We start from the raw sequence: 144179 nt of genomic DNA, 5'->3' as shown, positions 1-144179 counted from the left end.
CGTATCTATAACAGTGATGATTATGCTCGGTCGTTTAACACGAACCAAGCGGCTAACAGCAAAATTGTTTAGGCGCGCTGCGGAGCAAATGCAGCGCTGCCTAGCCAGTGAAGGTTCCCTATACGGTGAACGCTATCGCACTGCAAATGCAGGCTAGATAAGCAGAAGAATGTAAACAGTGTTACCGTACATTTAGGCTAAACTTCTTATCTGAACAAATGTTTAAAGGCAGTAGCGAAATCAACAGCGTAATCAACAGCAAGATAACAGGCGCTGAATAAAGTAGTGAACACGGACTAACGAGTTCCGCCATGGTTTCTGGAAACTTGTTTTTAGTACATGTCTTCACTTCGGCCCTCATAACATTGACAGGACTATTGCTTCGTGTGTTAGAAGCTTGACTAGCCAGTAATGTTCAAACCAACATCAGTTTTTCTTATAGAAACGCTTATTTTACTTGGAGGAACCAGTAACAATACAGTCTGCCTTAGCAGTCTCTTATTTTGCGATCTTTTTCTTGTTATTGCAGCTGCGCACCCGTGTATTCAGTGTAGAACAACTAGGGCATGACCAAGCTGTAAAAGAACTTCCTCCTGATCGCACTCAGGACCCCCAACGCTGGCTTTTACATCGAAAAACTCGCCGTTACCGTGCCGACCACATTGTTTTTCTCGCGATGACGTGAGTTCTAGGTTTACCACTATGCCGTCGTGTTCAGCGAAGCGCGAACAGTTCGGCGAGGTAACGTTCATGAAGCAGCCTGCGCCTATGCACAGCCTTGAGATCAACTGTGGTATTTTATGTGAAACTTAGTTGGTACCGATCTCGGCCGTTGTACCTGCCACCTGCAGGCGAGTGGTTACAGTGTCCTAACCGGATGTGGATGGTTATCACTGCTAGTCAATGTCGTAAAGGCTTCGCTCATCAGAAGCTTTGAACATTAGGGCCGAAATTTTATGATTTCAAGAGTCCAGTTCATGATAGTGCCCCTTCTCCAGGCAAAAAAAGAAAAATGAATTTTTGTTTCCTAATACCAGCGTTTTTTTTTTTTTTTTCTTTGGCATGCCAGCAATGGCGCCTTGTTCTCAGTTCTTTTAAGGACTAGTTTCTGGACAAATCGTTGAATATGTTAAACAGAAGGTAATCCGGACTTTCCGTGGCTTGTACTGCTCACAATTCCTGCCAACGTTGTCAGTTATTCAACGCGTGAAATGCATACGCCCCTTTATAATTTCGTCTCGTCAAAGGTGGCTCAAGCCATTAATATCTCGTGTCACGTAAGCAGCGGTACGGGGAAAGCATGTCTCACCCCACTATCTTCATTTTTTTTTTCTTTTCAGGCAGAGAGAGTGAGGTGGAGAGAAGGAGATACTTCAGTTTACAGAAACAGTTCGTCTTTTTCTGAACCCGGAGTATCTCGGGAGCTTGCATTTTGCTGCAGAGGACAGCTTGCTGATTGTTTCCTGCACGACTTGACCGTCGCCGCAAGTGCAACTCCTTTAGCAAGGAATTGCTCACACGAATCACGCTCCATCGTCGTGCAAGATCTCGCTCTCTCTGTCTTAGAAAATTCATTTTCCCTCGTTAACACTTCATCAAGTCGAAGAAACTTGGAAACCAAATGCTATTTTTTAGCTAGCCCCAATTTTTTTTTTCCCTGAAGCATGCCAAAGGGGAGTTCAACTTTCGGCATAGGAAGGGAGTAAAGACGCGCATATCTTCTTCCGGAGCGCCTTGACCCTGCCCTAAAGGCCTCATCTTCAGTTCATGTCCAAGCGAGATCTAAGAGCATATCCGTGAACAAGCTCACACTGCTGTCTATCCTTGGAACCATTACGACCTCGACTGCATCTAAGAATCACCGCCCATCGTTTTCACGAAGGCTGACATGCTTTAAAGAATACTGGACGCGGTGCTTAAGCGAGCGTGATGCCGCAACACGATCCCGTGCGATCGCCTGGCGACTCCGCGGTTATGTAAGCCATGTTCGCGGATATGTGTGCGATTGAATAGCGCGCCCATCAAGGAAGCAATCTCGAGGCCCATTTAGCGAATTTCCCGCTATGGTTCAGAACGCTTCGTAGCTGTGTGCAATATACACGGTGTTCTTTCATGGTAGCCATCAAAATCGTCCACCCGGCTCCTTGAGAACTGGATAAGGCTGACTAGATAAATGGTGTTGGTGGCATTGCGCCACGGCGGCACAGACTCCGTCACAGTAGGGAATTAACTTGGCTGGGACCTTTATGGTCCACCTGGTATAAAAGGGAAGCCTCAGTACCAATCCAATCCAATGTGGAGACGAGAGTGGATCTCTATGCGGCAGATATGTGATAAGCTTTCAACCGGGGGAAACGCGTGATAAAAGCAGGCATTGATAACGTGTCCTTGGCACCTGACGGCAAATATGTGCCTTGCTTTTGTCGACTTTTTTTCTGGTGACTCGGATACAATTCATGAAAGAATCGGTAATTGCCGATGGGTCAGAACCCCATGACGCCGCATGACAGCGCAGGGGCTGGCACATGAATTCCACCACGACTTAATGGAATTCACCGCGCCGGCATGAAAATTGGTGAACTCTATTTTGGACTTGTTGTGAAAGACATATATTATAAAGCATTGTGCTTTAGTTGCATCCAACTTTTTTTATAGTGTCGAAAGAGGCGCAAATGACGCTTGATGAGGAGAGACAATATAGATCGGTCTTTTCAATGTGGAAGCGGTGGCATTTGTGGTTTGGTGACGTCATTTTTTGCTCACGAATAATCATTGTGGTTGTATAGAAAACAATAAGTGTGTACAGATTAAGTTTGCTTGTGCATCTGCCGAATGTTTCACCAAAGCAAACTCACCAGCAAATATTCAGAAATGTTGGCCACCGTTAATATCACATGGAAAACAGCATTTGTTCACCGTGGTGTATAAAAGACCGAAGCTTTTTCTACGCTTTTAGGTCAATGTCGGTCTACGGCCTGGGTCAGCTTAACAGGAGTCGAGGCAGGCGTCAACTATAATCTACCGCTGGCCACGCATGCTGCCCTGTCATTAACTGGTATCGCATTAATGGTTTATTTCGTGTCTAATTGACGCAACGGCACGTGCACCTGCATGCTTTCGATAAGTAAACCTGCTGTTGCTCCGTTGAGTTTTGTTAGTGTCTTGTGGTAAGAACCATTACATTAAATGCGATATGACCACCACCTCGATGCCCCAGGCAGGGCTAGAAATCGGCGCTTCTTACAAAAACGGGTCTCACTGTTGAATATTTGTTGAAGGAGTGTTGTTGTGGCTGTAGGAAGAAGGAAAAGAAAATGCACGGGCCGGCTACTGGCTCTGTAGCTGAGCCACCTCCGCTGCCTCGTGCAGACAGAAGAGAAAATAGATAAGAAAAAAAAGAGGGAGAGAAAGACGCGCGCCGCAACAACAGCCGTCGTCCACCACCAAAGCGGTGGCGGGTGCAATGACGGCCTACAACAGATAAAAATTCGGTGGCAGGCTAGCCCCCGCCGCAAGCGGCGTTGACCGACCTGTCCCAGTCCCATCTCGTTGAAGGAGGCGTTACGTTTTCTGTGCTCCTGGGGGCACAGACAGGGGTGGCAGCTAGCTGTCCAGGGCACCAATGGACTCTGCTGCACAGAAAATTTGAGTGGTCGGCCATTGTTGATCCTCATGGCTATAGATAGAGAAATAATGCTGCTGAGGATCTTTTAACAACTTGAATAAAAAAACAATTGCTAATTATGGCCATGATACGTGGCATGCGTATTACTTCGTTAAACAGTAAATGAAATCAGTTTCTGAAATTTGATTACACCAAAGAAGTCAGAGGCACCAAAATTGTTAAGTTGGTAACTTGGTCTTCTGCTTAGGTTTTTATTTGGGCAACCAGAAAAGCTTAAACGGCAGACAACTTTTTCACGCGGAGGTATTTTGCGTGGCGATTATTGCAGACAAGTTTACACGGCTATATTTTACGTTGAGTTGTGAGGTCGGGACGATGGTAGGATGTGTGGGATGTCATGGCAGGCTCAGGTGGAACGGTATATATTTAGTGCAGTTTTGTTGTTGTTGTTGGGAGCAAACGCACTGGGATAATAGTACAGACGGGCTGTGTGGAAGGCGAGGCGGTCTTCAAAGGTGCTATGAAAATATTTAGCGCGCAAGCCAAGCCAAATGCAGACCGGATGTCATAGTTACGCTTTCTGTAGTTTATGGCTTGAGAAAGGTTATGGTTTGAGAAAGCAGCAGCCATCTTTAGACTACAGGCACTTGCCATAACGGCACCAAACCTGTTTCGCGTGCTGTACGAGAATGTAAATTAAGTGGAGAAATATGGGAGAGGCCTTCGCCCTGCAGTGGGTATAGTCAGGCTGATGATGATGATGACGAGAATGTAAATACACGGAATTCGCGGAGGGGGCACGAGGCTTGGAAACAAAGCCTCGACGCCCCCGTTCGCTTTATTCTCTGCGTCGTCACCTTGCGTGCAGCCGAGTAAGTGACGCGCGTTCGTCCCTAAATATATACACGAACTTGCTGACGTGGTGAGCATATCTGGGTTTTCCTTCCTCTGGTTTCTTTCCTATTATTTTCTTTTTATCCTTTCCACTCTCACATACCAACCGAACACAAAAGCAAACGCCGAGCGTGTCGAGAATTCCCCGCCTTCTGTTAACGTCAATAGCGACGATAGTCTGCTTTTCCACGAATGCAACGGCGGCAATTTACAAATACTCAGCAAACCTATGTTTACCGCAGAGCTCTAAGCAGTACCATACTGTAGGCAACCACCGTCCTTGCAACGGTAGTTGCCCCGTTGCGAGGACGTCATCTCTCGTGTCCTGAACGAATGAGCCTATCTGCTGTGTATATCTTTCATAGAAGTGACTGAAAGCTTGCTTCTCATTTTGATGCTTATTTACGTTTACGCCACAGCTGCTGTGCATTGCTTAAACAGGGTCATACGACAGTGAAATATCCAAGTTTATTGCGTTTTTGTGCATTTGCGGTTCAGTTTATACTTGGTTTGTCGGGTTTACCGTCCCAAAGCGACTCCGGGATGAGAGGCGCCGTAGTGGAAGATCGGACATTATCGACCACCTGGGGTTCTTTATCTTTGCACAGAAATCCCGTAGCAGACGGGAGCCTTGCTTTCTGCCTTCATCTAAAAGCAGTCGGCTCAACCGGGATTTAATCCTGCGTCCTTGGGTTCAGCAGTTGAGAGCCCAACCTCTGAGCTACCGCGGAGAGTCTATGCTTTGTAATCAAGCTTACTTTTTCAGTTTTTTTGTGTTAGCGGTTGAAAATGTTTAAGTTCCTAAAGTGACGTGGGTAGCGATGGACGTGTACAAGAGGGCTCCGGAATAATAATATAGGTCACCTGGGGTTCTTTAACACGCACTGATATTGTATAATAAAGAAATGCAGCCGGAATCAAACCGCTGTCAGCAGGCGAACGTTCTAACCATTCAGCCAATTCTGCGGGCCTTGACTTCCCTCCTGCGTTCACTTACCTGCCTTCTCCACTTACCTGCTTCGTCTGTGCCTCTTCACAAATTAATCCTGGAATTACAATTACAAAAAATGTCCCACTTCCCTTCATTTTGTCTGGAGCGAGAATAGATGTTCAGCGATTACTAACGCAACTAATGGTCAAGGTGAACGGGCTGCACGTTTCTACAAAGCAGATGGCATATTCGTCTCCTTGTAAGTCCTTGGTTAGATACGGATGTTGAGGAATCGCGTGCAGTTATCCTTCTATTAGAGAGGCGGCTCGTCCAGTAGCAGAACACACGGACAGGCGAGACAATAAGAAGGCAAACTGAAGAAAATGAAAAGAAAAAGAATTGGAAACCCGATTCTGAAAGGGGGAAAAAAAAAGCGTCTGCCTCATTGCTTATTGTTCTTATTTCCTTGCATATCACGCGCACTTACCAACTTAATTCGCCTTTTAAGTCTCTGTGGTCTGTTTTTTTCCCCCTTTTCTTCCCCCTCTTTGCGCGTTTTCGTTTCGTATTTTTTATGGAAGCCATTGTGGGGGAGAAGTGCTTCTTGCGCGAGCTGAGAACGTGCACGTTATTCGTTATGACCAGACCGTCAGGCTAAAGTGGCATGGGTTAATAGTGCGCCTTTTCGCGCATTTGAGAGCGTGCCAGGGCGGCGTCACGGTCATCTACGCCAACGTGACGCTTTTAAATCCCCCTTCAGCGACCGTGCTGTGCCAACACTTCTATCTGGCGCACTTAAAACGGCGTGGAGAAGCGAAAACACGGAAAGAGAAATGTCTGCACTCTATTCCAGTGTGACACGTGCGGAAAAGAAAAAGCAGTAGCATTTTTTGTGCATCAGGCCTCCAATTTTATTATCATTCGCAATGTAATTGGTTCGCCGTCACTGCTAGGGAAATAAAATGCCTGCTCCGGTAACAAGCGCTTATAGAGAACTAAATACTATTTCGTTGGCAACATTGCAGTACTATTATTATATATTTTAACTTGAATTATATAACTAGCATGTGTTATTACATAGCCTGCCAAAAACGTTCTTATCTCTCCAACATTTGCTATGCAACTGAATCTGGTTTCCGGTTTAGTTGATATTGATTTCTTTTTCGGCAACCTGGCCTTCCAGATATTTTATACGTAGCATTAATGGAAACACTTCTCGCTTTGTGAAGCCAACTGTGTGACGAAACAGATGACTGTCGTAGCGTGTCGCCTACCTTAGACGATGTTCTTCGCTGATGCGACTTTCTTTCGTCCGCGTGCTTTAGTGGCAAGCATAAAAATAGACAAAAGCACAAAAATTGTTACTTCTTTTATTATAGGTACTGAAGGTGGCACAAGCAAACTTTCATGGTCGAGAGCAGTAGCACTCTCGGCTGCCGAGACGTGGGACGCGGATTCGATAGAGGCGGAACGGAAAATCGGCGCGTACTATGCGATGTCAGTATAGTTAACCCAAATTACAAGGAACCCCAGGTGGTTGAAATTATACGAATCAGTCCACAACGGCACCTGTCACACCCCGAATCTCTTGGGGACATTACAGCTTTTAAACTGTGCCTTAAAAGAAGCACGATACTTGTAGAAAGGATTTGCATTCTGGAAGTACGATAATGATATTACTTTTTATATGGAAAGTTACTGGCCTACCTCGTGGTCGGCACTGAGCGTTCGTCCTGATAAAATATATTTAGTCCGAATTATTTTCCAATTTAGATTCATACTGTACGCAAACGAGGTACACCTTCAAAACAAATTAAGCCCATCGTTATGCTCACTGTCATGCAAGAAAAACATCTTCTAGGTGAACAAGGTTTGATCAGTGTAATCTGAACGCCTTATCCGAGAAGCCTGCATGCACTAGCTGAAACGACTGCAAAGACTTATCAGTAAAGCAAAGCGCCCAGAGACGTGTCTGGGCAGCCTCAAGTGTTGCATAACCTTCCTTTCTTTCTTTCTTTCTTTCTTTCTTTCTTTCTTTCTTTCTTTCTTTCTTTCTTTCTTTCTTTCTTTCTTTCTTTCTTTCTTTCTTTCTTTCTTTCTTTCTTTCTTTCTTTCTTTCTTTCTTTCTTTCTTTCTTTCTCTCTCTCTCTCTCTCTCTTTCTTTCTTTCTTTCTTTCTTTCTTTTGTTTTTAGTGTCAAGCAGTACTTCGTTTCACTACTTCTTTTGACGTCTCGCTTTAGCGACACTGCTTCACATTGCGGCGTTCATCCCTTCTTAAGAGCTAAATACCAAAACTCAGTCTTTTATCATCTTAACACGTCAAGTTTCATCTCGGTGTTCTTGGCGCTCCGTCGAGGCGCCCGCCACGGACGCAATCTTGCCGTTGGGCGAGGCACCACTGCTGACATCTTTTCGTGCTGAAACTGAGCGTTAATTCATGCACATAATGGAAAGACACAGTGTTTCATTTTTGATTTATTTTTTATTCTTCCGGGGCACACGTTTGCCCTTGCCTATGTGGTTTAACCACAGTTCGCGGGATCGAATACCGGGTGAGCCGGCCGTGTTTCGACGGAGAGGAAATGCTTTAAGAGTCAGAGGGCATCGAGGTTTACTTACTGAATTTTTCTCCAAAAATTATTGCTTAAGGCATTAGTAAACATGTATCACCGCGTGAAATTCGTCTACGCTCAGTGATTTATAATTGCATTTCTTCCGCCCAAGAAGTTTACGTTTCGGTTTCAGTTTGCTGAACGAAGGAAGGTTCCGACAGTGTTAGATCGCTTGAGGCCCACAAAACTGCAATAACGTTTTTTTTTTTTTTTTTTTTTTTTTTTCAGTAGCTCTTATTCTGACTGCGGTAGCAGCTTAGTTTGAGAGTAACTACAAAGTAGCGAATATATTACAACTTTTGTATGAGTCACTTGATGTCATAACTTGTGACGTTGGAACATTCTTCCGGCAACCTGAAACCGAAACACAAAATTTGCGCCAGTCGAAATGCAAGTATAAATTATTTACAGAGCTTAAGGGGATTACAACTGGATTACTAATTTCCCACTCAAAATTCTACAAAATATATACCTATAAACGTTTGATGTATCTGCCCATTTAAGACGCCCACGTGTGATAGGCGAGCCTTCTTTGTTTCGTAGTTTAATCCTTACCGATTTTCCTTAAAGAGCAACTTCGCTCTTTCTACATCCTCTGATTTTACTGATACGCTTCCAGCAGTTTGCTGGTCCTTTGAACCAAATATTGCACACCGGCAGCGTTTCGTTGCACCACAAGTGAGAGATTTCTGTGGGAACCTCGCGTTCCCACACTTTTCTGCGTCACTTTTTCCACACTTTTTCGACACTATTTTGCGTTTTTGCGTCACTGGACGCAAAGCCTTGGATATTCACTCTGCCTTGGCAGAAGGACTAATTTTCAGGCGTGGTTTTTTATTATTTCAGACAAACAATATTCCTAGTTGTCATTAACAGACGCCAGCTTAGCCCAACAAAGCGCACACTATACATTTTGGAACAGTATCTGTGACGTCATTGCATGGTCTCTCCTGACCTCATCGCTTCCCAGTTAAAAAAAAAGATTACCGCTGGAACCAGTTGCAAATTTCCAACTGGAACCAATGGTGTTTTTGGAGCCATTGCAGCCCATGGATTAGACCAATTGCGTGCAATAGGATTCAGTGGGCCAGACCCACTGCATGCAATGGGATCCAATGGGTCACACCCATTGCATACAGTGGGTCCAATGGGGTAGAACTAAAACTGACAATTTATATTTTACTAGACATGTTGAAAATGCGACAATTACAAGCTTGAAGTAAATCAGGGATGAGAGGTAAGAATCCATCTTACACAAGAAAGTCACACTACAAAAATATATAACAACATAATATTCACCCAGCAAGCGCACTACTATTCCCGCTCATACGCACCACTCATGCTGGGGTCAGTGACTATTGGCAATAGAGTGCAGTTATTTAATTTTATTTTGTTCGCAATGAAAGCATCGATGATGATTATTACGTTTTAGGAGGTTATGCTGCCGATATATGTTGTTATGAATGCAATATCAGTTCTGCTTTCTTTGTGAAATATGCGAATTGTCATATGGATATTATGGATATACTGAATGCAGTTGGACAGACCTATTGGAATCGGTGGGTAAGACCGATTGGGCTCGTCAGCTGGCAAAGAATCATCTGAGTATCAATTTGGAACATGAACTACCAATTAATACTACAGCTATGTACAAATGGCAGTCTATGAATTTTGCACAACTATAGCTGCTAGGTGGAGTACATTTGCATTGTTCAAATGGAATGAGAATTCTAAATGAAACCAACTTGACGTTTCATTTGAAATGTGAATATCCATTGTAGTACCCCGTTGGAACGTGGGAATGTGAATTCCAGCTAGAACAGCATTGGAGAGTCTAATTGGGCTGCCCATTTTAAAGGAGAATTCCAGCAGTTAGTCATATTGATGCCAGTTAAGATTCCAATACGTTCCAATTATTCCTTTTATTGAGTTGGTACGAACCAAGTTCCGGTTCGCCAAAGACAGCGGACTACAATAATGTGATGTTATTGCACTATAAAGTGTTCTCCGTAGCCATGGTTTTCGCGACGACTCGTTATATTTTACGTCTATGACTACATCTAACGGTACCGCTACCAATGGTTCCTTCTAGCTTGCATGTTTACCTTCATGTTTTCTGCCTTCCTGCCTTTCTTTGCTTCCTTTGCTTCCTTTCTTCTTTCTCATTCTTTCTTGCTTCCTTTTTTGGCCAGAAATTACGGCTGTGCTCCGATAAGCGCGCTACTTATTTCGCGTCAAGTCATTATGTCCGACCTTAACACCAACTCCATCTCTGCATGCCAGGGTGTGACATTCACCAGACAGCGTCGCTGATCGTTGGCACCTCTTTTTCCTCGACGCTCAACTAAACTGCATAGAAAGACGGGCAAGGGCAAACTACATGTCCCAATCATGTGTACGTCTACCTCGTTAACTACGCGCTGGCTTGCGTGCGCAAAGAAGACAAACGCGGGGAGTCGCAGTCATAGTAGTCTCGTTGGCTGCTTTCCAAGTCCGCCGCAGTCACATTAATTTGGCTTGAGCGTACAGCTGTGTACGTATTCGTACAAGGACAAACAGGAAAGAAAGCCAGTGCGTTGAAGAGAGGACGGCCCCGCAAGCAACCAAAAAAAAAAAAAAAAAGACAGACAGACAGACAGAATCGTCGTTGTTGTTACGGCACCGGCCTTCAAACTGGAACGCCTCTTTCACACCCAGAGCCAAATTACTGACCTCTGAGCCTTTCCTAAAGAGTGCGACCTCGACTGCCTGCCGAGGTTATGCAGGCGACTGGGCGCTCGTAGTGCAGTTTTTATCGGGTCGAATTTTGTATGTATCCGCAGGTCTATCTGTGCAGTAGAGACCCTTGATAAGAGGAGACCAGAAAAAGGTGCACAAAAAGATAACTGCCACGATCTCCACTTTTTTTTTCCCGCTTTCTCAGTGCCGCGCATGTGAGGATCAGTCCAGGCTGGTCTACACATAAAAATGTGCACGCTGCAGTCATGCTCGTTATGGCAAAGGCAGCAACAATTACGTATAGCATTGCTTCTTTCTCGCCAACAGTAAATAAATATGCGTCATCGGGATATTAAACGGCGGCTTGGTTTCGAGAACAGTGTGCTTTTACCTCGGTTTTTTCTTATCGAGGAATAATTGGCGCCGACTGAATCTGATAACACCTTCGAAACACGAAAGTCGGTAAACACAAGGACGGAAGCTGGTCGCCCGGGGGACTTCTTTATATCGCGTATATCTTTGACGATCAGTAAAGGCTAATATCTCAATGAAGTTGGCGTGCCAGTCTTGCAGTTCATGGGCGTATGGCGTCTCGTAGGCTGAAGTAGGTCGGTCAAGGGGCTAGTTTACGTAGCTAGCGTATACGTCTGAAGGCGTCTGCCTAAAGCGAACACAAACCCAGCTACGAAGGAAATATACCGTCGAAGGATGGCAAAGCAGCATTAAGGCATTTATTATTTATTTATTAAGTATTTATTATTAATTTAGGTCACACAAAGTGAAGGATATACGACATCCAGTAAACATAACGCCGAATCTCAATACCAACAGGGCAGAAAATGGGTTAACATGGTGTGGAAACTAAGAAAGGGTAAGCCCAGTTACACACTTGACGTCGGAGGAACCGAAAAGCCAACTAAGATGAGCTGGAAGTTTGGTTTAACGATGTTTTATTGCAGCAAACAAACGTAAACACAAAGAGCTGCAGTTTCGAGACGAATTTCTCATTCATCTGATGCTTTTATCACCCTGGAAAGCTGTAATGTTCAGTATGTGCGATTGCTGATATTCATCTGCAGTTCTGCCACTGATCTGACCCAGGAATTCATTTTCTTGTTTCTGTCGTGTCATATTCAGTTACATCCCATCTTCCACCACTGCCCATGCCACATTTTAACGCGTGTAATGCCGCATGTTGAAGTGCAGGTTGTGTAGTGACCTGGAAAACCTTAAACTGCAAGAGAAAATTTGTGCACCTGAAGAAACCAGAAAAGTGCGAAGGATATCATAAACACAGTCAAGAAAAGGGAGCGACTGAAATGAACATGACGTTGTGCAATGAACCACAGCATAAATGTCAGAGCTCGGCACGTGGTCCGGCTTACTTTGAGCGTGTATAAGGGGTGGCATCCTGGCTGTTCGAGCTTCTTGCGCTGGTTACAAAGTGAGCACCGAATTCATTGGTTTTCTCTGTACTGGTCGCTCCTCTTCTTCGGTAAGCGTATAGTTGTGTCCAGAATAATTTCCCACAAAACAAGCTGCGACCAGGAATGCGGGCAGTTTGTGCACTTTCGGTTTTGCTTACGTGAGACACCAAACTGTTCTTCTCAAGGTCTGTATGACTTGCTTTCAGGCTGCGTCGATCTTGTAAGCCAAGTAGGAAGTAGGTTTAATTTATTGGTGAATTGCGTTTAATATTATCTGCGTGAATATTTGAATTACTCACGAATCATAATTCTACTCGAAATCAAATGTTATTACTCGTATCAGCCTGAAAACAATAAAAGGCACTTACAAATTTGCAAACACTTACAATTTACACATCGTGAAACTTATCATTAAATTTTGCACATGCCTGTATAACTTTTTACCATTCTTTTGCATTCAGCTAGGGTTTCTGTAGACCTGGACATGTTTCATAAGTGCCTTAAGTTGGTCATTCAAAAACTACGTGATTGTCCTCTTATTTTAGTCCTTGCTTTTTTTTTCAACACATTTTTAAGGCAAACTTGTTTCGTTTGTGGAGTTTACCGTCCCAAAGAGACTCAGGCTATGAGAGACGCCGTAGTGGAGGACTCCGGAAGTTTCGGCCACCTGGAGTTTTTTAACGTGCACTGACCTTTAACGGGCACCTTGCTTTTCATCTCCATCGAAAAGCGGCCGGCGAAGCCGGGATTCGATCCCGCACCCTTGGGAACAGCAGTTGAGCGCTGCAACCCTGCGCCACCCCGGCGGGGCTTAAGACAAACTGGTTATGGTATTTGGGTGAAGAAATATTTGTCAAAATGATGGATGGGAACAGGTCTGGTTTTGTTCGATTCTGTTTTGCTTATTGAGCTTAGCGTGCCAAAGCGACTCAGGCTATGAGAGAGGCCATAGGGGACGGTTCCGGAGATTTCGACCACCTACTGCATACGTCAGCCTTGTTTTCCGCCTCCACCGTAATGCGGTCTTTGCAGCCTCGATCCCGCGTCCTTCGGTTCAGCAGTGGAGCGCCCTACCCACTGAGCCACCGCGGCGGGTGAGGAGTGACTGATGTGTTGGTATAGGATTTTTACAATTCAAATGAATTTGTAATGCAATAGCGTTAAGGACACGTGTCGAATAAAAGCCGGTGTTGGCGTTGTGGTTGTAACGCGAAAATCAGAAGTAAAGAAACAATAAAGATTTTGTGGAAACCCACGTAGTCGAACACGGTTCCTTCGCAGTGTGGGGCGAGCACGCAACCACTCCGCCACAGAACCGCATTGCTTCTCTCCGAATAAAGATGGACCTAATGTATGCGCTGACGTATGAGTGCCAGCTAATGTTTAGGTGCATCATTAGAAATAAACTAATCATGGAAGTAATAGTTAAGCGAGTAGCAAAGAACATTTCCTCTTTGCTTACCTGCGATGCGGCGCTGACTGGAAAATTCATTCGATCGCAATAGATGGCGCGAGCCCCCGCCCGATTCAAACCCTTATACATCCATACATCGTCTACAACGCATTAGGGGTAAAGGACAGCGAACGGAGCCCGATAACGTTATTGCGTTGAACTCTTAAAGGCGAAGCTTAAGGGTCCTCGAACGGCCGTGTACAGCAGCTCTTGGAAAAATACATGCCCAGCGCCTGCGCAGTGGACGCACTTTGCATGGTCTAGCATGCTATCCACGCACACGAAAACATAGACCCTACTTCCAGCTAGAAAACACGTCCCGGCTTCATTTCCATTTCACTTCTAACTGCAAGGGGAAATTTTACTACTCCAGTTAGTTGGAAGTAGAAATGTTGCAGGTGGGATCTATAGAAATGCACGCGGTGGACACGATTTTCGGTTTCATGATCCGGCTATATAACCACGCAGTTCTGCTTGTGCGCTCTTCGTGGTGCAAATCCTCAATATTAATACAGGTCTGGTAGCCGCATATAGTAATTGCAGTATTTCTGAATGTACAGAGACGGAATACGTTATGTTACGGGCTTTCTCATTCAATGGAATCAAACACCTACGCAGGCGCTTTCTATCCTCGCGCCCCCAAACACGCGGCCTCCAAGTTGCTGCGAAGTTTTCCTCGTGCGGGGCGGGAAATGAATTGATTAGTTCATCCGATAACAGCAGGAAGGAAGCCGTACTCGTTTTCGTTTTATTAAGCACGCGCGAATGCAAAAATAGGACGTACGGAAACACGTGGCCTCTGTATATTTAGCTATTGCCGACGGCTCTACGACCTTGCTGGTGACTTTTTCATCTTATAGCTAGACAAACGGAGGCACAAATACGCCGCGCGTAGCAAGCTTGGGGGTGAGAAAGAGGGTTGTAATGTGTCGTGGTTAAATTATGGTGTATGTAACAGTGCCAAGAGGGCGAAATGGTCGAGCACGGCGCTTTTATTTTTTTCTTTATGAAGCCCAGTTTCCCAGTTTTTGTAGACAGCACCAGCTGGAGCCATTACATGGCGTTATCAATGGACATATTGTTACGTGACTGCAAGCGATGACAACAGGAGAACAGAGGACAGTGAGAAGATGCTCGATGGTCGTGAGATGACGTTTAATGAATCTGTGTGTGGGCCTAGCGCGCGCGCTCCTGCCCGTGCCCGTGCCCTCTTCTTCCTCCTTTGTCCATAACATAACCCGAGGCCAACCGAGTGATCGTCCCGGTCGTAGACGAGGAAGTTTACCGATGATGATTCCATGGCATGATGATGGGCGTATCTGGATGCTTGAAGAAGAGGAAGAAGTAAGAATAGAACGGTTTGCTGGTACGATGTCTGATGCGTGGGTGATCCGCCTCCCCTGGAGCTGTCAACCATCCGTCACCAGAGTCCATGAGACCGATGGCTCGAGGTCACGTCGGGCAGCTTTGGCGGGGGTTGCGTGTTCGTGTCCATCGGTTCCTTCGAGTCATTCGGGTCTTTCGGATCCTTCGTCTCGGTTCTGATTGATCTCTGTTCTCCTTGTCTTCAGGTCTGGGCTGGAGGCTGGGTGGTGGTAGTTGGTCAGGTCTGGGCTTGAAGGGCTGGGGCGAAGCTGCTCGGCGATGTCCCTGGGCCCTCAGTCAATGGTCCCGGCTTACAGATGGCGTCGATGCTCCAAGGCAAGAAAGAGAGAGAAAACTTTATTTCAAAAAGAAAAAGAAAAGAGAAAGGAAAAAAGAAAAAAAAAGGGGGGGGGGGCAGTGAGTGGAGTCTTCATTCAAAACCCCAGTGGCCTGGGCTGCCGCTCTTGCCTGAGTTACCAGCCTACGCTGGGTCTCTAGATCATAGCATTGCAGAGTGGCCTCCCACTGCGCCTCCGAATGGTGCATGTTTATGTATGGAGGTTTGGGGCTTGCGCACCCCCATGTGACGTGGTAGGCGGTGGGCTGGTCATTGCACCAAGGGCATATGTCTGTGTAGTGTTCTGGGAACATTATGTTGTATTGATGTAGGTTGGGGTAAGTGTTGGTTTGGAGCTGTCTTCATTCCCGCATTTTTTGTGCATTTAGACCCTTGTGTGGAGGGGGATAAATCCTACGTTGTTCCCGTAGGTACTTAAGTCGCGTGCCTTAAGTCGCTAGGACAGGAATGCTGGTTGTGAGACCGGGATTGGTGGCCGCTCGGTTTGTGTGACCTCGAGCTAGCCTATCCGCGACCTCATTACCTTCCAATCCAGAGTGCCCCGGAACCCAAGTGATCTGATGCTTGAGCTGTGAGGTTGTAGCCAATGGGTTAGTTGTGAATCGAGCTAATTTTTTAGGTATTCTGCCTGCAAGAAGGAGCCGACACGCCGCTTGTGAGTCGGTGATTACGTGAAGCTCTCGATTGGTCGCGTCTCCGTAGGTAATGGCCAGCACGATCGCCGCCACTTCCGCTTCTGTGATAGTACAGTGCGGGATGGACATGCTGGAGACTTCTGTGTATGAAGAGCCCACCACCACGGCCCATCCCCAAGGCAAGGATGGGGATGACGTACTCCGCGCCTCCAACCAAATGTTACGTGACGGCAAGCGATGACAACAGGAGAACAGAGGACATAGAGAAGATGCTCGATGGTCGTGAGATGACGTTTAATGAATCTGTGTGTGGGCCTAGCGCACGCGCTCCTGCCCGCGCCCCTGCCCTCTTCTTCCTCCTTCGTCCGTAACAATATTTTCCTTTATAATATATAAAAGAAAATCATAAACTGTAGGCCCTACGGCAACATGTTGGCTCCGAAGGCCTGTTCTAAGCTGTTCGTATACGATGACATCGAGAAGCATAGTGGCGGCATAGGAAATCGACCAGATGTTCCGAAAATTCAAACTTCATGCTTCATGTACCGATAGAACGGAGAGATTGCAGCGACCGCCATGGTCCGGATATTTTTCTTTTTTATTTCTTTAACCAAGGTGGCGTGCTGGACGTGGCGGAAGCTGTGCAAACTAGAAGCGTTTGTCAGCTTTGCTGTTATTACTTTCAATGTTCTTGCCTCCATGGCCACCAATATTTCGACAGCAGATTGGCTGAAAATGGTCACACCATGCACGAAATGTTTTCTGCAACTGCATTTAAAACAAGAAACGGGGAGCGGCACTGGTATGGTAAAGTGAGCCTGCACGCATATTAGAGAACGAGAATTATTAAAACCCTAGGTGTAATAAAGAGCTAGGCCGAGGTACGTTGTGGGGCAGGCAGATAATGGTTTTTTCGAGTGGCCTAGTGTACACCTGGACAAGGAAACCCAGTGCAGGCGGGGAATCCAGAGTCATTTGTAATGATGCGACTGGAAACTTCGCAGTGTATAATGGTCGCTACAGCCGCAGGGTGGAAGTAATTATGCAAGATCAGCAGCGGGCAGCTGAACTCTGTTAATGATGCTGACTTCCTTCGCTCTCTTTTGCTCGCAGATTCCTTCGGTACCTGTTCTGGAGGACTCCCGCGCCGCCCAATCGGCTGCGCGAGGTACTGCTCAACTTCTCGGTGGAGTTACACAAGCAACAACTGCAAGAGCAGGGCGGCGTCTCCCGGGACAACGTGCTAAGCGCTCCATTCGCCCTAGCACTCGGCCTGGCGGCAGCGCACGCCGGCAGCAGCCAGGCCACGGCGGCCCAGATCGCCAAGGTCCTCCATCTTCCCGAGGATCTAATCGAAGAGGTACGAGGCCGGACACCTTGACGTGACGGTTTCGCGGGACTTAGCCGGCGAGAATCTATAGCGAGCCCGACGAGGAGATATTGCGATGGCGTATCACGCAAACGTGGCACGCTTTCCAAGTGCTTTGTTTCAGGTCACTGGCTGCCGAGACGCGGTACAAAGAGCTTTCTTTGGCTCAAGTGCTTGCCTGCACCTCTGAATTGAGCCACGTACAATGTTATTCACACTTAACGGGAAATGGACTGTACGCAGTATGCAAGCTTATGTGCGCCCAACTGCGTTGTTCTCATAACGCCTTTGTTCGGACATGGGCAATTGATTGGTGATGATCTCGCTACTGTCGTAGATTCTGCAGCTAACTTGAAGGTATACAACGGGCAAACCGTGTAATACATTTTACAGTGGCGTTTCATGTCATCATCTACCCGCTCTTCAGTTCCCCGCCAAAACTCGTCTCCATGAGAAGCACACTGAGTTAACAGACGCTTTCGGCTGATAAGAATTCACTAACGTTTGCCTAATGTACCCAGACGATGCTTTTAAATGCCTCCTCTCTTCTCGCCTTCACAGGTACGCCAAGAATTCACAGACATGACACAGCGCCTGGCTGACTGCGGGCCGGACTTCCGCATCCACCTTGCCAACGCCATATTCGCCGACAACAGCGTGAACGTCCCCAATGACTACTGCGACCTCGTTGAGACCGCGTACGACGGCGCAGTCAAGCAGGTCGACTTCAAGAAGGATCCAAATGGCGCGCGGGCCGTCATCAATGCCTGGGTAGAGGAAAAGACCAAGTGCAAGGTCACCGACATCATCGAGTCCGGAAATATCGACTCGCGTACCTCTTTGCTGCTGGTCAACGCCATGTACTTCACGGGCTTCTGGGATTCACACTTTAACCCACAGTACACCGCGCTGCGACCTTTCCACGAGACCAAGGACAAGACCAGCATGGTGGAGATGATGTACCAGCGCAAGAACTACAAGACGAGCTGTTGTGACAAGCTCGAGGTGGACGCCTTGGAGATGCCGTTCGTTGGCAAGAAGTTGTCCATGGTCATCCTGCGACCGCAGAAGATCGATGGCCTAGATCGTTTGGAAAAGAAGTTGACGCCAGAGCTCCTGGCCAACCTGCTCAAATCCCTCGGCGAAGACCACGATGTCGAGATCTACTTGCCCAAGTTCAAGCTCGAGCACACGTCTAGTTTCAAGGGTACCTTGCAGAGTCTTGGACTCCAGGAACTGTTCAGCGATCGCGCCGACCTCACCGGAGTGAGCAAGACTCCCGGGGTCAGGGTCACCGGCGTTGTGCAAAAGGCAGTGGTCGAAGTCGACGAGGACGGCGTGGAAGGACTTTTCCTCACGCCGCTCATCATGATGTGCTACGCGGGTGTGAGCTTCAACTACAATGTCAATCGACCTTTCATGTTCCTCATCCGCAGCTGTGATCCGGACGTGATCCTATACATCGGATCGGTGCGGCGTTTCTGAAAGGCTGTGCGCATGTCGCTGTGGCTGAAGCCCTCTTTATATGCGCAGTGCATTATTTTGGAAAGCACGTGCGCTTTGGTGCTTCGTGTAATTATGAGTGTACGCCTATGCGCTCTGGGAATAATGGACAACTGTAAAGGAATTATAAGGACTGTTCGAGGGCGAGGAGGCGCGGCAATGGCGACTACAGGCACGACCATACTATGCATTTATTATTGTTTTATTTTGAAGCATCCCTGCCCGGTGTTGTTGCGCGCTGTGGCGATGCTCGTAAAACCACGAATCAACGTGGTGTTCACGTGAGCCAACCAAAGGCCACGTTCGGACCAGTCTTTCATGTTAGGCGGGTGTCACCGGCGTTGTTCTTCTCACGGAGCATGTCTGAACACCCTTTGCGAGGAATAGGTAGGTTGTACATCTCTAACGCGTCTAAGAAGACGCGGGTCGCGTCAACTACCAGTTCGTACAGTACTTCGCTGGACCTCGGAAATGAAGTGAATCAAAGGCTTGTCAAAGGAATCATGAGAGAATTCGGTCATGAGTGTCAAATCAGCATGTGCTTGTACACTGTTTCGCGTATTAATGTGTTGTTGAGCGTGGGTGGCCGTTCATATTCACCTTTTCATAAATATTTGAAACATGCAGTATTGTTTTATGCGTATAAGAAGATAAGAAGTTGCTCTTGTTAGTTGAAAGAGAAAATTGGTATAATTGTAAAGTGACGTGTCTGTTTCATAAATACGAATGATACCTGCATTGCAGTCAGCGTCTTCAAGGTGCTTGTTTTGCCGCCGATTTCAGTAAGAATAAGGCAAGGATGTGGGCTTACTTGTGCACTAACTGCAGCGAATGGGTGACTGTGACGTTCGGCAAAAAAGCACGAGCTCGTCGTTTGATCCCTGGCAGGTTTTCAATGTCGGCGAAACGCAGTTTTTTATGTAATCTCTGTTCACTGTCAAACTAAGGGCTCGAGGCAAATGCAAAGTCCCAGTACCTCCGCGTCTCGACATATTAAACACATTTTGGGATATTTACAGAAGTACTGCTGCGTCCCCTGCAGAAGTGGTCCGAATGAATTTGTCTACCTGTAATAATATGCAATGACGAGAATAATCTGTAGTGCTCCAGGCACGACGTAAGAAATTAGTAATCTCTTTTTTAGAGAGAAATCCAAATCTGTGTAAATGTGAGTATCGCTCTATATTTTGAACGTTTTTCATCGCAAGCATGCAAATAGCGACGGCATATCTTTCCGTCCGTCAAATTTGGCCACAAGCAAAGGAAATAAATGTCCTCGAGTTATATCTTGTTTCGACCAGCACTGTCACCAAGAGCATCTAAGTCCGTCACATTTCCCTCTATCAATGCCGCGAAACTGAGTCAAGGTCCGCGCGCCAACGGGGACGTTTATATTTGGATGCTGCAGCGGGTGCGTTGTAGTCTAAGCGATAAGCGTTTCCTGATGGCCAGATGGCTTACTGCGCCCTTGATGCGAGTCGGTTCCAAGTGGGGCAAGGAGCACTGCTAAGAGGTAACAGGTCCGTGTACTGCTTTTTCACGGATAACGACTTGGCACAGTACTGAAGTCAGCCCGCATGATAACGAAGACGAAGTAGGTTTTCGTCCGGGAACACGTTTGACCTCTAAAAGCGTGACCTCGAGTGATCCTCCCGATTCCAGCTAAATGTGGCAGCGTATCCGACTGGAGCTGTACAGCTTGATATGGAAATTTGCCATCTGGAGTTAACTGAAGTGGAAGGATTCTAGTTGGAAGCAAAAGCCGTTAAAGCTGTACGCGAATTTCGGTTAATAGTTCTTCTGGAAGTTATATCCGTTTGCATCTGGGATTGACTGGTTTTCAGGTCAGCCGGCATAATTGCTAATGCAATAAAACTCAATTGGAAATCGAATCTTCCATTTGAGAGCGTCCGCATACTCGTCTGTGCAAAAAAGACTTGAAGGTCATACGTCAGAAGACGCTTTGCGAACACAGCTATTCGCCGCGAGATCGACCTATAGAGGTGGCGCCACCAACAATCCGGTAGTGTGGATCGGCAGCCGGCGGCGCTCGCAGAAACGCACGCTGCGTAGGTCTGCTTCCGAGTTTACGGCGGGTTTGTTGGCGATGAAAACGTGTCTTATTTTTCTGCAGTATTTCTACAATATTGCAGAACAAAATCCAAGGATTTCGCCAATGGAGCAGAAGAAGAGCGCATTTTAAGAAAACAAAGCACGCAACCACCAGTCTTCTAGATTTACTTTGCACGTTTCTTGCGCTGTACCGCGCTCACGCGCCTAAATGCTTGGGCCTGCCTAATGACAGCTTTGTTTTTCTTATCGACTTTTAAACAGTTTGCGCGTGTCTCATGCGAGTGAGATCGGCGAATTTAGTGTCAAGCCCACGCAGATACCTGCAATACTTTATATTGAATCAAGAAAGCCTGGTTCATTATATCATTATCATTATATCGTATTTGAGTCGAGCATTAAGCAGGTTAAATGTAGCATTGGCAGCGCACTGCATGGCGAGTTGCTTTAGACTGAGTGCGCATCAACTCTGGCCCAGACAACCACGCACAAGTATTCCCCAAAAATGAGATCACGCCGACACTATACAGGAGACCTCGCCGCACAGGAAAGCTGATTGTTCACGACAGCGCTGAATGGATTGAATTTGCCGAGCTGCTTTTGCGGCCACTGTCATAGAATGTGATAGTGTATTACTGCACGCGCCACTATTTCTAAATGATTTCCTGGAACTGAGGAAAGTATAAGGGATTCCTCATATGTGTGATGTTAATATATAACGGTAAATTAGTAGTGTAATTATTTTCTTTTGCAATGCGAATAAATTTCACCGTGTGAGAGAACTTTTACACACTTGAGAGAATTTACAATAATCAGCGATTAATTTTCAGTAACTTTAAAGTGCAAGCTACGAATTACTCGCTGCGAAGACATCGTTATAAACTGCGCATAGGCACTGTCAAGTTCTGGGAAGCAATTTTACAGACTGAAAATTTCTTTATCGCTAATTATTTAGCAGTGACTAAATCTTATACGAAGTAAAATATTAGGGTTGCTTCCAAAAAAGATGCTGGATATAAAAATATTCCTAAAGAAATGGAGGTCATCTTATTATGCGACTATAAAAATGTATTTGTTCCCGAACTAAACACTGATATTTAAGCCCGCATGAAGATGTTTTACTCCCCTTGTCAGAAATGACGAGCTTTGTTGGAAGACAACACTTGGACGAAAAGGAATTATAATGATTATAATAGGCTACCAGTAAAGTATGTAGGTGTATTATGTAATATTTAGGGTAACAATTAGGTGCAGGGAATATGTTTCCCAAACATTCGAGTATTTCTCTAAAGCAAAATGTGCTCACTAAAGCTTTTACGGATGCACAGAAGCCTTCAACAACAAAAGAAAAGAAAACAAATGCATATTGGCCCGGGTTTAACGCATGAAAGCGGCATCGGCTATGACGGATGATTGCGGAAGGTGGTTTTGGTGTCATTTTGTTTTTAATTATTAACACCACATCTACCACGTGGGATTGTTTATTGTGCAGTCAAATCCCACAGCAGAGGAACGCCTTTCGAAACGGTTGTGACGGAATCCCTTGTTCTCGAAATCAGCAGTCGAGCGCCCTTACCATTGAGACACCGCGACAGAGGTTGAAAAGCAAAAAAAAAAAAAAAAAAGTACTCACACAACTCTATCGTGCATACAGACGGCATAGTAGGCATAGAGTGGTCTGTTCAAACTGCATTCTGCTATATGAAGCAGTCTGCGGTGGCATATGTTTTAGTAGCTGCGGTATTCCAAACACAAAAGGGAATATGTGATTTCTGAGCGTTTGCATTAACTTTTATTGACGGCAACGACCTGTTTTGCTTTGACACGGCGGTAACGACAGTACCACTTCGTTTGAGAGGTCGCATGTCAAAGTATCTCAAGCGTCGAAGACCGCGATGGATGATGTGCTTATCCAAGCATGACATGCTCGATACGGACAAGTATATATTTTTTTTAATGAAGCGTGGGGTTATAGACTGTTCATATTTATTTTGCAAGAGGCATATAGGGAAGCAAAAGGTCACAGGAACCGCGAAACAAACAAAAACACTCCTGTACACGTCGCATGCGCGCGCGTAAATCGCTGCGGGCTGGCACGCGAAGCAAAAACGCATCCACACTGAGTAGGTTTCGCCGCTGAGCCGCAACGTGGCGACTCTGCTCGATCTCGAGGCCAATAGAGTTTTACCGATGTGGTGGTCTTGTGGTAGAGCATTCAATTTTTTATATATATTGCCAGGCTTTGACAGACATCAACATCGAAATACATCGCAGGGAAAAAACTAAAAGACGCCAAGTCCTACGAGTATGGCTCCCACTAAAATTCACCTCGAATTCGGGGTACCTGGATCCCTGCTGCCGCCGGGTACCCATTGGTTTTCAATGAGTACAAGATTTTCCCCATCCTGGTGCCCACCTCTTCTAGAGAGAACTGCTTAAGAAGAGAGCATCGCACCAAACCGTTGCGCTCGCACGCCATTGATTAGTTACGCCTTCAGACAAGCTTAAGTCCGCCTCGTGCGTTACAAGAACACATGTGGCCCTTTTAAGAGCATTCGCTTGGCATTCGGGAGGTACTAGGTTCGATCTCTGGTACCGCCAGGTACCCACTGGTTTTCCGATTGGAACAAGATTTCTCTCGGCTGGTGCTCGGCTCTTCTGGGGTGAACTGGTTGCGGAAAAGGTCTCCAAACATTTTGTCATGTGACTTACTACTGAGAAGCTAGATAGGACAATTTAAAACATGACTGATGGCGAGGACGTCTCCTGTTGTGCGGTAAAGGAAGTACATACCTTCACATGTGAACGTGCGTTATTACGTCACAAAGTAGGTTGCTGAGAGAAAGGTAATTGTACATAGTATAGCAATGGCGTGATGCCTCCACGCCGCAGTCCTGATTCCTCGCGGGTACGCAGTTTCATGCATAAACTAGGCCATTCGTGAATGCGGAAATACTAAAGATAGACGCCATGGTTGGTACAACAGTCGGGTTATATGTGCACCGCAGATGGTGTTTTCGTACTCTCGATCGGCACCACTTTTACCGTGATTATGATTGCGGTACATATACCTGCTTAAGAAAGGCCGTGTAATTAAACGTAGCTGACGCAACGATTTAAGGAAAGAAAGATGACAGAGTCAACGCTGCGAGACAGAAGGGGAAAGCAGAATGGGTGATGAAAGAAATATTAACTCATGTCAAGGCTAGCGAATGAAGGTAACCACTGTTTCTCACGTAATAACAGAAAGGATGAGAGAAAAGGCAAGACTAGCAGGGGCAGAAATGAATCAAGTGTCTGGATGCTATAAGGAGTTATGAAGTGGTGAGGGAACTGTGGCAGGTGCGGGACAGGATTAGCTGGAGGTCCTGCGGGGGGCCTGGTTAAACTGAGGACGCTTATTTTGCTACGCAAGTGCAACTGGACCCAGTGAGCACCAGTCTCACTTTCAATCTCCTTTACCAGGCAAGGTCTCTTTTCCCCTATTATCCTGTCATCAATCGTCCAGCAACACGGCTCTGAGTCGCGGCATAGTTTGATAGCGTACGGAATAGGTTGAGTCGCCGGTATGGGACGTATGAAATAGGACACTATATAACCAATGTTCTTTTTGCTTGTTTACCGAACTTGAAACTGTATTCAATGTGTCATGTCCCTTGAAGAAAACTACCTACTACAAGAAAGAATACACTGCCTTGACTCTTACTCGGGGACTATATTCGCTCCTTTGCAGGGGTTGCTCGCGGTTGCTTCCTTTGTCTCTTAATTGTACCATTACTGGTCACTGCGTGATCGCCTGTCCGCAGTGATCAGACCAGGTTCAGCAGGATAGCTCAGGAAACCTTTGTAGGTCCGGTAGGTTCCTATAATCCGCGACATGTTCTGAAAATAACGGTCCGAAAATAACACATCGCATGAAGGTGGAACCGCGACCTCGATTCAGAGTCAATGCCACGTCTCTGGATGAAAAAAAAAAGAAAGCAAAGGAGGGGGGTTGGGGGTAAGATATTCTGTATCATTGTTTTGCCTCGCCATGCGGGAAGCGTCTCTTCGTGACCGGACGCCGCAAATGGTTTCCCAGAAAAGCCGAGCCTCTATACGCCGCGAAGCGACAGCGACAGCAAGATGCGAAATCCTTTGAGGTCGTGCGTCGTTTTCGCGTATAAGCCGGCGTCGTGGTCTTTTTCCGCATCTTCGTCGTCGCGACCGTATTATATACACACATGTTCTGGGTTGTTTCCTTCGGGACATGCGACGACGCTCCCGCGAGTTCATCGCCACAGCAGCACTCGCGACTCATTCAGTGGCGCTGTGGGTGTGCTCGCGGATGTCTCGAAGCACAAGACATACACGGCGAATCAGGCTACAGGCCATGGTGCCCGTGCGACGTTTTCAGAAGGGGAGATAACGGAGTATATTTAGAGCTCGAGTGTTCCGAGGAGGCAACGTTGTATGGAATGATGGCTTTACCGGGGCACTGCAACGCTTCCTTGTTTCTTTTTTTCATAAATGCAGCAGAGCAGGCAACGAAACAGAAGAAGCACACTGACACAAGAACAACGCTACACTGATTATGACGATGATGATGATGACCTCAGACAAAATGGCACATACTCACGGCGGGGGATTGGCCAGGGTGCATTGTAGATTGACAACCATATTGATCTGAACCCGCACATCCCTTCACTTTACCTCTGCAGCAAACTTCTTCCTTAACGTCCTGTCGTTAAGCGTAAAAATATATTTCCTTTTTCAACAGTATACCACCGAAGGCCTGCTAACACATTGGTCTCCTGAGTTCCTGATTACACATGCTTCTAAAATTCCCATGTTAACCTGTCCTTATTTCTTCTCAAAACCTGCACGTTCTGATGGTCAGCTGGGCATTTTTGGTCTTCCTTGTTTACCGTGGCACGCAGAGTGAACCGACCGACGTTTTGAAAGGGCTTCAAAAGTCTGTGCACACAGGATGTTTTCAATATCTGCGCAATGCATGTACGACAGGTGTTTATGCTGGTAAGTGTTCACCTGAAGACAACCACCCCAGGACCTGTACCTGTTACAAAGTGGAACTAAGAGCTTCTTAGGCAATGAACATCCACTAAAAAAGGTTCACGGCAGTGGCCTGAGCTTGCGGTTTTTAAATATTGAAAAGCAGCGGGCGGTGGTAATGAACATTATTTGGCTGCGAAATTGGCGGCCATAAAGGTCGATGTCTTGTCGGACGTACCATGGCCAGGCCATGCTCCGGTGAAGAGGACTCATCTACGCACAGCAAGAGACAGCGGCAGGGTCACGATAATGAGGAGACTTAGTGACCACAGGGGAAATGAATAGACAGTGTTACAGGTTAGAATAAATGGAGATATAGGTGCAAAAGAGAAGCGCCTGTGTATCGAGGCCATTTATTTGCACCTTAGGGTGACACGGGATTTCGTGACAGAGGGGTAAAGACGCGGTACCAGAATACGCGCTTCGCGGTCGGTAATAGCGCTCGGACTCGAGCTTTTATACATGCTTGTCGCAAAGCTAACAACAGAGGACATTGCCAGAGGAATGGCGAAACAAAATGTTAAGCGCGACTAAGAAATGTGACCACGAAATACGGATAACAGAGTGAGGATGTCTGGGAAAAAAGGACCAATCCTTTCGTTTTTCAGGTCAGGAGTTGGCAATTGCGAAATCAATATCAGTGGGTGTAATGCAGTATTGCGCGCCAGCGGTGGTATATATGACAGGCTTTTGTTGTGCCCTAGAAGAGGACATCAGCATATTTCAATTAGGATGCAATGTGTATGTTGATTGCAATTCTTAGTGAAATTGTACATCATAACCTACTGTCTTGAGCGACATCTGTGGCATATGTGCAACTGGGGACAAACGTTTCCAGGGCGCAGCATCCGGAATCTAATCCAATAGCTATGTTCTTAGCCGCCGGTGTCCGGAGACCAGACTTAACGGCCTGAAAGTCGGACTCTCATGTTGCAACATCAGCTAGTAAAATCAAGAGATCGCCAAAGAATGTAGCGCTTGTACGCCAAATTTGCTTTTATAGCGTTTTGGAAACATTTTTCCCAAGCAGTACATTTACCGGCAGGATTGGATCGACTGCTCTGACATCCGCGCTCTGGCATACGCTATGACGAGCGCACTATCGAATTAAGTTTCATGGAATCCAATCTGATCCATCTGCGAACATGTTCTCATGCACAATACTCAGCGGATAGAACTGCGTAGAATATGTTGAAGACACACTTGCTCTAAGCAGTAGTTACAGGGCACGGGGGAGGGGGGGGGGGGGGATTTTCTAAGCAGCCCCCTCACAATTCGTAAAACGCTCGAGGGTGCAGGCTTCTGAAGGAAAGCAGCAGCCGTACTCTTGTCCATGCTGTTTCCACGGCCTCGCTGACCGTGACGACAGCGCTTATGTTAATGCCCCTTAATAGCCAGCCGTCACTGTGCGGGTTCAACGCAGAGCTCATGATTGCGGAAGCAACAACCTTTTCATATCACGTGAATCAGACCACCAAAGATCGAGCGCATGATTTCGGCAGCAACGGCCTATTAAATTCAGACGGTGCACTACCAATATATGACGGCCGTAGGCAGCATTTCTGCATTGCGTTTAAGATCTAAGCGATCAGAGGTATCGCAACTTTCTAGCCAGTAGATATCTGAGTGTTTGTTCAAGTACCGAGCAATTATTTTGGGTTATTTTTGTGCAAACAATTTAGGTAACATAATGCTTCTACCATGGCCAGAGATGCGAACCCTCTGAGAGACTTCGACGCCCTCTGCCGGCGCTCGATTTCCATCTCTGTGCCCCCGTGGCAACGCCCTGCAGAGCACGAATGGTTGTGCCCGCGGGGCGCGTATTACGTAACGCCGTGCGTACGTGACCTCGAGGAAGCAAGCTAGCACATGCAACGTCTCGGTGGCGGCAAGAGTTTCCGCGTCGACCTCTTCTTCCTTTCCTTCTTTTTATTCTTCGTTTTCCGTTACGTCTCTTTTTTTTCCTTTCCTCTCGTGAAGGATACGTCGGGCAAGGTCCGCCCAAGTTGCAACGCAACCCACCGAGACGCCCTTTCTGCTATTTCTTTTCTGTAACCCAGCCAGTGGTTCTTATGGGGCGTTCGAGTTTAACAGGGCGCCTGGTGGAACGTTAAATTAACCTTTTCCTGGTCAAAGTTTCCTAGCAGCTTTCTTTTTCGTTTTTTCCTCCTCTTCAATACCGCACTGTCTTTTGTGCCGGATATCGTTAAGCAGCAAGGTATCCGCTCTCGAGAAAATCTTTCGCGATAGCCTCCAGAGTGTTTGCAGCATTCAAAAGAATGTAGCAGCAGAAAAAGCAGCAGCAGTAGTAGTAGCAGTAGTAATATTAGTATAGTAGTAGTAGTAGTAGTAGTAGTAGTAGTAGTAGTAGTAGTAGTAGTAGTAGTAGTAGAAGCAGCAGTGGTAGTTTCTATAATACTAGCACTGCTGTACGAGCCGTAGAAGTAGTGTGAGTAATATTTTTGGTAGATATATCTTCGTCAAGCTTTACCAATTTTGTTTTGGAATCCAGAGCATCAAGATAGGCAAAGAAAAATTCAGAAAACCCCAATCGTCAGGAATTATGATGGCCCTTCTTCACAATGATTTCTGTACAGGCTAGTTACAATTAACGCTCTGCCTCTACCCTTAGTTGAGTGTTCCTGATACTCTGTGAAATGTCACCCCTTTGGGCACAAAGGAAGTTGCTCCACTAAACCTTCTCTGCACATACCTTTGTGAGTTGGGATTATGCATATCAGCGCAGAGTTGGAGAGTGATTATGGAATAACCATATATTCAAATCATATTCCTTTCCAGCCTTTCTCATTGGCTTCAGCTACTATGCATCTCGGCTGCTGCCGACAGCGAACGTGGTGGGTGGGTAATTTTTGACGAACAACGAACGGAATGAGCGATGTTTTATTAAGGCGAAAGCTTTGCTTATGGTCATGGTGAATGTCTCACGTATGCGAGATGTGTCCGCGTGACTCCACGATATGTGTTAGCGAGACGTCGCAATATGTTCTGACCTCAACATAATTTCCCCGGTAAGGCCGTCGTAATAGGTTCTCATGACGAAGCAAAAGAAAAGAAAGAATGAGGTAACGAGTGCATAAACACGCAAAATAGAGGAAGGAGAGGAGAATGAGGAAAGGCTTCCTCTATTGCGCTCTTAACGAAGATAAGGGCGATTCTGTAATTGTATTTACAATTACAATGCACTGCTACATGTGTGGCGTACAAGCAAATACGTAGCCTCGCTCTCCTGTTGTGAAGTGCACGCGTTGCAGTTGTGATTAATTGGCGGCTGTGAAATCTGGATCTTGGATAAACCCCGTTTCTTATTTGACCTAATGTGACCTTGAAATACGTTGATTGCTCGAGGCTTGGAGCCGGTGACTTTCGTTGTCAGTGTTGCACTGCTGAAAAGTTGCAGCCCGTTACGATAATATTCGTACGGCTTCAAATTCTACCAGAATCGGAGCGTGGACGCGGTACGCAGGCGATGCATGTTCACGCCCATATGATGTCATGTTTTGTTGCATCCGCATTGCAAACCGAGGAGAAAGGCTTCAACTACTGAACAGTAAAACACATATAGCCGACCTCTTCGCTCCATCGCACAAATCATCGGGAATAAGTGAAAAGTGTAAGTGCATCCCTCATACTGTGACAGCGTCCACTCCAAGGCCTTCCTAGACTGCCCTCATAGATTAGGCGTAAAGCTGTTAATTGACCTTGGAAGTGTTGGGATGAAAAATCTGGAAAATTTAAATTTTTTTCCCCGCAACCAAAATCGCCGAGTTGTCGGGAGTGCGGCGTGAGCGCCTGGTCGCCAGGTGTGCACGGAAGTCAAAGTTTATATGGCATAATATAATTAACGGTGCTGGCACATCATGCCTGTGAACGAGACGAAACAGAATAATACACAGTGTCGTTATACATTCTACACGCGTATAACGATGCCATGTTATGCGCGGGTGTCACGTGTGAGAAGATCTCGACCCAAGTCCTATGTTGTACGTTTACGTTTATTGCGAGCATGTTCGCTATGATTTTGGTGAGTCATTCTGCTCAGCCCATTTGAAATCGGGTAAAATACAGTAGCCTAGCTCGGACCCGGGTTTCTCAACTGGAGCATCTCGTGCACAAGCTACGCTGTAAACGCTGTGCCTTGAGTGGTGGTTGAATACATATAGGACGGGGCTCTATATCGTAGAACATTGTAGTGCATGCAGAACAGCACTCCATTTCAGACAATGTACCTCGCTGAATTGCCTTCGGGTCCACGCAGCGTGTCAAATTGTCAGTCGCGACTATAATTCATTTATTACCGGCCAAGGATACCGCTTCAAGAGATCGGACTGGGTTCATACCGACTTCATCAACTGAGGCCCGAGGTGGGCAGTTGGTTGCAGTTTAGAGCAGACAGTAGGTTTTAGAGGAGGCCACTTACGACGCTGGTACTCGCGGCAACATTTGACGCAGAGAGGCGTCATGGAAGTGAGTTTAGAGCTATAATATAAGCCTGATGCACCCTTGTAAGAGTGTGTGCAAGTCCCAAGTGGCCAGAGGCGTGCTGCTCATGACGGACAGAAAGGGTGTTGTCGTTGAGGTCTGACGGCACGACTAGAACGCAGCCTTGTTGTTCCAGTTTTCCTTGTGCGGGATACCGCTGGGCATTGGACGCGCAGCCTTCTGAATGGTCAGTCTAGCTAAAGCTCGCTGCCTTGCAATAAGGTCTGAATCGCTGATCACGTCAAGCAAACAGTGTTGCAGATTAGTACCTGCAATCGGAACGACAAGGAGGAAGAAGAGGTTTCAGACTTGGAGAGCGCGCGCCGAAGGGACTGAGCGCCATGTTGTGATATTGACAGCTCTGGGGACAGCCGGGAATCAAAAGCAGTTTAGAGGCGGACTGGTGACTGCGCTTATTCTTCTATATCTTTGGTGCCAAAACCCGAGAGGATGAGAGCTCCTCCATCGATCTCTCCTGGAGGTTGCAAGAGGAACGCAAACGACTCTTTGGGAATATACCATGAGCTCCGCCAGCGAACCCCACCGGAGAGAGACGAAGAGGGCTTCAGCGAGACACCATGGACCGCATCAAAAGGAGGCGAGTCATTCAACGAGATTATCTGACCCTGCTGAGTAATGAGGCAAGTTAACTTCTGAAATCGAACGAAGGAACTATGCTTGAGTTAAAGGTTCTTCACGCTGACTGAAAACCTGCAACGACGGTTTTCGCTTGCTCAATGAGAAGGTGAAGGTTTTCGAAGAGAACTTTTTGGCACAAGATGTCTTATCTGTGCTAGAATATGAGAAAACTGCCACAAGAACAATGACGCTCATTTGCCACCAAATCAAGGCCCCTCAGGCGTGTTGTTCTGCTGCCGACAGCCGTCGCTTTGTGAAAGCAGCCGTTGAGCTCCCTGCAGCATCAGCATCGTCCAAGAAAGCGCCTTCACTGGAAGATTTCGCCAAATCACCTTTCGACTTTTCCGCGGATTCTGTCATGGAGCTTAATGGTGGGTGCGTGGGTAAGTGGATGGATGGATGGATGGATGGATGGATGGATGGATGGATGGATGGATGGATGGATGGATGGATGGATGGATGGATGGATGGATGGATGGATGGATGGATGGATGGACCGACGGACGGATGGATGGACCGACGGACGGATGGATGGGTATGTATGTATGTATGTATGTATGTATGTATGTATGTATGTATGTATGTATGTATGTATGTATGTATGTATGTATGTATGTATGTATGTATGTATGTATGTATGTATGTATGTATGTATGTATGTATGTATGTATGTATGTATGTATGTATGCATGTATGTATGTATGTATGTATGTATGTATGTATGTATGTATGTATGTATGTATGTATAGTGAAATGGGCCGGTTATAGTCATCCCCATGGTCGACCTTTCTTTCTTTTGGTTTTTAACTTACATAACTTTTCATCTTTAAAGACTTTACTTTTATACCCAGGCTATCTTTAAATACCAGTGTTTAATCTCGATTTATCTTTCCTGCGTTCCAACCCTGCTCTTTATCCACCTATCTTCCAAACGTCTCTTGCTCACCTTTACTGCCGATTCATTCACGTCTCCTTTATTACATATAAACCCCAGGGCCTCGGCCAGGGTGACTTTCCGCATCGACATCTGAATGGATGCTGCAACACTCCTATAAGATGTTTAATTGTTTCTGGACATCTACCCCACATTGCACAAGATCGATCTTCTTTTGTTGGCTTTTTTTTGTGTGTGTGTGTGTGTTTATGAAGTGTAGCGCCATCTAAAAGCGGCCAATGAAAGCTGTCTGCTATTGCCATCTTTGCGTTCTGAAAATCGCTTCTTTTGTTTTTTTTTTTATTTTTCCTCTTAGTTACTTCCACGACTCTTACGCCTAAGAATTTCTACTAATATACCTCTTCAGCTGATGTTATTTGTCAGGTGGTTGCGCGTTTATAGACAACGTGAATGTGAAAATTTGCAACTTATACACAGTTTGCTTTAATGGCCACGGGCGCCGCCACTATCCGTATACACCCGAATTTTGACCGATAAAAACTGCTGTTTTTTTTTTTTTTTATACATGGGCCCTATGGGAAGTTTCGCCGCAACTGGTAATATTAAAGAGCTCTTGGTTTGACTGTCTTTAAGCAGTTCTTTCGCACTAAAAGTGGCGGCGGCAATGCGAGAGAGACTGCCGCCCTGTATAGGGAATCACAAGCGCTGCTAGGCGACGTATAGATTTTAATGTTGCGTGGCCGTCGGCCAAGCGGAGTTCTGGTCGCGTCGGCGTCATTACCTTGCTGCCCGAGCTCTCGATATGGTCACTGGCGGTAGAAATTACCGGTGCGTGCGTTACGGTGGAAGCACAAGTGTCTTCGACCGGAGGCACTCCAGACGTCCTCTTTTCGCACGTGTTTTAGATTATTCTGCTTGCACTGAGCTGGCTGCAGGAAACGTGACGAGGCAGGAGGAAGGAAACAAGCCTAAGCTTAAGCAGAACATCGCACATCGCTAGCATATGTCAGGCGGTGATATTCCGTTGAGAAAGGATGTGGTTCCCGTCCAGTAACGGAGGCTTGATCATTTGTTGCCCTCCTCCCCATGCAGCGCAAACCACCTGCCTAGTATCGGTACTGTGTTGGTAATCCACAGACCAATGTAGGCGCGTACATTTCCAACATAACAAAAGTGTTGAGCCGATTGTCTGTGTTGCATGGGTCGCGGATGCACAAGAGAGCCAATAGTCGGCTGCGAAGCCCTGCAAAGCTCCTGCAGGTCGTCACGCACAATAGAGCGGATTATGTCGTGAAGCAGGTCATCGTTGCCTCGGAAAGTCGAGAGGGACTGATACTGAATGGCGTGTTCAGTAGTGACCGCCTCCGTTAAAATTCGGCAACAGCATACGGGGGGTGCGCGTACAGGGAGGGGGGGCTTGCTGTTGGGAGTTGGCCCGCGTATTTAGCAAATGTGCCTTCTTTGTTTTGAAAATTTCTGATAAAATTGTAGTGCTCATGCGCGCGCATAATGCGCAAGGTGAAGTGTGCAGCAAACTTTGCTGCTGTGAAGCTCATGTCCATCTTTTCTTGCTTAATATTAGTGAGAACCTCCCTGTGTATCCTGTGATATCCTGTGTGCTTTGCATGACGTCAAAATGTCTACTTGCACTCATGGCGGCTTCCGACGTAGCAGCGTAACCGCTTCGTACGACGGGCGATAATCTCACTTGGTCCTGAATTTCGTGGTGACTGATTAGATCGCCTTCGATGGTCGCAGCCCAACTTCTTGTGACGTCGCTTGCTGCAGATAAATTCTTACTCGCTTCTAACACCGTGTGAAGCCGTCACGATTAATTGTCTGACAGCTTGATCATGAATAATAGGTGTGCCAACAGCGACCAAGAGAGTTTCCTCAAGCGAGGAGGTGATGTCTAGCTAGATTGCGCAGGATGACATAATAGGGTCTGCTGTCCTCACAAGTTTCTCCTAAAGTGCACTAACTACGCATGCGTGAAAATTGAGGAAAGAGACCGCGGTCGAACATGATCGCGTGTACAAATTACCTGTAAATGTTGAAATGCCATTCCATCAATTTTTTGGTCGCTGCCAGACGGGCTTCCGTAAGTCTTGACTTCAAAGGCCTCCCCTCGTCGGCTCGTATTAACAACCAGCACATATTTTCCTGGATGCATAGTTAGGGCATTTAAAAGAGCTCATACATATTAGGATGCAGAGTGAATGGCGTAATAGTGACATACTCATGCTGCAGTAGTTGTGTATATATCGGCGCAAGCACGTGTCGTCCGGCAACTGAGACGAAAAAAAAAAAACACGGTATATCATGACGGGCCTCTCAAGTTTAGTAGTCGAGAATGCATTCAGAAAGAGGGTCGAGTACACATGCATTCAATTACGAGCGTAAAACACCTTCTGCATTAGAATACTCCGCTAGTACGCCTACATGCTTGTCTCCGTAAAGGGACCTCATCGTAAAACTTATTCTTCGCACACAAGACTCCACAGCATCAGCGGTAGGTGTGACCTCCAAACAGTTTTCTTTTCTCATGGCGTGATCGCCAGCACTGTATGTCGCAAGTCATGCATGATACAGAGGAAGGCGTCTACTACGTACACGTACTTACATGCATGTATGGCTGACCAGGAAAAGCTCTCGGCTGACCTCATCGTATTCTTCCCACGTCAGGCGACGCTCACAGCCCACCGTCGCCGCTTCTCCGACGCGGAAAAGAAAACTTCGTCCGAAACAATTCCCACGGGGTTTGCGCATACCCACACGCCGTGTAGATCAACCGGGACTATGCTGTCACCGAGAAAGCGCGCGGACTTCCGCGAACTACGAATTCACGTAGCACGTGAACTGTCAGAGGGTGTACGTGGAAAATGAAAAGATGCGGGAAGGTAGTAATCATGCAGTCTCACACTCCGCCAGGACTTCCCACCTATAATGCGTGCAACGATCTCTATTACTAGAGCTTGTACGTAGAGCTATGTGCGAAGCATGGAGCTAGAGATAGGACGCAAAATGTTTTCATGTAAAAAAAAAAGGTTTTCAGGCGTGCTTTTTGATAGCAGTATCGATGCTTCAGATGATTTTCAATAATATATAACTTAATACGGTAATCTATATATGGCAATTTTTCAATCTACGGGTGAGACTTCTATTGACTCTCGCCAGTGTCGCACATTTCAAAAAGCTGAATCCTACAGGTGCACGCAAGCGACACACTAATGGTGCAGCTGCAACGGACTTAATGCCTGTAGAGGTCCCTGCGTTCTGTATTCTCCGTCCACTACTCAGGACTTGTTCTTCAAGCCTTTGAGTTGAATGGGAAAATAAATAAAATGTGAAGCAGCTCTTATGTCGAAGCAGGAAAAGCAGCGTTTTGCAAGAGACCGTGCAAAAGGAGAAAGCATTAGTTTCCTCTACAAGGTTAACATGCTATGCAAATTAGCAGAAATTTTCCGCCAAGGTGAAATAGTGTTTTGCACCTACTGGCATGCTATCTATAGAGGAACCAACATGGTGACGATGATCATCACCACCAGACTGACTCCACTAACTGACGCTTTAAACTGTCGTTTGCCGACATCTCAATACAGTCATACATACATACATGCATACATGCATACATACATACATGCATACATACATACATACATACATACATACATACATACATACATACATACATACATACATACATACATACATACATACATACATACATACATACGTACGTACGTACGTACGTACGTACGTACGTACATACATACATACATACATACATACATACATACATACATACATACATACATACATACATACATACATACATACATACATACATACATACATACATACATACATACATACATACATACATACATACATACATACATACATACATACATACATACATACATACATACATACATACATACATACATACATACATACATACATACATACATACATACATACATACATACTGTTAACCCTGCCCTGCGCTACCACCGTCCACATTATTCCTGTGAAGTCCGCAACCTCATTCTCCCATCTGACTTTCTGCCGCCGTGTGCAATACTTGCCTTCTCTTCCACTACATTACTCGATACGATCATCGGTTGTCCGGGATTCGCATTACATAGCCTGCCCAAGTCAATTTTTACATCAGTGATTTCGACTTCAATATTATTAACTCGCCAATGTTCGCTAGCCCACACTGCGCTCTCCCAGTTCTAAGATAAGAGAACTGAATTTTCTTCAAATTATACTTCATTTATTGCAAGCGAGTTCGTTACGACGAGGTTTTAATCGTACGCAAAGATAGCAGTTGGCCCTTAATGCTGGGCGTGTGCTAAAGCCGATAATAAACCGCTTGTTTTGCTTGTCTTGTTCCTTGTCCCTTTCGCAAACACCAATTGCGCGACGAAGATGCAAGCCAAAAAAGCTTTGTTTGGTTGGTTTGGTTTGTGTGGTTTAACGTCCCAAAGCGACTCAGGCTGTGAGAGACGCCGTAGTGGAGGACTCCGGAAATTTCGACCACCTGGGGTTCTTTAACGTGCACTGACATCGCACAGCACACGGGCACCTTGCTTTTCGCCTCCATTGAAAAGCGGTCGCCGAGGCCGGGATTCGATCCCGCGTCCTTGGACATAGTAGTCGAGCGCCGTAACCACTGCACCACCCCGGCGGGTAAAGCCAAGCTAAAAAAGGCGATTTCCTGCTCTTCTCATGGCCTTTATTATGCATGCAGCTTTACGACTAACCTGGCGGCGTTCAAACATGCATATATATGGCACGTGACAGCTAGCACAGGAGGTTCGCTATGCGAGCGCGGAAAATGGCTTTATTCTAAGTCCTGATTTCAGGTACTCGTTCCTCTGATATCAGGCAAGCACATTACCGGCATTGAAGCAAATGGTCCTATTCAAAAATATTTGTTCTAAGTAATTTCTTTGTGATCAAGGATGTGGGATCGATTCCCGGCTTCGGCGGCCGGTTTCCAATGGAGGCGAAAACCAAGACGCCCGTGTGCTGTGCGATGTCAGTGCACGTTGAAGAACCCCAGGTAGTCGACATTTACGGAGTCCTCCACTACGGCATCTCTCATAGCCTAAGTCACTTTGGGACGTTAAACCCCATAAACCAACCTAAGAATTTCTTCGTGAGTAGCAATTTACTTGAGGAGGCATTTGTTATCTTCAGTGTAAAAGCAACATCAAAATTAGTTTACTTCATGTGTGCAGACTACCTGCATAGTCGCGGGCAATATGAGCGAATGAATACTTAGTTTACTTAGTTCAAAGGGAGGAATTTTTCTAGTTATTTCTCCACTATAATGTTGAGAGTCACCTTTGTTTAGAACACACCAAGAGAGTATAACCACTTTGAAAAGAGAAAAAATACTTGTCACACATAATTATACAATCATCAACTATACGCATGCTCATAATTTGTTCCCTGCCATACTGGTCACGAGCGTACGCACACCAGATGCGCATCGTAACGGATCGCGTGTGCAGATGTTGTAGCATTGATGGTTTATGTTTGGTTTATGAGGTTTAATGTGCCAAAGCTACTCGGATATGAGAGACACCGTAGTGGAGGGCTCCGGAAATTTCGACCCCCTGGCGTTCTCTAATGTGCACTGACATCGCACAGCACACGAGCGCCTTGCTTTTCGCTTCCGTGGAAATGCGGCCTCCCTGCCCCGGAATTCCTCCCATATATTGCCTTAATTCCACCGAGCCTCAGCGGTGGGTTTGCACTTTGAGAGGTACCGATAATTCACTTTCAGCCTGAGGGTGTAATTCGAAGTGCCGTCTAGGAGACAAATCCTTGAGTACACTATGGTAGTGCTTATTTTTGTTCGGCAACCACGCTGATCAGTATAATATCTTCTGGTTACGATATACTGCAGGATGGGGATATGTCAATGTCTCCTGTACGGCCAGTCCCCGCGCTATACTCCTGCTTGTTTTCTAATCTCGTCATTTAATTTGTTTCGGTAGCCCTTTACTACACTGTTTTCAATCTCCCATTCTCCCGGCATACATTCTCCACATTTGAATTATAATAGCGTAAGTTAATTATGACTCCTCCACACCATGAATTGACATTCTTTTCAATTTCAGACTGAACAATCCTAACTCATATTCTCTTTATAACCCATGGTACTTACTTCCAGTCACATGGTAGCATGAATCTCATTCTCTGTTTCGTAACCCGATGCGTTCTTCTTAGCCTTCAGCTTCGCCCTTTCTGGCCTGCGCATTTCAGGGGCACAGGTAGGTGAGCTCTGGCAACGTATACTACAGTGATCTGCAACTTTATCAAAATCATTCTCCTGCCTCAATCGGAGGTTCCTTTGCGGTGAAAGTGCGCGCTAAACTTACTTATGAATATCCGTTTTGTTTCATATAAAATGCGACAACGTTACTTACGTACCAGCTGGAATCGTCAACGACGAGATCGAGGAAGCAAAAGAATCTCAAGCCGGGTTTCCACCAAAAAGCAGTGGTGGCGCCATCTAACATCACTACAAAAACGTGCCTGCCACGCTTGCCTCGACGCTTTAGAGTCGTGGCGCTTTCTTCTAGAGGTTTCAGATGGCCCCACCACTGTCCTTTTCCGCAAACTCTGCTATTGCGTCTTTGGCTCTTTAGTATACCATCGCAGATGGTTCTGGCTTCACTTCATGCGCGGTCAAAGCAGGTAAGTACCATTGTCAAACTTATTTCCTAACAAAAAGAGAAACAATGCGCAAAATTTATGCAGGGCTTCACCGCAAACGAGCCTCCGGTTTGGTAAGAGAATTTTTCAAAACGGTTTCGATAAAGTAGCGGAGTACTATATGTAGCGCTGCTCGTACACGTGTTCTAAACGCTACCGGCACACTGTTCGCAGTGTGCCGAGGCGACCGGAAAGCCTACTTCACCTAACCTCATTGCGGCATCGCGATTCTCATGCCCTCGTTTACAAGCAGGATGAAGACTTCACGTTACACCCCTGTCTGACAGGCCGGATGAGCCCTGCCCACGTATGCGCTCCTTGAGCGAACAGGCCGGCAACGGAGACTGTGATCAAAGAAAAAAATAAGCGACAGTCAAAAGAGAGAGAATGAAAGCAATAGAAAACACAAATGCGCTGCTGCATGCCTCGTTGGGGCCAATGACGTCGCCAGGCTTGCGTGACTAGTTGTGATAATACTGCCTCTTCCGTACTCCGAATCATTGCTTTGGTTTCACTCTCTGATCAGATGCCTTTCCCCTTTTCGAAGCATATCAGGGAGAGAAAGCTCACTAATGAGTTTTAAATATATACTACACCAAACAGCTGTCGGCTGCGCGTAATTGGCAGCAGATACATAAGGTCGCTCACCGGCAACTTTACCCGGCAGCAGGCATCAAACTGGTCCGTCTAAACTGAACGAGCACACGCCTGCTCGGCTGAAACTCTCTAACGTAACGAAAAAGTAGGAAGGTTTGCCGAAGCAGAATGACGCTGGCTTCCTACTGCAAACTGAGGGAAGGGACAATGAAAGAGAAAAGAGAGCGGTCACACATAAAAACTCCACAGAGACATCGAGTGGGAGCACGGGTGGGGTGGGGGCGCGCTTTCTCGGAATTCTAAGGTATATCGCTTTAAAAGCCCTAAAAGCACTTTTAGTGCGTAGCACTACTAACCGCAATCACATATTTCGCCGATGTCTGTCCGAAGCCGCTCACTCTTTCTTCGTGAAGTTGAAGTGAAGAAAGAAAAGGTGGCGACGCACGCGCAGCGCGGCTCAGCAATGAGGATGCAGAGCAGTCGCACAGCTGCAGCAGAAGCTGCTCTCTCTCTCTCTCTGTGTTCATCCGTCTCTTCGTGGATTTGAAGGGGAGGAAGGAAAAATGGCGACGCCCGCATCGCGCGACTTAACCCTGAGGGGGCGGAGTGGCCACATGCACCCAGTGAGAGAGTAAGATAGAGAGGGGCGTGCCTGTTGTGGGCGTGGCGGCCGTCAGTAGGTAGTGTTGCATAAGCGTGTGTTACTCCGGAGTGAGTAGTCGTGTGTCGCTCGCGTGTCCTCAAGTTCGGCATCTCTCCCCTCGCATCAGTCATTCCTCAGTCTTCACGGACAGCAGATGTTCACCCGCGGTGCTCCTTGGATCTCGGCTCCGAGCCTCTCGCCGCGTCGTGAAGCAGCTTGTGCTCGCCTTCGCGCCTTAATTAACTTGCGCTCGCCTTCAAGCACGTTTTCATCTCTCTTCTCTCTTTCTCTCCTCCTATGATCCCACCATAGACCTTTCGGCCGCAGAGCAGAGATTGTGCCTGTTTTCAATCATTTCTCAAAATGCTGTAAGGAAAGCTGAGGGCAATGGATAAAGCTGGGCCGTGTGGCACTGCGGCGCAGGTTCGATGTGCTGTATGTAGTACAGCGGTAACGAAAACAGCGGGGTTGTGAGTCTGATTCTGATATTGCAGCTAAACGGTGCAGTAATCTAGCACAAAGAATGAGGAAATATGCCGAGCGATCAGGAAACTGCTCAAAACACTGAGCATCGTAATGAAACGGATGCCGAAGCGAAGAGGAACAAACGTGCGGTAGAAACTCCAGGATTGATTGATTGATTGATTGATTTATAGGAAGGGAAAGGCGCGGTAACTGTCTCACTTGTTTTCTGTGGACACCTCAACCACGCCGTAAGGGAAGGAAGTAAGGTGGGAGTGAAAGTGGAAAGAGAAAGAGGAGCCGTAGTGAAGGGCTACGGAGTAATTTCGACCACCTGGGGATCTTCAGGACAACGGGCTGCGCGATTGCAAGCGATGGAAAGTTATAGGAGGGATAAGAAATGCTACTCACCTACTTCGCATTTGATTAACTTGCAAATCGGCCGTATTTTTCTTTTTAAGTTACTTGGGCGTTTGAGGTAGGTTAATTGTTTACACATCGAATGCTGATCAGCTGATGTCATGGCGTGACTTCGGCCGAGGCATGGCACTTTCTGGTGTCAATTGTCCCCCTCCCTATCTGACAACGGTATATATCTTGTATTAAGAATATCAACTTACCTACTGATCTCACGCGGCTACAGGAAGTCATTACCCTGACCCTGTTTGTACCTCCAACCGCACACTTCCCCGTCTACGTACGCCTTCGGTGCTGTTATGAAATGTAGAATCAACCTGTACAAGCATGTAGGCTCGCGAGTTTTACATATCAGGGACATTTAACGCAAACATTAGGGTTAGGAACCAGTTCATGTCTGACTCCTATTTAGAACACAACACTGTAACAGCGCGCATAATTGACAGCTTTAGCCGCGCTATATCTCATTTTTTAATAATTCAAAAAAGCGTGCTTACCGTCAAAGCTTTGAAACTAACTAGATGCAGCATTTCGCTGGGCCAATATAAGGGCTGTCGGCGATGTTTCTAAGGAAGCACTGATCCATATATTAACGAAGAGCTTTTTTTTACTGTGTCATATGAATTCACTGATACGCCTACTGCGAGAGACGTGGCGAACGCAATAAGAAAAAGTTAAGGACTGAATGGTGCCCGCAAACTAAAAAGTAAGCAAATCCGATTAGTGATCAACGTTAGTTTTACTCGGGCAACAAACGGATAAGTGTAGGCAAATATGCATGTTTCAATTATCGCAACAATAAAAATTACCAGCAAGGTTTTCACGCAGGTGAGATGATGATGATGATGATGAAAACATTTATCGAAAGCCACATTTGTCCCACCGGGGTGGTGCAGTGGTAAAGCGTCCGACTACTGTGCCGGTGTACCCGGGTTCGAACCCGACCTCGGCGGCTGCGTTTCGATGGAGGCGAAACGAAGAGGCGTCCGTGTGCTGTGCGATGTCAGCGCACGTTAAAAGGTCCCCAGGTGGTCGAAATTTCTCCGCAGCCCTCCACTGCGGCTCCTCTTTCCACTTTCACTCCCACCTACCTCCCTTCCCTTACGGCGCGGTTGCGGTGTCTACAGAAAACAAGTGAGACAGTTACCGCGCCTTTCCCTTCCTATAAAATAAATCAGTTTGGGGAGCCCCGCCGCGTATTTGGGTTTGCTCGGTACGATGGCTCCGCAAGGGACAAAACGACAGAAGAGACGAAGAAAGCGGGCTGTTCCGACTAGCATCTACCGCCCCCAGGAGCCGAGCAGCCTAGCGATTAGCGGCGCATGCGTTTTCAATGGGCGTTATATTAGACGCGGCACTAGCTTGAGAGAGCCTATAATAATATTACTACTACTACTACTACTACTAAATAATAATAATAATAATAATAATAATAATAATAATAATAATAATAATAATAATAATAATAATACACAAAGTAATATTTCTCTGCTAATGATTATTATTATTATTATTAGTAGTAGTAGTAGTAGTAGTAGTATAGAGGAAGACTCGTTTCACGAAGTTGGCACTGAATTGTCTGTAGGTAACGGCTGAATTAACTGGCTAAATATTATCTTCACAGTTTTAATTAATAATAATAATAATTGGTTCACATGAAGGGAAAGGCGCAGTATCTGTCACACTTGTGTCTGTGGACACCTGAACTACTCCGTAGCCCTCCACTACGGCTCCTCTTTCTCTCTATCCACGTTAACTCCCACCTTCATCCCTTCCCTTACGGCGCGGTTCAGGTGTCCACAGACACAAGTGTGACAGATACTGCGCCTTTCCCTTCCTGTGAATCAATTACTATTATTATGAATAATTAAAACTGTGAAGATAATGTTTAGCCAGTTAATTCGCCCGTTACATACAGACAATTCAGTGCCAACTTCGTGAAACGAGTCTTCCTCTATACTACTACTGCTACTACTACTACTACTACTACTATTATTAATAATAATAATAATAATAATAGTAATAATAGTAATAATAGTAGTAGTAGTAGTAGTAGCAGTAGTAGTAGCAATAGTATAGGCTCTCTCAAGCTAGTGCCGCGTCTAATATAACGCCCATTGAAAAAGCATGCGCCGCTAATCGCTAGGCTGCTCGGCTCCTGGGGGCGGTAGATGCTAGTCGGAACAGCCCGCTTTCTTCGTCTCTTCTGTCGTTTTGTCCCTTGCTGAGCCACCGTACCGAGCAAACCCAAATACGCAGCCTCGCCGGGGTGGCACAGTGGTAAGACGTCCGACTACTGTCCGGCATTCCCGGGTTCGAACCCGACCTCGGCGGCTGCGTTTCGATGGAGGCGAAATGAAGAGGCGTCCGTGTGCTGTGCGATGTCAGAGCACGTTAAAGATCCCCAGGTGGTCGAAATTACGCCGTAGCCCTCCACTACGGCTCCTCTTTCTCTCTTTCCACCTTCAATCCCACCTTCCTCCCTTCCCCTACAGCGCGATTGAGGTGTCCACAGAAAACAAGACAGTTACCGCGCCTTTCCATTTTTATAAATGAACCCATTAAATGAATCACGGCGCGGTTCAGGTGTCCACAGAAAACGAGTGAGACAGTTACCGCGCCTTTTCCTTCCAGTGAACCAATTATTAGTGAACCAATTGGGGATCTTTAACGTGCGCTGGCATCTCACAGCACACGGAAACGAAGAGGCGTCCCTATGCTGTGCGATATCAGCGCACGTTAAAGATTCCCAGGTGGTCGAAATTACTCCTTAGCCCTCCACTACGGCTCATTTCTCTCTTTCCACTTTCTCTCCCACCTTCCTCCCTTCCCTTACGGCACGGTTGTGATGTCCACAGAAAAAACAAGTGAGACAGTTACCGCACCTTTTCCTTCCTATAAATAAATCAATCAGATTTTTTTTGTTCTCTATTTTGCCCCGCCGGGGTGGTGCAGTGGTAGATGACCGACTACTGTGCCGGAGTACCCGACCTCGGCGGGTGCGTTTCGATGGAGGCGAAACGAAGAGGACACGTCCGTGTGCTGTGCGATGTCAGCGCACGTTAAAGATCCCCAGATGGTCGAAATTGCTCCATAGCCCTCCACTACGGCTCCTCATTCTATCTTTCCCCTTTCACTCGCACCTTCTTTCCTTACGGCGCGGTTGAGGTGTCCACAGAAAACGAGTGAGACAGTTACCGCGCCTTTCCCTTCCAGTTACCAATTATTAGTGAACCGATTGGGGATCTTTAACGTGCGCTGACATCACACAGCACACGGGAACGAAGAGGCGTCCGTGTGCTGTGCGATGTCAGCGCACGTTAAAGATTCCCAGGTGGTCGAAATTACTCAGTAGCCCTCCACTACGCCTCATTTCTCTCTTTCCACTTTCGCTCCCACCTTCCTCCCTTCCCTTACGGCGCGGTTGTGATGTCCACAGAAAAAACAAGTGAGACAGTTACCGCACCTTTTCCTTCCTATAAATAAATCAATCGTTTTTTTGTTCTCTATTTGCCCCGCCGGGGTGGTGCAATGGTAAGACGCCCTACTACTGTGCCGGAGTACCCGGGTTCGAACCCGACTTCGGCGGCTGCGTTTCGATGGAGGCGAAACGAAGAGGCGTCGTGTGCTGTGCGATGTCAGCGCACGTTAAAGATCCCCAGGTGGTCGAAATTACTCCGTAGCCCTCCACTACGGCTCCTCTTTCTCTCTTTCCACTTTCACTGCCATCTTCCTCCCTTCCCTTATGGCGCGGTTGCGTTGTCCCCAGAAAAACAAGTGAGACAGGTACCGCGCCTTTCCCTTCCTATAAATAAATCAGTTTTGTTCTCTATTTTGCCTCGCCGGGGTGGTGCAGTGGTGCGGTGTCCACAGAAAACAAGTGAGACAGTTACCGCGCCTTTCCCTTCCTATAAAAAATAAATCAGTTTTTTCTGCGCGGTCATGCCCCGCCGGGGTGGTACAGTGGTAAGACGCCCTACTACTGTGCCGGAGTACCCGGGTTCGAACCCGACTTCGGCGGCTGCGTTTCGATGGAGGCGAAACGAAGAGGCGTCGTGTGCTGGGCGATGTCAGCGCACGTTAAAGATCCCCAGGTGGTCGAAATTACTCCGTAGCCCTCCACTACGGCTCCTCTTTCTCTCTTTCCACTTTCACTGCCATCTTCCTCCCTTCCCTTATGGCGCGGTTGCGGTGTCCACAGAAAAACAAGTGAGACAGTTACCGCGCCTTTCCCTTCCTATAAATAAATCAGTTTTGTTCTCTATTTTGCCTCGCCGGGGTGGTGCAGTGGTGCGGTGTCCACAGAAAACAAGTGAGACAGTTACCGCGCCTTTCCCTTCCTATAAAAAATAAATCAGTTTTTTTCTGCGCGGTCATGCCCCGCCGGGGTGGTACAGTGGTAAGACGCCCTACTACTGTGCCGGAGTACCCGGGTTCGAACCCGACTTCGGCGGCTGCGTTTCGATGGAGGCGAAACGAAGAGGCGTCGTGTGCTGTGCGATGTCAGCGCATGTTAAAGATCCCCAGGTGGTCGAAATTACTCCGTAGCCCTCCACTACGGCTCCTCTTTCTCTCTTTCCACTTTCACTGCCATCTTCCTCCCTTCCCTTATGGCGCAGTTGCGGTGTCCACAGAAAAACAAGTGAGACAGTTACCGCGCCTTTCCCTTCCTATAAATAAATCAGTTTTGTTCTCTATTTTGCCTCGCCGGGGTGGTGCAGTGGTGCGGTGTCCACAGAAAACAAGTGAGACAGTTACCGCGCCTTTCCCTTCCTATAAAAAATAAATCAGTTTTTTCTGCGCGGTCATGCCCCGCCGAGGTGGTACAGTGGTAAGACGCCCTACTACTGTGCCGGAGTACCCGGGTTCGAACCCGACTTCGGCGGCTGCGTTTCGATGGAGGCGAAACGAAGAGGCGTCGTGTGCTGGGCGATGTCAGCGCACGTTAAAGATCCCCAGGTGGTCGAAATTACTCCGTAGCCCTCCACTACGGCTCCTCTTTCTCTCTTTCCACTTTCACTGCCATCTTCCTCCCTTCCCTTATGGCGCGGTTGCGGTGTCCACAGAAAAACAAGTGAGACAGTTACCGCGCCTTTCCCTTCCTATAAATAAATCAGTTTTGTTCTCTATTTTGCCTCGCCGGGGTGGTGCAGTGGTGCGGTGTCCACAGAAAACAAGTGAGACAGTTACCACGCCTTTCCCTTCCTATAAAAAATAAATCAGTTTTTTCTGCGCGGTCATGCCCCGCCGGGGTGGTACAGTGGTAAGACGCCCTACTACTGTGCCGGAGTACCCGGGTTCGAACCCGACTTCGGCGGCTGCGTTTCGATGGAGGCGAAACGAAGAGGCGTCGTGTGCTGTGCGATGTCAGCGCACTTTAAAGATCCCCAGGTGGTCGAAATTACTCCGTAGCCCTCCACTACGGCTCCTCTTTCTCTCTTTCCACTTTCACTGCCATCTTCCTCCCTTCCCTTATGGCGCGGTTGTGGTGTCCACAGAAAAACAAGTGAGACAGTTACCGCGCCTTTCCCTTCCTATAAATAAATCAGTTTTGTTCTCTATTTTGCCTCGCCGGGGTGGTGCAGTGGTGCGGTGTCCACAGAAAACAAGTGAGACAGTTACCGCGCCTTTCCCTTCCTATAAAAAATAAATCAGTTTTTTCTGCGCGGTCATGCCCCGCCAGGGTGGTACAGTGGTAAGACTATAGGTAAGACGCCCGACTACTGTCCGGAATACCCGGGTTCGAACCTGACCTCGGCGGGTGCGTTTCGATGGAGGCGAAACGAAGAGGGCACGTCCGTGTGGTGTGCGATGTCAGCGCACGTTAAAGATCCCCAGGTGGTCGAAATTGCTCCACTACGGCTCCTCTTTCTCTCTTTCCATTTTCACTCCCACCTTCCTCCCTTACGGCGCGGTTGAGGTGTCCACAGAAAACAAGTGAGTTACCGCGCCTTCCCCTTCCTATAAATCAATCAGTGTTCTCTATTTTTTCTTCTGTCCGCACAAGGCAGCGGAGGTGGCTCAGCTACAGAGCCAGTAGCAGGCCCGTGCATTTTCTTTTCCTTCTTCCTACAGCCACACAACAACGACGACTCCGGCTTCAAGTGTAGCGGATTAAATGAAATCTATTGTGGTTTAGGTTAAGGGAAGGCTGATCGGGTCCCTAGTCCGGGACAGTAAAAGCCGCCGTCCGTGCTCTTTCGACGAGGGCTCGCTGTTCCTAAAGTCCCTAGATCCGTGGATCTAAGGACTTTAATCCATCCATTCACCCATCCGTCCGTCCACCCACCCACCCATGCGATGCTTTGGGAGCCTTCAGGTGACAAACACAGGGATCCCTGCACCCTCCGCTTGTAGCATCGCAGCTTTCCAAAACCACGAGTGTGCTTTTTGGCAGGTCATAACTGGTGGGTGACATGGACTGATTGATAGGTTGGAGGTACAATATGGCGGTCATTTTTCCTTCACTAGCGAAGTGGACGAACGTGTAATTGGTCTGCGGGTTATTTGATGTCACAATATACCATGCAGATGCCATTTTTGCCAACTCGGGAAACTCGATCCTTTCATATGAGCAGGGTGCCGCCGGGATGGTGCAGTGGTAAGACGCCCGACTACTGTCCGGAGCTCCCGGGTTCGAACCCGACCACGGCGGCTGCGTTTCGATGGAGGCGAAACGAAGTGGCGTCCGTGTGCTGTGCGATGTCAGCGCACGTTAAAGATCCCCAGGTGGTCGAAATTACTCCGTAGCCCTCCACTACGGCTCCCCTTTCTCTCTTTCCACCTTCACTCCCACCTTCATCCCTTCCCTTACGGCGCGGTTCAGGTGTCCACATAGCAAGTGTGACAGATACTGCACCTTTCCCTTCCTGTGAACCAATTATATTATTATATGAGCAGGCAATCGAACTGGGACCATTGCACGCCCCGTCTCAAGCCTCGCAAATTCACAAGCATGCCTTTGGCAGGCGGGTGCTCGCTTCTTTGGCCACAATTACGTATGGGGCCCATTGAGTTCGAAATATTCGCCCGAAATAAAATCCATGTCATCTAAAGAGATTTTGTCATAGCACGATCAAGTATTCAGAAACGAGAATATTATAGAATTAAACGTTGCAAAGCAACTCGGGCTATGAGGGACGCAGTAGTGAAGGGCTCCGAAAATTTTAACCACTTGAGGTTTTTTTAACATGCACCAACCATCACATCTAGTACACGGTCGCCTTTCTTTTCGCCTCCATCGAAAAGCGGCCGCTGCGGCCAGTATTTGATCTCGCGTCCTTGGCTTCAGCAGTCGAGCGCCGTAACAGGCGTCACTTTTGTACCGAGCTTTCTGCGAGTCTCTTGCACAGTTTCGGTTTCAAGCGGAAAAAAGGCATACGATTTCCTCATGGTGCAGCACATTAGGAAATGAAATTGTATTTGTTTCAGAATTAACTGATAAGGCATCACCTTGTTCAAAGCTTAAAACTCATCATTTAGACTAACCACTCAACTGCAATAATTCAAAGGCAATTAGGTGGCCCTAGTTAATTGGCTGGATAATTAGATTATTTCAACATACTGTGTTCATCACGGCAGAGAGCTTGTTCCTGCAAATGTTTTCTATTTAGAACCCACCATGTTTAAAATTATTTAGGCTTCCCTGAATTACGTGGCCCACACATTGGACGCGATTTGTCACTCACGAGGGAAACACATTTCAGGGTCAAAGATGACTCTTCATTAGTTATCTGCTTTACATAGCAGAGGTGATTAATCTAGTTTCTCCCTTTAATTAAGTTTGTCTTGCAGAAATGCGTGGCAGTCTGGCTGATCCTGAAGATGCAGTGCTGGCAGTTCATTGCGACGTGTCATCCCAAGAGCGTACATGTGCAAAAAGGAAGCCCACAGCGCATGTGGCGAAAGTGGCGAGTGGAGCATTCATCGCTCCACTTCGTACTTACCAGCCACAGATAGCACTGTACATCAGCAGCTGCAGAACTAAAAAATTATCAACTGAAATGACGAAATAGCTAGAGATTTATAACAACATTCAAGATATAAAAAAAAAAGACAAAAATAAAAAGCCAAGCTTGGTGGGAACTGCCACCACCCTGCTTCAAAAGGGACGCTCTTAATACATAAGTCTGTTCTTTGGAAGCCTGTATTAAGCGTACCCGAAAGCATCTGCATTGCTGCACTTTATCTGGCAGCTTTTCTTGTGTACCACACATTTGGGGTTATTTAGTATACTACAGAGAGCAAAACACAAAGGATGATGTATCACAACAAATGTAACAAGAAACAATTTAATGGTTTATTGATGAGAAGAGGGGTGAGTGAGTGCCAGACAAATTTGTGCCAGCAATTTTGTTTGTATCCAGCGTGTTGTCACTACACTTAGCTAAAACAAAGAAAAACTAAATAACAAAAATTGTGTCCTACATTACCTTGCAACAGGAACGACTACATTATGGATTATTTCCCTGACTGCTTCAAACAATGCAAAAATATATTGCACATTTCTTTGCAATTACATTCTGCTGTTGCAAAGTCAAAGGAAGAACAAGGATCACAACATGGCGTCCCATTTGAAATCAGAAGAATATTCCGGTACTACTACCACAACTAATATTACTGCTACTACTACTACTGGAACTCAAGAGACTTCTGATGCGCGTACAAGAAGAGAGTGAGAAGTTTGGGCTTAAACTGAACATTAAAAAGACGAAGATCATGGCGTCTTGCCCTATCAAGTCCTGGAGCATCAATGGACAAGAAGTGGAAGCTGTGACAGATTTTCTGTTCTTGGGCGCCAAGATTACCTCGGAAGGAGACTGCAGCCATGAAATTAGGAGACGCCTGCTTCTGGGAAAGAGAGCAATGGTTAGCCTTGACCGCCTAGTAAAGAGCAGAGACATTAGTCTGCCAACCAAGATCCGTATAACCCGTGCTATGGTCTTTCCAGTTGTGATGTATGGATGCGAGAGTTGGACTGTGAAAAAGGCTGACCGCCGAAGAATTGACGCGTTTGAATTGTGGTGCTGGCGAAGACTCTTAAGAGTTCCTTGGACTGCCAGAAGATCAAATCAGTCGATATTGTCGACCATAAACCCTGACTGCTCATTGGAGGGTCAAATTCTAAAGTTAAAGCTCAGCTACTTTGGTCATCTGATGAGAAGAGAGGAGTCGCTGGAGAAAGATTTGATGTTGGGAAAGGTTGAGGGTCGCCGGAGAAGGGGTAGGCAGCGAACGCGATGGTTAGATGGCATTCTCGAGGCATTGCAGATGAAGCTATGTGATGTTAAGAAGATAGTGAGAGACCGGAAAGCGTGGCGTGACATGGTCCATAGGGTCACGAAGAGTCGGACACGACTGAACGCCTGAACTGAACTGAACTACTACTACTACAACTACCTTGCATAACAACAACGAAAAAACAAGAAGAAAGTTTCAAGTGTTGAGCCACGCAGCACCCTTTATTATAACTCCACCTTTGACAAGGCCATCGAAAAAGAATGATCAACACAACGCGCTGAACAGAAAGCAGCATGTACACAATATGAATCAAACAACAACAAAGCAATCGGAGAGCATCAAATCTGCATACGACGACCGCCTGAAAACAAAAGGCAGGCAAGAAACAATCACTGCACCAGCAGCGACAACAAAAGGAACGAAACGAACTCACTAGACAGAACATGAAGCAGGACAAAATACGTCGTTTAAGCAAGTCCTCATGAATGTTTGGCCTGACAAGGAACCCGCTTTCCAGGTGCTTGAGAAGATGAACAATTTCAACAAATGTGGATACACACAACTGACAGCACTGCAGCTTTCAATCTCGGAATCAGTCTTACACGACACGAGCACCCCGAGTGACAACACAAACTGTTTTGTTCCGCAATGCCTAATGGACTACAGGAGGGCTTGCGTCGATGACACTTCGAAGAGCATTGGCCACACACTTAGTCGTGCATGCAGAAGCAGGTACAACCTGAGCGCAGGCTGTAGAAGGCTGCTTCAAAAACTTGAGCACAATTTTTCACAATGACTAACAAATTCATTTGACTATAATAGCAAGATAAAAAACGAAATGATGGCATGAAACAATCAGCATTATTTAGTAGACAACACTTTCCCAGGACCACTTATTCACGCTTCTGGAGAACTGAGCTGGTCACACCTATCTACATGTGCACCACTGAAAATTTTTATTTTGCAAAGATTTCACGTGTAAAAAGGGTTATCTTACACATAGTCCATGTAGTATGTACAATGTACTATACAAAAACAGCAGCACTGCACAACGTGAAACAGTGTTCCAAGTCTTGACTGACTGACGGCACGCCCACCACAACACCAGCTTCGAAAATGGCGTCGGAAGAGCATGCCCGAGTGCTGTCGCACCAAAGGAGAGGTACGTGTTTAGAGACACTGACAAGCGGCGATGGCCTGCGCGGATCCAAGGTCCACAAGTGGCTTCGTCACGTGCAAGCGTGGTCCATCAGGTGCTTCTCAAAGTCCTAGGAAACGAAAAAAGAGGAAAATTAAAGATTTCGCCCGCCTTCCTTTGCTGCATTCAACAGAAGCAATGAGTAACAGCTCACCGCTGCAACTGCCACGACGCACTAGGTTTAAAAAGAGAGATCTATTTTATTTTCCTCACAGTATACGGCCCCTTCAACAAGTCTCCGGTACTGACTTCTGTGACCAGCGGATCGCTGGTCATTATGGCTTTTATACTGCGCAGCACAGTCAACGGCGGAAAAAATACGGCATGGAAGCCAAGAGGTTAAAGCACCATGACAGACTAAGCTCTTGCCCCTGCTACTGGCCTCTCCAGAACAAGAAACAAATATATTACTACCACTGCTGCTTCAGTGCAGTTCAGTCGTTCAGTCTTGTCCGACTCTTTGTGACCTTATGGACCATATCACGCCACGCTTTCCGGTCTCTCACTATCCTCCTAACATCACATAACTTCATCTGCAGCGCCTCGAGGATGCCATCTAACCGTCGCGTTCGCTGTCTACCCCTTCTCCGGTGACCCTCAACCTTTCCCAACATCAAATCTTTCTCCAGCGACTCCTTTCTTCTCAACAGATGACCAAAGTAGCTGAGCTTTAACTTTAGAATTTGACCCTCCAATGAGCAGTCAGGGTTTATGGTCGACAGTATCGACCGATTTGATCTTCTGGCCATCCAAGGAACTCTCAAAAGTCTCCGCCAGCACCACAATTCAAAAGCGTCAATTTTTCAGCGGTCAGCCTTCTTCACATTCCAACTCTCGCATCCATACATCTACATCACAACTGGAAAGACCATAGCACAAGCTATGGTAATGACAACCCACTCCAGTATTTCCTGCCAAGAAAATCCTATGACCGCTGCTGCTTAGCAATTATTGTAGCCCTGTGTTTACGTGCGCTTAGCAACGCAAAGAATGACATTAGCTATCATGCTAAATAATCTGCAACAAGGAGGTGCATTGAAAAATTTTGGAAGAAAAAACACATCTAATAAACGTCACTGAATTGAGCAAAACAGGTTTCTGTGGCAATTTAAATGAAGTCCTGACCAGATGGCTTTAGCTCTGACAAAGCTTGATATCGCTCCCAAATTTCTAAAAGAAAAACTGCAGTGTGCATTTTATTTTTTTTTTGTCCCCAGCGTGCGGTGTGGTCACTTGCCTTGCTGCAGTTGGGTCCGGAGAAGCTCATGTGGCATTGGTTCCACGGGCAGGTCATTGAACCTTTGCCACCGAGGCCAATGTGCTCTCGCTTGAGGTGGTGCACCAGGTCCTCTTCCCGGGCAAACTTGAGGTTGCACGGACGGATCTGCACAACATGGAGAAGCAACAAAATTAAATTATAAGGTCAGGAATAGTATAGCAGTTGGGTGGGAGTGGAACACAGTGTGGGGCAATGGCTGGTGCTTGCCACGTGGTTAACTTTGTGATAGGTACCTTTACCATTTAAAGAATGTAGGCATACTTCCTCTCTCATGTATAATGTGCAGTATTATAAGTATCGCGCTCTATGCCATGAAAACTCATTGTTAGCAGCACGTCAGCCCAGTTGAGGCGTAACGCAAAAATGTTTGCCGCCATAAACTTACATGAATTAAAGTCCACGACAGCACTGCAATTTCCACTCCGACATAAAAGAAACTGGGAAACTAAAGAGTGGACGAAAAAAAAAAAAAAAAGAAAAGAGGCCCGAGAAAAGGAGAAGAATATGTTGAAGCCTGAATTCACATAGTGTATGAAATAAGGGGGGCGGGAATCAATTCTAGGCCACAAAAACCTTACCTCACATGCCTGCACGCTTGACTTGTCAAATTTGATCACTTCCACTCTGCCCTTGCGGTTGCCCGTCGCAATCTGCAGGGGATAAACAGATAAGACAACACGGTGCTGGAAAAATGCCTAAGGAGAAGCAGAAGCCCAATGTCATGACAACGCTGTGTTCACACCAGCTATGGACGGTGCACAGGTATTTAAAACACTGCACTAGTAGTGGAAAAAAAAAAAGAGAAAAGGATAAGAAAGAAAGCTATGGAGGCAAAAGGCACACAATGAAAACCATATTCCCTCAATATCGGAACGCCGACTTCGCATTATGTGAAAGTAAAAGAGAACAGATACAAAAACTCTGGGTTTCTGGGTTTTGGGCTTACGTGACACAAATACATGAAAATACACCCGTACTGCATACATGTCAACCACCACCTCAACAGCTGGCGATAAGCACAGTCAGATGTTGAGGCTCTACTACTAATTTCAAGAGAGCACAAAGGTGCGTGAGACATTGGTTGTAGCACAACTTAAAATAAGAATGGAAAGTACAGCCTTGCGAAACAGCAAAATTTTGGGTGCTGAGTGAATTTGAATATTTAAAACTGAGTGCGAACTGAAGCTAATATTTTTTTAATACTTTCCGAATGCTGCCAAGTTAAATTACAGATGATATATTCTGCAAAACGTGGCTAGAAAGAAAAAAAAAATGCGATTTTATCAGATGGTGTGAATATGACATTTTTATATGCAAAACAAATATGAGTAATGAAAATTGAAGGCATGTAATAAAAAAGAATATCAACTACTAATTTAAGAAATAAGTACAGATGGTAGAAAATAAAAGATGTTTTTAAAACAAAAACAATGATGCAAAAAATGTGAAAGGAAACAGAGACGTTGCAAGTGATTTTCGTTTTCAGTTATCGTCTAGTAGAATTTGCAATGCCTGTAAGCTCTACAAGGCACTAAAAAAAATTTCGTAGCGACAATTAAGACTGCTTAGGTGCGATTATACGAAAACACGAACGTGATCACAAAGGCCACAGGAGCCTCTTCACATAGCGCCATACAATGCCGGCCCGGCTGCCACTCCCATGCAAGCAGTCACGTGAGGAATCCTTAAGAATGCACACATTTCTATAAGCCCTAGCACAGAAGTTTCAAAGGAGCGCATCTCTTCCTTTCCACGAGTGCACAATGTCTTCATACTGCTGCCGACAAACGACTGGGTATTGGTACCGTGAAAGTGGCTCCTTCGTCAAAGGCTTTTTTGTTAATGAGGCTGGTTAAAAGAAAGCAGGAATCATGTAGTGGCAATAGCAAAGAACTCTATTTTGTAGACTAGTACATCTGGTTTGCAATTATCTGGATGACAACTGCAATCTGTGAAAGTAACAAGTTGAATACCACCGTTAGGTCTAATTAATGCTCACATGAAAAAAGGAGTATGCTGAATGCTCAGCCTTTCATTTCGATGTCACAAGTTGTGGGACAGTCTGCCGAGATTAGGTTTTGCACCTAACCGGAGAACGCGATTTTGACAGTTCAGTCGGGAGTAGTCTCACAAGTGACGTAAACTTTTGGCGAGCTTGCATAACTAGTCCTAGCATCGTTTCCTGAGCCCCTTTAATGCAATGAGAGCAGCTCTTTGCTCGAGCTTTCACGCTTCACTTGGGAAAAGAAGGAGTTTAATTAAGCGCCACAGAACGTCTAAGCGATACTGAGGCAGCCTTCTCACCAGAGGGCCGTTGACATCCAGACTCATGACCATGTTTTTTCCGGCACCATAGTAGACCACTTCACATGAGAAGTCCTTCCAGAAAGAAAGAAACGGAGAGAACAAAAAGGCAAAACATGAGAAGGAAAAGTACAAAATGCAAAAAAATAAAAGAGAGACGAACAATGCTAAAGAGCTGCTCTTGTGACCCAGTCCACGTTAATCCAAGAAGGCCTGGCCACTGATTTCCCACCAGGTGTAGAGAAAATGGCGATTCACTTGCTACCAACAAAGCAGTCATAATCGTGACACTTGTGCAAGCAGCTCTTTAGTTCAGAAATAAAGTTGTCTTCGAACACTGAAGTGTAAATCAGATCCAAATCTGAACAAAACAGAAGCAAATATCTTCGTTGTAAGACGGGTGTCCCACTGTAAAAAAAAATATTCAGTTTTTTTTTTTTTTTTTTTTTTTTTTGTAGCAGAAACAAGTTCCACTAGTGCACATTTTACTTTCGCAACTGGAGAAAAGTAGCATTGTCACTGACTGCCAGCCCGTGACCCACTTCCATTATGCAATCAGTTTGACATGACACTGCCTAAAGCTTCTGGACAGTATGCCTCGCTCGCAACCATACAGCTGTAGCATGATTATCATGCGTCACGGAATGATCTGCACAAACCCCACCATAATATTTTTTTTCTCTTAGAGCAAGGGTTCTAAAAAGTTTTGCTTCAAGGAACCACCCCAATATGCGCTACTGAACCCTTTCCCCTTCCTCTGTCACAAGCATCACAAGCACAGTTAGCCGCAACAAGCATCACATTCGATCAGTGTTCCTTCTGAATACGAGAACCTTCATTTTGTTTTGCTGCTTTCTTTTACAGTTTCTTTCGCTTTTGTAAGTGTTTGTTTGTTTGTTTTCCTTGGTTTCAGCTGTCAGTTTCTCATTCAATGCTCATCCCTCATTCATGCTCGCACCTCTCAAAGGCAAGGGTGCAGAAGACTACCGCCACAAGAAAAACATTCCATCACTTCGCGTGCTTGACCAGCTGGGCTATAGGGTCACCTCATGATATGCTCGAATTTCGCTAGCTATCTGCCGCTCCCAGTGTTCCTTTCCCTTTATTTATTATTATTATTTTTTTTTTTCAGGTAAACACCCGCTCGGCTCAGCTGAAACTAAAAAATCACACGATAAAACATCCTAAAGGACATGTACACCTTATTTTTTTCTCGACTTGTCTCAGTTAGTTTCATACCATCTCGCTGGTGTTCTAAACATCCATAGATTTGGCCCGCGGCTTTGGAACGTTGCCAAGTTCATCGGCATTCTACTGGCCTTCCCTCGGCATAAAACTAAATGAGACACACCCGCAAGAAATGTATAAGAAAAAGAGGAGGCGGACCAACATGGGTGCTTGCGGACCACACAAAAGTAGCCCACGCAACTCCCGGGTATTGCGAATCCCAGTTGTGAACCTCAGCTCCAGATTGCGATCTAGAGACCTACCTTGGTCCGGTAGCAGCGAATGAGGCCATCAAAGGAACAGCACACAAGAAGGCCCTTCTGGAAGCGCATTCCTGTTGCTGCGCTCTTGCTCTCATACACCTTGTTCAGGCAGCCCGTCTGGGGACACAAAGGGAGGAATGTGAAAGCGACATTTCACACGATCGAACCAGACTACGTATCTTGTACGTGGCCTGACCTTGAGTGTGTCTTTGGCAAAACTTAGGATAGCAAATGCTTACCAAGTCATATCACACAGCACAAACCATCTGACCATCTGCCCAATGTTGGTGCAGTGGTGCCACTGTCCGGCCCAAACATAGGACCAGTGCACTGCCAATATAGTACCAATATTGGGCGCCACCTGGGATATAGCATAGTTATACTCCCTGTCCACCCACGGTCAACTAGGTAGACATTGGGTGGACCATTGGTTTGACTACTGAACTGACTACTGACCTTTGAACTGACCTCCTACCTACACGCTTTCCCTCTGATTTACCGACTAAACCATGACTAAATATTTATGTCCTTGCCTCACAGAAATCAACATGACGCTTGCTAATATAAGCCCCCTTATTTCATGCATAGCAATAGATGCACTGTGTGTTTGCTGTGAGCAGCGTACAATATCTTGTCAGGTGCGCCACAGTTGTCCACATCCAGAAATGCCTGAGGGCAATAAAACAAAACAGAACATAAAAATGGGAACCCGTGGCTGATAAGAAGAATCCTCACTAAAAGTGGGCCTTAAAGAACTGACTGCTGTTCAGATGCCAGAGTGAAACTCGAATTTGTGTAACGGCAAACAGTGCGAGACACAAAAAGTGCGAGACACAAGCTCAATGTCAGGTGCCTCGCCCTGTCCCAACATCTCAGACACCGCTCGGTTCTAAGCCAAGAGTCGACTTAACACAGCAATCATCTCGATTGCTGCCCAGGCTGTGGGTGTTTGAGAGTGTGAAGCCTTTGACACTGAATTTGCTGTGCCACCATGACAAATGTAGCAGCGGTGAGCATTATTAAGATACTGGTGCCAAAATGTTTTCAGTTTCAACCTCATGGAAAATAAGTTCACCTACAATGTTCTCTTTAATTTTGCCTTTTGGTTCGTCTATATGCGTACGGGTATCATTACCATCTGATCGAAACAAGAAACATTTTCCCCATACCCCAGGCAGAAGGGCACGTAGACGCATACTGCACCCGTCTTATAGAAACGTGGGTTTGTCCACCGTAATCCTCTTCCTCACTATGTAAGTTTGTTCAAAAGCAATTTTTTTTTTAACCTTGTGGCTGTAATTGCCCATTCATAGAGAACGCGTGAGCTCACCCGCAGCTCGTGGATGCGTATCGTCCGGTCTGTTGACGACGTGTAGACAAAGCCGTTGTTGATAGCGATGCACGAAGGAGGCTGCACGATCCCTTCGAGACAGCGGAAGAGCAGACCGGTCGACGGGTCGCGGATGGTGATGCTGCCGTCGAAGGTGACAGTGCACAAGAGTTTCTGGGCCCCCTCGGTCGTGGTCGTGATGCGGCTCACCGATGCATTGGAGCAGTAGAACTGGTCCTGGAACTTCTGAGACTGCGTACAACGATGGGGTGGGGGAGGGAAGGCACAGGCAAAATTATTTCACAATTGGCACGCAGCAATGAATGGCAATTTTTAAATGAATGATTGTTTGCTGTTTCCTGCCACATATACCGAATACGTCATTCCCAGGAGCGCAGCACATACCGAGACCATCTCCGCGATTCACCCTTCAGCCATCTGATAACCATAAAGCAACACGAACTTCAAGCCTTGAGCCCTCCCAATAGCGACCAGAAATACAAACCTCCAGAAATACAATGTTGAATATTCCGGGTGCCACCTCCGCGGTCTTCACGGCACGACATCTGGGCCATCCCACTGACAACGGGGGATGGACGTACACAGACTGGAATCACCCATTCTTCACCGCGGGGTACGGCTGTGTGCGCGTGTGTTGTTGTTGTGTCGGTGGGTGGCGCGAGAGAGGGACGCTCGTGCGCGTGCTCCCTTCAAGTGTAAGAGACACTCAGTGTTTACGGAACAGTGCGGTGTATAGTTCATGGATACGCCCTCCGAACAGTGTCCATAGTGAGTGCAGTTTGGATAATTAAAATTCATGTTGTTGTTGTTTAAAAAGTTTTCTCCCTAACGTATTTGAATATTGAACATATTTTTTGGTGCCGAAACCCGGGAGTAAGCGAAGAACAACGGCAACTTGAAACCAGCGTTCCAACTGTAACGGACGACAGCGATGGAGCGTCTCCAAATGAAGAGAGAAGTTACGCGAGCCGAACTGAACCGGCTCAACGAGGAGCTTGAGCGACTAATGACGTCGGATGACTTCGGCCCCCAGCAACGAGACCTCCTCACGGAAATATCAGATGAGTTAGACATTGTTTCGAGAGATTTGAAACAGTTAGATGCCTTGATTGAGCCGCATGTTCGTAACGAAGGCCTCGCGGAAGAATACAAAGGCGTTCGTCAGTGTCAAGCTCTCATGACACGAATGCGGACAAAGCTTCGGCGTTGCAGTGAAACGAATTCTAACGGTGCAACAAGCACACTGAATGCAGAAGAAACCGCGTCCAGATTACCTGCTGCCCGTTCGGGACAACTGAGGTTGCCTAAGCTGGAGCTTCAGAAATTCAGCGGCAACAAGCTCGACTGGCAACCGTTCTGGCAACAATTCCGGCAAGCAGTCCACGAGAATAACGGCTTGACCAGCATAGAATAACGGCTTGACCAGCATAGAAAAGTTCTTGTACCTGCGGACAGCGTTGACAGGAAAGGCGGCGGCAGCTTTGACCGGCGTCCAAGCGACGGAGAAGAATTACGACTACGCTGTAAAGACACTCCAAGAGCGTTTCGGGCGTCAGGATGTGCTCGTGCAAGAACACCTTACGCAGCTGTTAAACCTTCCCCAGGTTAGAGCTCTCAGTGACGTGAACGCGCTGCGACGCCTCCACGATCATGTTCAGCGAAACATCGCAGGGCTTGAAACTTTAGGTGTCAAATCGGACAGCTATGGTGCGATTGCTGTGCGCGGCTTTGTTTCGGGTATTGCCGGCTGAATGGGCTGTTCAGTACCATAAGGCCCACAGTGCAGACAAGGACGTGCTCGACAGTTCGAGTCTCCAAGCCATTCTGCAATCAGTTCGCCTGGAAGTGGAGAGCAGGGAAAAGGTATACGGAGGAAGCACGAACGCTCCTCAGCAAACACGACCTGACCACGCCAGTGAACGGCGTCCCAACAGCGTCTACGGCAAAGGCTCAGCGGCCAGCCTCCAGGTGGGTGCCAAATTGAGCAAGGAAAGATGCCCTTTCTGCGCTTCAGAGAGGCATGAGGTGGCAGATTGCAATGCTCCGATATCAATTGATGAGAAGAAAAGAAAACTGCGAAAGGAAGGGAGGTGCTACCGATGCGCAAAGAAGGGGCACATGACGAAAGGGTGTAAGAATTGGACACTATGTTGCGCGAAGTGTGGCCGACGACACATAACCTCGCTCTGTGATCCACCGGCACCGAACGCCGAGAGCGAGACCGCTACTGGGTTGCACTCAACAGCGTCTCTTAGCAGCAGCATACAATGGCCAACATTTTCAGCCATGTCTGCAAGCGACCAGTCCAAAGAAGAAAGAAGAGAGAACATCAGGAAGACTAGAAAAACATCAACTGAAGATTAATATGCATTGTTAGCCAGCAAGCATCACGCTACACACAGAAACAAACAAACAAAAAAAAAAAAAAATAAAAAAAATTGCTTACAGTAGATTATCTTGTTTTCTTTTTTCAAAATTATTATTTGCCTCCCAGCCCCCTTCTCTTATCTTCAATTGGCTATTTGCCTGCAATACATACGTTGCGCAGGCAGAGGCTTTTTCTTGTTATTAATTTGCAATGGCCTCACAATGGCCTCACCATAAAAATCGGATCAGACTGTTGGTTGTAGCTGCTTTCTTTTATTAAGCATGCACCTGCTTCGTTTACAGCATTTGTTAATCACTTCGTTTGTGCATGTGCCAGAACACGCTTATGTGCGCAAAATGTTTTTTAGTGATGTATACCCAAACTGGTGTATTTGCCGACCGGAAGTTTTTGCACGTCTAACGTAGCCTGCCTGCACCCGCTAGCATCGAAAACGTGTCAATTTGCATACGCTCATGGGACCTGACTTTTGGACACTGCATTCCGTTAATTGTGTGGGCAGATTTTGTCACTCAGAATCACATAATGTTTCTTGTCTTCACAGCATCCCCGGAAAAAAAAAACAATGAATAAATAAGTGATGAAAGTATGCCACTCCTCGACCCTTCATATAGTTTGCTGAGAAGCCTCGACTTTACCACCTGCAATGGGCTTGACGTTCATCATGCAGAACTTTCGACATGTCTGTATAAAAGAAATACCAGCGGGTGTTTTTGCATTGCAAAATGTCACAGCTAGACTTTGAGAGAAAGAGAGAAACAAAAGTTTATTGAAAAGGGCTATTGAAGAGACCCAACAAGGGTATTCTTGTGACTACACTCAAAGTCGACAATAAAATTGTGCTTTGGGCCAAGAAATAAAAAAATATAGAAATGTGCCTGCAAACTACAGGGGTTTGCTGACATTATCAACGATTAAATCAAAGTCTCGCATTAGTGCATAGTCTCTTCAAAGGTCTGAAAATATACTACCTTGAGGTTGAACACTGACACGTAGCCGCTCTGAAGACCAAGGTAGATTTTTCCCCAGGCAATTGCCGTGCAGATGATTGGTGACTCGGCAGTGAAGGTATTTGTGCAGTCACCCGTCTGGAAGAAGCAAGGTGGTTGGGAAGTTGTGGTAACGTGACGACAGCTTTGACCATCAATGGTTAATAATAGGGGGACCTGTTACAAGTAAGGGGTTTAAAAGGTTTGGTTTGGCTTATGGGGTTTAAAGTCCAAAAGCTACTGAGGCTATGAGAGACGCCGCAGTGGAGGGCTCCGGAAATTGCCACCCTATGGATGTCTTGCTTTTCGCTTCCATCGAAAAGTGGCCGCCGTGGCTGGGATTCAATCCCGCGAACAGAATTATTAGCAAAAATGGAGACTCTTATGCCACAAGTTAGAGTGAGATAAAGCTACCATTTTTATCCGCTCAAAAGGCGCACTTGAATGAAAAATGCGGCCCCTAAATTAAGGAGTTAAATATAGAAACTTTTGACTCAACCACAACGCAAAATCTGAACCATCAAAAGCATCCCCAATTTAGCGCCAACAATGTAGACCGAAAGAAGCACATAACTATTCACACAAACAAGTACCTCCTGACAGTGCTTAAGCATTAGCACGTCTCCTTGAAGTTCAAACGAGATCTCGCATCTCAAAATGCTTTCTTAAGCAGCGAGCTGAGGCAGCCCATGAGAAATAGGGTGACTATGCATCATTCGTTCCAGGCAACCAAACAAATGGTTAAAACAGATTACCACAATGACAAAAGGGGCCCAAGAAGGCTGCCACAAAAAAGAATAAAGAAAGAGAATAAACCAACTTTACAAGGCAAGAGCTACACTTTCCCCAAAGCACTGTTATGACTGCAACAATCTTCAGTATCATAGTGCTCAATACAACCAATGACTGATAATTCGAAGACGAAAACGATAAAACAATCTTGAATAACACGAACTTAAAATTTACGGGAACCTTTACACAGAAATGAGGTTCAAGGAACCAAACACGCAAAAAAAAAAAAAACAGTTGCTACAACATGAGATCATTCTTTTGCTTCCAGGAGACACAAAATAAGGACATATAAGGTCATTCTACTTGCTCCAATATTGTCCCTGAAGAAGAAGAAGAAGACGTTACCTCGGCATTATACGACCGCAGGTTTCCGTCGAGCGAAGCAGTGTAGAGCACTGGCGACTGTCCCTTGCCATTGTGCACCTCGATCGAGTTCACCGTCTTGGTGCTCCCCAAGTACTTGACGCACTGGCTCGCATCCTTTATAGTTTCGTTTTTCGCACAAGAGAAGGAAAAAAAATATATATAGACAGCACTGTCAAAAGCACTGTCAAACATTTATTGAAAAAAAAAACAACAACAAAATGATCGGCAATTGCTGCCATATCAGACCGGTATAGCACAAAAGCACATCTTTACTTATTCCTTAATACCAGCAAAACAGCTTGCTGAAAATTTGTGAAAAATATTGGTGATTACTGTACTCAAATTGCTTTGCAATTGCTGCCAGATCAGAACGGTATTGCACAACAGCACGTCTTAACCGATTCCTTAAAATCAGCATAGGTGGGCCCAGGAAGGAAGAAGAGCACAAAATAAAGTAAAGCGGAGCAGTTTTTATTTTAGCATCATCATCATTAGCCTGACTGTACCCACTGCAGGGCGAAAGCCTCTCCCATATTCCTCCAATTAACCCGGTCCTGTGCTGGCTGCATCCACTCGACCCCTGCGAACTTCTTAATCTCATCCGCCCACCTAACTTTCTGCCGCCCCCTGCTACGCTTTCCTTCCCTTGGAATCCAGTTTGTTACCCTAAGCGACCATCGGTTATCCTTTCTTCGCGCTACATGTCCTGCCCATGCCCATTTCTTCTTCTTGATTTCCACTAGAATGTCAGTGACTTGAGTTATTTCTCAGACCCACTCTGCACATTTATTATCTCTTAACGTTACCCCTACCATTTTTCTTTCCATAACCCTCTGCGTTGTCCTCAACTTAAGTAGAACCCTCTTTGTTAGCCTCCACATTTCAGCCCCATAGGTAAGTACAGGTAAGATGCAACTGTTGTATACTTTCCTCTAGAGCGATACCAGTAAGCTGCTAGTCATAATCTGGGAGTGCTTTTTTTAGCATACAACAGCGAAAAAAGAAAGAACAAAAATTAACATACGCATGAATTTCAGTGCCAAGTATGCAAATAGAACATTTTGAAAATGAGCTGTATTTTTTTAGATTTAAATTTTAAAAAAGCCACCTGTAGCATAATGTAAGTGAGAGTCAGGTTGAGGTGAAAGCACAGAAATGTATAACGATTTCTGAAACCCTTCAAGTGTTTCTGCAGTGTTTGTATAGCAGATGCGTTTATTTAATACTAGCGGATGCCCTGCGTGTGGATACTGACTCAAATGTCACTTAGATCGCAAACACAGAGGTTGGCTATGACAAAAACCTCAAATCGTTTGACAGAGGCGTGCGGCAGGGCTTTTTAAAACAAAAAAAGTCTTTTTTGGACCTTTAAGCAGGGCATTCAGTAAGCAACGAGTCACAGAGGCTCCTACCTTCAAATATCTCTCAACGCACTGCTTACCATCACTTGCCATAAGGGTGTTGCGTAAAATCCTGTACCCATCAATGAAACCGTAGGCACCGGGTGGCAGTGAGGTTCGGACCCTGCACCTACTGAATGCGAGTCGGATGCTGAAAACTGCCAAAACTAAGGCCCCATGTACTCCCGCATTTGCATTCCGGCTTGATCTTCATTTTTCGCACCCACACAACGCTATCAGGACACATATTTGTTTTCCCTCATCAAAATTTTTATGCAAATGCGAGAAACTGCAGGTGACGCCCGTCTACAACTGAAACGGATGAAATCGCTCACCAGCAAATCGTGACGGCGAGCTGAGAAGTCATTGGAACAGGAGTAGATGTAGTGTCCGTGGAGCTGAAAACAAAGAAAGAAAGATACCACTGTGAATAATTTTCACGAAAAGTAAGCATGTCTTGGTTGGCTCTCTGTAACAACACAACCTCCCCCCCCCCCCTCTTTTTTTTCGTTTTTCATCACCTACATTTAAGGTTGCTTATTTGGCACTTCGGGTGGCCCCAGAAACATTTTCACATTATGCGAAAAATAGGATCCCCAATTATCGTTTAATGCTACCAAAAACCATTAAGGTCACAGCGAAATTTATTTGGTGAAAACCATGGCGATGGTCGTCAGCTTCCGAGCCTAGAGCCGCATGGCGACGATGGTTTTCCGCCGTACGTCAAATTTTCTACTGTGCATGCACACTGACGGGAATATAAAACAACTACTAATAAATAAAAAACAGTGATCAACTCAACCTCCTTCACGACACCGCACCATTAGTGGCATCGAAGTGTGTCGCTGGGCAAGTTGGTGGCTGATCACGGCAAAAGAAAATAGCGCAGGAGGCGGGACAAGGAAGTAGACAACTTGAGCGCCGACTAACAACTGAATGTATTTAAAGCGTGAGCGTATGAATACACTGAGCGACAGATGCGCAGGAAGGAAAAGAAGAAGGGCCACAACGTTAACCCGAAAAAATGCCATGCTCATCATTAAGAGTTAAGGTAGGCAAGCTCGTGGCGCGACAATGAAACAGACGGTATGCTTGCGCATGAAGCCCCTTTGCGGGCGATGACAAGAGCTTCAAAGATTTCCCTGGTATGTTTGTCAGGGTAGCATTTTAGAATGACACACTGTTCAAAAAGCGGAACGCAATTCTCACAAGACTTACAATGCAGCGCCAAGCTGCTTTTGGGTACAATGTTTGGGTACAATGTCTGTTTTTTGGGTGGCTCTGTGGGCCACAAAAAAACAGAAGCCGATGAATCGGAAAAACATTGTGGTCGTTTCGTACATGCATCAAGTGTCCCATAAGCTTAAGTGTGTTGCGCGCAGGGTAGGCGTACAAGTTTTGCTCAGTTCCCCATACAAACTGGAGCGTATGTGCAAGAAGGTTAACTTTTCAGGTCCTCAAATGATTCCATGTGACAAGAGGCATAATAAGCGTTTTGTTGCCTGCCGCACTCACGTTGTTTACGAGGTGCCTTTTTCTTGCGGGGCCTCGTATGTAGGTTAGATGGGGCGATGCATCAATGATTGCCTCAGAGAACATGCATCGTCGCTTTCTGACATTGCACCTACAAACAACCAGGCGCTGCATTGTAAATCTTGTCTAAATTGTTTTCTGATTTTTTAACAGAGCGTCATTCTAAAATGTTATCTGAAAAAACATACCAGGCAAATCTTTGAAGCTCTATTCATCGCCTGCAAAGGAACTTTATGCGCAAGCATACCTTCTGTTTCGTTGTCCCGCCATGAGCTTGCCTACCTTAACTCTTAATGATGAGCATGGCATTTTTTCGTTTGACATTGTGGCCCTTCTTCTTCTTCTCCTTCCTGCGCATATGCCGATCAGTGTATTCATACGCTCACTCTTTGAGTATATTCAGTTGTTAGTCAACGCTCGTGTTGTCTACTTCCTTGTCCCGTCACCTGCGCTATTTTCTTCCACCATAACCATTACAGTGCAGTCCACTTATAACGATACCAGATATAGCGATATATCGCTTATAACGATCAAATTCTTGAGATTTATCATTTTTCCTATAGCCCTTATGTAAAAATAAACCGAAAACTATTGATTATCGGCGGTACATCGGATACAATGATAGCTTTAGGAGCAATGATAGATAGTAGGTGTTTACCACGAAATTTTAACTGAATATTCAATAAAAGATAAAATATTAAGAAGACAATGAAGTAAAAACTCAACATACGCGGCAAAAATAGAAAGAAATGAGCATTATCATCACCGCAATCGCAGCCACTCAAAGGGGGCTGCTGCGGCGACCACACTGACGGACGGCGTGATAGTTCATCAGATGAAACGGCAGATTCATCGGGATGTTTGGCAGGGTTTCAAGGTTGGAAGCCTTGTGAAAAAATATGGACATTCGCACTCTTCGATTTTAACAATCATCAAGGCTGGGGATGTCCTTCAGTTAATCCAGTTGCTAATCGGTTTCATGCACGCAAAATGGACTGCTGCCAACGTACTACACGCTACCGGAGCCGATGCTCACAGCGATTGCCAAGCTTCAGCTGCTGCTCAAGCGAGCGCGAATTTCCGACTTCTTTAAGTATATGGTTAAGTTATTTTATGGCTATTGATGTATACTGTAATAAAGTGTTGAGTGCTCTTTACGATGATTAGCGTTGTTCAACTCAATTTACTCATCGCTAGTAAGTAGGCAAGCCTACATGCTTGGGAAAATACGTCAGTGTGCTTTTGTTTTTAATCTTTCTTTCTTTTTTTTTTCGCCGGTCCAGATATAACGATAATCGGTTACAATGACTGTATTTTCAGGTTTTCTCAATATCGTTATAAGTGGACTGCACTGTAGTGGCACCGTTGCGTGCGTGTGCGTGGGGCTCTATTGCACAAAGTGTGAATGGGACGCGACGAGCTCACAATGTCGACACACTGGGAGAGCTGCGCGGACGAGGGCGAGTAGATTGCGACAGCAGATGAATGATGAGGTGCCTTGCAAAAAAAAATTTAAAAATGCTGCGATGCATGGCAAAACAGCTCGTGGCCGTGCGCCCCAGCTGGCTGAGGGAGTGTTCCGCCAATGGCCGTCATCGCCACTGCACGGTGCGAAGCTCAGAAGAGTGAAACTAAGACTGTGTTGTTAGACTACCTTTCGACGACGAAGCTGTCCTATTGAATGCCATGCTCACCACTGCCCACAAGCAAGAGGTTAATAACTGGTTAACAGTTAATAATCAGGCCTGGAAAGAGCTACTAAGTATATTATTTACTGCTTTGGTTGCACGCACGGTTCTCCACTGACAGTCAGCCTGAATTAACTGTTGCGATTGCTGCTGCGTTTGAGTTAACAAGTGCGCAATGCCACAGATGTACGAGGACGCTGGTCAGAACCACGCCGGCAGTTAAAATTATACAATTTTTTAAAATTAACTCAGGATAGATTTACGAGGTCTTACTGGTATATGCTGTGTGTGTAGCTTTCTAGCGTTCAAATATGACACGCACACGCAGATGCAAAAAATAGCATAATCCAATGGCCCGCCGGGGTGGTGCAGTGGTAAGACGCCCGACTACTGTGCCGGAGTTCCCGGGTTCGAACCCGACCTCGGCAGCTGCGTTTCGATGGAGGCGAAACGAAGTGTCGTCCGTGTGCTGTGCAATGTCAGCGCACGTTAAAGATCCCCAGGTGGTCGAAATTACTTCGTAGCCCTGCACTAAGTCTCCCATTTCTCTCTTTCCACTTTCACTCCCACCTTCCTCCCTTCCCTTCGGCGCGGTTCAGGTGTCCACAGAGCAAGTGTGACAGATACTGCGCCTTTCCCTTCCTATGAACCAACCAACCAACCAACCAACCAAGCTACATATATATTGTTCTGTCGCAGTCAGAACTGTTTGTTTTACAAACAATTTGGGTGTCTCTAAATAGACCCCCCCGAAAAAAAATAAAATAATATAGAGAAAACCTACACGGTTTTGTTCCAAGCAAAATACAAAAGCTGGTCATTTGTTCATTCAATCATGACAAAACTAGGAGTTAACATTGAAAAACAATTTTTTCCCATCCCACCTATGCAAACACGTGCCACCAATACTAGTAATCATCATCATCATCCAGACTATACCAACAGCAGGGCAAAAGCCTCTCCCGTGTACATCTAATTAACCCTGCTCTGTGCAAGCTACATCCACTTGACACCTGCGAACTTCTTAACCTCCTCTGCCCACCTGACTTTCGCTGCCCCCTGCTACGCTTCCCTTCCCTTGCAATCCAATTTGTTACCCTTAGCGACCATCGGTCGTCCTCTTTACGCATCACATGTCCTGCCCATGCCCATTTCTTCTTCTTGATTTCCACTAGAATTTCAATAATGTCAATAACTCGAGTTAGTTCCATGAGTGACAGAAGTGGCAAGTGTCGTGTTCGCTCTGTTCAGGCATGATCATCCTCCTTGATGATATAGACTCCAGAAGCAGCAATATAAGCGCAACCCAAATAATAAGGAGCAAAAGGCTTTGCACCAACAAAAAATTCCCCCCTTACATTAGCTGTCAGTCCACTTGTGGAATTCTATAATATGCTCTAGCTCTTTCAAAGTTACCAAAGCTCCGTTTCCAGCCCATGTAGCCCGCTCTGCCAATAGACATTGCCCTCGCATTAATAAACAGCATTATTTTTTCCTCAGTGTTCCTTTGTACACAGAGAAGATATCCAAGTACGGACCGCAAAGTAAGAGTTCATTAAATATTGTCCAATTACCCACTCCACCCAGGCACACGCGGCTAAGATAAGACAAACTGCATCTGCTACGACAAACGTGTAGGCATTATCTGCATAACATCACCACCCAAAAGGCATGGCCGTGCAATGCAAGCACTAGACGTGAAATACCGTGTAGTTTTGGCGATGAGACAGCTGTGAGGTCTCCTAGAGAAATAACCAAAGAGAAGCACCGTGAAAGAGAGTGTCTCCCTCACCTTCAGCGCAACGATGGCAGAGTCATGGGCCGAAATTTCTAGGCACGGTGGAATTTGGTCCATTTGCAAATCATCTAGAAAGAAAAAGAAGGAAGCAAACAGAGAAGCATGTCTTAAATATTGGATATACATCTTTTTTCTTGAATCTCACTCTCGTGCAGTTGCTGTGTCTCTGGGGTTCTATACACTAGAACAAACACAGGCAATAGGCAATTATATGCCAACGACTGTGTTTTATATCAAACCATTAAATCCTCAGTTGATCATGTCAGCCTTAACACTGATTCACTGCAACTGGTCCAAATATGGCAAATGAATATCAACTTTTCTAAGACTGTCTGTGTGTCATTTCCACGCTGTCCCTGCCCTTCCTTCTTCATATAATCATATAATAGTCAACTTAGACAGAGTGTACAAATACAAGTATATTGGTCTCCTGCCAACACATGGCATGTCTTGGCCAAAACAGATTGACATCATCTATAATAAGGCCCTTAGAAACTACATCGCACCTTATGCGCTGCTCATCAAGAAATTAAGCTTGACACATAAAACACTCATTCACCCATCCTCGAATACGCTTATGTTGTTTGGAATACGTACAAACAATGTGACATCAACAAACTAGAACCTGTACAGAAGAAAGCTGTGCATTTTGTTTATAGGAGACTCGATATAGATTTTTCACCACCTACTTTTCTTCCACAACTAGGCCAAAGTACACTTGCTGCCTGTCGTCGTCTTCAATGTCTCAAATTCATGTACACTTAGTCAATTCTCCTAGTTTTTCTTCGTTCCATAATTATCTCGCATTTTCCAAATCTTCATTTACAAAGAGCCACAACATCCTGAACATTTCCCCCTTTTTCGCGTGCACTAACATTTTAGAGTACAGTTTTTTTCCTCATACCATTGAAGCTTGGAATTCTTTACCAAGCAACATTCGATCATTATCATTAGAGAAATTCTTTGCAGCCTGTTTATAATGTTGTATATTTGCTTTGCGTTTCTTTGCTTTGTACCGTACCCCATTCCTGCAATACCCTCACCGGCTGCAGTATGTAAAGAAAAAAAAAAAGCAAATAAAACACGAGATTTAGACCAACAAAGAGTCATTGAAAGAAAAGTGACATGCTATGTAATGAAGAGAAGCCGTGATCACTATCTCACCAATGTCGCCATCGAACTCTGCTCTAGATGCTTTTGGCCTTTTCCTGCAACATCAAAAAAAGAAGAAAAGAAAAAAGAAACCATGAAGCAGCGGCAACTAGAGGTCATGACACCTGGCAAGCAGTCATGGAAACCTGTGTACCTCGTTGCAGTAGTTGGTTCTCCATCCTTGGTGCTTTTCCGTTTTGCCGTGGGCCTCCTAGACGATGGGCCACCACTCACTTCGGGGGACATCGTCGGCAGTGATGTGCTCAAAGCAGTTGTGGTAGCAGTAGCGGAAGCCATCGTTGCCGCAAGACTATTGACGTCAATGTCTCCGAACTGCTGCATGTGCGGTAACAAGAGCTGAGCAATCTCCTGAGCCGTGGGAGTGCTCGCCTGGGGAAACATTCCTGCTGCCTGGGGTGTCTTGAGGGGGAAAAAAAAGAAGGGAAGTTTCATGTTTTGTTTCTCGCCTACTATTCAACATGGCCATCGAGATCAACTCCATCCAATTGTAGTTCTTAGTAAAGTATCAATCCTACGGCTCCTTCCAGCTAAATTGACGTCTGCCAAGCAGGAAAAGGTGCACTTACTGTCAAAAATCTGCACATAATATGAGGCTTTTTTTCCTCCTCAATTTTATCACGTCAAATTTTTGCCTCCTAATACATTGGATCAAAATAAATTTCAGCCCGAATGCGCAATTACAGCCTCGTTATTAATCTCCGCCACCAGCATCGAGCGTCCAGCGAGAGGACATGCTATTTAGCGGTGACGTCGGCAGACCGTTTTAATTTCACCACGCTGACCCCGTGATCCTCGAAACCGCGGCGCCCGCGACGCACACGACTGAAAGAAGGTCAATTGCAACTTGCATGATGGTGTAGAGATGGCGGCATCGCTGGGCATGTGTCGCAGGTGTCCCGCGGGCCTCTCCAGTATTTCTAAAGAGCACGTTCGTCATGCTTTCGAGAAATTCATCATGCTTTTGAGAATCGAATAGACTTGTTGAACGGACTAACCGCACTCTGACCACTATGTTGGCGATGTACGTGGACTCTGATCACAAGAACTGGGATGAAATCCTCCCTTTTATTACATTCGCTTATAACACTGCACAGCATGAGACGACTGGCTACAGTCCGTTTTACTTCCTGTATGCTCGAGTTCCTCGCAGTAGTCTTGATACCATCCTTCCTTTCTCCCTCCACAACGAGCCTTCTATCGTCACTACTTTATGTCGAGCCGAAGAAGCTCGCCGCGTTGCCCGCCTCCGCATCCTAGACTCACAGGAACGTTCGAAGGAGCGTTATGACAACCGACGCCCACATGTCTTTTATGTGCCCGGTGATTTAGTGTTGCTGTGGATGCCGCTGCGCAAGCGTGGTTTAGCCCAGATGCTGTTGTTTCGCTATAGCAGCGCCTTTGTCATTTTGGAGCGCCTGAGTGACGTGAACTATGTAATTTCACGCTGCACCGAAAGTGGCCGATGCTCACGCCGGACCCAGGTGGTGCATGTGGCTCAGCTAAAAAGGTTCCATCCCCGCCACCTTCATTAAACTGCTCGCCCTAGGGCTTCGTCTGCGAGGGGGGAAGTGTCACGTGCTTCGGGGTGTCAGGAAAGGAAGAAGAAGCTGGGGAGAAGAAGAAGAAACAGAAGCCACAGTGGTGTGTGCTGGTGTTCCTTGGGGGACTCGCAGTGCTTTAGACAAATAAACACCCCCGTTACGTACTGAGTACGTAACAATATCATATGTGAGCAAATTATGAGAGATTGTGATAAAAAAATAATAAAAGATTAATTTTCCGTCTATATTTTCTTTCAGCCCAAACTGACACCTGCAGATAGTACACACAAGGTGTAAGCTGCCGTTTCGAGATTACAGCAAACGAGTAAATACAGCGAATCCTCGTTGATATGATCCCGCTTATTATGTTTTTCGGCATAATACACTTTTCTTTTTTCGTTCAAAGCAGATGGCCTGCAGAAACATAGCATTTACGTATGTCTATTAGAGTTATAGTTTACTGTGGGTTTGGATAATACAATCACAAAAATACATAAAAAAATTTCCCACCAAGAAAAACCAAAACATATGCTGGTCAGGGGGTGATAGTAGCTGAAGTAATAGTAACGCTCGTAGATAACATGATTTTTGGAAAATATGTTTTAAATTTTGAATTCCCGCAAGAATCGCATCAACAAGCACTTTTAGGCCACAAATGCCACAAAGCGAGATATGTACCTGACCCGCGACATTGGTAGGCACTCCCGGTGGGACCTGTCCAATGTTGAACACCATGTCAGTGCCACCGCCACGGCCGCCACCAAACGAAGAGAGCATCTCGGTGGCAGCCACGCTCTGTGCGGGCAGCGTGAAATGGAGCACGGGCTGTCCGGTTGCCTGCAGAGCTGATGCGGCTCCTTCAAAGAGAATAGTCAAAGAGAGAGCAACCGCTAGTTCTCTTCCGAGCTCTTTGATGTTAGTACCAGTAGCAAAACTTTCCATACGGCGCATGCACAAAACAAACGACGGTCCGAGTGGTCCAAAAATTGGGGCATTTCTGAATGTTAGCGAAGCATGCGATCACTTAGGTAAACAGTGCAAGTTACAAACTCCGAGATTGTCCACAATCGCCTGGCAACAAAATTGGCGAAACAGATGCGGTCCGAAAATTCACAGTCCAAAAAATAAATTACAAGGCAAAAAATAAAAAGGGGAGGGGGGACATTTTGGCTTCGCCTTTCCCAGTGTATGACAACAGCGTTAATGGCTCTAATTCGTGGTGCCCTTTGTGGAATCTTGTTCTCACATATATGCACTTTGATACAAGCTTAATTACTATTTCTTATTTTGTGTCACTATTAACCCAAACAACATACTTGTCAGTATACAGTAGTAAGCTATCACATCAGAGATGAACCACATTAACCAAGCCATACGAACGCGTCGGTGTGTTCTAAGGGCAACGTGTATAACTTGGGATCCGAGGGTCCTAGAGGGCAGGACTCCATCTTACTGTCCCTGGATTCCGATCTCGTGTCACATTGCTGTCACATCACTGTCAACGTCACAGGATTACGATGTCACTGTCACATCCCACAACCTGACGCCCAGTCAGTACATGCCAGAATAGTAGTACAACAAAGCTTCATTAATTTTGAAGTCACGTATCACAGTGTATCGCGTCAGCCCAATTTTTCCGCAGAGCCAAGCAGCTCCTCAGTGGTGCCGTGCATTAACATACTAGTACAACCCTTGAACTAATGTCTAATCAAATTGAAAATTTTGACGTATTGTAACTAGTACTACTACGCACTATCACTATCACTGGGCCTCTGCTAACTCACTCACAAATTTAGGTCACTGCAGGAACCAGGCGACATACAGGTATAGCTAAGAGTATACTACTTGGGTGCACAGTTTTCCCGTGCTCTCTGTAAGCACTAACGTCCCAAACCTGAAACAGCCCCTGAAAGAAAACCATAAGTTTGTATTTATTCAACTATATACAACCATCTGCATAAAAGAGGTATTTGCGAATATTCAAAATATTTTGAATTCAATTAAAAAAACTAATATTCGAAATTTTTCAAATAGCTGAAAATTACCAATATATACTGAAAATTTTTTTTTACTTTCTGCAGCTTCACCGTACTGCTCACTTCACTGCAATGCTTGGCTGGCCGCATTAACTGCGCAGTGAAGTATCCTCAAAGCGTCATGGGCCGTTTTGTGAAGAGGATACACTCCAGTGCAATTATAGCTTAAAGAACATTACGTGAATTCTGAAATAAACACGACAAACAATGTCTCTTATTTTTTATTTTACTTTTCTCTAATGATCACATATTTGAATGAATTTTTTTTCCACATTTGTATTTGATTCATATTAAAAGATTTCAATATTTGCGCACCTCTAACATAGAATAAAATCATCTCATTCTCCTGTTCCTGTTTCACTTGTCGCCATTGTTACTACCTTTCAATGACACATTTCCAGCGGAGCAAATGGTCAACTGTATTGCTTCGCAACAGCAAACGGGCCAGACATGAATGCGGATACAGTTGCTACTAAAGTCAAGAGGAAATAATGTATGCACAAAGAAATGTCACGAATCCACCGTACCTTGAAGGCACTGCAATATGTCCAGCCTTTCTTTTCTGGCTTGGGCTTCCTTTGCAAAGAGCTAGGAAAAAAAAATTACAGACGATCAAAAAATGAGATTCAAGTGGCATATACATGTGAGTGCTAGTTTTCTACACCACTATAAGTCATTACATTATCGTTTTGTGTAAGAAAATGACAGACATTAATGCCCATTTTTGGAATTGTTTTGGTGGCGTGGCGATTTCCTTTCAGGAGACTTCTGACCAATCAGTGTCGCTTGCCATGTCACCTGCTAATTACCACATGAGAGAGGCATGAAAGTCTGTGGCTGATAACTACCTAGTTACAAATTCCAGGATTAAGCATTTTCTCTTTCACTCATTATCTCTTGTGCCACGTCTGCATTCTAACCAACGAGGCGTGGTGTAGCAAAAGGGGCTGTGGAATTGTTTGGACCCCTTGAGGCCCTTGGACATGCATCAAAATCTCGATAAAAGTGTTTCTCTATATTATCTAGCACGAAAAGCCTGCAGCAGTGTTACCGAGCGTGAATCCACAATTTTGTGCTCGCTCTCTGTGCACCAGTCGCCATACGATGAAGCCAGCCTAACTGACTTCATTGTACGACTTCATCGTAAGACGACCATGATAGAGCAGACTTCATCGAAGCCAGCTCTAGCGTCGTCTGCTTTGCTGCTGAAGGCAACATAGAAATCAAATGTACCATACTTTAATTGGGCTGTTATTACGTTTACAGGGCACCCAGCAACAGGATTAGGCTTCTTATGACCAGCGGTGGTTTTTCCAGAACCATCATCTGCTGGAGCTATGATGCAAGCCCCCAACTCAATGGGCATTTTCGCCGTGCGATGCAAGACGCGAGCAGCACGAGCCCCGACACTCCTGTCTGCACACACAACGGCACATCACAGTGCACCCAGACCACCCCCCTTTTCGACGTCCAGCGTGACGTGCTGACATTTTAAACTACTTCGATTTCCTACAAGCTCAATATGTTTGGGTTCGAATGTATGTAACACACACAGTATACTCTCTTCATGGCAATGACATCAGCCTCAGTATAGTCCTCTTTTGTGCTGCGTTACCACCATTTAATTAATTTACTCTTTTAAAAGCAAAGCCTCCTTTGAGTGTGTCCATGACTCCTATCGTTAATAGAAAAAAGTTTCTTTAATACCTAGATCTACTGGCTGGCACTCTCTCTTTCTCACCTCTTCCCTCCTCTTTTTGAGCTCCTCGAGGGCAGCCATGGCAGACGCTATGCCCTGTTCCACCTGGACCAGCTCGTGACGAATGGCATCCTCCTGCCGACATCGCATCATCAGGTCATCCACGAGCCCCTTGAATGCAGAGGGCATTGGCGGCGTGCCACCACCAGCTAACGTGGGCGGCGTGCCACTGAACGATGGCGGCGTGGTACCCTGTGCTGGTGGTGGTGATGACTGCTCTGTCTTGAGGATGATTGTGGACGATGGTGGTCTCACATTTGGTGGTGGCCCCGATGTACCTGCGGGCGCCTATGAGGGCGGCAAATGCGGCACTGTTTTGTGGCAACGTATCGCATTAAGTGTGAGTTCTAGAGCGAAAAGTTCCAGTGGGCACTTTGGACCACTAAAGTGCGATGAGGCGAAAGCCTCTATTGCGCGGTGGTCCAAAGCCCTCGTCTACTGGCACCTCTTTCTCTCTTTTTTTCACTCCCACCTTCTTCCTTTTCCCTACGGAGGCTCGGTTAAGGTTTCCACAGAGAATTGTGACAGATACTGTGCCTTTTCTTTCCTGTAAACCAATTTGAGATGACGCTCATTCCTGCTGTACTGCGTCTGCTTCTGTATGCTGTGTGGTGCGGCATTCGAGGAAGAAATATTCTTTCTTTTTCGACTGCCACAAAAAAAAATAACTATGCAGTCCCACAACCTGTCGCGCTGAACTTTATTCTGACTGCTGGAGCACACAAGGCTTACAATTCTGCATCAACGAAAAGCTCACCCCGTCCGCATTATACACTCAGCTTTTAATTTTTTTTAGAGCAAGCGTCTACAGAAATGACTTCACAACCTTCTTTTCTATGAGGCAAGACATGCAGAAGCGCAGTGCATTTGCTGCTGGTGATAAGAGCCGGGCTATGTGCGCATGCCTCACCAATGGCCGGCCATTTGGTTTGGTTTGCACGAGTGTTTTAGAGAAAAGACTGGCAACATTCTTCTAGTAGAGGTGGCTTCGAGTGCCATTTTATTTATTTATTTATTTATTTATTTATTTATTTATTCATTCATTCATTCATTCATTTATTTATTTATTTATTTATTTATTTATTTATTTATTTATTTATTTATTTATTTACAATACCTCAAAGACCCCAGGAGTGCGGGGTTTTACATGAGGGGTAGGCTTGACAGTATTGTCGAGATTAATAAAGTTTTTCAATGGCGGTTCTGAAATGGCTTGGGTTAGAGTGAACGACGATGTCAGCGGGAAGATCATTCCAGTCGATAGCTGTCCTTATAAAAAATGAGTTGAGGTGCGTTGTCGTTCGGGCATGTGGCGGATAAACGGCCAAAGTGTGGCTGATGCGACTGCACATACACTAGAACTAGAAACACAGTGCAGGTATGACTGCAAGAAAGCCTCCCAAAAGCAACAACTGCATTGGGCATGACGACTAACTCTTCCAGGACCAAACCATAAGCCACGGTTCATATATGAACGATGCATTTCGACGTACTGCCGAACACAATTGTGGGAACACATAGCCCCATCTAGGCAGGTAATATAACCGCTGCAGTTTCAGTTTCCAAGCGTTCCACTTTTTTTTTTTAGCAGGGTGGCAATGCAGAAAAATATCTGTTAACAAGGTGGTCTAAAAGAAATGCTAACAACAATAGTGTCAACCTTGCGTGAGGATGCGTTATGAATTCGGCCCCATATGCATAACTTCACTGCTTTTATTGTAGATTCTTTAGAGCAACTTGTTTTATAGCAACTCAGCAATTTAGTTATATCACATTAGTTCCTTGGTAATTTGGCTTCATCGCATTTTATTGGTGCAGTAGGGAGAATAGGTACATCAAACTAATAACAACCACTTCAGAAAGCAAATGATGACTAATGCTTCCGAGCAGCACAACACTATAAAAAGGAACTCTGTAGAGAGGCATGGAAACTTTTTACAGCAAGTCTAAGAGATAGTGTAGCATATTTTTTATCCTGAATTAGGATATTTATTAAGGCGCTTCATTTTCATTGCACGCCCTTCTTGCTGTTTAGAAGTTTCTTCAGCAAGTTCGCACAGCGAGATTTGTTATTCGTGTCATGTTTAAAGTCAAACAAACAATTAAACATGTGTTTTAAAGATCGTCCAATTAGTAGCTGCATTTTAGCATAGATAATAGCAGAATCGTGTAAATATTACAACAAACAAAAATTTTTGAAAAGTACCTTCAGAATCGTGTTATTTCCCTGCACTGTTAACCCTGTTAAAGTTAACCTCAAAAAAAGTAAGAAAAGACGCTTTGTGCCACATTTCTACACTACGAAATTAAAGTATTACTATTTAAAAGCAATATTCATCCTTCCCTAAATTTTTTTACGGAGAAGTATTCACTGAAACAGTTTGTATGTTAAGAGTTTGCAAGTAATCATTATTCATGTGCACGAAAAAAGCACTTGAATAGCCATGTTTTGGCATACGTTACATAAAGGTTATTTAAATTTCAGTGAAAATGCCTGTTATGTCCTTTCTTCATACTGCCTTCGTTGCACCGCTGTTCTTGGGTATCACAACTGCGACCAATGATCATTACTCGCACTTGCTTTGCACCGAAAAATTTGATATTCCCACGCCTGTGATATATATTAGCTTTTTTTTTTTCATGGCCATGCCTTACAGAATATTTTATCTGTTTTTAACTTGGCCGCATTTGAAAAATAATCGAGAACTATTTGATTTGATTTGCACTTAAGTTTTTAATATTAAAATTCACTTCGCCTCAAAGCTTTGCAATTGGCATAGGTCTACCAATAATTCTTTCCAGCAAGCCTATATTCTACGAGCTGAGAGCTGCGTCAGCCTACACTGCATAGCCGATATTTGATAAATCCGCTCAGCTTGCTTGGACAGCAGCTTCCTCTTTTACCCAGTGTTGATAAAGCATCCCTGCCTTTTTCAGATGCTACAGTTTCTTTTTATTTTCATTGTGGCTCAAAACAGTGGCCGTGAATGGAACCTTCGTTAGGTGTTTATTCCATTACCTCAGTCTGTCATAACCCTCTGGAGTAAGCATTCTCATTTTGAAAATAAACAAAGATCGTCCGAATGACCAACAGACAAAGACGGTGAAGTACCGTGAGGAGCGGAGCAGCAGACGCAAGAAATGGCCCTCCCTGTCCTGTTGGAGGCAGCACGTTGGGAACGCCTGGGGGAGTTGCCGCTGGTGCTGCACCCCTTGTGGATGTTGCCATGCCAACGGAACCGGTGGGAGTGGCGCTCTTGGTCCTCGACGCAGGCCTTTGTGGATCCCCCGGTGCCAGCTGAACCGGTTCACTCTCCCCGGTCTCAGCCTGCTGTGATGACGACGACACTGATGCTGCGAGGTTCGCAGAATCACAGGCACTCTCCGATGGTCTGCTCCTCAGCCGCGAGGGCCTGGCTTGCCGTGCTTCTGGCTGGTCGTCCTCGTCGTCCCGCGTTGTCGAAGATGCCTGCATAAAAAATATCCAAACAAAAGGGACTATCGGAGCATTCATGTAAAGCTAGGCAGATAACTAACGATTATAAACAAGGCAGCAACAATCACGAAGAATCTTTGTGCAGCATTAGGTGACAATGCAAATTCACGGACTCCAGGGGCAGCTCGTATCACCCAACTGGCCGGAAATAAGGAAGACTGCTTGTGGATTCAGCCTAGGCAGAATCATGCCTGTTTTAAGATTCCCCGATCAACTCGCACTTGTGTCCGGATGGCGTCAACTTTGTGCGGGCCAAACAGTTTCTTTTCCCGAGGGTGCAATGGAATGAACGAGAGGCAAGGATGGAGGATGGAATCGAAGTGGCGTTTGAAAAAGGACGGCGTTAAAGGGCCCACGTAAAACTATTTACGAAAACTAGCAAGCACGCACGAGCAATAGGTATCCCATCAATTGTCACTGCAACGCAAAAATTTTTAAGCTACCTCTATTAGCAGTGAAGATATGGGCAATCGAAAATGATGCTCCTCTTCTCTCTCGCAATTCAGCCAATGCCGACACGTAAGAAAAAAAAAAGCAGTAAACAAATCGCGACGACGCCCCATCACGCCTCGTCCCGCTCACGTAACCTGGGAGCGTCCAATGAGCGGGCTCGCCTAGAAAGCCTATGTGACATCCCTTGACAGGTTAGTGCGCGATGCGCGCGAGAATGTGTCACCCCAATCGGGAGCAGCCGTCAGGAGCACTTTTAAAAAATTATTTGTAAATTATACGCTCCACGTAAAGCTTCCAAATTTGACTCGAATACTTATAAGGGCCATCTCCATGGATTTCTTACATTACAATATCAACACAAGCAGCATTTCAGGGCCCAGTGGAACACGATTGACATAAGTTTTGGGGAGGATTTGAGATCAGTGATATTGGCATAGAAGACTCCTGTACAGGGGAGGGGTGAATGACAAACTCGAACCAGCCAAGCGAGGCCAAGCGAATGTCAATTTTTCACGCTGCTTCAGAGAAAACAAGCTAGAAACGTTTTCTGGCAATTGTTAATGAAGTTTATTAATTTTTCAGGCTTGTAAATTCTATTACCTATGTGCAATTTCAAACACTGTGAATATAGCTTTCTAAACGTGTGTGCAGGTAAGAAGTGAAAATAACAGTCGTACCAGGATATATCGAACTCGAAGGAACTTGTGAAATAGCTTGATATAATAGTGATAAATCAATGTACAAAAACTGTTATCGTTCCACACATATCTGCGTGTGGTGAAGAAGTTCAGCATGCGGTCTCGACGGATGGGATGCATGCATGTGCGACACACCTGGAACGCAGATATGTCTGTCTGAAATGCATCAGTTAACACTGCAGCGTGAGCTTCAGGAAGGGTTTCAAGTCATTCTTGTGCCAGAGGCGGTCGCAAAGAGAGCCCGAGTACCCAAAGAGATTTTGCCTGGGCTGTTTCTCAAACATATTTGTCGCACTCACATGCTGGACGAGTTTCTCTCGAGCTTGTTGCTCCCCCTCGGCTCGCCGTCTCAGGCACCTGGCTTCAGCCTCCGTGGCTCGTAATGCCGGATCGTCCAGTTGCTGTTGACGTTTGACTTCGGTTTCATGGGCATGAAGTTCGGTGTCCTCACTTTGCCTTTGATGTTTCATTGCCACCTCTCTCACAGGGTACTCGGGATTTTCGGACCGCTTCCGCTGCATATTGTTCGCCTCCCTTGCTCGGTGTTCAGCTTGTTCGGCCCGCTTACGTCGCATTGCCTCCGCCTCCCTCGCTCGGTATTCCGGATTTTCGATCCGTCTAAGGCGCTTTGCGGCAGCCTCTCTTGCTCGCATTTCGGGGTTTTCGCGCCGCCTAACCCTCATCGCCTCTGCATGCCTAGCTTTCGCCTCTGCCTTCTCGGCTTCACTCTTACGTGGGCGACCCCTTCGCCGAGCAGGAGCAGATGCATCACCATCCGGACCAAGACCGACTGAAGGAAAGACCTGCACAGAAAATACTGCTCCAGCACACATTTCGCCGCTAGGGAAAGAACATTATGGTCATCCTGGCGCTACTGTAAACCTGTTAATAATATTGGGGCTTCTCATTACTTACGCCACACATGTATTAGTTTTTGTCACTTCTCTACATAGCTAATAATACCTTATCCCCTCTGTAATTGACAAGCACTCGTTCTGCATGTACGCAACAGGTTTTTTTTATTATGCATTGCTTGATCCAACCTTCAAAGAGCCTATGAGCGGCAGAAGCAGAATTGCGCGTTTTTCAAATCTGTTAATGCATAGACTCGTAAATAAACTTATGATAAATGAAAATGATGTGCAGTGGCTTTATCTGAAGGCCCTAGGGACATCCACAAGTAAGAAACGTTTCTTTGTAGCAGACGACAATCTTGTGAGAGGTTATGCACAGGGCCGCCTGCGCAAAAATATCCGCTGCTCGGTGCGAACGACAGCCGATTTGAAACTGCGCCGTATTAGGCACATTTTATGCAAAACTGCACGTAAACCTTAAGTAACTATTGCGATCTTTTTTTACAGCAGCCGCAAGGAGTGTCAAAAACTTTCATGAATGCATGCGCGTATCAACCACGCTACGTCTGCGCTACGAGAGAAATAAGTGATATCTGATCGGTTCTTACTGAGCTTCAAACGAATATGACAAAATCAATGCATCGAGAGGCACAGCGCAGAGAGAAATAATTTGTCAACGTGCACGCACTTCTAAACACGTTGGAAATTGCCGCATGTAAAGCCAACTCTATTGACACGCTGAACGTTACAGCAGTTCTGCTGTTGCTGCACCTCCGCTACCGAGTGGTATATCCGTATGTCGTCTGACAAGAGAAAAACATTATAGCAATAAACAAACTCTCGCTAAAATACAAAAATTAACCGTATAAAATTCCATTTTTTAAAAGTTTGGATGCAGTTCATTTAATTTAGTTATAGAATTTGATGGTGACGATAATGGCAGACAAACACATCAACAGAGCGCCCTCAATGGCTATAAGCGTAACAAAAGTCTGCATACGTGGCCCTACAGGACCCTGCTATCTGTGCAGGTCTGTACTTCAATCAGTCCTGATCTGCACTTGCAGAAGACTGATCAGAGCGTTCTGCACTGGTAGACGGCACTGCATCCATCACCCACACGTTGCTCCAGAAGTGCGTCTACTTTGCCTCCTTGCATATGGTGGATAGATGAACCCTCCTCGCCTCTGCCTTCTCAGTTTCTCTTGTAGGAGCCCCTATCGCCGAGCAGGAGCAGACGATGCACCATCGACACTTGCAGAAGACGACTCATATAAGCGCCCTGCACTTTTCTTTTTTTTTTTTCCTTTTGTTTTCTCAAGACGGACGTATACCAACTTGTCTAACTGTATGCCTTGATGGATATGTCGAACACATACGTTCGATGCAGAGGATCCCAAACACTGCTGTGTTTATGATCTGGATGCGCAAGTGGAACTCTTTACTTCCGGAGAGATAACATCATCAACATGTGGCGACCACAGTGCCTCTGAACGATTCGGGAAATGCGAAAGCAGGCAAAGAGACCACTCTTTTATCACGTATTTTGGGAGATGCCATTGTATGTATAATAAGAGAATGCAACTATGGAACAGGAAAGTATTATAGTGAAACTTGAGAATTGTAAGATGTAACATGGAATAACGCAGTGCAGTGTCAGGAGCAGTTCGAATGAATCTGGAGAGGCAGGCACATAACAGACGAAGTGTTGCGGTCATATACGTGCAGTACACTGAGTGTCTTGCACTTCCGGCTTTGTCGTGCCATGTGATTACGATGAAAACCGTCCAGGTGCATCATCCCACGCACGTGGCAATCACTTTCCATTTAGAGCGATGTGGCCGCTTCGACACCTGATACGTCTCGCTGCTCAGGCACCTGAATGGGAGTTGCATGTATGGGTCTATGCTTTTTTTAAACAGCTGTCGACTGGAGATCGAAGTGCACTTCAGAGCCACTTTGGACTTATTTAGCTCCTCGTCAGTAACAACGTCTACAGAGCCCATGTGAGCCTATGCAGGCTCAGTGAACAAAAAAAAAAAAAAATCTTAAATTGTGACAGGTAAGCTGTCGAAAACGCATTTGTTTGACCCCGAAAACAAAATCGAAACTACACTGAAAACTGGTGGCTAGACTAAGTGGAAGCCAGCTGACCGCAGTATGTGGCGGAGAGAGACGTTTGCAGATGCTCCGCCTCCTTAGTTTTGCTTGCACTGCCAAGAAAAGTTGACACGGAGTATAGTAGAGGGCAACGCATCTATCGCACACATGCTCCAGAAAGTTGCAGAAGCACGCCCGTCTACTTCGCTTGCTGCATAGGGCGGATAGATGGATGACGGCGACTAGTCGCATAAGTGCTGTATTTTGTATTTTTTATATTTAGCGTGGCATGAAATTTCACTCCTGCCTTGATTTTAACCACCAATCAGATAACCTCTGTTTGGTTATTTCTTCCCGCTTAAAGTCTGTAGTCTGTTCTTTCTCTGCTGTCCTTAAACCGGAATGCTTTGAAGATGCTCGATGGATGTACAAGGCTTTGAAACGGCAGCAGCGCTATATGATCGAAGAAATTTTTCAGTGAGCGCTTCATCGCAAGTAAGCAGAGTGCAAACGTTCTTTGCTGCTCACTTAACTATTACTTCCGGAATTGGTTTCTTTACAATGATGCACCTAAACATTAGCCGAGAGTCACAAGGCAATGCATACATTAGGTTCACCTTTCTTTAGAGCGATGCAATGCGGTTCTGTGGCAGAGTGGTTACGTGCTCGCACCGCACTGCGAAGGAACCGTGTTCAACTCCGCAGGTTCCTGCAAAACTTTATTGTTTCTTTACTTTCTTCTGATTTTCGCATTACAACTCCAACGCCGATCCCGGATTATTAGCGACACAACCGATCATTGCAGTTGCAGCTTAACACGCCAAGATGCAGCGCGGCGATAACATCGTGCTGTGTTCTAGCTCTCGCAGTGGAGGGGGCAAACTTGACAGAATGCCAGTACCCTTTGACGGGAGTACCCGTAGTGGCTTGTTCAGTTTGTCCAGTCGTGTAACTGCGGTTAGCCTTAACAGCAGTCAAGCTTAACCATGGTTAGACCGCACGTGTGACAAGGGTAAGCTTGGTTTTCAGAGCGTTTGCTTAATCACGCCGAGAATGAGAGAGAGAGAGAGATATTTTAATGGCAACAGGAGATGTCTGCCTGGTGGTAAACCTAGCATGCTACTCCTGATGAGGGTTGAGGGATGAGGGTGAAAGAGTGTGGAAGGGGAAGGGGAAATAAATGAGAAAAAAAGAGAATCGGTGTCGCACACTTTCACACGCACATAAGCACACACAGATGAGTTTTAAAGGGTATTGATCAACCCTGTGTCCTTAAGAAAAGTTAACTTTCACAAGCCGAGAATGAGGCATGCAGAACACACACTGAAGAAAGCGTCACTTTGTCTGCCTCGTGCTGACCTGGCTTTTACGACGCACATAACCTGCAGCGCACAGAGCGTTCTGAAAGCACACTGGGGAAAGCATCCAACGTTCCGTCTGCTACATGCCAAGCTGCTTTTCAGCGCCTGCGCAGTGCGTGCTGCCGCAAACAAAGTCAGGAAAAGAGGGCGGAAGAGAGGAGGCTGCACTGGCTGCGTCTGTTCCCTACTGGCCCTTGCTGGTTCTGTCTCATTCCTTCCCACACGTGGTTTGCAAACCTCACGCGGTGCCACGCGCAATAACATGGCGGCAGATGCGCGTGTCTTTGGGAAAAACGTAATTTCCAGGGTGCGGCGCTGCTCTAGACCGGCCGTCGCCAAACCGGCTCCCTCATTCCTTCCGCACGTGGCTTGCAAATGTCAAGTGGTGCATTGGGTAGATGACGATCGTCTTTGGGGAAGCCGCACATTCCAGTGTGCAGTGCGAAGTTCGACATGTCGAACGACAGATGAAATTGGAGCTCAGTATACGATGCAACTTTGCTATACTTTTACATGGGATTTTCAGGGGATAATCTGCGAGCTCGATATAACAAAAATTCTGAAATATCCGAATATTTGCCACCTTACCGACAAATTCACTGTGGGTGCCTATGACATTACAAAATTTCCACAAGGAAATGGGGGGAAAGCTTCACTGGGCCACGCGACCCAACAGCTTGCGTGCTGGATTTGAATGGTGCTGGGAAATTCGTAACGCATGTATATCGCAGTTAGATATGTGAAGCATACATCTATGTATGTGGGGCAGAGCCTTTGCCCCGCCCCAAGGAATTCCAGTGTGACGTCATATGCGATAACCTCCTAGCCGTTCTATTGGCTGGTGGAAGCTGGTGGAATTTCTCCGGCAACAGAAATCAGTCCTAGACCGATTGGGCTTTCCACTGGAAATTTTGACAGATTTCATTCGCTCTTGGCATTGAATGCTCACATGTGAATGAGCTGTAAGGTTGCCTTTTTCAATCATGCCTTCTAGAAGCAATGAAATGCGGCTAGTGCTTTCGCTTTATTCGCTAGCAGTGGACAGAGAGCACGTAATAAATGCAAGACCGATAGAACAAAATTAATTTTGCCCACTGCTATTTGATGCCTGCCATCTGCCAACATCTCTGATCCCAGCAATAGAGAGAACACGAGGCAAATGAACTGCAAATAGAATCAGAGTGAAATATACAATGCAAATAAGATTGTTATGTTACCCTTGCCGATTCAATGCAATAATATACGGCAGCTATTCTACCCTGCCAGCAAGCAAAGGCCCTTGTGATATGGCAATAAAAGCACTAAAATATATTTTTGTAGCAAACCTCCCACTGCAATGTCTCAGTGTGCTAAGGAACACCACTCAAACAACAGAGCAAATGGCGTAACTATGCGTCAGTTTCGTGAAAGATCGCCAACATTTCAAACCATTTTTCGTAAAAAGCCATCTGTGCTCCTATTAACAGTACAGAACCAGACCGTGCCTCTATGATGGCGGCAGATGCGTGAAAAAACCCCTTTCCCCAGCCTGCCTGTTTTGTGCCTAATTAGAGCCCTGGACGCAGACTATACGCTGCCTTAAGCAATTTTTAAATGCCCGTGGCACTGAGGGGTATGAAACTAAACAAACAACAAATCAAACGAATAAATAAGCCTTTCCTTCATTACTGTAGAGCTATGCTCGGGTGGATGCACATCACAAAACATGCCCTTATTAACACATTACATGCAAAGGCATTGCTTTAAAAAAACAGATAGCACCTTCCTTGGCTCGAATCCCTGACCTCCATGGCTTGCCCATGAACTAGACTAATGAATTTGATTAACTTGGATGAGTGACAGCCCTCGTCTTACTGCACAGAGTGACATTTCTTCAAAGCTCCACAAACCCGAGCCAGGCATGCAGCAGTTGCGTGGTGAAAGATAAGTTTTAAGCGAATGTAGATTGGTTAATTACGCTGCGGTTTGCAGCCCTGCTTTTCGCATAAGAGCTGGGAACGAAGGGACTTGCTTCTGTAACATGCAGACACAAATAAAGAAAACTATAGCGCACCATGTGTACAAAGGATCATTTGCGCCATGCTGCCTGTCAAAACTCAGCAACAACTTGTGTGCCTCAAATGCTACTAATGTTTAACCAGCAACAGCCTAGTTCAGTGTCCTTAGTTATCTTTGAAGAGGTTTCCGACGCATCTACTACACATTCTCAGGGATACTTGCCGATTGCTTGCGTTCTCTGCATGTCTTTGCACCCCGCAAGGGTGTTTTCGGCGATTCCTTCACACATGTTGCGACCTCTTTTGTTGTTCTCGTGCTGCTGGCCAATGTGGATGATTTTTCCGTCATCGATACATTGCCCTGTGGTGCCACTGGCTTGTTTCCTGGCGTCACCTGTATGACACCAAAACCATCGCTATGTTGAAAAAGCGCCGACCTACGTCCACAGGAAGGCGTGAGAAGGTGGAACCAATGAAACAACCTTTTAATGCTTGCTCCAAACACTTTTACACATTCACCAATGCCACGAAAGATAGCAATGTAACGAATAAAAGGCATGCGCTGCAGTTAATGGGGTAGAGGCATCAAATTTCGTCTAGTGCAATTTTGCTTTGAGGCTGTGTGTATGATGCTAGCAAACATCAACCACCTCGTGGAATTTCCCAGCACTCAGTAAATAACATTTATTTTAATTTGTTTTATTTTGCAGTTTCAGGCTACCTAATGCACGTTCTGAAATCACAAGTGAGTATGTGATCACATGATGCATAAAAAAGCTGTAAAATATTCGCTGCTTTGAATTTTATTTTCTGTAAACCTTTACACCAAGCTGCTCCAGAAGATAGAATGACGACAAATGGACAAAGAGCATTACGTCGTAGTTTTTGCGAGTCTCATGTGATCTCACTCATTTGTGATGTTAGAACTACTGTTCGACAATCTGAAACCAAAACTGCATGGTAGAACAAATTAAATTGTAAATTATTTACCGAGTGTAGGTGAATTTCACGCTGTGAGCCGTGCTTACCAATGCCTTGAACATGATTGCAAAGCAGGAATGCACTAAGAAAATTTTGTTACCTCTACCCCTTTGCCAATCAGATATTCGGATGTTTCTGCACATAAACAACATATTGCCCAGCAACTCCTTTAGCAAGAAGGGACATTACACATCCTGGATGACAATGATCCCAAAAACCCTAAATCTGAGAACACTTCCTGAGCTCATATGTCACGCGCCTGGGCAAGGTGCTAGACATGAACTGGCGCGAGCGCAGCGCATTATGGCCAGTAGCTCGTGCGGTGCCGTCCTGCGCGTGAGCTAGAAGCGGCCTAGTGGTTTTAGAACAACGTAAAATTCTTTGATCAAGCGTGCAGGCGTGAGAAGGGGAGCGAACCAGCACCGGTGCATCATGTTCGTGGCACTATTTGGCACCTGGTGTGGTGTGACGTTGGACTGGAAAGCACGGAGCGCATAGTATGCCTCGTGGGACAACTGCGAAATGCAGTGCAAATATGTAAATGTTTCTGCTGATCTTTGCTGTCTCGCATTATACAAGGACGAAAACTTTTTTTTCTGTCATTGCTACTGCGAAATTACCCCTTGTATTATACACGGGTATGCAATGAAATTAGGGACGCCTTTAGTTAGTGTTTGTTCTGGGGCACATTTACCAAAAAAACTGAAGCTCTTACTGGCACCAAGCCCACGCAACATACCTGTTTGCCGGATGGTTTTGAAGCAGTCGTCGTGGTTGGTTTGACGTCTCCTTCCTCCTCCTCCTCTTGTTTGACGTCTCCTTCCTCCTCCTCCTCGTCTGTCGATGATTCCACTTCTTCGTCGTCAGAGTCTATCAGGTTCACCGTCACGGTGGGCTTCTTGGGCGTCGGCAGCACCACACACTCGTCGTCTGAAGACGATGAGGACGAAGAGGAATCCTTCTCTGCTGCTTTCGTGACAGATTTTGTAGCCATACTTGGACTCTTTCTCTTCAAGCCCGAACCTTTTGTGGGCTCCGAGATCTTAGCAGAAAATGTGTCTGCCTTCTCTTTGGTGGCATCTATCTTTGTGCTAGAACTGGACAAGGTGGAGCCTGCCTTGGAGGATCCAGAGGTGGATGTTGCTGCCGTCCCAGCCGTGGTAGATGACGGTACGTCGGCCGTGGTGGTGGACAGCAATGACGGCTCCATGTCCGTGTTCAGTGCTTGCATCAGGCTCTTGAGCATCTCTTCGGGAAGCTCGCACGACTCAACCTGCCTGACGAGCACATCGAAGTCGATGCTGGGGATATTGCCCAACAGGTCTTCTTCATGCTCCAGGCGGGCTTGCGTTGAGCACAGCCTCAGTGTGTTCCTCGCAGAGATGGACTGCAGTGAGGAAAAACAATTGTTGCTCTTGAGAGATGAACCAGGTCAAACGAGGGCAAAATACTAGAAATTCTGGAACAGCACAGGATTAAAAAAAAGAGAGGAGTTTGCTTTAGGGGGTTTAAAATCCCAAAGTGACTCAGGCCAAGAGGGATACCCCAGTGAAGAGCTTCGGCAAATTTTGAAGAGCTGGGGTTTACTTTAACCCTTTAATGGTCGTTGCTGGACATCTATGATAAAGGATTTCCATCCCGCACTGTGTTTGCTACGTCATAATGATGACATTTAGTTTGATATTTCACGCTCTACTGAAGATACGAGCCCATTGGGAGGCACTGCTAGCTTATAGGACTTACAAGAAGTGCGAGAAAAGTTGCTTCTGACACTGTCCTGTGGGCAAAAAAGAGAACTGATCTAAATTTTCAGTTTGCTGTGCAGTTTACAGGGACGTGGTTTCAGCTTCTTCATGCCATCGCAACAAAAGCTGATTTGTACCTCTATTGGCCCTGTCTTGTAAAGGCCCTTGAACGTTAAATTCTATCCCCAATTCTCACAGTGATTCACTCTCCAGATTAACTTAGCTCAGGTCAAGCTCTTAAAGAAATATTTATTAAATTATCTTGGACTTCTAAGTGATGCTACAACCAAATTACTGCCCCTGATTATTTTTTTTTCTCTGTTCACTTGTCTACTAATTTTGTTTATTCAAAATTCTAAAAAAAACAATTTTTGCGCCCAAGGAAAGTTTTTTGGAAACAAATGTGACAATCAAAGGGCTAACGTGCACTGGCATTGACCGTTACATGGCTGCCTCACATTGCAAAGTGGCCGACGGAATCGAACACAAGTGCCTCAGCTCAGTAGTCAAGTGCCCTAATCACTGAGCCAGCACAGCGGGCCAGAACGCCTATGCTATTCTGCACGTGAGAATCAAGTGATGCCTGTAATGCTATCCTGTATGTGCCATATGTTACCAAATGAAAGCAACATTGAGAACAGCACAGTGTGAAAGCTATCCTAGCACCTCCGCCACTAAGTGAACGTCTATGCCAATTCAACAGTGTCTGATGTGAAATTCAGTTTTAGTTAAGTACACGCTACAGTAAAATATTTATTTAAACTCGAACCGTGGTCCTGGCTGGTGCTCGCGTAAGCCTGTGACATCAGATGCTCATTAATTCCAATATGGGCAGGCTAGCGCCGGTTAGCTCAGTCATGTGCCGACGCACGGCCTGTGAAGCCAGTGATTGAAACAGACCTTCCAGAACCTGAAATACATTCAACAGTGGTGTCCACACACTCCCTGCCCACTATGGCAGGCATGACAGTTATTGGAAGGCTCCTATTTTCGAAATATAGCTCGGTCGCATTATTTCAGTAATGCCTTCGTTGACTTCATGCCGTGACATGACTGTGATCAGGTGTGCACATTGGCCAGTCCCGCCTTTTCGTACACTCATTCACGTGTCACTGGTGTTCTGTTTTTATGTCGAGGAGGTACTATGCTATTCTAACACCTACACATAGTTCCCTCGCTTGCTTCCACATGCTACTCCCAGCATGAACGTTCAATGGTCAATAATTTGAACATTTTTGCTAGTCCCGTGATAGATGACATAACGAGATATTACTGTGCTTGAGTAACACATTCTGGACATGGCACATTCCTTTTACCATTCTACTGGGTTTCTACAGCCAGGGCGAGAAATACATTAGCACATTAAAACCTTTATTATACAGTATAAATTTGACTCTTCTAACCTTGTGTTTGTCAACAAATTGCAACATGAGCATGTTGGCTGTCCAAGTATAGTGGGCTCTTATTACAGTAAAATTTCATTAATTCGACCTCAAGGGACCAGAAGAAAATGCTCGAATTATCCAAAAGCTTGAATTATTGAATGGCCATGAAAACCACTTTTATCAAAGTAAATAAATCTAACGAATGCCTAGAGTGCGGCTGTCTGAAAATTTGAAAAAAAAACAAAACAAGAAAAACAAAGCGAATATAATTTTTCGTTGTTTTTCCAAGTGCTTTGCTTCGTGCACTATCAAGAATGTCGAAGAATTACTCTGAAATCGTAAGTGTTTCCATGTTCCATGCAACACAGTAACTCTGGTATCTTTTCAAAATTGTCGCAGTCACGTTTTTAGGATGCTTCACCAAATGTAGCTGTCTTACACCGCACTCAAAGAGTGGAGGAAGCATGTGGATGCCGGAGAGAGAAATACACAAGGCCTTAAAACAGTGTAACGCTGTCCTAGACTAAAACTAACAGAGCACCAATGCACAAAGCAGTATCTGAAACAGCCTGACATTCTCATGCAGTGGTTAGAAGGTGGCAGCAAGATGGTGTGAACTTAAGAGGAGCAAAACTGAAACTATGCTTCGGGGCTACATTTTGGCAATGACGGACTTCCAATCTGCCAATGTGTGCATGACCGAGGTGCGTGGAAACCACTGTTCACTGAAATTCATATTCGGGGAGAACTATTTAGGCGATCCTTGGCTTTTAAAGTTTTACCTCGTTCGACATGATCCCTCGTCCGAATTAATTGGTGCAAGCCCTGCCCTTGCCTGAATTCACGACCGTTCAATGCCATAGAAATTAATTTCAATAGTGCACAGTTAGAATTGACAGATGTCTTCTTTATTACATTTCGTGCCGTCAAGATTAAGCTGCGAGGTCAATAAAACTTGTACTTGTAGTTTGAACTGTAGTTCGAACTGTAGTCCACACAATCGCATTTTATTTTTGGAAAAAAGATTTCAATAAGTAATCCTAAAGGAGGGAAAAAGCAAATATGACAAGAGATGGAAAAACAACAGCACACTGGGAGCTGAAGCACACACATGGCATGCCGAGGCCATTTGTTTTAGGTAGCTTTATGTAGTTACAATTAGCTAGTGGGGTTGTACGAATATTCGAAAGTTTCAAATGCTGAAATGAATAATGCGGCATTAAATTCGGGCGCCGAAACGAGTAGCGGTATATTCGAAAACTCTGGATATTTTCGATTCTGAAGTTCTAGAACTGAAGAACATAAACTTTTGGAGGAAGCTGTTCATGGTCTTATGTTCGCTTCGACACTGTCGGACCACTCTGGACGCCGGCATGAATCATGCACATGACGCGGTGACTGCATTCAAAATTCGGCCTTCGACGGCTGCACAGTTTGGCACGTCGTCAACGAGCGCACGTGACACCGTGGAGCATTCTGACGTGGGCGCACGGTGTCTGTTGTGAAGAGGACCGCCATTTTTTCGCGTTCACGGTCATGGTTTATGGGCATGTACAGTACGGCCCACTGTTAAAGGGAACATGAGGCCGCGTTCCTGCCGCGCTTTACAATGCATTCCCGAGAGAGCTAGCAACAAACGATCGTACAAGGTGCATGTGCAGTAAGCACGGCTGACTGACTTTTCAGAACATGCATTTGATGCCGTCCATTCTTGCCACTGGTTGGCAGCAGCGTGTTGCAAAGTGTTTAGGTCACGCGATCTCATGTTCCCTTTAACAGTGGACTGTACTGTACAGTATTGCGCAAAAGTGGAGAGACCATGCTATTTCACAAAACTGCATGCCAGCGTTTCCCGACGGCGCAGCAGCTTTCTTCACGGTTTGTATAAGGTAACCCCCATGATATGCTTGCCCACTTATTCAAGTACTTCTGTCAGGCTTGCATTTCTATATAGAAAATCAGAAATTGTAGCGGATTGAGTGCTCTCTCCGTTTTTGCGCAGCAGTGTACATGTGCCTCCCTCGCACTTCTCTGCTACCTTTTCGTATGGTTAAGCGCAAGTACTCGCCTAAAAAAAATACAACTTAAACATCGTCTCTAAGGGTAGGTGTATCCCTTACCTTTGCACAGCCTTGAACCAGCTTCGGCCCAGATCAACACTATGCAAATTAAGCTATATCAAACTATGCGAGTATATTAAGCACTTTGTTTGGGCATACACGGTGATTGTGCGATTAACGACTGCGCGCATGCACAGAATGCTACATATTTCGGCATGTCTTGTAGGTGCACACACGCTGCAGAATGTGCTGAAATCACAACACGCTGCGCGTCCCCTTCGTAAAAAAATGTGTCCCTGAAGCCTTTGATGGTGTATATGCAAGGACCCCTGCTAGCAATTGTGCGTCCTCCGATTGGTATTCTGGGCGCATGACGCGCACCGCGTGCCACTTCCACTAAGTATGCGGTACCTTCATTGACATGTGCGGACTTTCACGTAACAAGACAAACTAAAGCTTCCTCTCTGGCAGTGCTATGAAAGCGCAATCATGCACAAGTCCAGTGAGCGTATGCCACACAAATCAGATTTATGGGAGGAATTGTTGCGCGAGATGCGATGCACTCGAAATTTCAGTCACACTTGTAGACTCAACTCTATGGAACGCGCGACTCGGTGCAGTGGAAGCTTCGATTACAAACCGTGGCCGAAAAATAGCAATGAACTTTTGACATTTGAAATCACCAATACATAAACAACTTTGCAGCAAGAACTCGAGACTATGATGCTTAGTCCACTTCGGTTTGCTGCCTTCTGAACATTACCTAATGGAAGCTTCAAAATGTTTATTTTTATTGCATTTAATTTTTATTTAAAATGCCCTAAATAATTCTAGAAACATCTTTGCAAAAATGGTAACAAACTATTCATTTTTTTTACTTTTACATTTCTGGTTGCAGACTATTTACTTCAATTCAAACATATTCGTCTCGCTTCAGAACTATTCGAACAAAATAACAATTTGCTTCGGAATGAAAATTCAATATTTGCACATGCCTATTAGCTAGGCCTAACAGTGAACTGAATGTAATTGTAGAGGAAGTGAAGCCAACTGCACCCTTTGGTACTTGCGCATCTCCAGCATCCACTTGTTCAGCTGGGCCTGGACCTGTGGTGACGACGGAAAGTTGATGAGCTTTTCGAGAACATCCTTGCGAAACATGTCCTTGCTTGTCATATGCCCCAGCTTTGGGCTCTTCAATAACGGGCCCTTCTTTGTATGTACTTCCCTATCAGGGCTGCAGGGCAGCGGAGCCGTCGCCATGGCAACCCCTCTCCCCTTCTTAGCTGTTTCCACCGAGGCATTGCCTTCTGGCCTCGATTTACGCCTGGGCTGCATTCTGGCTGCTGGCTCATCCTTTTCGTCGTCTTCGGACGAGAGAAATATGAGGTGGCTTCGACCTGACGATGAAGGCTGTGCAGCTGCAGCGTCCTCTTCTGCACTTTCAGTTTCGTTGGTAACCTCCATCTTCACCTGGGCACCAGCCCGGACTGTGGCCAGCGAAGGAGAAACACTGCTCCTAGGAGGCTTTGCAGTGTCAGAGACCTTGCTGCAGTTTGGCGCCGATGCCTTTGCAGCCACCGGTCCAGAAACTTTTGCTCGCTCTTCGGGGGTCTTTGCAGGTGCTGTCACCTTCAACAGCGTGTTGCCCGAGGTTTTCAGTCCACCTGTTGCCGCTTTGCTCATAGTGGCAGGTGGACCGGGTCCGGTGGTTTTGGCAGTTGTCTTCCCAGTGGTGGTGGTAGCTGTTTTAGAGGGAGTTGGGAGAAGAGGTGGCTTTTTGGCGACGCTCTTTGCAGCAGTTGTGCCGGCCACCTTGGCGCTTGCTTCACCTTTCCGAACAGTGGGCGGCGCTCTCGCTGGTGTCGCCGATTTCAGCGAGGACTTTAGTGGCCAAGATCCTTTGCTGCTGCCACTCTGTTCGCTACTACGAGAAGACACTACTGTCACAACAGACTTAACAGAAGATTTGGAAAGGGGCCCACTTCCATTTGAGCTTACACCCCCTCCAACTTTCCCAACAGCGGGCGGCTCTCTTCCAGGTGCCCCCGATTTTAATGAGGATTTTACCGGCCCAGACGACCCTTTGCTTTTGCTGCTCTGTTCGCTAGTGCCAGACGCCGTCGTCGCACTAGACTTGAGACATGATTTCAAAGGAGTGGAGGGCCGGCTTCCATTTGAGCTTGCACCCCCTGCTTTAGAACTGCCTGACTGTCCTTGCCGAGTTGCCACGGCCATCTTTTCACTGCTTTCCTTACTAGAAGGCTCTGTAATTGCAGCAGTGCCCGATTGTGACGCATTTTCGGATGGATGGTGCGACGAGCCTTTCCTACCCTCTCTATCGTCATCATCGGTATCATGCCAGGCTGTGATGTGGTCTTCATAGAAGTTCCACTGGGTACTGTCTTGCCAGTTGCCATTGTAGCCGTAGCCGTAGCCATCATTTTCCCAAGGAGAGGGACCTTCTTCAGGTGAACGGCGGCTATACCTGCGGACAAAGACAATGATGGTAATGGTGGTGTTTAAAGCCACAAGGACAGCCGCGGCCAAAGCATGCTAGGGACAAGGTTAAACATTCACCACTGGTGCCTATTTCAAGCTACATTGTCAAATTTGTAAATTTGTTTAATATTTAAAAAAAGAAAAAAAGGGAAGAACGAGGCGCACATACCTTACTAAAATTTTAGTATGATTTATTTTCTCTATCGATAAGGTGGGCAGAGTGATAAAGCTTAGAAGCTTAAAAGATTTAATGAAATGAAATGCAGCAACTAGTAAAAAAAAGAAAACTGCTACAATAAAACTTACCAGTTGAGCTAGTTGGTGCAATATTTCTTAAACACACAGTGCAATGAACGAAGGACAAGCGAGTAAACGAGAACAACGGTGACTATCAACTGCTTGATTTATTGAAGTAAAATGTATATTACGTACAAAATGTTCAGCTATTTTAACATTCTGTACATATACGTGTTGCTTCAATTATTCAAGCAGTTGATAGTCAGCCTTGTTCCCGTCTACCTAGCTTGTTCTTCAAAAAAGCCACTACTAACTGTAAGAAACTGTCGCACCTAGGCTGTCATAACAATCCATGTTGAGGTTCAGAATGTTTTTTCTACATTGGAACACCCAAACCCTTTATATTACACCACTGTGGCTATTGTATGTGTTTTATGTGCCTGACCAGATGGCAATATCTGAGAGTGCATCCGTACTGCTGACCTGCGGACCTTCTTTAGAGAGAATCTTAGGTTAGGTTTAGTTTGATATTGTATTATACGAGGTTTAATGTTCCAATGTGACATGAGCTACGAGTAATTTTGACCACAATCAGGAGATCTTAAACAAACACTGACATCATGCCACGCATGGACGAATCTTTCATCATGCAACAACATTTTCAGTGAACTGGCAAAGAGACTGCCAAGGCATGCTAATGCTTTATTTACGTTTTTCGTAAACTGTCATGACTTTTTATTAAAACTTTTGCATTATGACATAATGTGTGCCCAATCAAACAGAAAGAGCCATGTTTCTCCCGGAGCAGAAACCCTGCTATGTGTAGAATAATTATGAGTATGAATATGCTAGTATTTTGAGACTTTGTAAGTTGCTGGGTTTAAAATCCTGATGCGATGCAAGGGCTACGAAGAATGCCGTAGCGGAGAGCTCTTGGATAATATCGCATAGCAGAAGGGTGTTCTTCTATTTTGCCTCTATTAAAATACGGCTGCCAATGCCGGGGCTGAATCCACAACCTAGGCCTTGAATTTCAGCTCTTTTAGCTATACACACTGAATCCATACATTACATTATTGAATTGGAATTTGTGCACAAGCTGTGCTTTTTGTGTATGCCACAGTTGGACACTGTACAGAGCCAAGAAAATCCAAGTTCTCACGGCATGTTCCATGCAGCTCAAGTAAAAAAAAAAAAAGCTGTAATTTAACAACAAAGCAAAAATATCTTACTGAGGTATGGTCACGCGGTAGGATACACTGATAACAACCAAGGATGCACTGCAATATGGCAGTTCGGTTAGTTTTATGCGATTTTCTGCAGCAAATTAAAGTTATAAACCTGTTTTTTCTATATCACTGTGCTCAATTTTTACAATAGAAGGCAGGATCTTATTATCACTTCCACTACAATTTAACAACATGTGTCAGGCTGATGGTGGTCACAAAGGATGAGGACGGCTTCATTCAATTTTTACCCCACGTAAAAACAAATTCAACAGCCTTTCGTGTGGATGCTGATGTCTATTCAGCAGAAAAAACAAACGTGCATCATTTTTTTTTTCTTGTCCATCGATTAAAATTTATGGCATAAATGATAAAAAGGACTCAGTAGTCATTGTCTGGAAGTAGACAGTACCCTAGCATAAGCAGCAATGTAACTAAAACTAAACAGCGATAACACTACATTTAACTAGCAAAACCACCTGGGGCAGTGAAGCCTGTATTTCTTGACCTCTTCTAGCTTGTACATGTTCATTTTTTACCGAAAGCAGCCTATATGTTGCTTGAATTAAGCAATTACCTGATACAGGACAATTTCAATTTGATTCCGGTGTCCCTGCACTGTCACACAAAAGCTAGCCCCGTTGTGGTCGTTCAGTGGTTAGGGCTCTCGACCACTGTGCCCAAGGATGTGGGATTGAATCCCGATCGTGGTGGCCACTTTTCGATGGGGGCGAAAAGCAAGGCGTCCGTGTGCTGTGCGATGTCAGTGCACGTTAGAGAACCCCAGGTGGTCGAAATTTCCGGAGCCTTCCATTATGGCACTTCTCAGCCTTAGTTGCTTAGGGACGTTAAATCCCACAAACAAAACTAAACCAAATCCCACAAAGAGAGACGACAGCCCACCTATTAAATGGGCGGGGACCGTTGAAAGGGCCGAAAGGTGGTCCACACCAGGCAGACATGTTCCCCCGCCCTCCATGGAACCCCATGCGGCCTCCGCGCCCTCTGTATGGTGGCGGGCCACCCATCGGAAAACGTGGGGGGTAACCGCCACCATTCCAGTTCCGGTTCATCTCTTCGTCGTCTCCCTCGCCCCAGGCGTCCTCGTCGCCGTTGCACTCGTCGTCACCCTCCCACTTGGCTGCTGGCTCTGAGGATGTCTTCTTTTTCGGATTGGCTTGTGGCTGCTCCTCACTCAGCCGGACGTTTTCTCCTAGCCGTGCCTTTTCTCCCTGCTCCACAGGAAAAAAAAAGGGCACGACTCTTTTCAGAATACCCAAAAAGCCAATACCAAAAAAACAAACTTCACCTACAATCAAACCCATTTAAAACAATATCAGCTAGAACAACATAATGAATATAACAATGCACAACTGCGCCACCGCCAGCTTTATCACATTTTCTATGGTAGCATATGCAGCTTATAACAATGCTTTTATATGGTTATAACAACTAAACCTTGCCAGTGAGAGCCAACCGGAGTGACCGCTGGCACCATCCAGGACATGCCAAGGACACGGCAGTTCCCTTGTGCCTGTTCCAGATTATGCAAGGAGTTTCAGCAAACAATCTCAAAAATTCGTAAATATAGTGAGCTCGAAATGCAAAAAAAAAAAAAAAAATACAGAAACTAACACTCAGGTGCAACAGACACAGTTTTTTATAAAACCCTTTTAATTATAAAACTAGTGAACTAAAATTCATTATAAGCCGTCAAATTATCGCAGTTGGGTGGTTAGTCCCATCGCCGAGTTCGAAGACATGAACAAGACGGTGTCGTATCGGCTTTTGAAATGAAGAAAAATGCATTTTCTAAAGCCTTGCAGTGCTATGAAATGTGACGTCTTTTTTTTTCCGCACGAAACCGAAACTGACCACAAGAAACGAGCGCAAAGCTCGGCGCAGATGCGACATTCACTAACGACGCGATGCTGTCCCAACGCGCCAAAGTCGAACTGTTTGCTCTATTGTGATGTGTCATGCACTTTATTTCGTTCCATTGCAGTAAAAAATAGCAATCATGCAGTTGGCGAGGATTGGGCTTTTCTTTAAAACCAAAATACGAGGCAAAAGAATGTACACTCTTTGTCAAAAGCTTAGAGCCCAGGTTGCCTGCTTCTGAGCCACTTCGTGCGGCTGGTAATAAGTTTGCAGTGTTCTAAAACAAATGATGTTAAGATTTTTTGTCCTACCCTCCACTCATGCTAAATCAGTGCCACTAGTATACGGCTTAGAAGTAGATCCCATGGGCTCTACGTTTTGACAAGGGCTGTACATGACGTGATGTATTATCTGTTGCAGTTTTGAAAAACCACGTGCCTCATTCACTGCTCATGTCATCACAGGACGTCTCATTTGTACAGAACATTCGACATGTGTCTGGCTCTCAGTTTCGGTTTCGTATGAAAAAGAAAAAACTGTCAGATTTTCTCACTTTGCAGGGCTTTCGAAAGCGAGTTTTTCTTAAGTTTCAAAAACTGATATGGCGTCCTCTTGTTTGCAGCTTCGAACTCCCCATTGGAACGAACCACCCAACTGCGATAGAAAGTTAATTAGTGGGTGTTAGTTAATTAGCTGGATCATAAGAAGAGTTTTGCAGCGTATTGTGTCTGCCAGAGATGACAGTGTGTTCCTGCAAATATTTTTTTCTTATCCTGAACTTACCATTAGTAATCAGGAATTTTTGAAAGTGTTCACTGAAACATCTGGTACAATAATAAGCCCCGGGATCAAGAATGTTAAAAATGAATCCTTCTTAAGCAGTATTTCTCGGCTATGGATCAGGGACCCCTTGTGGACAAGTGAAAGGGGAAAGGGGGAACCCCTTGGCACTGGTGGGGTAGGGGAGAGAGGGACAGATTTTATGTGGCGCATAGTTAGCTTACAGGCATAACTGTGGTTTGGTCTGCCACAGGAAGTGAGGTTTAGTTTAGCCACAGAAGAACTAACCGTGGTTAACGCTACCCATGCACAAGATATGCAGCGAGCGGTGGGGCCGATTCATGTCGTCAGTCAGTGGCTGTGGCAAGTACCAGGCCAGCATGCTGTTCATGAAGAAACTAAGATGTTCATTTCAAAAGAGTGTGATAGAGCTGAAACTCTGTGGTTTTATATTATAGCTTGGGACATCAGGAATAACACGCAGTTCATATTCCAAAATAGGTGCTGTCCCGACACACCTTTCCCTACGGTAGTATTGTACCTTCTAGAGACGCGACAGAATGTGACACTGTGATAAATGCCAAGCTCACTGTGTCTAAGCCTTCTCCCTCTGGATCGGTGCTTTTCTCGTCTGCAGCAGCCCGGCTGTTGCTTCTGAGGTTGCGCTGACAATCATCGATGGGTTGGCCGATGTTGCTTTTCTTCCCGGTGGCTGCTGAGCTCTTTACCGGCTCCTTAGGGTTTGTGTGCGGCTTGGACACCTGCTGCCTCCCTTTGGAAATGGTCTCCTTCCTGCTCCCTTTGGGAATGACCTTCGCAGCACCTTTCTTACTGGCACTAGCTTTTTTCTTGACTACTCTGCTACTTGCCCTTGCTTCTTTTCCCACGATGCTGCAAGCACAGGAGGTGAAAAGAAAGAAAATTAGTGTTCGTCAAGCAATCATCTCTTTCACAACAGACTGGTCTCGTAAGAAAATTTCATGGTGCGGGCAGTAGGATGAAGAGGAAAGTTCTGACAGTTACATTAAAATATTGAGCACCGTTATACAGCAGTATGAGCACGGTATTTTTCTGTTTTCTGATTTCCAATTTTCTCAAAGCCCTTTCATTACACACACCAGATGGCAGGCCCTCGAACACTTGTGTGTCTGTTGAAACTGTGTTATTATGATGACAGTTGTTGCTTTATAAATCCTAAAGCATATAATTTTTGCAGGATTCATTTATGAATGTGATGTGGCATGCTCCATACATTCAAAATAACAATTTCAGAAAATCAAAGATGAGTTCGTGTTCTTCATCCTAATATAAGAATGCCTAACAAAACGAGAAGCCTCTGCATATTTGTCTGAATGTTCGAATGCTTTGCAGATAAATAAACCAGCATGTAAATTTTGCAGTTTGCAAGTGCTTCCTCTTAGCATCCTTAAATGCAGAAAGGTTGTTGTAATGTATGGCACAGCAAATGCAAATACATCTCCTCCCACAAGGAGATTTGACTTTTACTGCGAAGTACAGTAAGAATGGAGAGAAAAAAATTTCTGACTTTTCAGATGCTTAGTTATTACAGGCGTGCAAATAATGGAGTTTAAAAACAAGCACCAAATACAAACACGAAAAAAGAAAAAAATTAAAGCCTTTGTATATCTGCTGAGCAGGAATAAAAACTTGAGAAATAAATAAATATGTAAATGTCATTCTTCTTGTTTTTCATTTTTCAATATCACATCTGGTGACTGCAACTGAAATAAACAGAACTTGCGCGCTTGACAGGAGTATTAGTCAGTACAAAAAGCACGACATGCACAGAGATTATACTATAGGCTGCCTGGTTACACAGCATAGCAATACGCAATCTGCTCTCCAGCAAAATGAGCGAAGAAGAAAAAAGAAATCCCTGTACCGACACGTCATGGCCTGCAAAAACCCCATGAATTTGGATTTCAAAGGACCTAAAGAAATGCACTGCCATGTTTTGATATAGGTGCAATGCAGTCATGCCTGCATACACTGCTACTTCAGTAAACGTCAAAGAATTCCCACCACAGAGGTCAAAACTGGTCTGAAGCCCTTCACTATGGCACGCCCTACAGCCCTTAATGCACTATTTCAAACTGGCCTTCTCAACACCCTTCCTTAGATAGAAGCTCATCTCACCTTCCAGTTTGTCCAGCTTGCCCGTACCACCCCTGGTCGGCACATTACTTCAATCCCTACCCACGAACTTTAATTCGGCAATCTAATCAAAGAGCACACCATTCCCGACCATGTTCATCAACACCTACACATTCAGCCTTTACCTAAGAATATGCGCCCTCTTCACCACCCAGGACGATGTCAAAAACAGGCTGAAGCTCTTCAGAGATGACTTTTTAATGCCAAGGACGTGCTGTGTGTTGATTCGGCGGAATTTTCCTCCGCCTCTTCCTATGCCCTTTCAGCCGTCGACTCGAATGGCTGCCTTAAAACGGCTGCCAGCATATATGCCTCCTCTTCACCTGATGTGGAAGAGGCAGCCCTCGCTCTGACCACTCCTCAGCTTTTTCATTTCAGCCCGGCCAGAAGCAACCTCACCACATCGTGTAGGGCTATGCTCCCCCCCCTTATGAATCCCTCAATACTCATTCAAAGAAGTACAAACCACCACCATCATCATCATGCATCATTCTGCCAAACTCTATTTAGCCGAACACTGGTGTGCCTGGCCGTCTGGTCCATGCTCTCGGCATGGTTGTTACTGGTGTAGCTGGCGCCATCTATGGAAGCCCTTTGAAACAAGACAGGCAGAGGAAATTTGCTGCGATCGAGAAAACTGTTCATTCCTCGATCTCCCAAGGCTGAAAGGGGCAGTTGTGCAAGAAATATTCCTTAAGCAAGACAACGTAACATGTTTTCAGAAAAAAAGCAATAACAGCAAGTGGGAACTATATTCCACTAAGCAGGAAGAGAGGAACAAGAGAGGAAGAGAGGGCATGTTTTAACCCTCTGCAGCTTCTGCTGCTCCATTAGCGGAAAAAAAGAAAAAAAAAAGAAGAAAAAAAAAAAAGAAAGGTTGTTACAGTAAGAGCAGCAAGACGGCAGATACCAAAGCAGAGTAGCAGAAGCAGAAGTAAAGCAAAATAGAATAGCCAGAGCACCCACCTCTCTTTGTAGAGTTCAATCGCCCGTCGATGCTTTCGACCATTGACGTGGACGGCGAAGTTAGTCAAGGGGCCCACCTTGAGTTTGCATAGCTCACAGATGTGATACCATTTTCTGTGCGGGGAAGGAAAAGACAAAAGACAGAATTACATGCGTGCTAAAAGTGCCGGGAAAAATGCTGGGTTAAAGCACTCGAGAAAGGATTCCATTATTTTCCCGCGCTCTTCCGAAACCTCCCAGTGAGAGAGGATAGCAATATGGCAACAGAGGGAAGCGCAAAGGTGTTCACACTGTCACTAGAAGCGTGGAATTTAAGTAAGCATGTCAAAACTCATCGTCCTGTGTGCATCAAGAGTTGTTCATCCTGAAGACCATGTCAGAACAGAGGGTGGACATTAAGGACACGCACCTAAGTCAATCGGCCAAAAAATACCATCACGTAACTTCTTCACCAACCCTTCTAGCCAGATCAATTTTCTATGGATTTTGCCCTCTTCTCGAAGACAAAGGTCCAGCTCAAAGCCTGTTGTTTTCACACTAGGGAAAAGATCAAGCGCAAGTATAGAAAGAGATGGACACGCTTTGAAGGCAGGAAAGCTGGGAGAAGTGTACTGCTCTGCAATAGTAATATTTTGACGGTGATGATGCATAAGCACAGATAAAGCATGTCATTGTATACAGGGCAAGCCTTAAAACTTCCTGACACTGCCTTGTAAATCTTCGGTAACTTGCTTCCTTCTTTGGAATAACTCACAAGACACTGGAACAAATGGATCTTGATGTCAAAATTCATTTATGCATGATGAATTATTGAGCTTTTTTTTTTCTTTTGAAGCAGTTTTGGTTTTAAGAGCGGAAGAGCACTTCAAAGTTAATATCTTGTAGCAGGAGAGAAGAACTTAAGATTAAACTGCAATGCAACTGCCTTTTATAGTCATTCTAATTCTCTCTAACACTTAAGTCAGCCAGTTCCAAAGTATCAAGCTTTTTGCTTGCCTCACGCAACCTGAACTCACATCGTAGTTGCCTTTTGGCTGTTGAAGCTGAAACAGAAATTAAATTGCAAATTATTTATCTCGCAAAAGCAAATTCTGCACCGTGATATATGCTAATGTCTTGCACACAATCATCAATCATAAAGAAGAAACATACAAAACCAAAATTTGATGTCTGTGCTGCTTGCAGTGAATAACAACTTGTATACTTATATCAAAAATGTTCAGAGAGCAGTTTTTATTAAAGAGACACTGCAGACAATTTGACATAATATTTGCTCTTGACAAAAGGTGATCGTTACTATGGCAGGGCAGCTTGAGAAAGCCCCTTTCGTCATCAGAACAATGTGGTCTATTGATACAGCCCAATTTAAATCTGTGATTAGTATTCCTGTAACATAATTCTTCTATGCCACAAATCAGGCAAGCTGCTTTGGTCACTGTCGAGCAAAACCATTTCTTGGTTCGCACATACAGTGACAGGATTAGTGGAGCCAAAGGTTCTTCCTGAAGGGATTCTGCAACGTAATTTGAGTGCACCATTTTGCTAGCTTGTTGCAGTTGTTAAGTTTTGACGATGCTATTACCACCAGTCGTAATACGCATATTTCAGTATCTACTATTTTATTTTTGCCAGAGAACAAAAATTATAGTACTGACGGTGTTGGCACACAGTGGTGGTTCTTTGCAGCAGATATGACTTAAGTTGGGGAGCATTTGACGACTGAATAAAAAGCAACTGCACTGCAAAGTATATTTATTAGGAATATAAGGTAAGTCTCATTGTTGTATTTTATACTACAAGTCAATGAATCCAACATGCTAGCTTTACAAAATGGTGCTGCAAAGCGATGCAAAAAGCACCAGCAGAGGCGCTGGTTACTACTTTGCATCAAAGACTTTCATGACATATACACATGACCCTATACATCTAGACATGACCTATACACCTGTGGCTGTGCAGCGAAAGTTAAGGAGCAAAGAACTGAATGACCTCACCAGTCGCTCTTCGCAATTAAAGAGCGGTCAAGGAGCGGGCTCAGGAGAAAAGCGCAACAGTTGGGGGTGTACGGTGACAAAGGAATGTCTCCTTCCCCTGCCTGCTGCCGGTCTCTTTGTTCCTCACTCTATTTCTGGGATGTGCCCACACGGCCTTAGCCACGGAAGAGATGTCAACTCTTGCAAAAATGTGAGCGACTGGGAAACCATGCGAAGTGATGTTCCGCGGCATTGTAGTGACGTACTGATGTAGGCTGTTTCCACTAGTCTCGCACGTGTCGTCAGTAGGCGAGTGAAATGGGAAAGCGAAAGGCTGGGAAAATTGAAATAGTGGACAAATGTTGCAGAGCCCTTTAAGAATGCTAGCTGTAAGTGATCTTCGCCTAAACCCTGTGTGAAATATAAAACCTTGACAAGATGCTTTGCTTGTACTCATGCGCGTATCATTTAGATTGGCTAGAATGAATTCCAGGCCACCTGTTATCATTTAATTAGGGTCAAGATGTCCCCAAAAATTTACACGAGAAATCACGGCGAGGAAAGTGCCTAGTGCCTAAAAATTTGGTGAAACTGTAGTGACAGAATAGAGAGTTTATTCATTTTACATGTTTAGTAATAATTGGTTCACAGAGAAGCAAAGGCGCAGTATCCGTCACACTTGTTCTGTGGACAACTGAACCAAAAGTGGAAAGAGAGAAAGAGGAGCCGAAGTGGTGGAGGGCTATCAAGTAATTTCGACCACCTGAAGATCTTTAAAGTGCGCCGACATCACACAGCACACAGACGCCTCTCCGTTTTCAGTAACAAGAGGGGATGTTTCTGAGGCAACAGAACTTTTACGACTGAGTTCAGTGCACACAGAAGAATAAAACACGGGTACTTACGATGCTGTTTGCTCATCAATTTTTGTGTGGTGTTTCAATGAGAAGCTGTGTTCAAACTGTTCCTGAAAGAAAAATGACCAGACATTAAAAGGTGGCAGCAAAGGAGAAACACTGAGGCAACAGTTTTTGACGAATTTATACAAGCACATCTTACTATTGAAAGTTTATGGAAAGTTAGCTGGTGAAAAGTTTTAATTCCTTTGCATACATGACGCATGGTTTGCGACCAAATGTTGCACTGTATAATCATACATGCAAAAATGAACGGAGCATACATATTAAAATATGCACGCAACACTAATTTCTTCAATTAATATTGCGTTTCTCAATCTTTGAAGCGTGGGTGTCCACACAGTGTTCAGAGAGAACATTATGTATGTTTATTTGTTTGTTTTATGAGGTGTAACGTCCGAAAGAGATCCAGGCTATGAAAGATGCCATACTGGAAGGCTCCAGAAATTTCGACAGATCAAATCAAATGTGTACGTGGTGCTGTTATGAACTTGCTGAATTGATACGAGAAACTTGGAGAACATAATAACAAAAGATATCTGTCGGTGACCCATTGAAGGCTCTTGAAAGCGTTTTTCTGGCAGAAAAAAATTGAAATGTGGTGAAGTACCAAAGACAACTCTCTCTAGTAAAACTTTTTTTGTGACATACTTTTGTTCCCACAATTTTGTGCCATTTTGTACCCATAATTTCGCGCCATCTCACAAGTTACTTCAAGCTTCAGTGACTACTGGCTTCCTTTACACTTACACCGTAATGAGCATATCACCTTTCCACGTTTATTTCCTAAATGTGACCAAACACATTGATGAAGCACATCATCGTTTGGTTGAGCAGTGCCAATTGAAACATCACCGTGAACATCAGTCCACAATTATACACAGCCGTCCTTGGTGGTATGTGCAAGGGGGTTAATAAATACACACACAGTCAGCATTTTGGCTGGCGATGATGAATGCCACTGAAAAAGTGAGCTGGGGCGTGATTTTCTACCAGACTGAAATCCTGCAAAAAATCTGTGCACAGTCTGAAATATTATAAATAGAAGAGTCTGTAGATGTCAGAACCCCGTAGCCATGGCATGCAGCATGCACTATCAAGGGCAAAAGCCTTCAGAATGTGTGATGAGCAACAAAAGGTGGTAGCTATCATAATAATTAGCGGACCATGATAACACTTGAGGAGGTGAAAGAGTCACAGCTCTAATCTCTGACCATCAAAAGAGGTGCAATATATTTGTGAAATGTACTTTGACTAACACTGACGAATCGAACTTGTACTTGATGTGATTTTGAGAACAACAGACTGCACAAAGTCAAATGCAATAAAGCGTGCTTCAGTGTCGGACATACACCGCCTACCATGAAGCAGACTGTGCTTAAACGCTACTGTTTCCACACCACGACAGCGTGACGGACTACATGGCGAAGAGATCCATGTCTTGCAGAAACAAATTAGAGGGTCACTTAGATGTCTTATAAGAGGAGAATTAAAAAAGCCTACCCTTCCTCTCCTATCATTTGCCTTTCATGGTTTGCCTTGTATCGGCGTTCGTTGCAGTGCTACACATAATTATGACTGGTTTACAGGAAAGGAAAGGCGCAGTATCTGTCAAACTTTCTCCAGCAAGTGTGAGTTTGAACGGTGCACTATCACTCCTGTCATGTGGCGTTCCTTGGCGCGCGTTCAAGTGTGGGATTGCAGATGGCAGGAACATAAGACAAAAACACATTTTGAGGAATCTTGTGAAATGGGACAGATCTCACGCACAACTCTCGTGCATGGCATTTCGTTCCATGAGCACATAAAGGAATTAAGGCTTTTCATTATTTGTTCGCATAAACATGTGATAGTAGACACCAAAGACAAGTGAACGTTGTGATTTTCAAGCTGCTAACAGCTGCTCAGTACTCGGCCGTCTTCGCACCTGGCAGAACCCAATCAGTCACTGAAGCACATGTGTGTAGTAATATATCAGAAATGCACATCTCCCAACATTTTGATGTCGCACACGACTTCTGCCGATGACCAAATTGACAGAAGCTGTTCTTTGCCTGAGAACTACAGAAAAATCAAGTGGCTTAATTAAAATTTACCTGTCGATTCTGCTGTTTGGTGAAAATTCATTATAAGCAAAATCTTTTCGTGCAATACGATAGCTGTGCGAGAAACGACATAACTCTTCACTGCCGCTGCTAGATGGACAGGTATGCACGCAAAAACGTGACAGCTACTCCAACTTGCAGAGGATAATTGTCAACACCAGTATTTCTTTCACATGCACATCACCAACATTGAAACAGGCACAACATTCATCTACTGCTACGCTACCTAAGCTTGTTACTAGACGAGCTGCACATGGAGAACAAATGCAACCGCTGTACGGTTGGGGGCCTCTGCCGTCTTGGGGCTCGGGCTGAACAAAACGGGTGGTCCGCTGTCGAAAACAGACGGAATCTCCGTTCACGACGACGGTTCATGCAGATATGTCGTTCCGAAGCATCACCGACGTCCCTCAGTCAGCAGGGCGGCAACTACGTCTTTCCAACCACATTGTCGGCACGTGCAGCGATGACAAGAACTCGCTCTGGCCAGACATGCAAAATCGTATGCAGAATCGCCCGTGAGCAGAAACGAAGTGCGCAAAAAAATAATCCAAAATCCGCATGCCAGTCCATGCGTTGACTTGCGCGCCTTGCACACAACGCCGAACTAAACTGCTAACCTTCGGCGTCTCTGTGAACTGGACGGGAGAAACGCGTGCACGTCACTACGAACTTCGAGGGAGCCGATTTAAAGACAGCGATCCAAAAATAAGAGGCGTTCGAAGACAGATGACGAGGCGCGAATTTTCGCGGGCGACGGCGCGCACCACTAGTTCGTGCTCGCGGCTGCAACTCACCTGCTTGTTCTTAAAAGCTTCGATTCCGCATGTCGTGCATCCTGCAAATTTTCTACTATCGGCGTCCATCACCAGGCAGCATCGCTCGACGTGCGGGAGCCTGTAAGCTCGCCGCGATCAGCTACGGCGCCTGCTCGCGATGACCAGTCGCCCTTTGTGGAATCCGACCAGCGTTTTCACCGCGGGTGTTTGCGAGGCAACACGAAGCCCCGCAAGGCAGCAGGTCTGACTCAAGGTTATTTCTCCTTCTTTCTTTTCAATCAGTCGACAAGAGTAGATCATCGGTGCATTCGCAGAAAGGAACGATCAGCCGGTCGAAACCACGTGTTCCTCCCCTCAGAAGCCGGCATATGAAGCAGTTCCTCCGTTTCGTTTCACAAGGCCCAAACATCGACCAATTTCGGGTGTCAGCGCTGCCTCCGAAGTCCAGCAACCCGACTCAAATCCCAAAAAGGCCGCAGCATCGTAGCGCTCTGATGCGAGCGTCTGTAAGGTTTCTGATAATTGAGTTTCTTTTCATTGAAAACACTCAAATCCGCAGCACATAGCACACATCGGAAGACATAAACGCGCGAACGCCACAAAAAGAAAAAAGCGCCCAAAAACCGAGCAGAAACACGACGCACGCGCCATAGACAACAACTCTCAAACCAGCTCTTTCCTACTTTTAATAAAAACTATGCTTTTATTTTAAGTTAAAATACCCAATTGTATTTCAAACGGCGTTTTAAATTAAGTTGCTTAACTAAATAAATTGAAAAAATAACAAACCTTAACAATTCCTGGTCTTGAGGCTTTATTACGTCACAGCCGCAGAAGGCTACGCCACATCCGCTCTTTAGCTTCCGGTGTTTTGCGGAGAGGAGGCGAGATTTTTGATAGCTGCTGCTGCTGCGTGCGAGGGCCTGCGTGCTTCAGGGCGTAGTGGGAATCGTGCTTGTGTTTGTGTCATCGTCGAGTATCGCCGCACGTTTGAGCGTCGTCGACGCCGTCGCCACTACACCTGCGGGTCCGAGAGCTCGAGGAAACACAGCAGCGGGTGTGTGTGCGTGTTTCTTGTGGACGGTGGGAGTGTCACCTTCGAAGGGAATCGCACTCGCGGTAAGTATATATCTACCGTCGCCAGTGATTTCCGCGCTGACTGCTACAGCGGCGAGCCGCCGCGCGCCGCATTGGCGTCAGCGCGTTAACGCCAGCAGCGCGATCGGCGACTTCGCGGCTGCGCTGGCTCGCTCGGCCGCTCGTAGTCGACCTGGCGCGTTTTGCTTGTCGTCTAATCGTTTCGCTACGGCGCGGAATCGCGAGCGGACCTCCTATTAAGCCTAATTAGAGCCGCAACCAGAGCGGGTTTGGTTGTGGCTCAGTGGGACGTGAATGCATGATAACCGCTCCTGCGAAGCTGCCTCCACCCCCTCGATCTGACCACCGCTGCTCGCAGCGACAGGCGGTGTTCTTTTAGCGCCACTGGCATGGGCTTGACAACGCCGAATGTGTCGAAGAATAGCTGGGCCACTTCCTTTCGTTTTCGTCGCCCATCGCATCGTGTTCCGAACCGGATCAATGAAAACTATTAAGGAGCGAGCCGTTCTGAGAGGCGCGCTAGTATTTTGTCGTGCCGCAGTGCCCGCTGCTGCTTGATTAACGGGACCGTTTTGATTATCGTTCGCTGATCCCGCGTTCGTATGGCAAACAGCGCTCACTTGAGTGAGGACTGTACGGTGTGCGTAAACGGGAACTTTAACCATCGTTGCATGCAGCATGCAAAATTGAATGAACGTTTGGTGTGTGTAGTTCCGCTTCGTTTTCAAGCCAACCGATACTTCCTTTTTTTTTCTTTTTTTTTTTTTTTTTTGCTTCTATCTAAAAAGACGGACGGGCAGGCATTCCTTAATTCTCGCAGGCGTAGGTCGGTTATGGGAAACTACACACTTCAAACGGTGGTAGCTTTTGTCGATCACTTCCTTGATTGCATCATAGACTAACCATCGCCGGTTCATGCACCGCTTCAATATCTTGCGTTGCGAGCTGCGACCAGTTTATGGCGTTTTCGAAGTCAAGGTATTGTCTTCTTGACCACCGGCAGACCAGCCCGGGTGATTGCCGGCAGCAGGAGGGGAGCTCTAAACTAGTTGTCAGTTCCGACCGTGGTCGCATGAGCCGTTCTTGCTTGTGCATCCGTATGCTTGTGTGTTCGGACTCGGGCGAGCGACGCAGGTGTTTCAGAGGTCCAGATGGACATTTCACAAAGCCGCATTACGCTGCCGCATATAGAGCTGTAAGGATATTCCATGACAGCCCTTGCTGGAAGAAAAAATAATAAATGCGCACATTGAACCGAGTCTCTAGGGGTGTCTTTCGCAGGGTACAAATGACCGAATAGGACGTGGTTGAAAGCTTCTTCGTGCCGTCAGGGTGTTTTGCTGCTCGTTGACGTTTCGTTTTGGACAGATAGGAAAGAACAATCGAATTGTGTTCTGTAATCCGTTAGCTGCCTAGGCGGCAACACGCCTTCGCTTCCAATGTTTATTAACGTTCCAAAATCTTAATTTGCAACGAAATTGAGCTGCCCAGCGTTTCGGTTTCTGGTTGTACTATATGACGTCATCACTAGGGTGCCTGTCTAACGTGTTTAGGTTTGGTTAACGATCTTCTGCGTTGACATGTGTTGTGTGGAGTATAGTAATCTGGAAACCTCCGTGTACAGTTGCATTGTCTGTGCTAAATAATCCTAGTGGCTCAATCTTGCGTTGAAGGGCGTACAGTAAACGCATCGCCGCTGAGAGGGCTGCCTCTAGTCGCCGCCCGGTTTGCGCGCGAAATACACCTTGGGCGTTTGGCGGCCGGGTTCCATTCCATCTATTCGTCACCTCTTTACGACGGGAGGATGTTCGTAAGGAAGCGGTATGTGTACGCTAGCTCGGCGGCCGACTAGACGACGACCTTGTTTCGCTTGAAGTGTTGAATGTGAGTTCCTTTGTTCGAACCGTTCTTGCACGTGCGTTATGTGAGAAAGAGCGCGGCGCAGCCAAGGTCGACGGCGCACCTAATTCTTGGAGCAGCAGAAAAACAAAATGCAAAGACAAGCTGCCTCCTCTCCCTTCTGCCGTTCCAACCCCCCGCTGAGCATTTACCCGGATGCCGCCTAAGTTGTTCCGTTCGAGTCGTTCAGTGCCGACAGTTTGGGCGCGCGACAGTTGTAGTTTCGCTTTTCCCATCAATTCAAATTTGTTTATCGGCGAGCGGGCCATCGTTCGCCGTTCTGTGCTGTCTGCATGATGTATTCATAACTGGGGCAGCGATAGTTCTGTGATCCATTATAGCTTATTCTATGTTTTCAAAGCGTGTCATTCGAGCTCTGGTCTCTCTAAGCTTCATGAAAGAAATAAAACCGTTCAGTGAGATTGGTGGAGTTGACCGATGAAAAAGTGAAGGAACAAGCTGCGGCTAAAGAAGCAAAGAGCAGCAAAAGTAAAAAGTGCATTTTTGCTATTAAAAATAAGCGTGCGGTGCAAGTCAAACCCGCGACCTCGGCGCACTGCGTTGTCTGCCCTCGCTTTGTTTTAGCGATGGCGATTTATGGTTCCATTCCAGCTGTCGTGGCGTCTATGCTTAACGCGTGTTTGAAGTTTCTTAAGGGACAGCGAACCGAAAACGCATGTTTTTGTAAGGTAGAAATGCTCGAGAAACGAAAGTGAATCTGGGGTGGTGCAGTGGTAAGACGCCTGACTGCTGTGCCTGAGTACCTGGGTTTGATCCCGACCGCGGCGGCTGGGTTTCGATGGAGGCGAAACGAAGAGGCGTCCGTGTACTGTGCGATGTCAGCGCACGTTAAAGATCCCCAGGTGGTCGGAATTATTAATGCGAAAGCATTACTTCGCTATGTTCACTGTCCGCAGACCGTGTCCGCAAAATCGTGTCCGCAGCAGTTGTGAGTAAATTGAGGGTGACGTAATGTTGTTGCTGAAAAAATTAGGCCAATAAGTTAATATGGTAATTAATTAAAATAACTGCTTCACAGGAAAGGAAAGGCACAGTATCTGCCACGCTTGTTCTGTGGACACCTGAACCACGCTTAAGGGAAGGGAGGAAGGTACAAGTGAAAGCGGAAAGAGAGAAAGGGGTGCCGTAGTGGACATGACGTCAAGGATGTGACATCATGCAACCGGAAGTAGAGCCGGAAAAGGGCATAGGAAGGGATTGGCGCGCAATTTGAAAGTACCAAACACTAAAATGGGCAAACAAGAAGTGAATTATGCAACTAGAAGCAACCAACAGCACCATCCGTGCTTTTACATTACTCCAATGCAGATTCTGCAGTGCCCTTTAATTTTTATTCCGTAGCCCTCCACTGCGGCTCCTCTCTCTCTCTCTTTCTACTTTCACTTCAACCTCACTCCCTTCCCTTACGGCGCGGTTCAGGTGCCCACAGAAACAAGTGTGACAGATATACTGCGCCTTTCCCTTCCTGTGAACTAGTTATTATTATTGTATTATTATTATTATTTGGCAGGTAAGGATCCGAAAGGCGATGTTATGCATTAGCGCCGTTCGCTTCGAAACCTTAGCAGCCGGACCTCGGCGTGAACGTCAGGAACGTTAATCGAGGGGTGGGGAAATTTGTCGGTTCATTTGTCTCAGCTATACTTTTTTTTTTTTTTTTTTCGCGGCAAATTTCAGTCACGCTTATTGATGTCAGTAAGCTTAGCTCCACTAATCATATATATATTTTTTTGTAACTTGTACCAAGTTTCGTAGTAAGTGTCGTAACGTTTGAAATTGTATATAACCAGAACACCGGAACTCATAAGACGGTACGCGCGCATATTTATCTTTCGGATGTGTTCTTGGCGCTGGAAACGCATAAAAGAAAAAAAAAAAAAAGCAGGTGAGAAACTTTGCTCCCACAAGTACGCCGCAGGACGTGCTACCGCACGAGCTCGCTGTTTCGAGGAATATTTGCTCCGTCAGCAATGGCGATCAGGTTTTGTTTGGTTTGTGGGGTTTAACGTCCCAAAGCAACTCAGGCTATGAGAGACGCCGTAGTGGAGGACTCCGGAAATTTCGACCACCTGGGGTTCTTTAACGTGCACTGACACCGCACAGCACACGGGCGCCTTGCTTTTCGCCTCCATCGAAAAGCGGCCGCCGAGGCCGGGATTCGATCCCGCGTTCTTCGGCACTGCTCGAGCGCCGTAACCACTGCACCACCTCGGCGGGGCGAAAAAGCGTTATGATATGAACAATATGCTAAATCTGCTTGATACAAAAAGGAAAATATGAACATTAGAAACTGCGAAATTGCTGCGTACTAAACGGTTGTGTCTTTAGCGCGTGAATCGGTTACTTCAGAACAAGCGTTATTTTCCACGTCCTCGTGTATATTTCGCAGTTAATTACTTTGTTTGACTTTCCAAGAATCCGCCTCGTAAGTGGATAGCATGCGCGTTTTTGTTTGACATTCCAAGAATCCTCGTAAAATATGCGTTTGTAGGTCAATCATCCGAACGGGAATTTTACGTATGCAAACTTTTTAAAAGACCGCCGGCCGCTCGCATGAATCGCCGACGGCCATCAAGCTCAAGCTGAAACGTGAATTGTACCGTTTTTGCCAACAGTAACCAGGCTACATGTTTTGCTTCTCACTTGTATTATAAAGCTAATAAGGATTCCCACTTTATCACTACTAGTTAAGAGGTGAGGACAGGTGCCCGTCTTTACATTTCAGAGATTTAGAGCTTCAGAAGAAGCATGGATCCGCTATCACATGGCTGAAAAGCAGATCCTGCAGCCTGATTACTTTTGGCAAAGACGGTACATAACAAAAAAGGCGCCCTGCCCATGCCTAAGACATTTACTAGTTCGGGCGTTTATGAAAGAATTAGAAATCTTTTCCAGTCCATGCTAAGACACCGTGTTAAAGGGACAGATGCAAAAAAAAAAAAAAGTAAGGCAGCCGTGCTAATATAGTGAGAATCAAGCTCAGTGTTGACCAAAAGGCAGAAGAGTGAAATAAGTAAATTAACCAATGTCTACCTAAGTGAAAGTTGACTTGGTTAAAAAAAAACAAAAAAAAAAATCGAAAGGCACAGACGGGAAGAGCTTTCCTCGATCAAGTAATTTGATGACGTGATTTAATTTGCGAAAAGAAGCTGAGTCGGAAATTCAGCAACTGGTATCTAGTTGGCTTGCAACTGGAGAAAAGTGGTAAAGTGTAGACCAAGTCGGGAAGGAACGTCAGGCATTGATTGAAACGGGCACAACGGCCCCTGTGCGTGCGCGATGTCGCAGTCGAGCCCTCCATTGCGGCATCTCTTCATATTACATCTGCTGTCTTTGGGGCGTTAAATGCGCTTAATTCCATCCTCCAAGTCGAGCAAACTATTACAGGTCATTCACCGTTTAGTCCTTCTTCATGGCAAAGCTATGTTATGGGAGATTCTAGGTGATTGGCATTTAAAATTGTCGTCCTGAACGAACATTCAGCGCGAAAAACGGTTGATGCAAATTAGGCCATGCATCTGCAGTGTGTTAGTGTGTACTGTGTGCCGGTGCCTCTGCCACCTTGTAGCGCTTTTGGAGTGGTGTTATTTTTTAGGGTGGTGCAGGCACAGCTATTTCGAATAATGCCAAGAGCCATGAAACAGGCGAGTCGAAAAAATTTTTCTGGGCAATTGAAAGGGTGCAAACATTAATTAGCCCCGCCGGGGTGGTGCAGTGGTAAGACGCCCGACTACTGTGCCGGAGTATTAGAACTCCGTAGGAGTTAGATGGTGAAATGGCTGCTTTATATATATTTTAGAAAAAAGAACTCACGGGATAGGCTGTACGTTGAAAGGAGCGCTTCTGGGGGTTGAGGATGAAACGGCTATGGAGCAAGCACGGATGTAGCCTGTAGGAGATGTAGGAGATCTTCCGGTACCCAGACAGGAGCGAGTACGTAATTGCAGAAAGTTAAAATGATGGGAGATTAGCAAATTGAGGGGGGGGGGGGGGAGGGGGGGAAGCCATTAGTGCTGGCTTTCGCGCAGATGCTCGCTCGCCCTGTGTCTATGGTCTTTTGGTACGCCCCTATTGGCGCCGAAAATTCTGCCTCATGTTATGGAACAGTGCTCTACGCGGCCTGAGGTGTCCCGCGTGCTGTCTTTCAGGGGGTGACATTTGTGAAGAGGTTGTAATCGTTTACATGCACACGACCATCGGAAGATTCTGTCATGGGGCCCTCCATTACATTGGTTTCTCTGAATAAAACTTTAGCGGTTGTTTCGACACTCTTGAAAAAAAAAATAATAAAGGAATGTCATTGGACCTCGCTGTTACGGTAGCATACTCGCAGTAGTCTCATCTGCTTTGGGACAGTACTGCCTATAGCATGCGCGAGAGAGGCGTCGTTTATTGAAGACAAAGTGATGGCGCTTTTTACCGCGCCCCTCTTTTTTGCATAGGTATATAATATATGGTGTGCACTTGCTGGCTTTTCTATAAGCGATTCCCGGAGGCATTTAGAAAAAAAAGAGACTATTCAGGCTGGCTTTATTGTGCATCTGCAGCACAGCAGTGTCTTATATGAAAAGCTCACGCCTGAGAGGAAAAAAAAAAAAGATGAAAAGTTCGCCTATAGTTTGCTAACGTACCTCGCTTCTGCGCTGACCTTTCGACACGTCGTCATAATGGTGTCGTAGCCGCCGGGTCGGCTCCAAACAACTTTCTGAATTTTTTTTCTGATTCTCTTGGAGAAGAAAATGAGAAGGTAGGCCGTCGAGGTTTGGTTTCGCTGCTTTGTCATTACATGTAAGAAAATAAAAATAACATGTATACATTGCTGCGTCTACCCCTTCACGATTTGAGCGAAAGCCACTGCAAACGACGTTGCAGCGGCGTTGCTCTACCGTCTGCAAGGACCTGGGAGCAGACGAAAGGCGTTTTACGGCGCTCTGTCTTTTTTTTTTTTTGCGCACGCTTTGAATGCGGTCGCAAAAAGCTGTGAGTCTTTGCTTCGAAAGGAAATGGCGCTTGAACAGAAAGCTAGTATTTTTAATCTTCACCAGCCCGTTAACATCTTTACTGCCTGCCAGACGAAAAGAAAAAAAAAAAATTCGCCAGCGGCGTGAACAGGCATGAAGCCTACTCGGATGTCTTACGACAAACTTCGCTTCAGAGGGTACATGTCGGAGCAGCCTGAGCCGGCGGAAGGTGAAGAAAGAATTGGTCCAAGTTTCGTAAGAATTCTGGCGAATCTGGCCTGCATAAAGCGAGCGGTATAAATTCACTACAAAGCAAGCGTGTAGCGTGTGTGCGAATACAGGAAAAAAAAAAAAAAACAGAAAAAAAAAACAGTATTTGCAGATGTCTTAACATGGACGATGGTGATGATATGCGTGAAATGAGAGGATGAGGTAACGTAGAACAAAGAGGGGGGGGGGGGGGAAGGTTACTTTTACCCGAGTCTTTTAATAGTAAGGAAAGACAAGAAAAATTGTAGAAAGAAAGCAATGCATGCGATCGTGAATTAAATAAGCGAAGCCCTAAGGTGCTTTTATGCCTGCCTTTGCATTGTCGTGCACCGTTGGCGTCCTTGCTAGGTTAGTTTTCTCTCTCTCTCTCTCTCTCTCTCTCTTTTTTTTTTTTTTTTTAAACACTATATATGGGCGTTTCAAACGCTGCGTCGCTAACGGGTCGGGGCAGCGAGCCGTTATAGATCTGCCGAGTCTCGGCGGATAAACTGTCCTCGGAGGGTGCCGATCGTTAAGGCAAACAGTGTTGTGGTGGTGGTGGTGAAAAACTTTATTTAGTGGAGCCGCGAAATACTCGTTACAAGGGCTGGGCCGGCTCCTGATCACGGGTGGTGGCCAGCAGGCAGTGCCTGACGGCGACCGCTTCAGCCCAGTCGACCAGTCTCCTTTGTGGAGCCGGTTCTGAGCTGGAGACCGCGATCTCCCAAGCCTCGTTGTCCGTAAGGCGCAATTCGGCCGGTGGTTGAAACTCCGGGCATCTGAACATAATATGTTCGAATGTAGCTCTCGGGGCCTCGCAGAGGGAACATTCGGACTGATGAGTAGAGGGGGAGAAGAGTGCCAGCAGTGCTGGGGAGGGAAAGGTACGGGCTTGAAGGTGTCTCCATGTTATTTGTTGTGGTTTAGTTAAGGAGGGGTGTGGGGGAGGGTAGTGAAGTCTTTCAGACCGGTAGTGTAGTGTAATGTCGTTGTAGGTGATCAGCCGATCTCTGGCACTGCCTAGGTCCTCGGTATCTGTTGCTCGGTCGACGTATGCTCGAGCAGCAGCATTGGCCGCTTCGTTACCGGGGTTGCCCGAATGGGCTGGTACCCAGACAAGGTCTATGGGTCGGGGGGTTTGAACGTTGGTAGTTAAGATTTTGTGAGAGGCAGCATGTAGCTGGCCTCGGGCGAAATTTTGTATGGCAGTTTTAGAATCGCTGAGGATAAGGGTGGCAGTGGAAGAGACTATCGCGATGGCTATAGCGGATTCTTCCGCTTCTACGGACGTTCGGGTAATGATCGAGGCTGATGTGATGTGTTCGAAGCGGTTGGATACCGCGCATATCGCATAAGCTGAGCGTTGTGGATATTCTGCGGCGTCCACGTAGACCGTGTCGGGTTCGTTCGCATGTGCTCTGTGTAGGGCACGTGCTCTCGCTTTTCGTCTGGCCTGGTTATGAAGGGGATGCATGTTTTTCGGAAGTGGGTGGACAGTGAGGTGATCGCGGACTGTCTTTGGAACTTCATAAGTTTCTACTGGAGGGGGACCTAATGGTCTAAGTTGGAGAAAGGAAAGAATGTGGCGACCAGTTGGGGTAGTGGAGAGCCGTCCTAGTTGGGCGATGCGGTGGGCTTCCACCAGTTCGCTGAGGGTGTTATGAACTCCCATGCCTAAGAGTCGATAGGTTGGGGTGCGCTTAGGTAAGCCGAGAGCTGCCTTATAAGCGTGTCTGATGAGAGCATCCACCTTGTCTGTCTCTGTTTTTGTTAGATATAAATACGGAATCGAGTAAAGAATGCGGCTTATAATAAATGCCTGTACTAAGCGTCTGAGGTCATGCTCGCGCATTCCACAGTGCTTGTTGGCTATACGTTTGATTAGGCGGGTGATCTGATGTGTTGTGTTAGTCAGTCTGGAGAGTGTATCCGTGTTAAGGCTGTTGTCTTGTATGAACATACCTAGTATTCGAAGTTTGTGAACTTGTGGTACTGGCTGACCATCTACGGTGATGAGCATAGGGGGTTGGTGGTGTTTCCGCGGGCTTGGGTGGAGTATCAGGAGCTCGGATTTGGTGGAGGAACATGCAAGGCCTATTGAAGCTGCGCATCTTGACACCATGTCTGCCCCCTCCTGAAGAGTTTCTTCCATGCTACCTACATTCCCAGTGGTGGTCCACAGGGTGATATCATCTGCATACAGAGAATGGGAGAGGTTTGGGATCTGTGACAGCTTTTTAGCCATGGGGATGAGTGTGATGTTAAATAAAAAAGGGGAAAGGACTGATCCCTGCGGGGTGCCTCTATTACCGAGGGTAAAAGTGGGGGATTTTAGGGGACCGAACCGAATTTCTGCTGTGCGATCCCGGAGAAAGGCTGAAATGTAAGCATGTGTTCGGTTTCCCACATTCAGAGTGGATAGTGCATCCAATATAGAGGAGTGATAGACATTGTCAAATGCCTTTTGCAAGTCTAGAGCCAGCAATGCTCTTGTGCGTTTGCAGTGTCGGGGATGGAGAATTTCTTCTGATATCTGTAGCATAACATCTTGGGTGCATAGGTGGCTGCGGAAACCCAGCATTGTGTGAGGAAAAAGGTCGCGGGTTTGCATGTGTGTATGTAGCCGATTCAAGACGACGTGTTCAAAAAGTTTACCAAGACATGAAGTTAGCGAAATGGGCCTAAGGTTTGAAAGAGTGAGCGGTTTGCCGGGTTTAGGTATAAAGGTAACCTGAGCGTGCGTCCACTCTGAGGGAAGCGTTCCCTCTTGCCAGTGTTTGTTAAAGAGTTCCGTTATTGCCTGGATGGAGTTTTCATCGAGGTTTCTAAGTGTTTTGTTCGTGACCTGATCGGCTCCTGGAGCAGACGTAGTGCGGAGTTGGAGCATGGCTGCTCTGACTTCATACTTTGTGATGTCTTCGTCTAGCTCATGGTTTTGGGTTCCAAGGTACTGTGGTAAGGGTGTCTTCGGTGTGGTTGTGAGGTATGTATCTTTTAAGGATTGAATAATGTTATCGTTGTCCATGTCTATGCCATGGATAAGACGCGTCACATTTTTCTGCTGTACATTCTTGGTGTGATCGGGTTCAAGAAGGCATCGTAGCAACCGCCACGTGTCCTTAAGTCCTAGGTTTCCAGCAAGGCGGTCGCATACTTGACCCCATTGCTGGTGACTGAGCTGTGCCGCGTGCGTCTCCATTTCCCTTGTGAGAGCGGAGATGCGTAGCTTCAGGGCGCGATTGTGTTTGTTTTTAAGCCATCGCTTCTGTAAGCTCGAGTGAGCTTCCCACATGTGTAGTAATCGGCTGTCAATCACCTCCGAGGTTTGTGTGCACGGCATTTCCGATGTGGCCATGTTCACGTCCTTGTTGAGGTTAGCCAGCCAATTTGTAAGGTGGTCTGTCTGCTTCGGGGCCGCGGTACGAAGATCGCGAAAGCGATCCCAGTTGGTGATTTTGAGTTTCCTCTTTACACGGGGGGTTAGGGAGGATAGTGAGAAAGAGGTCTCAATTATATAGTGATCGCTACCAAGAGAGGTTTGCGTGTTTGTCCAGTAGCATTGTGTTATGTTTTTCGTGAGTGTAAGATCGGGGTTGGTGTTGTTCTGTACACTGTTGCCGATGCGCGTGTGCTGTTGTGTATCATTGACAAGGGTTATGCCCTCATTTTGGAGAAGTGTCCAGAGTCGGGCGCCTTTACTGCAAGTCGTTTTGTATCCCCATGTGATATGGCGGGCATTAAAGTCTCCTGCCACTATCAATGGTTGGTTAGCGCTGATCTGAAGGGCTTTTTTCATGGCCGCCATTAGAGGAGCAGTTTTCCCTTTCGGGGGGCTGTAGATATTCAGAATGAATAGACTCGTTCCTTTCCGCTCTTTGGGAAGCAGCTCTATCAAATGGAAGTCGATATCTGCAACGTCCATGTTGTGATCAGTTGCTGTGTAGTTGCGGTGAACCAGCGTCGCCACTCTGTACTGAGGACAGTTTGTTGGTGTATGAGGAGTGTAATTGAGCAGTTTTACAGGGGAGTTTGTTTCCTGCAGTGCGATTACCGCTGGTGTTTCATCGGCCGGAAGGGACTGAATGTAGAGCTGCAGATTACTACGCTTGGAACGAAAGCCTCTGCAGTTCCACTGCCACACCTTAATGTCCTGTCGACGTCCTGCCATTTTGGGGCTGAGATTCGGGTGGGATCATTTGAGATACTGTGGTAGAGAGTAGCTTTTCTAGAGCAGTTTGAATCTGGATCTGTTGCTGCTGCATCTGCTGCTCGAGCATCGCTATCCGCGCGTCTACTCCAGCTGCCCATGCGTTCGTGCTGGTGGTCATAGATTCAAATTTTTCCGCAAGCTTCTCTTCGAGTAAAGCTATGGAGGCGACCAGATCAGGCTTTTGGGAGTCGACCACTGTAGGAATGTCTTGGTGAGGTGCCTTCCGTTTGGCGGGTGTATGAGTTTTAGTTGTAGATTCTGTGTTGTTGCATGTGGGAGGAGGAGGCGGAAGTGGGGTGGAATGACCTGGGAGGGGAGTGGAAGAACTTTCCATTCCATCTGCGGGGGAGAGCCTGTGAATTAGCGTTTGCATTTGCTGAGTGAGCTTTGCAATATGATCATTGAGTTTTTTTATTTGATCATTCTGTTGTTGAATTTGCTTGCCCTGAGTTTCTAGCTTTTCTTTAAGTTGCTTATTTTCTCGGACAAGGGAGGAAGATCGTGGGCCCCAGCTCACCTTATTTTCCGGCGGAGGCTGGTCGGTCAGGGGCGGGAAAGATGGCGAGCGGTTCCTGGCGTTGGTCGAAGCGGCGGACGCGGCGGACCTGGAGCGGACGCGGTTAGTGGAACTCGTCCGGTGCTTGCTTCGGGATTGCCGGGTTGTTTGCTCGGCGTCTGCACCAGCTGTCGAGCGTGTCAGTCTCTTGTTGCCCGGTCTGTTGAATCGCTCCGAGCAATCGCGGGAGCCCGTAAAATGGGGGCCGCCGCATAGAATGCACTGGGGTGGACACGTTGGAGGGTCGGTCGGTACATGGGTCTCCCCACATCGTTGGCATAAGTCCTTTTTGGGTGCCGTGCACACGTCGCTGCGATGTCCCGGACGACGGCAGTTGAAGCAGGCTTCTGCTTTGGCGATGAATGGATGGCAGTGGTAGACCGCTCCATAGAAGCGCAGCTGTTTAGGTACTGATTTGGTATTTATGAAGGTGACCAGAATTGATTTGGTTTGGCCGAGTCGGCGTGCATCGGTGATGAGATAGGAGGGGCTTTGGTTGAACGTTTTTAGCTCTGTAAAAATTTCTTCAGATGTCTGGTCGTAGATAGCATTATAAATGATGCCTCGAATGGCGTTGTCCGGAGGAGCGATATACGTTTTCATTGGGTAGACTTGGTCGATTATCTTTATGGATTCTAGTTGTACATATCTGCGGGCACGGTCTTCGGCTGGCGTGCTGATCGTGAATGAATTGTGCCTGGGGTTGATTCGGATGGCGTCTTGTGTTCGCACTGCGTCTATTGGTAGCTGCAGAGCGCTGGTGACTAGAGACAGCATATAGCCCTCGTTGTGTTTACTTAGGTCGAGGCCTCCACCGGGACGGAACACGATTTTAAGGTCTCGTGTCGGGAGCTTGGGCAACGGTGGCGGACGCTTTAGAACGGTGGAAGACTTGCCTTGCGTAGGCTGCGTTGGTGTGGCTGTGCCGGCCGGGGGCTGATGAGTCGAGCTCGTGGGGGCTTGCTGGGCAGAGAGGACATCGGGGTGAGCCATACGTCGAGCCTCCATGGCTCGGTCCCATCTTGATGCAGTATCAGTAGTCCCATCTTCAGTGCGTACCATGCCGCTGTTGGTGGGCCGTGAAGTCGGGGGAGTGAAGGGTTAGGCCTAGGCCTAATGTGGCGGTGGCCGGCTCCCAGAGCAATCTCAAAGTTTATCCGCAAATTCGGGAAGACGGACCCGAAGAGAGGGTGGACAGGTGCTTAACACCTTCATGCGTCGATTGCGGCTATTCGAAACATGAACAGTCAAGAATTCCGCACTCACGGTCGAAAATTGGAGGAGCTGATGCGAACACCAAGCGTCCGTGTCAAGCTCCAACTCCACCACCGAAGCGCTGGCGGGTGCAATGACCAACAGTGTTGTGTAGCGAAGAATCTCTTTTGTGGCGCGATATAGCTCTACGGCTTTTGTCGGCTGCGACGGGATGTGCAATAGTGGGTCCATGCACTGCTGCATTTCGCTTCGATTCAGCTTTTGTGCAAGTGAATGTCGAGGCTGTCAGGTTGAACGAAAAACAAATAAAAGAAACGTTGATTAGGATCACTGGCTTGAACCTTTTTGTTGTTTTTTCTGCAACGTATGTGAGACATTGGCGGGTCTGTGCTGAGGCGGCGTCGTTGTATGACGTCATATAACTTAACTAAATACAGCGTTTATCGGCTGGCTTAGGAATCGGAATTTTTTCTATAGTGGGCATGCTCGAGTCGTAACCCGCGCGGTTACTTGTTCTATGCATGCGTACCCCCACGTTGGCTTAAATTTTATTGTAAGATTAGGCAAAAGCGGGGGGGCTCAGCTGTTTACATTACTTTGTCAAAACAACATTTTTTTTTTATTTTTTGCACAGGTCATCATATACCTGTTGCGATTTGATTGGCTTGTTAACGTGCAAAAAAAGTACAGCTGGTTGTGTCGTAAGACTGTACAGACTGGGTACTATACTTGTTTTTTACTTCTACTCCAACGTTTGTAAAATAAGCACAGTATGTTCAAAACCCTTCAGAGTTTTGCCCATAAAAGGAAATGTTTTGTCTAGCTTTCATAACGTAAATTTTTCGGTTGTAGTACTTTTCTGTAGTACTTTAAGTATTTCCTGCTCTATTTTTTCTGCAACTTGGCGTTACGAAAATGACAAATTTTCTAGCGTTACCGCAAGGTCCTGGCCAAAAATACTGCAGGAAATAGGGCTGTAACGTCAGAACCTTTTTTATTGCATTTTTCGACTGGGTGTTTTTTGCCTGTGTTCTTCCTTTTACGGGTTCCGAGATTGCCCCCGCTTACTGTATACCTTCGCTTATCGTCTTATCGGATAGTTGGCCTTTTCTCCTCGACGAGGTGATAAACGAAATGGCATAGTAGGAGTCAAGTTTTCCAAGTTTTGTTTCGCAGAATTTGAATAGACAACCGGATCGGACGGGAGTCGCAAGAGAAGAACCCCAAGTGGTCGAAATTTCCAGAGCCCTCTACTACGGCTTCTCTCATATAGCCTGAATAACGCACGCACGCACGCACGCACGCACGCACGCACGCACGCACGCACGCAAAGAAACCTAAAGCGTTATCACAGCTGGATGAAAGGCTTTTCCTTCGGTCGGGTAAAAAGAATAAAAAAGAGGTACTTAATCATTCGCGAGCCGTAGATCCTAGGTACTTAAAACGACTCTCGAAACGCTCTGATATATAGATCTTAAGAAAGGAATTTAAGGCTCGAAATATGCAGAGAAATCAGGTTTACTTGAATAAGAAAGGAAAATGATAGAAAAGTATAAAAATGCGCATTGAAAATCGCGCTAACTCCTCTGGTTGCTATGGCAACGCGACGATCCATCACGACTGTTCGGCCGTCGTGTTCGGCGCGTCGACCTGCATTCCGAACTGACACCGTCGTTTTCTTGCTTCTTCTGTGTCAGTGTTTTTTTTTTTTTTTTTTTTTTTTCAAGTTGACGCAATTTATTACATATCGGGGCCTTGAGTTTAGAACCCAGATCGATATATCTCGTTCCTGTCTATTGTTCGACGTTCCTTTTTCTTTTTCTTTGGACATTGAATTTATTGATTCGCAGAACGGGGCTAAAGTAAGCTGTAAAGGTATAGAGATGGTCATAGCGGTGTTTTCCGTCATTGGATGTTTAACTATGTAACTTTTTAAAAATAGCGGGCGACGGTTATTGTTCGCAACTTGCCAAACTTGCCACTTAATTATGAGCTCGCAATCATCGACAAAAAAACGTTAGCTGAAAGCGCCGAAGTCTCAAACTCATTTTTAATGAGCTCCTCCAGAGCTAGAGGTTTCTCTCATTCATCGTTTTCTCACATGGCAAATACGAGTATAAAAAAAAAAAAAAAAAAAAAAAAGAGAAAGGGCCTTTATTGACGTGGCTTGCGCCTTTGTATATGCTTCGCTAATTGCACCCGCCTTTCGAAAAACCAGTGCGCGTAAAAAATATATTACAATTTTCCTTATCCTCAGGGCTTCCAGCTCTTCGTTGTGACAAATGAATAATTCATGAGGCCAACCACGGCCACTGCGAGACAAAATGGCTCTCCCCGAATTGCCCCTATTACCCTGTTTTCAATTAGCCGCGGTCACCTATATAGTGTATTCCCATAAACCACCTTATCTCATCCGCCCACCTGACTTTCTGCCGCCCGCTGCTACGCTCGGCTTTTCTTGGAATTCATTTCGTTACTGTAACCCCGCCGCGGTGGCGCAGTGATTAGGGTGCTCTACTGCTGTACCTATAGGATGCGAGATCGAGTCGCGGCCGCGGTGGCCGTGTTTCGATGGAGGCGAAAAACAAGGCGCCGGTGTGTGGTGCGATGTCAGTGCACGTTGAAGAACCCCAGGTGGATGAAATTTTCGGAGCCCTCCACTGCGGCCTCCCTGCCTGAGTCGCTTTGGGACGTTAAATCCGCCATAAACCAAAGCAAATTATCTCATCTCCAAATTCCGTGTTCCGCCTCTGCCCATTTCTTATTCTTGATCCCGTGTAGAATATCATTAACCGATGTTAATAACTACCGTTATAGGTTGGCGGGAGAGGGGGGGGGGGGTATAAAAAGAGCAGCTTCGCTATTTCTAACTTCCTTACGCATTAAGACCGGGCTACCCGCCTTCAAATCCGGTTTCAAGCGGCACAAGACCAGACTGTGCTCTTTCGTGTCACGAGTCTGGGCAAGTCGACGTCTTGACAAGGTTTCGAGTTCCAGTAAGGATGTTCCTGTTCCATCTGTGAACAAGCGTCCGCCGTAAGCATTATTAACGCAAATTTGCCCCCCCCCCCCCCTCTTTCTCTCTCTCTTTTCTTTCTTTCTTTCTTCTTTTTTTTTTTGCTAGACGGATTGTGGCACCGAACGCTGCTTGTAAAAGAGGCCATATAAACTGAAGAAAGTTCTTCATAACGCTATCACCGCGAAAGGTTGCGCATGGCCGCCATTTCCCCGAAATTTATTGACCCCCGAATCGGGTTTCACAACGAAGGCGTGGATCCTATAATGAAATGTTTCGCTAACTCACTTAGGCTAGTCGTGCAGATTTGGCAATCAAGCTCAAGTCGTGTCTGCGCGCGAGTCCCGGCCGCAACGCCGTCTCGATACCCCGGCGGCGGGGCGACTTCAACCTCGGTCGATAGTTGCTGCATGCAGTGCCTTGCATTTGCGTGGGTCGGACGCGTGTGCGTGTCGTCCGCTATTTGTCCGCCCCCTCGCGGTAACTACGCGGTCCTGCCGGCCACGTTGGACGCGCGTTTTTCTATAGCGTCAGAGCAGCCAAACCAGAAGCCATTAATGGCGCTCTAGGACAGACCAGTAATTAATAGCCTGGCTTTTAGGTTGGGGTGATAAAATTCGACTAGGTGATAAAAAAAAAAAAGATGTTTGTGAGAATTTAGATCGGGGTGATAAGATTCGTCTAGGTGATAAAAAAATATGTTTGCGAGAAAATGCGTCGTCTCGCTTTTCGGTCGGCACCCCAACCGCCCCTCGTGGGAAAAAAAAAAAAAAAAAAAAAAACTGAGTCACAATGGCCTCATACGGATTTTCTTACCAAACTCATACTAATCCAATCCCGTATATTTCTCATAGGTTGAGTGAGATTGTATGACGTGATGTGAGATTTGTACAAGTTAGATATGAGAAACCATGTATGAGTTTGTTGATATCTTATAGCTTTCTCATAGGTTTTTCACTTGTTTACAAAAGAAAGCAATACAGGTTTGCTACGGGCTTCGCACATGGCTTTGCGGTACAGGGATTAGAACGATTTTTTTTTTATTTGCTGCGTTGTTTGTGGAAAGCGATATAGCTTTCCTTTGTAGCCGTATGACTGCGCTTGTGTGGATGCCGATGAGTAATCACCCAGTACTGAAGCTATACGGAACTGTAGGACTGTTATAGATATGTAGCATAACTTGAATGATTTCACCTCCGGCCTCACTTCCATGGTTGCACTTTTTTTCGTGTGTTGTTATACATTTGTCAAGTTGAACACCGTTCCAGAATTTTATACAGGGAGGAATTTTATAGCCTCTAATAATTATGGCTGAAAACCCTACGATAAAATATGCATTCAGCGGCGAATGGCCGTATTTTAACCATTATATCACAATTACGATGGCTTTTATAATGTAAAACCAGATCAGTAATGACCCCAGGGCGGTATACCCTGCAGAACTATGCATTTTGCAGAGGCGGAGCCAGTATTTTATCCCATGATTTCCACTGTTTTCAGCCTGAACGATAAGTATGCCATTAACCATGGAAACGGCGAATTATTCCAATACCTTTAAGTTTCCAAAGTAGTTTTCGGCGACACACATGGTCGGTCTTCTCGGTGTCCACAAATACATCTACCGCTGATGCAAGATCAAGGACAGTGGCCAGCAGATATGTCACTGTGGAATGTTTCCTTCGGGAATCTTGTCAGCCGTCAATTGTACCGGTTCCTTCAGCAAACTTGTAGCTAGGCGGCGCGCGTGTGATGTGCTGTAGTGTCTCTACGCACGTACAGTGCAATGACATAGGCAGGAAACAACAAGCCGCTCCTCCCTTTTTGGCATCGATGTAACTTTTAGCACGTTTCCAATAGCTTGGAAATGATGATGATGATTGGTTCACAGAAAGGGAAAGGCGTAGTATCTGTCACACTTGTTTCTGTGCGCGCCGTAAGGGAAGGGAATGAAAGTGGATAGAGAGAAAGAGAAGTCGCAGTGGAGGGCTGCGGAGTAATTTTGACCACCTGGGGATATTTAACGTCCGCTGACATCGCACAGCACACGGACGCCTCTTCGTTTCGCCTCCATCGAAACGCAGCCGCCAAGGTCGGGTTCGAACCCGGGTACTCCGGCACAGTAGTCGGGCGTCTTGCTACTGCACCACCCCGGCGGGGCTAAATATTCAACAAAATAAAAATAAAAAAAAAAAACAATAAATGGAAGTTCAGCACATGACAGTGATTTTCTTTTTTTTTTTTTTTTTTTTGTCATACGTAGCTTGGCTACTATCTAAAACTATATGGGACATACTTCATTCGCCGATTCTGTAACGCATACTTTACTTATATGCTCCCTCGAATCTGACTTCCTTCGCAGCTTACTCATTCCCATTGACTCCGGCATCTTCATGGTGGTGTCGTTTATTAGCACCCCGCCGGGGTGGCGCAGTAGTTACGGCGCTCGACTACTGTTCCCAAGGATGCGGGATCGAATCCCGGCCCCGGCGGCCGCTTTTCGATGGAGGCGAAAAGCAAGGCGCCCGTGTGCTGTGCGATGTAAGTGCACGTTAAAGAACCCCAGGTGGTCGACATTTCCGGAGTCCTCCACTACGGCGTCTCTCATAGCCTGAGTCGCTTCGGGACGTTAAACCCCACAAAACCAAACCAAACCAAACCGTTTAATAGCATCCGAATGGCCCGACACTCTACGGTTTTTTTTTTTTTTGTATCATTCTAGACGGGCCTTGCTGTCATGCAAAAGCAGGTATCGACTGTTGATGATGCTGAAAGCCTTGCCATCCTAAGGGTGAGCTCGACAGGATACCAAGGGCCGAACGACATGCAAACGAAGTCGCGCCCGCAGCGCGCCACCGCTCTGGCTCTGAGTCCGCGACGCCCAACGCGTGAAGGGGGCGTCAACCACCGCGCGACGAGGCCTCGCCGGTCTTGGCCGCGGGCCATTCGTCCCGTTTCTATGCATAGAGAGCGAATCGGGGCACTTGCACAACAAGTTGAAAACGCGTCTTGCGGAAGTCGGTGCAAAACCGACCCGCGCCTGAGGCAGCACGGGCGAGCTATAGGGATGAGCGCGCAGGTGAAATAGGACGACCGAGGGATGACACGAATTCCAGTTTGTCGCTTTTCACGTCATCGCGGCACTGCGGCTTTTGGGAGGTGCCGAGTAGTAGCCCCGACAAGCTTCGCGAGATACGCCCGTGTGAAGGCAAGCATCAGAAAATGGGTGCAAAACTGCGATTGAAAACGGTTTTTCATACAAACAGGCTACAGCCTATATTCAGATGTGTGTTAGGGAAAGTTCAGCGCGCCGCCGTCCTCTTAGCCCGATTTCGCGTGTGTGCCGACGTGCACAAACACTTCACTTCAATTTTTCGCTTGAACAGTATGCTGCACTACGGGCGGGTTTTTCGTAGCAGGTTAGGACGGTGACAAGAAGATGAAAAGTGAAGGTTGGATGTTGCGACTACTTCAGTCGTGCGTCTGTCCTCCTGAATCCGAAATAAGACACAATCGTCATGTTTAAGTTCCGAGTTAACAAGCGGGAATCACTACGTTTGTTCGTTCAGATGATCGCTTAATATATTTCATTTCTCGTGCCTTTTTTGATTAGATTTGCACTGCATCACGCCGCGTTGCACAATTTCGTATGATCCCGTATAGTCTATGCTTTATGGCGTACCTTAGCCGGGGAAGGTCTGACTCGTGGCACTGTAGTCACGTTGAGTTATTTGTCCCCCCTGTTCCTCACAACGCTATAAGGACCCTTAGGGCGTAACCTAATGCGTAGTTATGCTGCGTGTGGCGTGTTTTTCCTTGTACTATATCATACCGGCGCGCATTTTGTTTATCGTCTCAGTGTGTGTATATCGACCGGTATACTGTTTGCGGCAACAAGGGTCATCTGTAGGAAATATTTGTGGCAGTTTGCGTGCATTTGTTAACTTTTTTTTTCTCGGGGTCTCATGGCGGCCGCGCCTTCTGTGGGCGAGATTATCCCCCGCCCTCTTTCTCAGTCCGTGTGCTGTGCGATGTCAGCGCACGTTAAAGATCCCCAGGTGGTCGAAATTACTCCGTAGCCCTCCACTACGACCCCCCTTTCTCTCTATCCACTTTCACTCCCACCTTCATCCCTTCCCTTACGGCGCGGTTCAGGTGTCCACAGAGCAAGTGTGACAGATACTGCGCCTTTCCCTTCCTATGAACCAACCAACCAACCAACCTTTCATAGAACCGGTCGTGTTTTTTCGGACGAATTTTAGCGACATTTGAACCTCATAGGTGTCAAAGGACAGTGAAAAAAAGACCACTCGTGGAGATTGTAGTGCCTACGTCCTGGAAGGGGCAAGCGGCGTACTATCACGGTGAAAATAAACACGCACAGCAGAAATCGTGGCTTGCCGCACAGTCAGCGCACCCTAGCGTCGACACTCTTGCCCCGATTGATTGATTGATTGATTGATTGATTGATTGATTGATTGATTGAAAACTTTATTGAGTGCATGAGAGTTCTCGGAGTTGTGGGTGGTCCGCCTATACCGGCAGCCCAGTGGCCTGCGCCGCAGCATGGCCCCTGCGAACCAGTCCTCGTTGTTGGTCGGGGTTCCTCGCTGTGCAGAATGGCCTCCCACTGCTCCAAATTGGGATTAGGAAGTTTATCGATAAAGGGATTTAATTGGCATGCCCACACCAGGTGAAAAGCCTTAGCTATTTCTCCACAGTGTGGGCACTCTGGTGTGTAAATTGAGGGGTACCATTGGTGGAGTTTAAATGGTGTAACGAGAGTGTCTGTCTGTAGCCGGCGGAGGGTGTGTTCTTCTGCCTTGTCTAGAGTTTTGTGAGGTGTGGGGTATGTCTGTCTAGCCTGTCTGTAGGCCTGTAATCTTGTTCCGGCCGGCGCCATCGCACCGCATGTGTTTGAGTATACGACACGACCAGCGTATTATAAACATGCCTTTTCATTATGCCGGAAGGTGTAATACAGCGTGATTTCATGCTGTCACGACGATTGCGTGCATAAGCAAACAGAACTGTTGAGTCGTAGATGTCGGGCCAGCTCTCCAGAGAAGAATCGCGGAGATTACAGCCAATGGCTCGGGCCCTCCTTATATGGCTAAATCAACGATTCACCGCAGCAGAATATTGTAATGTAATCGAGAAGGTTGTCCTTTCCCTTGCTATGGACGGGCAATTCAAGGATGGGCTGTTTTAATATCAGCATGACCTTTTTCTAATCCATGCTTCACGCGTCGTGGAAAGCTTGCTGGAGAACCGTGACATCTGTAAACTTCCGTGGCCAGCAAAAGCAGACATAAATCCAATTGAAAATGTCTGGGGAATTATGAAATCGCTCTTGTCACGACTGCAGCTCCGTAAATTGAACGGACTCCTTTCGGGCGGCTGTTCGTTTCGACTGTTCGCGGCAGTGAACTATCCACGCAAACTGTTCGTCTCTATGTCAATGAGCATGGAATCTATCATTCTTGCCGAAGGAGACGTAGCCAAATATTAATTAGTGGAAAGAATGTTTTTGTCCAGCAGCTCTGTTTTGTGGTGCGTTCCGAATCTGTACCAGCTTGAGCTTTTGTTTGAGTTGTTCATATCTTTATTAGACCAGTAAATCTGCTGTGGTCTGGAAGACATTAATGCTTCGGTTCTTACAAGCATACAAACATCGTGGCGGGACGAAATCGCGCTGCATTTTACTTTACGGCATAATGACAAGCAATGCTTATCGTCCGCTGGTCGTGTCTCGTGAACTCAAGCACACATGCAGTACGATAGCGCCGGCCGGAACAAGATTATAGCGCCGCACGGCAGCGCCGACTGAAAGCGCCGATCCGCCTAGCCACAACCAAGCATATCGGAGTTGGACACGAATTATCCTCGGGCCAGCGTGCCGACGCTAGTCTGCGCTGATTGTACGGAAAACCAGGCAGCCGCTGAAATCTCGTGCGGGACGGCAGCATTTTCTATGCCCCTATTCCTCAGGGCATGTAAAATTTTCCGGAAGATCTGGATTAAGCAAGGGCTTGGTGAGCCTAGACTTTCGCAGAAAATGCGGTCGTCACGCACCTCAGTTAAATATTTGGCCGGCTGTACATTCCGGCGTGTTATGCATATGTTAGACAATGGAAAACAAATGCTGCTTGCACCGACGATTAAATAGCGCGAAACATCAAGTTTTCAGAGTGATTTTGTGTGGTGCATAGTTCATTCGCTCGAAGGTCCGCACTGGATGAGTACATTATACGAGCCGATCGACCGCTCGCGCCGTTGTTGCTGGCTCTGGATGTTCCTCTCTATAGGACAGCGTGGTGAAATGTTAGATGTGGTGATTCACTCGATTCACTCTTTTTCCGTTTGGCCTGTATGTAAAATGATATCGACCATTTGTACGGAGCCTATACGGGCGATGCATACCGAAAAGCAGGAATTTGTGCGGGGGTTCCTTGTATGGATATGGCAAGCCCGTTATACTAAGTGGCACGGGCCGAGGCTCTTTATTTTTCTTTCCTTTTCTGCCTCAACATAACATATGTATGGATATGGCACCATACACGTCCTGTCGAAACCTTTATTATTATTTTTTTACGTTGTGGACTCTTTAGTCTCATAACCCCGTATTCGCTTCACTACAGAATGTTATAGCGTAGTGTCGGGCCGGGATTACGGTGCATACAGGCTTGTCCCTTCCCCTGGTGCCCGCGGCTTCTATACGGTAAACGCTATGGCGTCGGCACAAGCGAACACGTGCAAAAAGGGTTGGTTGGTTCGTGGGGTTTAACGTCCCAAAGCGACTCAGGCTGTTAGAGACGCCGTAGTAGAGTACTCCGGGAATTTCGACCACCCGGGGTTCTTTAACTTGCAATGGCATCGCACAGCACACGGGCGCCTTGCTTTTCGCCTCCATCAAAAAGTGGCCGCCGAGGCCGGGATTCGATCCCGCGCCCTTGGGAACAGTAGTCGAGCGCCGTAATCATGTCGTGTGCACTGCGCCACCCCGGCGGGGCTGTGCAAAGGGCGCGAAAAACAATGGCGTATAGCTTTTGAATGGCGTTTAAACTTCTCTGTGGCGAAGCGTTTGGAAAAGAACGCAAAAAGTGTGGGACTTACACAAATATTTTCAATGCTAATTCGTTATTGCATATGCGTATGAAAAGAAGAATGAACATTGAAAATGACATGAGTCCACTAAAAGTAATAGGCCATAAATATATAGATCATCTATGGATGGTCTATTAGATTGTCTATAGACCAGTGTCTATTGGCATAATAGATATTATTCTATAGACAATCTCATGCGGGCCATACGATGTGTGTTGCAGCGTTCTTTGACGAAGCTGGCAATGAAGAATTTTGCTCTGGGCTTTTAGAGGGTTGTCGCATGACAGTGCGACATAGGGTGACGTCGCTACTCACGTAACAGCACTCTCTTCGAGGCTGCGGCTTTTGGAGACTTCGCGCTCACCAGCGACAGCCAGGACTCTATAGCAGCGTTGCTTTTCACACGCCGGACGTATACGGCCCCAGTACATCGCGGCGTTCCCCACCACATTGCGGTGTTCGTCTGAGCCGTATCGGCTACGATCGAAGGCGTGGCGTGCGAGCGTGCAATACCCCAGTGTTCGTGTGTGTGCGATGCTCAACTGAGTTCCGTGCTGCTTTTTAAAGTGCCTACAAGGCGTCGAGTAGTCGGTGAGCTCCCGACTGGTCCCGCCTCTTAAATCGGGACTAGTAGTACTTATTAGAAAGTACTAGTGGGCGGTAAACGTAGTGTAAGTGTAGGCGTCCACCACGCTTTGTTTTCCTTTCCACTGATACCAAACCATATAAAGGCGTTTAACGCTTTCGCACTCTATGTCCAAAATCTAGTGATAGCGCGCACTCTTAGCGGAGCTTTAACGTCGATTTTTTGTTTTTTGTATTCCTAATTTCATTTATCTTGTTTGCCTTTTATTTCTTGCTGCGCGTACCTTGACATTTCCTTGAAGCACTGTTTTGTGTACCGGTGGCATGTGATTGCGGTGGCCCCAAGGTATCCCGAAAAGCGAGATAGATACTGCGCCTTCCTTTCCGCTGGAACCAAACCATCTAAAGACGTTGCGCGTTGGTGAAGTGGTTAAGATGCCCGACTACTGTTCCGGAGTACCAGGGTTCGAACCCGACCGCCGGTGGCTGCGTTTTGACGGGGCCGAAACGTAGAGGCGTCCGTGTCCTGTACGTGCGATGTCAGTGCACGTTGACGTTGGCATATATGGCGTCCAAGAAAGTCCCTCCCGCGCATTGCTCTTTCGGTTAGCAATGCGTCGTGTGTTGTCACTTATGCGTTCGTTCAGTTCACGCCTTCGTCGGGGCTAGCGCGGGGAGGATATGTGTCATGCATATTGCTGAGCCCAGTGCATTTTCTTCTTTCGTTCTGATTACACTGCTGAACAATGGGCTTTGCTGATTGCAGGGAAAACAGTTACTCTTTACATTTTTTTTTTTGTTCCTTTCGCGGATCGTTGGCATGCAGCTTGCCGCGCACAAGTCGACGGGCCGGTAGTGAGTTGTGTGCAGTGCAAGGATTGACTCACAGTTTAGAGAGGGTTTGGACTGCAGAATGATCAGAACAGTCAGTGTAGCGTGAGTCCGCGTTTGCAAAAATAAAAACAAAATAAAATCTTCCAGGGCTGTTTGGGCTGTGAGAACGCTGGTTTAAAGTGGCCCTTCGTGTACTGTACGCAATGATTATACTGTACACTGTACATTGTCCGAAGCATTTCTGGGAAATGGTGCATTTTAAATGCGCCTGATTGGGCCATTCACACTTGTGCTGCCATCGTGTGGTTGTCGCGGACATGGAGCTCTGCTCCATTGACTGCCTTCGTCAGCTGACTGTTGCGGATTAGAGCCTCGGACGAACTCAGATTTTGCTTCGCTCGCAAGATTTGAAACGCGATTTTTTTTTTCTTTTTTGTGGTCGGTGAATGGCTGCGGCGAGATCGGTCTTTATTTTGCTCTGTGACTTGAACGCCCGTTTTGTTATTTTTCCATTTCTACATAGAGGAATCTTTTTAAGTTAGGTTACCACTTCCAGTGTAAGGGCACAAACAAACAAATAAACAAAGCGCTTTTCCACGTAGGTGAGCTCGGAGAAGGCCTGCTTTCTCGACATGTGCCGTGTCAGCAAACAACGGGGTCCCCTTGTTCTCGAGAGTGAAGTAAATTTTGAAAGGACCTGAGCTTGTATTTTTTTTTTTCCCATGGGAAAAGTTCGTGCTCTGTGCTCCTCTTTCGGGGGCGTTTCATGTTTTTATTTGAAATCTCTCAGCGTATGTTCGGTCGTCGCCTGATGGCGGACGAGACGGATGTTTTTCTGGGTCTCGCTAAGCTGGAAACTATGTTGACGTTAGGGCGTATATTCCTCGAACATACGAAACCGGGCCGTCCTCCGGGGGCGGCAGCGAGTCTCGGTTTGTGCGCCGAGGCCCGCATATAGCGTCGGTGGATCTTTGCGCTTTGGGCTTCCGCAGAGACGACGTCCTGTTGGTTGGTTTGTCCGGAAAGACAGGTTTTCGAAGCATAAGAAAAAGTCTAAAAAGGAGACGAAAGTATCGAGAGAGACGAATGCAGGAAAGAATTGAAGAAGGAACCAGAAGTAAGTTTAGCCTTCAGTGTGCACATAATCGAACTTTCACTTCAGTACATACGCGCAGGCTGTCAGCTATGTGTTTACATTGGGGAAAGCAGCAGTGGCGGCAGCGGTGACAAACGCTTCATCGCCCGTTGATTGGTCGCCATGCGCTTTCTCGCGCCCGTTCTCTGCCGTAACCCTTTCACCCTTTTATTATATTTTCGCGGGGTGAGTGCGTGTGTATACGTCGAGACGTCATATATTTCTTCCCCATATTACTGCTGTCTGTGCGTGCGTGCTACGGGCGTGCGTAGCATATTTCTTCCGCCCGCCCGACGTTTACCTGCGTCGTAGCGAGGTAATTTTTTTTCCTTTTTTTTCTTTTTTTTTATTTCTCCGTCGTGCGACGCCTGAGGACGCCAGCTGTTGCTTTTTCCCTCCCTTCCATCTCTCGCTTTTTGTTCCTCCCTCCAAATGCTTGTTGCGTTCGTGTCTCGTGGTGTGTTCTGATGGCCCGTACACCTACTGCGCACTTTACTTCCTTTCCTTTTACACCTCCGATTTACTCTCTCTGGCTACACCCCGTTGGCACCGTCTTGAGTTACCTTTCCCTTTTTACTCCCTTTTTACTCCCCTTTTATCATTCATTACTCTTCCATTAGACTCTTGTAGGTACCTTACAAGTACCTTACACGTACCTTACACGTACACGTACGTACGAACCGGATGTGTGGAAGTCGAAGAATGTCGGGAGTTTTTTCGATATATTGATAATTCTATATAGGAGAAAGATCATTCGAATTATGGTAGTGACAGTAGGTAAGCTTTTCCGTAGCTTAGAAGCAAGAACGCTGGATACCGCCCGCCAGCGTGCTAGCAGCTCACCGCTAGCTATGCGTTGCTACCTAGCCTGCTTCGCACGGAAGGTGCAGCCGACGGTTTTTTTTAGAACTTTATTGACTGCCTATCATAAATGTCTATTCCTATTACTGGTGTACTTTAAAGAAAATAAAATAATTGAAATTAAGGTGCATGGTCGTTCACATTTAGGGCAAACACGCGAGCATGTGGCTGCTTTCTTTGGAGTGCCCTCGCGTCTTACCGGGCTGCGTTTTGAATCGAAGTGTCAGACCCCGCGGAGAACCACTTTTAGGTCCCTCTAGACGTGCACCATTTTGCTCCTGTGTGTTGCATTGGGGGCTGCAGTGGTGCGGCTCGAAATGCGCGGTCACATGCTCGCGTGTTCACCATAAGGTCGAGGTTTTCACAAGGCGTTCGGTGGGGAAGCGCGGCGAGTCGGGGCAGCCGCTAGGTTTTAGTTCGGTTGACATTTCGGAGGAAGGCCAGTCGCAGGGGAGCTGCGCACTGTTCGATATATCGAATGTTTCGCCGAACGCGGCGTGAGTGTATATGGTGCTATAATTTTGCATGGAATTCTTAAGGATGTTCTATATAGATTAGTTTTTACATGTCCGGGCTCGACTGCTCTTTATTTCATTTCACCCTTAATTACAATGGTATACTGTCTCGCAAACGTGTCCACGCTCGCAGGTTGCTCGCGTGACAGAATAGGCAATGTCTGTGGTGCTTTCGCGTTCGGCTGCTCGCTCCGAGGCTACTTTTATATGAAGGCGATATGTACAAAAACGTCATGTGGTATCAATTCGGAGCCTTCCACCACGCTTGCTTTGAGACGTTACTGCCAACAATTTATAATTTGTTTGAAACACATTTCTTGCCGTGCACCGTGCTATAAGTACATGGAAGCAGTCATCGGTGACTACTGGGTTTCGTAAACATATAGTGGTGGTAAAAAAAAAAAAAAAAGAGAATCTGCGGAGCGGTACAATTACCTGCAGCAGAAACTGCTCGCGTGTACTTTTCTCCGTCGGTTATTTCACAACTTAGGCGAAATCTGGAGCCGATTAACTTGCTTCTGCTGGTTGTCTTGCCTGGAACGCCTCCTTCGCGACACACTGTAGGCCGATGTCGCGCTCCCGGACAACTTTGTCGCAGTGTTCGCACCCTCTGGTTTTAGGGGGCGGTGCGTACTGGCGACAATAGAGAGATTTAGCTTACTGTGATCCGCGATCCGCCACCGTGAACCTCTACCGCGCGTGTCCATGTGCCGATACCGCGCGGCAAGTCCATGTGCCGATATCAAGTATGTGGCGCCGTCTATCGACGTCAAGGGGATCTGGGCATGCGCAGTGGAACGCGCGGTGGCGGATCACGGCAGCGGATCGCGGTAAGCTGAATCTCTCTAATGATTGGGCGCGTGTGCCACAAGGGGCGTCACTTAATCGGCGGTCGGCTCTCTTTTGAATCCCTCCCCGCTAGTGACTGCAGTGTCTACACGCTTCGCATTCTGTGTACGGGCGTAACACTGTTCCTAGCATACCAATGGCGCTGTTTTTGTGACGTTATAGCGAGGATTGGTGACGTCAACTCCTTCTGAAGGCTGGATGCACAGGTGCATCACACGTCGCGGATCACTCGTATTTGCAGTCGTGACATCACAGGCGCGATGGTGGGTCCACAAACAACGTGGAATGTCCTGCGGACCTTCCACGTTGTTTGTGGACCACAAAAAAATGGCTTCATTTATTTACTTCGGTGTTGTGAGGCTGCAGGCAGGGCGGCCGCTGACGTCATTAAGCGGCCGGTATTGCCCTGAAAAATAGAAACGTAAGTACGACATAGCTTGCTCGTATACACCATCTTCAGAGAAAATTATCTTCAATAACTGTGGTTACATCCCGTTTAAAGTCTTCTTGTGGCAGAGAAAAAACGAATTTCGGGCAGCGTTTTTCAAGGTTTGGGGTGTAAATGTCCTTCTTTCAAAAGTAAAAAAAAAAAAGGATACTCCTTTATACTTCTGTTGTCACGTGTAGGAGGGTGCAGAAGCCGGGATGAATCCTGGCATTATACTCCGTTTCATACACCAGGTGCAACGCAGCGAAAGCTACGCAAGTAGTCCGCAAGAAAAAAGGCGTATATCCCTACGCGCTCGTTTCGTGGCCGTGTGGTTTCTCCAGAAACGGGCTCTATTCCGAGCAATAACTTGCTTCGCGTGCCTGGACATCTTCGCAGTGCGGATCTTATAGAAAAAAAAATCCGTTCTAAAGAGGCAGTCGAGAACGCGGCGTTGCGCAGCGCAGAGGACACCGCTGGCAGGGTTGTGGGGCAGCGAAAACGCGACACGAACGAAAACGACAAACAAAACATACAAATTCACCGAATCCGATCTTTTCTCCCTAAAAAAGGTGCTTTTTGTGGAGTTGATGGCAAATGTACGTTGTATTTAGCGTGCAGACAAAACAACTATTATTTACCCTCGTCAAGAGCAGGCGCTATTTTTCATCGCGGATGCGGGGAGCGCGAACAAGAGCTCTAGCTTTGGCAGTGTTGCACTTGATGTATGAAACGGAGTAGTTGGAGAGCCATAAAAGGACATTGCCGGACGTAGCGTTCTCTTCTCGGTGGAGGCGAAAAGCAAGGAGCCCGTGTGCGGATCTATGTCGGTGCACGTTAGAGAATCCCAGGTGGTCGAAATTTCCGAAGCCTTCCACTGCGGCTTCTCTCGTAGCTTTAGCCGCTTTTGGGACTTTTTTGGGACTTTAACTAAACCTTAAAAGGACGTTGTTGTAGAAACTTTCGAACAACTTTAGAACGGCCTCGTTTCGCCTCGACGACGTTTTAGACCGAGTCTCGAAACGTCTGACGCATTGGGACGTACAGGCGAGAGAAAAATTTATGGGCTTTCCCTATTACCTGCCTCGCGGAGCTAGCGTTCAGCTTGGCATCGTGGGTGGAGACAAATGGGGGATTTTAGGGCTCGGGAGCCTTTCCGCAGGTATACGCTATACTTGCGCAAGTCCCCGGGCATCTATATTGCGTTCCGCACCGTTTGTAACGGCGGGTTTAACGTATACGTTCGTTTGTTCTTTGTTCAACAGAATTCGTCGCTGCATTGCGTCTGCCATCCGGCGCGTGGCTACGAAAGTGTGCGCCGCCCTTTTCACTGGATGTCAGCGCGAACGCATTTCGCGCTTTCTGCAGTTCTTGCGCAAGTCGAGGTGCTGCGCGATGCACGCGGCGACCGCGAGGTGGCGCAACCATTCGCTTCTTTTTCGCCGCAGGCCTTCTCGTCAATTTTAAAAAACTTTCTTTCCCCGAGCAGTTTGCAATACTCGCTTGATGTCCGCCGTACATCTTGCTGCTTTTCGTGAAAGCTCTGTGAGATTGCTGGCTATCGATTCGGCCGTCGTGTTGCGGTCCGTATAATCGTCATTAAAACGCAGTTTCAATCTCGGCCGCGTTTTGATAGAGGCCAAATGCCCTGTGTATACCATTCGGTGTCTCGCTATAAGAACCCCAGGGAGTCGGAGTTATCTCATATACCGTACGATAATAGTTATTATAGAGAGCACGCGGACAGACGGGTCTCCTGCTTGTGCGCGGACTTCCCGGATCGATCCTCGGGATTAGTTGTCGGTAGATATGGTTTCATAACTTTGCACTTCTCTAGTTCCACAGTGGACGTGGCGCGTATGCTTCTCGTGTGAGCGTTAACAGAGAACACTGCTTTCATCTGGGCTTCATTGATCAGGAAGTTTGTTCTCATTTTCAAGAAATACATTGGATTGTTCGTTTGTCCTTCCCGATCGTTATCGGCACGTGCACGTCGCTGTCGTCGCTATGACGTATGATGTCGCTGTCATTCTTATCGAACCTTTCGTCCTACTATCAGTGAGGGTGGGCCGGTGGATCCAGGCTGTTGTTTTGAAACTTGGCGGGTGTCAACGCTTCGGTGCTGTGTGAATGTAGATAACGAAATACGGTGAAGAGGTATAGACGCTATCACTATACTCCCAGGTCTGTCTCTCTATGCTTATCTTTGTGTATCACACAGACTGGAATCATTAGCTCATTCAAGTTGCAAGGGAAAAAAAGATGTCTTTATTGACTTCTGGTTTGAAAAAAGCAGCTTTGTGATTGACCCTTGGGATTGTCGCGTCACCTGTCGGCAGAAGGACTAGTTGCGTCAGTAGTTGAAGCCATTTAATATGTTAGCTGCTTTTCGGTCGCAGGCGGCGGGTATGCCTTGCTTGCTCCAAATCTACATCCCCTTTCCTTTTCTATACTCTCCGCCGAAAAAAAAAAAATATTAGAGACTCCAAAATCTTTATGCACGGCATCACGGTCGGTTTGACTTCGATCGACTCTGACAGAATATACTTTCGCTGCAGCCGTCCTCGAAGCCGTCCGCCTGAATCGTCGTCTGCACTCCGAGATGTACGCTGACGGTTTTATTAATTTCGATCGTCCGCCTGTAGCAGCTCGAGCGCCAGCCGTGACCCCGAGCTCTCTCTGCCATTCGTTGTCGTGTTTTTTTATGCACTTTTTGCGCGTATCGCGAATGCCACGCGTCGTTTGCCGGAGTAAGATGTGTAGACCTTCTGAAACAACTCTCAAATATCGCTGCTTGTTTTAAATTTCCATGGTCTGCCCGCTTTGTGTGTGTGTGTGTGTGTGTGTGTGTGTGTGTGTGTGTGTGTGTGTGTGTGTGTGTGTGTGTGTGTGTGTGTGTGTGTGTGTGTGTGTGTGTGTGTGTGTGTGTGTGTGTGTGTGTGTGTGTGTGTGTGTGTGTGTGTGTGTGTGTGTGTGTGTGTGTGTGTGTGTGTGTGTGTGTGTGTGTGTGTGTGTGTGTGTGTGTGTGTGTGTGTGTGTGTGTGTGTGTGTGTGTGTGTGTGTGTGTGTGTGTGTGTGTGTGTGTGTGTGTGTGTGTGTGTGTGTGTGTGTGTGTGTGTGTGTGTGTGTGTGTGTGTGTGTGTGTGTGTGTGTGTGTGTGTGTGTGTGTGTGTGTGTGTGTGTGTGTGTGTGTGTGTGTGTGTGTGTGTGTGTGTTGGGAGGATAAGGACGGAGAGGTCGCCATCTGGCGCGACGTATCTTAGCAATATATAGTGTACACGAAGCTCGCAGCGTGCTCTGCCATAAGGTCGAAGAGAGACAAGAGAGACACGTGTTATTGTTGCATTCGAGTCTGCGCTCCCATCTCCCAGAGGTCGTCGTCTTCGTCGATTCGGGTCACTGCTAGCTCGGTGCTATACAGCGCCCTTCTTTCCGGAATCTGCTTTGTTTCACGCAGCTGTGTCTACGCTATACACGCCTGTCGCAGTCGGCCAAATTAGTCTGCATTGATTTATTTATAGGAAGGGAAAGGCACGGTAACTGTCTCACTTGTTTTTCTGTGGGCACCGCAACCGCGCCATAAGGGAAGGGAGGAAGATGGGAGTGAAAGTGGAAAGAGAGAAAGAGGAGCCGTAGTGGAGGGCTACGGCGTAATTTCGACCACCTGGGAATCTTTAACGTGTGCTGACATCGCACAGCACACGGACGCCTCGCCTCTTCGTTTCTCCTCCATCGAAACGCAGCCGCCGAGGTCGGGTTCGAACCCGGGTACTCCGGCACAGTAGTCGGGCGTTTTACCACTGCACCACCCCGGCGGGGCCGTCGCAGTCGGCGAAATTAGTCTGTAAATTGGAAAAGAGGGGGAGGGGGGTGCTATCGCTGCCGCCCAGGGGGCCGAGATTTTTTTGTGTGTGTGTTTATATAGGGAAGGGGGGGGGGCAGTGCGTTTAGTACTAACAAACGGCCTCTGATGGTATTGCTTGTCTCGAGTTTGGACATGAGTAGACGGTCCTATCGAAAAGGCGGCGTTCTTTCCTTTTTTTTTTTCCGGTGTCCTTGAAAGTTCAACCGTTAGATCATTGGAGATTGGTCCAATATCGTTTCCGTTAAGGTTGGTGGTTGATATCAAATCTTGTTAAACACCGAAAGTGTAGAGAAGCTGAAGAACAGCGCTGAAGACAAGCGGTCGCTTTTTGTCTTCCGATCTTTCTTTCTCTAATTTCATTTTTGTGTGTTGTGCCTCATGAGCTGCTTTGCTGAGTGTTGCTGTCGACCTTCTTACCCCGGACGTTAATGCGCGCTGGCTGAGGGGCCGACGATGGGTGCGCTGTGCTTGGTTTGGGTTCCTTACGTGCCCGTCTCTTCATATCGGCGAGTCTTTTGCATCATGAACAGTAAAAACTACCCACTGCCAAGTATTAGAGGTTTCTGTTTCTAGCAGCAATCGAAAAAAAAAAAAAGTATATATATCTTGCTGTTAGGAAACGGCAAAGCGTGCGACTGCGGATAGAAAACAAAGATGCACATAACTAGGAAAAAAAGAAAAAAAGAAACGTGGGTACGCTTTCAAGTTAAGCGCCAGAACCTGGACTTCATTCTGTTTATGTCTGGTTGCCTAATGTTGATAAGTTGGAGCTTGTATTTTTTTTTATTTTAATTTTTTTTTTTTTTTTTTTTTTTTTTTTTGCGGATTGCGTTCATTTGGACTTGTGCTCATCTTTCATGTCACATATTTCCCCGTGAACGCATGCATGTTTACGGGAGAGTCACAACACCACGGCATCTACGGGCAGTTAACGATCTGGCAAGTTTTTGTTTGAGAGCGTGGATAGAATTTAACATGAGGGCACTTTCGAACGTTGAGCAGAAGTCAAGTCAGATAGTCTCGTTAAACCTTTCCTTTTTGTGTTTCTGCATAGGGGAAGCTCTGAGGTAGATTGCTTTCTTATAAAAATTACTCTCGGCTGGTAAAGGAAATACCGGGGCTTTTCTTTCATTGTAATCTCTGCCTACGCATCGAGTAACGGACCCGGAATGCACGAATTCTTCCAGTGCTATGTTGCGAACTTCGTCACTGCACTGTCGGCACGCCGAACTCTCTCCCGTTCATGACGAAGGCGATGACGCAGGATTACGAGAACGACAGATAACCAACGCAGTTAGGGTCTAGTGAGTCTTATTTCGGAAAGTGCGGTCGCCCTTCTTCGAGGCTGCGTGTCTTAAACAAAAAATAAAATAAAAGCAGAGCGCAACTGGGCTACTTTTTCCCGATGGTCCTTACACGGAGTCCGAGCGAAGGGACTTCTAGGAAGGAGCCTGTCCTCTGGCGTTGCTGTTTTATAATAGCGTGCTTATAACCACGGTGTTGACAAATTGGCCCCGCGTTGCCGTTGGCTGTCTTCCGAGGTCACTATATAGCACGCGATGCGCACCTTTTAGAAAACGCCGACGTGTGCGTTTGTGTTCGCTTGGCTGTCCCTGTTTGTGCGGGGCCGCAGGATCTAAATTTGACCCGTTCAGAGGCAGCTATTGCTTCGCACAGCGCTCGAGCAGCTGCGCGCGGAGTTGACGAGCGCGCCGTCGTGACGTGTGTGTGCGCGTGACTGAGCAGCTCTCGCCCTGTTTTCTCCGATACCCGAGACAATCGGTGCGCAAATTGTTTGTTTCCGCTTTACTCGACTGAGTGTAGTGAGGAAGACGATGATGATTGAATGCGTCTTGGTGGAGAACACGCGGTTGTGCATTCCATAGGGGTGTATAGTTTCGGTGTTTATGTGGTTTTTCAGCGTCGTTATGGAGGCACGGTTTGTCATCATCACACTCATCAGCGTGTCGTATTCTTGTAGGGCAAAAATTGGAGAAGTGAGTCAGCGTTCATGGAGCAGCGTTCATGGAACACGTGCTCAGTGTTCTTCACCGTGTGCTGTCCAAGTGCATGCGGCGGAGTGCGCGCATGCCTGAGGACACCTGGGATTATTTGCAGGTGGTCGTTCGGTGTTGGGTTTTAATCTCGTGCGACGTATGCGATGTTGCGAGGTGTGGGAGGTTCCCCGTGAAATCCCACGAAATGTGGGATAGTGTGGGTCGATTGCCACACCAGGCGCACGTGAGGAAGAACCGGTGGATCAGATAACGCTGTATATGTATACACATTAGAAAGTGTGTAGGTCTGTACTTGTCGCCAGACCACAGCCTCTTCCAGAGCCCTTGCGAAATAAGGGGTGATCAGTCGATGGCGCTTTGGCGCAGACAGTTTATTTTCTCCTATCTCCTTTTTCAACTGCTGCTCCCTTTGTCGTGGGATCGAGTCCCGAATGCATTTCGATGGTGGGAAATGCAAAATTGCACGTGTGAGCTGTGCGATGCGAGCGCCGATTGAGCTCACGGACGAATTAGTGACGTCACGGCAAATTGGAGGATCGTCCATGGGCTGCAGGCATTCACATGTGTGAAAGAAGTAACCCCCCTCCCTTCCTCGAAAAAAAAAAAAAAAAGTGCCTTTCTTTTCTTTTTTTTTTTCTTGTCCACGTTGTCCGTGTACACACACGAGTTGATTCGGCCTGAAGCCACGCCTTCGAGCCACGTGATGCGCGGTTCGTCTTCGAGAGCTCCCATTCGGTCCTTTGGTTTATGGCGCTGGATCAAGGATTTGCTGCTCAGAGCGTCTGCCTACTTTGCAGAGGTTTGAAGTTAGGCTGGCAGAGTTGGCAAGCAAACGTAGCAACGTTTTGTAAAGTGTCACGATA

General features: G+C 46.4%; 2 protein-coding genes across 7 annotated transcripts in view; one reads left to right on the top strand and one right to left on the bottom strand.

Annotated features, from left to right (window-relative positions):
* The window catches only part of LOC146175775 (iris-like), a 21816-nt gene extending 1244 nt beyond the window's left edge, over positions 1–20572 (top strand). For all 3 annotated transcript variants that reach the window (XM_084582147.1, XM_084582146.1, XM_084582148.1), the window contains 2 exons: positions 17133–17379; positions 17950–20572. In XM_084582147.1, the coding sequence (XP_084438273.1) occupies positions 17133–17379; positions 17950–18873 (1171 nt within the window). In that variant the 3' untranslated portion in view covers positions 18874–20572. The remainder of the gene's footprint in view (positions 1–17132; positions 17380–17949) is intronic.
* Positions 20573–50333: 29761 nt separating this feature from the next.
* Positions 50334–108547, bottom strand: LOC146175774 (uncharacterized). 4 transcript variants are annotated; one of them, XM_084582142.1, is made up of 26 exons: positions 107917–108547; positions 105003–105064; positions 103141–103167; positions 102125–102238; positions 99574–99874; positions 97226–97557; positions 93414–94845; positions 87907–88554; positions 86410–86580; positions 80174–80677; positions 78340–78696; positions 75210–75515; positions 73996–74056; positions 72111–72289; positions 70025–70290; positions 69883–69926; positions 68713–68786; positions 64035–64097; positions 62279–62413; positions 61124–61240; positions 57746–57997; positions 56416–56532; positions 54926–55000; positions 53200–53271; positions 52580–52726; positions 50334–51412 (listed from the first exon to the last, which is right to left on the bottom strand). In XM_084582142.1, the coding sequence occupies exons 1-26, from the start codon at positions 107983–107985 to the stop codon at positions 51374–51376; spliced, it is 5964 nt and encodes a 1987-aa protein (XP_084438268.1). In that variant the 5' UTR covers positions 107986–108547; the 3' UTR covers positions 50334–51373. The 4 variants fall into 4 exon arrangements, with proteins under 4 accessions (XP_084438268.1, XP_084438269.1, XP_084438271.1 ...); XM_084582143.1 differs by having other exon boundaries at positions 97226–97554; XM_084582145.1 differs by lacking the exon at positions 80174–80677.
* Between the last annotated feature and the right edge of the window lie 35632 nt (positions 108548–144179).

The sequence above is a fragment of the Amblyomma maculatum genome, chromosome 10 (genome assembly GCF_055883805.1).
Source record: "Amblyomma maculatum isolate TAMU_Amacu chromosome 10, ASM5588380v1, whole genome shotgun sequence".
Lineage (NCBI taxonomy): Eukaryota > Metazoa > Arthropoda > Arachnida > Ixodida > Ixodidae > Amblyomma > Amblyomma maculatum.
Note: the sequence above shows the minus strand (reverse complement) of the source record. Positions and strands in the feature narration are given on the sequence as shown.

Coding starts and splice junctions, on each gene's coding strand:
- LOC146175774 (XM_084582142.1), bottom strand. CDS start 107,985: ATGGACGCCGATAGTAGAAAATTTGCAGGATGCACGACATGCGGAATC. Junction 69,927..70,024: donor GAACCAACTACTGCAACGAG/GTACACAGGTTT, acceptor TTGATGTTGCAG/GAAAAGGCCAAAAGCATCTA. Junction 53,272..54,925: donor TGGATGTCAACGGCCCTCTG/GTGAGAAGGCTG, acceptor TATCCCCTGCAG/ATTGCGACGGGCAACCGCAA.